Source organism: Ixodes scapularis, unplaced genomic scaffold (assembly GCF_016920785.2).
Source record: "Ixodes scapularis isolate PalLabHiFi unplaced genomic scaffold, ASM1692078v2 ptg000154l_1__unscaffolded, whole genome shotgun sequence".
NCBI classification, from domain to species: domain Eukaryota; kingdom Metazoa; phylum Arthropoda; class Arachnida; order Ixodida; family Ixodidae; genus Ixodes; species Ixodes scapularis.
Window position 1 is genome coordinate 1 of NW_024609924.1, and position 141,522 is coordinate 141,522.

The 141,522-nt window shown below is 46.4% G+C and overlaps 1 protein-coding gene across 1 annotated transcript; it reads left to right on the forward strand.

Annotated features, from left to right (window-relative positions):
* The first annotated feature begins 8,542 nt into the window (after window positions 1-8,542).
* On the forward strand, window positions 8,543-103,180 carry LOC120838497. The gene is made up of 11 exons (XM_040208428.1): window positions 8,543-8,668; window positions 44,601-44,773; window positions 44,845-44,927; window positions 57,336-57,413; window positions 59,925-60,061; window positions 70,515-70,601; window positions 78,544-78,597; window positions 78,764-78,909; window positions 96,600-96,685; window positions 96,760-96,834; window positions 103,032-103,180. Exons 1-11 carry the CDS (start codon window positions 8,543-8,545, stop codon window positions 103,178-103,180), a joined length of 1,194 nt encoding a protein of 397 aa, XP_040064362.1.
* Window positions 103,181-141,522: the final 38,342 nt, after the last annotated feature.

The following is a 141,522-nucleotide window of genomic DNA, read 5'->3' on the forward strand; positions in this document are numbered from 1 at the left end:
AGGGAGAAATAGGTCGTTGTATTTATTTTGCGGAAATACTCGCTCCTGTGACGCTCAAGTGCGCAAGGTCAACGCACCCGAGGCAGTGCGTAATACTTTAAAACTGTCGTTGACGATGAAATATTTGTGGGAAGCGCGTAAAATTGTTTACACCACGAAAACATACCTAAACACACCAAAATGTCGCAATTGCAAAAAAAAAAAAAAAAACGATCAGCCTGCAAAAACCGTTGCTTTCTCCCTCCCCCTCTCTCTCTCTTCTTTTTTCGCGCCACTACAAAAATTGTGGCCGAGCAACGAAATTCTATCAAAACCTCGCTTCTTGGAGAAAGGACACCAGGATATATGGTTGTGAATTTGCCAGGGAGTATTTCCATTTTCCTTCCATGCGATTAGAAGGCATGACGCTGGGGGAATTTATGTGCACTAACATGCTGCCTCTAAAAGAAAGTACCAGATTTCTAGTGCATGTCAATCTAAATGTAAATTGTTTAATCAGTGTGCACAAACATTCGCGGCCTGGAGGATGACATGGAAGCATGGCGGAAAGGGGCTTGTTGGAAATAGAAGTCTCTATTGCACTGCACTGGTGTGAAACATTATTGCGTATTTTTGTTTTACTTCTGTGCGAAAATAAAAACAGCGTTTAGAAACCGAACACTGAGTTTTGAGGAGCGCCGAAAGGATATAAAAAACCGGGACAACCTGAACAATACGAGTTGCCTTGCGTCACTCAGCTTTTCCTGGTTTCTTGTTTTTCCGGAGCCTTTTAAAAGGGGATGAACAATTATAAATAGATTGACCCGACTTGCCACATTATAGCAATTCATTTTCATTATGACAGGCTCTCTTCAAGCATCTTGCATAGTTGAGCTTGTACTGGTCTGTTTTTATTTTCGGTTCCTTTCAAAAAGTGATCTCTAAGTCACTGGACCAACCTACCACGTTCAAAATTTACGGAAGCGGAGAGGTGGTTGGGAGGGCTAAGCGGGCAAGGGTTGCAAGCCTCTCGAACCACCGTCCGTTACATTTGCTTAGTGGCTGGGCTTTGCGAGCAGAATGCGAGCTTGCTCGAGTAACTTGGATCCGTTCAGAAGATAATCCCCTCTAAACGACAACTTCCGCCGCCTGGGAAGAACGTAGGTGGGCGAACGAGACGCCTCTGGGTTTCGCGTCACGCCTACATTTCAAGGGTCAGACTTACTGGTCCCCGACACCAGCACGATTGACGGCCCCGCCTGCGTCTTTGATTGTATATTGACACGGAGAAGGAGAAGAGCGTGACGGCCCGCGGCCGTAGTGCGTTCTGGCTCGCGCTCTGGCGGGCAATCAGATTAAAAAACTACTGCTGAAAACCACCCCGTGTACACAGTTAAGAACATGATAAGCATCGAATGGGAGTGAACGTAGACATCTAATGGAAATACTCCCTGGCAAATTCACAACCATATATCCTGGTGTCCTTTCTCCAAGAAGCGAGGTTTTGATAGAATTTCGTTGCTCGGCCACTATTTTTTGTAGTGGCGCGAAAAAAGAAGAGAGAGAGAGGGGGGAGGGAGAAAGCAACGGTTTTCGCAGGCTGATCGTTTTTTTTTTTTTTTGCAATTGCGACATTTTGGTGTGTTTAGGTATGTTTTCGTGGTGTAAACAATTTTACGCGCTTCCCACAAATATTTCATCGCCAACGACAGTTTTAAAGTGTTACGCACTGCCTCGGGTACGTTGACCTTGCGCACTTGGGAGTCACAGGAGCGAGTATTTCCGCAAAATAAATACAAGGACCTATTTCTCCCTTTGAATCGACCACTTGGTGGCATCACTGCGAACACACATTCACCATGAAGTTATAACAAATAATGATTGATGATGAAATTGATTGGGTCCCAACAGAAGAGCCACATTATTTAGGTTGCAAATAAACAGGGCGCGGTTCATGTGATTGATCTGTTTACTTCCACGTTCGAATGTGTTGAGAATGAGTAGCCGAAAAGCGCAGTCTGCAGGCTGCTTCCTGGAGTGGCCTGATATTTCCCCAATTCGGGAAAGGGGGGGGGGGGGGGGGGGGAGAAAGGGGTGGATGTTGTTTGAAGGTGATAATATTTATTCTCACTCAGGAGAGTCGCCGGTCGTTAAAAAGTCCACTCTCTCATAACGGGAAAGCCTGTGGGGCCACATCTATAGTAACTATGAGTAAAATGTTGTATACACCTATGTCACTGAGAAATTATGATCGTGCAAACGATGGGGCGTTGTGGATACAGGTGAAGCAAAGACCTATCTTGCGATTGTGCCGTCCTCATTAGAAGCAAGAATTTCGGTTTGCTTCTTCAACCCCTCCTGACGCCAATCTTTCCCATTTTGAATAAATCCGGGACAGCGTTGATCGCGCAAGCCCGCGCCAATATTTAAAGGTCTTTATCAAGTTATAGAAGAGACATCAAGCAGACGTAAGGAGGAATAAATACGCAAAAGAGTCCAAAATGGGATGAACAACCTATGAGAGGAGACGTGTTTCAAACAGTAATGAAGAGATTAGTGTAAGCCACTTGATTTATAAGTTTCGGAAATAAATGTATTATCGACGACCTGAACCCTTTATTGCGCAAGCCAATCCTTGCGCAGACACGGGAATGGTTCCAGCAGCCGCGCGATGCCAGAAAGCGGCTGCTGGAACGAACCCAGCATACCACGACCCCTCGATCTCCACCGACCGAGCGGCTTCGGACCTGCAGCTCATGGGAAAAAGAGTTCGGTCGCGCTGGCTTCCTCAATCCTGCGGATTGCGCGTGCCCGCGTCAACGAGGGAAGACACCTGGACGTCTCAAGGTCGTTGTGGCGCTCGCAGTTAGCCGCTCGTTTCGCGCTTTTTGAGGATTATCCCTACAGAAAAAGCCGACACAAAAGAAGCCTCTGCCGTCACGTGATTTTTGGGAGAGGGTGAAAAGAGGAGGGCGCGAGGGGAATTTTCCTACCTTGCGGAAAATGGTTTCGTTGGTCGGTCTTTAACGGAACAGATGTGTAACGTACTCTGGGGGATACGCGGAAGTGGACAAAACCTGCCCCCCTCCGCTGCTACACTCGCCGTCACCCCCGTAGCGAACCGTCCTTTGTGTCGACGGCTTACCGCGAGCTTTGACGATGCTAATCCTTTAAAAGTCGATAATCGCGGAGGAAGCGGCTGGAGTCTCTGGAGAGAGGACACAATGGATAACCACGTGATCCCCCAGAGTACGTCATTTGGAAGATGACGTGGAGAGTGAAAGAGGTACTTTGACCTACTATTTGTTTATTTTTTTACATAAAAACTAGAGCCCTCAAGAAAATGCGGTTTTCCGTTTTTCGTTCCATGGGTGACAGAGTTTAATGTCCGGAGTTAATTGGCCAAAGTCTGAAAATCGTTGCACCGCCCCTTTAAGTTACTGTCGTGGAAAGGTAACCTAAAAATTGCTATTTTTACTTTCGAAATATAGCGAACATCATTTTTGCAATACTTTAAATTTCAATCTTTTTTATTTTTTTATTTGCAGCAATAAGCCGTAGGTACGGACCGCGACATCAGATTAACTTTTACAAAGTGGATTTGTAGTGTTTATTTTAGAGCGCATCTCTTGGGCGGGTTGAGCGGCGTCGCCGTAACCGCGCGCGTTGCATCATGGGTCATTTTTCAGCTAAAGTTAGCGGGGAAATTTTCCCGCTATATCTACCCCAGACATTTTTCCGCTAAGTTTAGCGGAAAAATTTTACCGCTAAATTTAGCGCAGCAATTTTCGCTAAATTTAGCGGAGAATTTGTTTCGCTTAATAAGGCGGAAGGAGGTTTTCGTTAAATTTTGCGGGCAAATTTTCCCACGAAATTCAGGGGGGAAACTGACGTCACGTAACCTCAACGCCAATTCAGTTTTTCCGTTATATTTAGCGAAGAAAATGACGTCACGACTTCGTGTTACGTCACCCATAAACAAATTCAGCGGCAGAAGGAAAGGAGGAGGAATAAGGAGAGGATGAAAAGGAAGGGATGACGAGGAGGAAAGGAGGAAAGGAAGGTACGGAGTAGGAGGAGGGGTATACCCTCCCCTCCGTGCCCTCACTTCCTCCTTCTCAAGAGCTGCGCTCTAGTTTCGTACTACATCTAGAGATTTGTAAACATCTTTCATTTTTTTTAATCAACTTCGTGGAGTATTGTTTTCTCGCGCTTCTGATTGGATCAGCTTTGCTTTTTCCTACGAATGATTCAGTGACCTTTACGTGCGACCATGGGACTAAAAGCTAACTTTATGATTTAATAAAACGCACGAGTCGACTCAGTTCACTATCTAATCAGAAGGGCGTCAGGACAGAAAAGGATAATCAGTAAAAATTGCACTGAGAGACTCGGCTCAAACCGATGGCCGATGTTTTTGCTTCCCAATGGAGCGTTATTGTAAACTTAGCTGAGGCGCTGTTAAAACTATCAAGCGGCGACGAATTGTCGCGTTCTGGAAGGACGTCTCTTACCGTGAAAGGCCAGTGTCTTTATAGCATGACTTTACAAAATGCGAGTAACAGCTTTCCAGCTGTTACAAAAAACAAATGTTAATGAAAATTAACGAGTAACGTAACTTTATAGACAATGATGTGCAATAGTAACGAAATAGTTTACTTGTTAATAAATTAGGCATCAAATGAGTGCTTTAGACTGTAACTAAAAAGTAACAGGTTTCTAGTGACCTTGTAACTTGAGCAGCGCTACTTCCAACACTAAGTTTTAAAGCTTTAGCGATAAAGGTGCGGGACGTTAAAAAAAAAGTCAATTTTTTCACATAAATTTGTTTGGCATACATCAAATACCCCTGGCGGATACAGAAGTACGTAGAGGAAGAAAGGGAATGTAACAAGCCTCCAGCTGCTGAGTAACTCTTAAGTCATTCAAAAGTATGAGGCCAGATTCTCAAAGCGAACTTACGACGAAAAAAATGCGTACGACAAATTTGAGAGAAAATCCGTATTCTCGAAACGAAATTGTCGTAACTTTTGCGCAGGTTACGACAAAATCCCACGACAGCTCTGAAGCTGTCTTACGCACTTTCTACGATCAAATTAACATGGCCGACAACGTCGCTCAGTTGCTCGGTCGCGACGACCCAACGGACATTTATTTTTCTACCTGCTCTTCTTGCGCGTCCCGACTTCAAGCAGCAAGAAAAAAATGAAGAAGTACTTGAAACCGACCACGACGAACATGAACGCTGGATCCAGCCACTCGGAAAAGGCAACAAAGGCGACGATCCCACCGACCAAGCGAGCTCGGCAGAATATATAGGCCTAGCAGGCACTCCGACCCGTTCCGGCGCAGCATTGCTCAGACGGTCCTTGGCCAAGACCGTTTGCCCACGACCGGCTGGCTTGCTGAATGGAATATGCCCGCGCGACCCTTGTGGACCCTCCCCGTATGAATAGTTTGATAGCTGAACTAAATTTCAGAGGTCAACCGATTCCCCTTATCATCTCGATCACCTTGTTTTCCGAGGCAGCGGTGACGAAAGCTGTCGTCGAAAAGGGACTCCTCGATTCCATCTCCTTGTTTTGTGTGATATAGAGCTCAAATAAACGCCGTTTGGATTACCTTCGCAACACGGTATGTACACTTTGTTATTAGTATGCCATTTTTAACTGTCGAGCTGTGTCAGTTTGTGGGAGCTACGCGATGCCGGTCCAACCTTTCTTTGCCGAGTGTCACGTCAGTATCGAGTTGCAATCGTAGAAGGTCGGTCCCGAAGCGCTTACCGAAACGCAGTCTGAATCCAGCACTTCGATCAAACGCACGCGTCCGCTCCGAGTGTGAACAGGTATTTGCGTGACTCTTGCTGACACTCTCGTAGTTCAAACGTATCTTTTTTAACGTCGGCTCACTCCTGCATTTCCGAGCACGCGAGAAACGCCGTGGCGGTTTGTTTCCTTCTACGTCGCTTTGCAAACGACTGGCACGGGGCTTTTACCAATGATGACCGTTGTGTTGACTTCGTAGCGATCGAGTTTGTAGCAGTCAACGAAGCGTTTAAATCCTGTTAGCGTCGATATACCACTGCACGGACACGAACCCCAGACAAGCGGTGGTGGAAAGGTCGCCCGCGTTTATGAGAATCAGCTTGAACACTACACATTTACACACAGACAGGACAGGACATACACGGAGCTGTCTATCAACGAGTGGTTAGCCTGTGTTTGTTATTAAAAATCCACGTGCTCCGAACTATGCCTAGCTCTCTAATTGGTTGTTCGTTTTGCCGAAGACGCCGTTGCCATAGCAACAGCACCGGAAGTCATCGTTTCTCCGTAAGAGGTCGTAACTTTCCTCCTCTCACTTAAGATCGCGTTTGTGAATACCGTTCTCGCCTCATCTTACGATGATCGTAACTTTACGAACTTCGTAGCTAAGTTGTCGTAGGTAAGAGGTTTTTTATGAATCTGGCCTCTGATGCGTATGTTAGAAATGTATGTTTAATTCCAATATTAGTCAATATAGGCAACAAGCAACACAGTACATAATGATTCTCACTTTTTCATATGATAGCAGCATCAACGTGGCAAACGAAACGCAAAGTGAATAAGAAATATTCTGCATCAGGAAACGGCTTTTTGACGCTAGATGAACCTAGGTGTTGCACATTTTGATGCACTTGTGAAAACAAAGTTCGCTCTCGGGTGACGAGAATGCATGATATTCTGGAGAAGCTGGAGTTCCGCTAGTGATTAAATTATTTATGTAGAGTTTGACAGCCACTAAACGTTATGTCCATGAAAAACTTATTGATGAGTCGACGTTTGACCGATTGTTCGGATAAGAAATGAGTAATTGATCAAGTCATTAATGGTAAAAAATATTATGTAGCTTCTGACTAACGTTTTCGTTTTTTTTTTTATTGGTGGGGGAGGAAGGCACTTGCCACATTATGTTTAAAGCAGAACAGCGCCATACGCATGCTTGTTTGAACGACAATATTGAACGGAGCTAAAACAATTCAGGCCGACGTCAACACCCGCACTATGGGTAGCAAGGGAAGATACAAAACAACGCATAATAAAACTTAAAGGGAAAAGAAAAATAAACCGGAAGAGGGCACCAGTAGTGTAAATCATTACATTATAAAATGCAAGAAAACTATATATTTAATTGATAACACACTTTTGAGCAATAGAATAGTCGGGAATGTATTTCAGCGAAATCACGTACAACGCTAGAGTATTAAAACATAAAAACGTCGCGCATGATACCTTCAGGTTTCCTTCGATTGGTATACTTGTTATAGCAGTATTTGTAGATATCACGTTAATGTCTAATTTCTATGTAATATTACTATCTAACAGATTGAATCGTTACAGGAGCTGTAACGTTTAACTACTTCGAAAAACCGTTAAAGGGCCCGTGAAACGAATTTTGGGTTGGGATAAATAATTCTAGATTGGGATTTTATTAGTAGCACATCGTTCAGTGGGCCAAAAGAAAAAAAGGTAGAAAGTCAAAAGCCTGACTTTTAGTGCGACTGTGATGCATCCGCTGTCCCGAAAGCGCGTCATCGGGTCCAAACGCACGTCGCACGAAACCGGACCTCACTTAGTCCCTTCACACCTAAGCTGACATTGTGGTGGAAGCTACGCGCTTGCCGGACCAATCAGCCGCCTCCCTTTCATCACCTGACCGCATTCTCTGCGGGTGGGTATGCGCGAAGGAGCGTGATCACGTGGCAAGTCTGGCTGGCCCAACGAGCACGTAGCTTCCACAGCACTGTGAGCTTCGGGGTGAACGGATTGGGGAAAGCAACTTTTGTCTTAATTCTGAGCGACGGGCTAATTTTCTAGGGGGACAATGTCTCTGTCCGGGTACACAAACCTGATTCCGAGCAAGAGGGGCACCCGTCTTTTCGTTTTCTTGAACTGTTTGGTAAAATGCGTGCTTTATGAGTTGAGGAGGAAAGCTAAACAGGAAAAAGTTGGAAAAGCGTTTCATGACCCCTTTAAGGCTTCTCGAGAAAATTGCGTTTGACCTACTATGGCCTTATTGCCCATGTCACTTAACTTACACTTATCATCATCATCTTCAGGAACACATTTCATTATCGCAACTGATTAAGAGTAATTTATTTAGATAATGAACTGAAGTAAATTACCATTTTTGTTATATGTCACTACTGTATAAGGCCGTGTCAAGACTATCTTTTTAATTTCAATAATAGGGAACTGTACAAAAATTACCAGTGCCCCTCGAGAAAAAAAAAAAAAACTTATTTACACACGACACGTCCGTCGGGACAAATTTACAAGGTTACTATTAGTTTATTAAAATTCATTTAAAAAAATGCGTTTTTTTTTTATAACTGAAATTTTGACTTTTTGTGTTCCCAAAGTGATCGACAGTTTTGCTTTTTTTCAAAATTATTCTCTTCCAATTAAAAGTAGTGACCATATAACAATATTCCGGTCTCCACCTTAAATTATTTCGTTTACGTTGAATTCTGTTCTACAGATTCGAGATCCTCGGACGGACAAGCCTCGCGGTGAAAACAAGAATGATGCCCCTTTGTCTCCAGTGCGGAGCGCGCCCACTTCTGTTGAGTTGCTTTGGTCTCTTTCTGGCCATCACTGCAACTGCAGCAAACACAGCGCTGGAGGGAACTCCTGTAGATATATCAGAGGTAGTTCACCTTTGTATCTATCTGAACCCAAAATACCTTCCTGATATGGACCAGTGGTCTACAAAATGGCTAGATCTATGGCTCTGGTTGTGATTTAATATGAGTGAAAAAATAATAATTAGATACCATAACGTCAATTAAAAGATTCATTTAGGAAAAAATATAATAATAATTTAGATAAGCAAAATTATGCCATATACGCATATACTATATACCGGGTGATTTGGAAACGCGGATCAAATCGCTCCTGGAAAAACGATTCCCTTTCGGCAACAAAGAATGTTGATACCGTAGTGGTCTGCGCCAAAGGGTTCACAATTAAAGTTATCAGCGTTCACTGTAATTAAGCGATTAATTACTCCTCAGAAATTAAGTTAAGTAATTTTCAGAAATTAAACACAAAATACTATCACTCTTTTTATTACAAATAACAACACAGAGGTTAAGAATGCAGGAGCAGTCACCTGTGAAGTTTGTGATCGCAGGCCAATATTGTTTTTTTTTTGTTTAAGTAAAGGTGTTCCGCGCGACATTGTGCAATCCTGGTCGGGGTGTATGTATATATATATATATATATATATATATATATCTAAGCCATGTTTTTGGGAGGAGCATTAAGCTATATCCGGACATCGTATAATTTTCTTACAGGGGAGTAAAGAATGCCCCTCCCTGAGGGTCAGGTTGTTTTGTCCCGGTCCTTCCTAGAAGTTGTAGGTCGGGGCCGGGCGATCGTGGACTGCCGCGCGTGATGGTCGCTTCGGTGCTCGTTGGTGGGGGCGGAGCCTCGAGTAAAAAGCTCAAGGTCGAGAGGAACGATTGATAAAAATAAATGCATTAAGACGATGATAGCAAACTTGCCTACAGGACTCTACTGTCCGCTCACGGCAGTAGAAATACAAAAAAATGCGCCTCGGCGCAAAGCGCCCACCGCGCACGGTTGGGGCTCAAAGAAACTGCTCGTCGCTCGCGACAAAGCTACGCGGACCGGCGGACCGCGGGAGATAACTTGCTCCGCGCACGGGCTTGTTCAAACTCAACGTTTTCTCGCCCAGCGCGGTCGAGAAAACTTCCCGCTGACACAGGGCCTGTCTAATCAGGACAATTATACAATTATATTGGCCCCAGTGCCAGCGGGTCCTCCCCTAATCACAAGGAAGCCACAGAATTCTTTCTTTCCCTTTTCTAAGAAAAAAACAATGCTAAACGCCCTGGGGAACTCTCCAATCGGGGCGATACTTTACTACTTTACGGGGAAAACACCCCCCACTTCGCGGCGTCAAAACAAATTAGCGCCGTGTCCTTCGAAGTTAGCGAGTAAAGCGGAATGAAGACCAAGTTGACCCAGACCGGCGCGCGTATTAGCAAACCATATCCCGTACAGTGCCTGGCCACGCCCCCTTCGGCGCGACGCAAAAGCGGCCATTTCATTGGTTTTCAAAATGTCACGTGACATGACGTCACTTCCGCGCCGTTTGAACGCTTTTGAGCGCGTTTTCGTCTCGTCAAGATGGCGTCCGCCGCTACGCTGGTGGGTGAGACGCGCGTTACGCTGCGCCGCTGTAAACACTTCCCCGTGACACTTCGTTTCACGCGCGTGCCTAGATGACTCGAATGCTTTCAACTTAGCGATGTGAACTCGTTTTTCGGTAAGATGAACGCCCAGGACTGCACGCCGAGATGATGCCACCGCATACGCGCCGCTGCCTACGCCGCCCATACGAGTACGACCACTACGATCGTCGAAGTTCGCCGCTGCACCGTAGCACCAAATGCAAGCAACTAATGCTTTCATTTCGGCGATGTGAACTCGTTTTCCGGTAAGATGAACGCCCAGGACTGCATGCCGACATAATGCTACAGCGTACGCTGTAGCATTATGTCGTGAGATGCGCAACTCCAACCTACCGCGGTACATTTACTGAAGGTGTCAGTCATTCTGAGGGGCCCGAGTACTTTGATGGTGATAGAACGACACCTTCATCGCTTTCCGAATTCGCACTGGAACGCGCATAGACATCAGGAGCACAGCGCGCAGGTGTCACGATTAGGCGCGAATTCGCGTAACGAGAACATATTCACGTATAAAAAGCATTGCGTCCGCGTCGAGCCGTCCTCCTGCTAGCATTTGGTGCTACGGTGCAGCGGCGAACTCCAAGAATCGTTATGGGTCGTACTCGTAGGGGCGACTTCGGCAGCGGCGCGTATGCGGTGGCATCATCTCGGCGTGCAGTCCTGGGCATTCATCTTACCGAAAAACGAGTTCACATCGCTAAGTTGAAAGCATTCGAGTCATCTAGGCACGCGCGTGAAACGAAGTGTTTACAGCGGCGCAGCGTAACTCGCGTCTCACCCACCAGCGTAGCGGCGGACGCCATCTTGACGAGACGAAAACACGCTCAAATACGTTCAAACGGCGCGGAAGTGACGTCATATCATGTGACATTTTGAAAACCAATGAAATGGCCCCTTTTTTTGTCGCGCCGAAGGGGGCGTGGCCAGGCACTGTACGGGATATGGTTTGCTAATACGCGACCGGCGCCCCTCATCACTAGGGAGTTTTAGCGAGTCGTTTTTCAAGCACACGGTTCCGAAATCACGAACGGTACAGCTGGTCCGTTCCGTAAAACCGTACGTCAAATTTCACATACTTTAGCGAATCGTGAAAGTGGCGCGACCGTGTAAACGATGATGATGATCGTACTTAACGGTGGCGCCATCTTCTAGTAAACATGTGAAACATTCTGCAACGTGTAAATCCGTGCCGACGGTGGCGGACACCGTGGTGGCGGCTCGTGTTTCCGGCGTACGACTGATGCAAACAAGACGGCCGACGTAACATTTGCCGGTCGGAATTTCAAGAACTGCGAAGTTAAATAGAGTAAAAAGTGTCTGAACGACCGTAAAGGTATGTGGTGTGTCTCCGTCATCTTGAACTTGAAGGATCGTTCACGTTGTGTGCCGTCGAACCAAATCATTTCGTGTGCTCGCGGTCGCCACGGCAGCTAGTCTGCCGCAGATCGCAAAAATTTACTAGCATGCGCAGTTTACAGTATTCACGATCGCTTACCATTGTGAGTAGTCCTCGAAATGATTTGGTTCAACTCTCAAATGAAGCAGACTCGCCTCCCGCTGTCCTAAGCCTAACGCTCGGCTGGGTCGGCGAAGGCGGTCGCCGAACCGACCGCCATCTTTTTTTTACCCGAGTCGTGAACGGTGCTGGCCGCGTTGCGGTGACGACTCCAGCGGCCGGAATGGGAGAAACGAACGAGAAGAGCCTCCCGACTCCCCGAACGACTCGCGCGCGCATGCGCAGTGGCGTCTCGGATGCGTTCGAGGGCGAACCGTTCGTGTGGAAACGACCTGCTAAAACTCCCTACTAAAACGCCATTGGGCAGTCTCCCGACTGGACAAGCTGTCACTGGGAACGCGCCGTAACGACAAAGCCGGGAAGGGCGCCACCACCTTGCGGCGACAGGCAAGAATGTCTGTGTCCTTCCCGGGCCAAAGATTAAAAAGGGCTCAAGCTGCTCATCCCCCCATCCTCGGGGCGAGCCGTCGGGGTGCTCCCATCCGAACTGTTGAAGGTCAACCCCCTTACTTTCCAGGAAGCGATCAAATACTCAAGCGACCTCTACAAGAGGTATAAAACTTCGAAGCTCTAGCCGTGGAAATCGCCAAGGTTTCGCTATGGTATTTTTCGTAGCCGTCAATTTCACCAATTTTACACCGAAGCATGCACGTAGGAATCTTTTAATTTTATTTTTTGTAAGGTTTAGAAGATGTACAGAGAATATTAAAGTGTACAATAAAAGATATACCATCTAATCAAAAAAGTAAGAAGAAACATGTCAAATTAACACGTTTTAGAGACACAGTCACACATTCTTTACCAATAAACTACTTCATGAAACGACCCATCATATATTTTCTTTCAATGCATTGTCTGAATATATAACAAAAATAAGCAACCATTATTTTAGTTTTGAGAATATTGCAGAAATGCAGCTCATTTCTCGAAATGTGGCCAAACTGCACGTGAGTATTTAAAAAAAAAGAGACTTATTTTCTTTAAAATTTCCTTAACCGTTTATAGTACTTGAGTTTGAGAAGGCAAAGCACTCACTGAAATATGACCTTTAAAAAAAAAACGACAACAAATCTTCACTCAAATTAAGCTAGATTGTCTTCGTTTAGGGGATTTGCCGTACGACGTCGGCTCCAATAGAGATTTTTCTACAACGGACAAAGGCTGTACGGCGGTGCTTCTCTATTAAGGGGTATAGTAAGTCATGCATTCCCCAGATTAGTTTTATGTTTGTGCTTCCTTGCCTTGCCTGTGAGCCTCCCCCCCCCCCCCCCCCCCCTTCCCCGGGCCGTTTGCCCACGAAGGAATGTAGGCGGACGTCACTACTTCCAGCAGTGGAGGACTGACTGTATGCACAGCACATTACCGTGAAGCCCAAAGCCCTCACACGAGGAAGGTCTATCACCACGAGAGCAAGGCTAGGGAAGAAGTATCTGGATAGTCAATCTTGATGCTCAACACTATGTCACGACAAACCAAGGTGTCGAACCTAGATGTTTTTCGGTCCGGTTTTCGTTCGGGTTCAGAAAAAAACGGTTCAGCTCCGGTTCAACTCCGGAGTGAAAAAATAAAGGTCCAAACCGGCTCGAACATGTTCGTACAGATATGCTACAAAAAAATCGACGACAACAAAAGATGAAATATGCATATTTTCTAAAAGTGATACATATAAAAAGCAAAGGCTCACATTACTGTGTGGAACGAACGAGCTAGTGCTATGGTACCTACCCTGAGCAGGGCATTAATATGCATATATTTTTAATAAATACTAAAAATATCACCTTGACCATCATTGCTCGATCTGTCTTGGACACACCCTACAGCCACAAATAAACCTGCTAATAAAAACGTTCACCTTTCAAAATAGTGCAAATTATAACAATAATGCATCACGAAATGCTGTTGAGAAATATTTTTGGGTCGAAATATACTGTCAGTTAAATGGTGATGAGATGCACATAATCAAGTAAAAAAGTATCTAAAACGCGCTAGGACATTCCCGAAACATTAAAGTTGCTGTTTCCAGAGAATTCTATACGTTTGGGCAGTACATAATAAATGATGCAGAAAAGACGCCAAGAGCACCCGTATATAGGAAATTTTGGGCTTCAAGCGATCCAATTAAACTGATTATCTTTAAGGAAATTCAAAATAAACTGCCGGTTTAAAAAAAAAAAAAAAAAGCTATATCTATAAGAAGAATACAGTTATCATGCCGATCAAAAACGCTCCAATTTTAGGTGGAAAATATTAATGAATTTCTTGATTATTTTAAGAGGAAATACATGAGAGGTAAGTATAAACAACAAAGAAAAGTGCATGTAGCCTGTTTATCGAAATACCACAAAAACCGTTTTGTAAAGTGAGTGTCTATCTCAGGCTCATATTTATAGCCTTTACTCTGTTTACCCGAGCAATAGAGTCACTGCTTATGAAGAAAACCTGAGGGTTCGCTTTTCCGCGGAGCACGCGGATAACCAATCACCGCGATCGACAGCATGATTCCAGCGGTTTACAGTACAAAGATAACGTCTTCGCGCGAAGATACAATCTGTGAAGATTGCATTTGTATGGAGAATCGTGCTCTCGATCTAGTTTTCGCTATGGTATTTATGCGGAATGGGATGATTGGCTGTATATGTGTTCTGTGGTAAAGTAGACGAAAGGGCCTTGTTCTTAGATATGGCGGGTATTACTCGAGGAAATACGGTACTCATATGCTCACCTTATCGATGACTGTATTTTTTCTAGCAAACATGCACGGTGTTTTCAATATTTTTATGAGGCTAAAGATAGCAATAGCTGTGATATTAATTACATGCAAATTAAGATCACGAAGTTTCTAAAAGACATTACTGCACCATACTTTGGACATGTATACAGTGCGCTGCAATATGAAAGACCCACTGGGAGCGCGTGGCCGAGGCGGTGGCTGGCGGGGGCGCTGCGAGCGCTCCGGGCAGTTCTGTTCTACTTCGAGGGGAGGACGCTCACTCGGGGCTCAGCTAAAGCGCGCGCTTATCAGTTTGTGCTGAGCCCCAAGTTAGCGTCCTCCCCTCGAAGCAGAATGGAATTAACCGGAGCGCTCGCAGCGCTCCCGCCAGCCACCACTTCGGTCACGCGCTCCCAGTGGGCCTTTCATATTGCGGCGCACTGCACTCAACTTATCGAAAAAGGCCCACCAGGGGACCAGCTTGGCTCGACCACCTTCACGTGAGCTCCCGTCTTTTTACTTTTGACAAAATCTCTGAAGGTTTTATATCAATCAGTCCGCACAAAACAAAGCGCAAACGCGTAGAAAAAAAGAAAAAAACACGAGATAAATTTTAAGACCCGGTCGCGGATTAGGGACCCGGAGATAGTTTAGAAGGGAAACTTAAGACACCGGCCAAATCCAACATGGCTCCATCGACGTGATGCTCCGGGAGCCCAAGACGCCTTCGCCCCCTACCGCTGTGTCTTCGAGGCACCCACGCTCCAGCGACTCCCATGGATACAAAACGGAATGGTTCAAGGGAGGCTACCGAGCTCAAGGCCACCAATCATCGGCATCCCGTCATTGAAAGCACTGACTCGGGAGCGCCGGCGGTCAGGACGGCCCCAACGGTTGACGAGATTCAAACCGGGACCATTGCCGGCTCCCGGGGTGCCTGGAGGGAGGCCACGCCCACGCGCCCCCAACTCGGCCGACGTCACCCATTTCGGAAGACAAAGAGAGAGAACATGCGCCTCCTGCGGTTCCCCCTTCACCCCCCGGCCGTGCCCCGGACTCACCGGGAGCGTCCTCGACTCAGCGAGAGGCTTCCTCCGTCTCGCGCCCCATCCCCATGCCCGTGGAGAGGGTAATGAACGAGACAACCGAGTTAAGCACCAACAACGGCGAAACAACGGGAGTGAACGTGCCGACATCGAACAGCGTCGAGTGCCTTGGGGGGAACAATCCCGACGGGGAGCCTAGCGTCGGAACAGCAGCGCCGACCAGTCATGATCCGCCAGGTGAGCGCCGTCCATGCGGGGTTGCGCCTGCCGAATTCCTCACCAAGGATGGCTACACGCTGGTCACATACCGTTCGGAGAGAAAACTCAAAAAGCCAACAGACCAAATCGATAAACTCTACACCGTGCTTTTTCATCCCTCGCTAGAAAGTCGCCCATTCGAAGCAACACAACGGAGCAAAATTTCTAAAGAAATCAGAAGCGCTTTCAGCAAGACGGCCGTCACAAACATCCGACTAAATCCTTCTAAAAACATCCTAGCGGTTGACACAGCCTACATTGAAACCAGAGACAGGCTTCTGCTCGTCCGCAACCTGGTCCAAATTCCGGTGCGTTCTTTCCCAGCTACGCCGACAAGCGCCTCCGTGGGAACAGTGCATGGCATGGCCGGCGAACACTCTCTGCAGGTGATTCGGACTATGGTGGAGGCAAAAGGGACCATCCTGGATATCGCCCGCAAGGAAAAAGGCACATCAATCTTCGTCTTTTTTGAGGGCCCAAGTATGCCTGACCACGTGACTCTGGCCCCGCGGTGGTACAGGGTTTATCCGGCTAAAGAACAAAAAACGACTCAAAGGGATCGCCATCACCACCGGCAGACCTCCATGGAGATGCCCCCGCTCACATGAACATCAATATCGGAACCGCCACAAGCAGAAAACAACCCATGGAGAGGCAGACCTACCTTTGCGCGTGTACTCCATGCAGGTCGGGAAACACCGAGCCGGAACGCAGAGCTCTCTGTGGGCCACAAACCCACCACCCCCACTCGGTGCCAGGGTGCAGCTGTGTCGCAACGCAGGGGAGAGAGATCCTCCTCGAGACACTGGGGCACCTGGATCCGTGGAGACATGGATACTCGGTCGCCCCCATCATCGTCAAACTGCGGCCGCAATCGTCAACTCATGCGGTGCAGCCGAGGAGATGGCAGGATGCCAAGACGAGAGATGCGCTGCCGATCCGTGCCGTCATCCAGTGAGCGGTCCCAATTGCGGAGAGCGATGACTGGAGGTCGGCATATCGAGCCCTTTGGTTTGCCGGAATCATCCACCCGCGGGGCATTTTGGCCTGCACGGAGCGAGCCTCCTTTTGGTGACATCGATATGCGACAGACGGAGGCAGTAAGTTGGCCACCGCTTGTTTCGCTGCTCCACCAGCGACCCCGGAAGTGTATTTTACGTGGGGGGACTGGCGGTCGAAATAAAAGGTGAAGGGGGGGGGGGGGGGGGGGAGAGTAAAATCTAAAACAAAAGCATCCATTACCAAGATTTCACTGTTAATACAAGGTTAATTATCATTTCCTGTACCGTATGTTCCTACATTAATTCAAAATTCTTGTCACGAAGCAATGAAATATTGACACGATCTGATCCAATAGTAGTAGCTGCACGGTGGCATCGATCTACGGTGTCGATGTAGATTGCACCAAAATCGGGCGCCTGCACGTGGAGAGCTCACATTTTCAACGAATGTGTATTTTAATCCTGAACGGATTCCTCTGAAATTTCTCGGCGTAGCTTTGTTCTTGTGAAAAGTTGTGACATTCTTGAAAATTTCAAAAATGCGTCCGCCATATAGACCGAGTTTACCACCGGTGGACGCGGTCGTCAGCATTAAATTCCAATGAAACCGAGCTATGCCTAACATTCACAGACGCAGAGTTACGCCGAGAAATTTCGCAAGAATGCGTGCACGACTAAAATATACCTTTGATGAAAATATGAGCTCTCTCCGTGCAGACGCCGATCTTCCCGGTGCATTTTACATCGACACCGTAGAACAATACTATATATTGCGTTGAATAGCAGTGAAGCTTGCTAGTATTCGCATAGACGTGTTCCGCCATTAACCATGCCTCGCGTCCGTTCTATAAATTTAACGGCTTTCTGCAGCATCCTATTGAGTCGCAGAAGAGTTTTCGTCATTCTTTTGTCTCGCAGTTTTGATAATTTACTTACCATTAATGGTAAATATATTAATTCCTATATAACGTATATTAGAGTGCAGCAGTAACCTTTTTACAGAAATTGAAGAAATACTACGTTGCCAAAAAAGCGGGGTTTATTTAGTCGCCCATATTTATTTGGAGCAAGAACCAGTGCACACAATCTTTTTGAAAATAGTTCATGTCGCAAGTTGCGCAATCACGCCGAAAGTAGCTGACCGCTCAGCGGTTCTGGAGACGAATTCTCCCATCACAGCGTTCAACTCAAGCTGCCTGGTCTCCTCCTTATGGACATGAAGCAGAAGCAGCTGGCCGAGACGTTTCTGAGTCATCTGATTTCGCAGGCACGTTTGGACTCTCTTCAGGGCACTGAAAGAGCGTTCTCCTGTAGCCGCCGACGCAGGCACGGTCAATAAGAGTTCTACCAGGGCTACTACCTGGTCAAGGAGGTTGCGCACCGTCTGAGAATTTTCATTTAGGGCTTGTACGACATCTTCAACTTTTTTCATTGGTGCAGCTGAGATGGTCGGAAGGAGCATGAGCTGTGCACCAAGCCTTCCTAGCTCAAAGTCAGGGGCGTGAGAGCCGAGTTCGTCTCTCAGACGCTCCGCGCTGAATTGCTGTCCAGCTGCTGCGTGGATCAGAACGTTATCTAGCGTCGCTAGTCTCTCCATGCCGGGCTGGTCAAACCTTCTGCTGATTTCGCTTGTGACGCAGTCGATCGCCGCAAAATACTCCTTTCTCAACCTTGTCTTCGCATCAAGAACTGCAGGTCTTGCTGGGGTGCTGGTTTGTTCGAATCGTGCCGGTGGTTTTGCAGGCCTCGGTGGTTTGGCAGACGGTTGTTTCAAGCCCAACTTCTCCGCCGCGTCCTTCGACTCCTCCCAGATGCTTTCGAAACTGACATCCGATCTTAGTTGTGTAAAGGTCTGTGTAAGGATCTTCGCAGCTTGTCTGGCCCCAGTGGCGCTGTAATGAACGCTTTGCAGTCTCCTTGCGAGTTCTTCAGATGGCCCGAAAACTGCGATCGCCACGTTTAATCCAAAGACTGCTTCTAGCTTACCCAGAATCTTCTCATATCCTCTCATAGCCGCTTTGCGGTCATCTCGAACTGAACCTGGAGTTTGGAGGATTTCCCAAAGTGTTGCTCGAACTCGTTCGTAATTTTCGAGGAATCTTTGCACAGATTTCCCCCGAACCACCCATCGTGTCGGACACAAAGAAAGGAGGGTGGCTGGCGGTGGACCACGATCCGAATTTTCCCCCACGGAAGGAAGAACGATGTTGCTGTAAACACTTTTCCTCTTTGCTGAATCCAGGATGATATTTGAAACGTCTTTCACAGTTGTTAGGGCATCGGCAACCAATTCATTGCCACGGCCGACTTCTTGTAGGGCAAGATCGAGGAAGTGGTTGTTGCAATGAATGTACACTGACTTTGGCTGGACATCAGCAATCCTTTTTTGCACTCCAGAAAATCGACCTGACATGTTTGCAGCTCCATCAAAGCACATTCCTCGCAGTTTGTCAAAGCCCAGACGTACAATCATGTCTTTCACGGCACTGAAAAGTGTTTCCGACTTTGTGTCGGGTGGATTGTATACGCCGATGAAATCTTCGTGCACTTTCATTGACCCTCTTTCCACCCAACGCAAACACAGCGTGAACTGCTCGTCTCCCGTCACGTCGGTCGTTCCATCAGCAATGATTCCGAAAAAGAGACTCGTCTTTATCGCAGTGGTGAGGTCATGCTGGAGCATTTGCGCCATGATTTCAATCATCTCATTTTGGATTCCCCCACTTAGCCATTTGTCTCTTCGAGTCAGCCACTTTTTTAGCGCAGGTATATCGTCTGATCGTTCTTCCAGGAGCTCAATCAAGTTACTGTTAAGAGTCTACTAGCGCCACCAGAAACCATAGTGGCAGAGAACAATGCCAATAAAAAGAAAACGAGGTAGTGTGAGGCAGACCGTCAGCGGGTTCAGACGTGTGTTTTTTTCTTCCCACACTCGTAACAAAATGGCGACGAGGTAAAAAGAGGACTATGCCGACGTTCGGCAGGATCGAACCGTTCGAGGGGGGAGGCGACGAATGGCTTGCATACGTGGAACGAGTTCACGAATTCTTCCTTGCCAACGATGTTCCTGCTGCAAAGACGAGATCCATTTTCCTGAGCTGCTGCGGCCCGAGGACTTACTCTTTGCTTCGGAACCTGGTGAAGCCGCAGGCACCCCAAGACAAGACCCTCAGCGAGATCCTGGCCATTCTCGGCAAGCATTATGCCCCTACGCCGTCCTCCGTTGTTCAGCGCTTCGCTTTAATTCAAGGGTTCGTTCCGAAACGGAATCTGTCAGTGACTTCATTGCAGCGCTGAAGAGCTTATCGGAGCACTGTGACTACGGTGCTGAGCTGGAGAAAATGCTACGAGACAGAATAGTTTGCGGCATAAATGACACCGTGATTCAGACTCGACTTCTTGAAATTCCGGACCTCACCTTCGAAGTTGCTGTTCAAACTGCACGCGCCATGGAATCTGCAAAGAAATGCTGGTGAGCTCTGTCAAGCTCAAGCTAGTACAAGCGTTCTTTCCACACACAAGATAATGCACGCGGCGGAAGACACATCGTGTTATCGCTGCGAAGACAAAAGCCACCTGGCATCTCGGTGCCGACACATTCATTCTACGTGTCACTACTGCCAGAAGCGAGGGCACCTTTCTGTTGTGTGCAACTCGAAGAAGAGTGGGAACCCGCCCAATTCAAAAGTTTCCGGAAGAGCTCATCGGGATCAGTCAAGATCAACTCTATCTGCTCGGGTGAACACACTGCACGGCGACATGTCCCCGCAAGATCTTTGTCAGGTTGTGGAAGCTGACGCCTACGACATGTGGCACCTGGGTACAGCACCGACAGTACCACCTTTTCTGGTCACCGTTGAACTCTTCGGTAAACCAATTTCCATGGAATTAGACACCGGTGCGAGCGTTTCGGTGATGCCTGCAGAAAAGTTTCAAGCAGAATTTCCCAATGTCAAGTTGGATTCTTCGAGCGTCCTTCTGCGAGGATTTTCTGGAGGCCTCGAGCAAGTGAAAGGCAAGGCAAATGTCAACGTCAGTTACCGAGGTCACACTGAGGTTCTTCCGCTGTTTCTCACCTCTGGTACTTCACCTACGTTGCTTGGTCGCAACTGGTTTTAAGCTTTTGGGCCTGAGCCTCAAAGGACTTGAGCCAGTGAACAACCTGTCTAATGTTGCGGACCTCATAGGTCAGTATTCTACAGTTTTCGAAGAAGGTTTGGGCACATTCAAGGGGATTTATGCGAAGATCCTTGTGACTCCAGGGGCTCCGCCAAAATTCTGCAAGCCCGTCCACTGCCATTTACATTACGTGATAGAGTCACCCAAGAGCTCCAGAGACTACAACGTGAGGGTGCCATTGAGCCAGTGAAGACATCTGACTGGGCAGCTCCCATCGTCCCTGTTCAAAAGAAGGATGGTCGAGTGCGGATATGTGGGGACTTCAAAGTAACAGTCAATCCTGTGTCTCTTCTAGAGACCTATCCAGTTCCACGCGTCGAAGAACTGTGGGCTGTTTTGTCAGGGGGAACCAAGTTCACAAAGTTGGATTTGCGAGATGCGTACCAGCAAGTGCCCCTGGTTGAAGAGTGTCGCAAGTTTGTGACCATCAACACCCACATGGGTCTCTTCCAGTATACAAGACTTCCGTTTGGAGTTTCTTCTGCTCCAGCAATATTCCAACGAGATATGGAAAATCTTTTCCGTGGCTTACCAAGCGTTGCGGTCTACTTCGACGACATCATTGTCACGGGAGTTGACGATCAAGACCACGTGAAGAACCTCAAGTCTGTTCTTCAGAGGCTTCAAGATGTTGGCTTTAAGGTGAAGTTGGAGAAATGTCAATTTTTCAAGCCTGAAGTAGAGTACCTTGGCCATATCATTAGCAAGCAGGGACTCACTCCAAGCCCAAACAAAGTGGACGCGATCGTCAACGCTCCTGCTCCTTGCAACGTGAAAGAGCTTCAAAGCTACCTTGGACTGCTCAACTTTTACCGACGTTTCTTGCCAAACATTTCATCTACGTTACGGCCATTGCACCTTCTACTGATGGCAGGCAAGAAATGGTCGTGGGGAAAGGAAGAAAAGCAAGCTTTCGCTGAAAGCAAGAAACTCATGACAACTGCACCCATTCTTGTGCATTACGATTCAAAAAAGGACCTCCTACTCACCTGCGATGCTTCGCCTTATGGCGTTGGTGCTGTGCTGGCACACATCGGGAGTGATGGAGTGGAGCGACCAGTAGCGTTTGCTTCAAGACGGCTACTTCCTGCTGAACAGAACTACAGTCAAGTGGACAGAGAAGCCCTGGCTTTGGTTTTCGGTGTAAGCAAGTTCCACCAATACCTTTGGGGAAGACCGTTCACAGCAGTGACTGACCACAAGCCGTTGCTCGGACTGTTGAACTCCGACAGAGGCGTGCCATGTCAAGCGTCTCCACGAGTTACAAGGTGGGCGCTGACCCTTTCGAGCTACCAGTTCAAGCTAACCTACAAGCCTGGAAGGATGGTAGGCCATGCCGACGGCCTGAGCAGGCTGCCTCTTCCAACGAACGAAAGACCTGATCCGACGCCAGCCGACGTGTTCATGCTTGACAGGGCCTACCCTGATGCTCTATCAGCTTCAGCTATTGCTCGAATGACAACAAGAGACCCCGTGATCTCCCAGGTTGTCCACGCTGTCCTCACCGGAACGCCGCTCCCAGTGGGAGGAGACTACATCCCATTTGCTGCAAGGTACAATGAACTCAGCCTGCACAAGGGCTGTCTCTTGTGGGGATCGCGTGTAGTCGTGCCCAAGCTCATGCAGGCTCAAGTCCTTCAACTACTGCATGCTGGACATCCTGGAATTGAAAAAACTATGATGATTGCCAGATGCCATGTCTGGTGGCCTGGAATTGACAGCGACATCACAGACCAAGTAAAAAACTGTGCTACTTGCCAAACATATCACAAGTCCCCTCGCGGCATCCCAATTACTCCATGCCGTTTCCCGACACGCCCTGGTCTAGGCTTCATGTAGACTTTGGAGGCCCCTTTATGGGCCATTATTTTTCTCGTCATGGTAGATGCTTTCTCCAAGTGGGTGGAAGTTCATCCTGTTCGTTCACCCTCGACAGATGCTACCATTTCTGTATTCAGGACAGTTTTCGCCCAACATGGACTGCCTGACATCATCGTCTCCGACAATGGACCAGTGTTTGTCAGCAGCCAATACGCTGAATTTTTAAGTCGGAACGGAATCCGTCGAATGCTGGTTCCACCGTACCACCCCGCCTCCAATGGAGCAGAAGAGCGAGTGGTGCAAACAATCAAAGACAAGCTAAAGAAAAGCGCACCAGGCGATTTCAAGACCCAGGTGGCCAGAGTACTTTTTCATTACAGAACGACGCCGCACGACTTGACCGGCCGCGCTCCCTGTGAGTTGCTTATGGGCAGGAAGATAAAGACGCCTTTGGACTTAATGCATCCAAGCCTGAAAACTACCGTTTAGTTGAAGCAACTCAAGCAGAAAATACATGCTGACCAAGGTTGCCGTCGGGTATCACTGATGGAGTCCGGGACAAAAGTGTACGCAAGAAATTTTAGACCCGGACCACCTTGGGTGCCCGCTTCCGTTGTTGGACCAGTGAGTGCCTCCTCTGTTCAGCTCAAACTTCCAGACGGAACATCTTGGCATCGGCATGGTGACCATCTTCGACCAAACACCATGCAACAGCCACCGCAGCCAGATACCCATCCTCAGGAACAGTCTTCTGTGCTTCAACCGACGGAGCCGACTTCGCAACCGACGGAGCCGACTTCACAGAACCAGGCTCGACCCGTCGAGCAGTCTACATCGACAGAGGAAACCTACCCTCCAGGGAATCAAACCATGGTCGACACACCCGTCATGGTTGAACCGATTCCCGTTGCTCTAAGACGGAGTGCAGGAGACAGACGGCCCGTTCAGCGTTACTCCCCATGAGCAATGAGCGAACACTTTAAAGGGGGGAGGAATGTTAAGAGTCTACTAGCGCCACCAAAAACCATAGTGGCAGAGAACAATGCCAATAAAAAGAAAAAGAGGTAGTGTGAGGCAGACCGTCAGCGGGTTCAGACGTGTGTTCTTTTCTTCCCACACTCGTAACAGTTACCTTCTTGTTTGGTGCGCCCTTGCAAAGCCTGGCCAGTGGTGCAAAGGTATATCGCACCGAACTGATGATCACGCGCAGCGCAGCTCGTGCTTCCTCTTGCCGCCTGCTTGCGTGCCTGGTGAGGAGTCCAATAACGACCAAGCCTTTCTTTTTCGTCTCGAAATACGCAACGGATTCGAAGTGGTAGCGACTCTTTTCGTGGCCGCGGAATCTTTCGAGCGCCTTCCTCCAGTTTGAAAATCCAGTTTTTATGAAACTGGGTCCAATGACTGCAGAGTCGTCTCCCCTCTCTCTAAATGCCTGGATGCATTTCTGGCAAACAACAACATCGCGGTCTTCGATGTACTGAAGCCAGGAAAACCTTTCGAACCACGAGTATTGGCATGATCTGTCGGTGTTGTTTTTCGGAAATTCGTAGTTCTTCGCTGGGTGGAATCCAGGCAGAGGCTGGTGGCCCGCTTCATCTGTGTTGTGGCAATCTGCTCCGCAATGAGGAGACAATCCGACCGTGCTTCCACCATCATCGAGCGCTGAAGAAGTTAGAAGAAAAACAAAAGAAATGTAAGTTGAATACGTAGACTATTAAAAAAAAATTTGTAAGCAGTGCTAGTGTGCAGGCGAGCTGGTAAGTAATGCACTTCTTTGTAGACGCTGAGATGGGGACCATATTTTGAGACTGTTGTTTTCGTCCGCTTTTTATTGTTTCCCATCTCAGGGTCTACAAGATGTCGAAAACAAATAACCAACATTTTACAGCATCACTGTGTGGGCGATACTGCGCTTTGCACCAGCGCGCCTGGGGAAAGCATCACCGCTTCGCCCAGCATGCTGGTGTTAAGCTGCGCCACTTTAAACCGGGGCATTGCGGCGGAGCAGCTTGGCTTTCTCGGGGCTCAGAAATTCGGCGGATCTAGTTTCAAACTTGGCAATGCTTGCTAGATATATCTATTTTTTCGAATAGTCCTATTCAATTCGAAGTACGAAGCCAATATGGGGCTATTTGCTTCGATATTCGAAGGTTTTAAATATTCGCAGTACCCCCGTATATTAGTATTGTGGTACAAATATGTAAAAAAAGGCAAAACCTACATTTGGGAGCTTGCAGAACCTAGAAGACCAGCCCGCGGAACTCAATTTGAGAACCCCTGGTCTGCACGACTAATTTCGTGCACGTACGCCTGATATCTTTCAAAGAGCAACCCCTGACGTACACTTGGGTGGGTTTAAATGTAAAAACGACACCAAAGAAAAAAAAAGAAAAAAAAAACTCGATAACATGAATTAATATTTTGGATTGGGCTAATAAGTTCATGTTCATTAAAAGATCTGAAAGCGCAAAAAGCACACTGCCAAAGAAATTGAAAATCAGCGGCCGTCTGTGTTTTACGTGTTGTTTCTTAGTCCGTGTGTTCTTTGCGCTTTTAAACCTTTTAACGAACTCGATACCATCTTTGCGCTTTAGATGATTCGCTAGCTTCAAGATGTGTTTTGACAAGACATAAAAATGTGTACCACACCGAGGAGGTTCAACGGAAGAAAAACTTTGCCTGTTATAGTTACTATAAACGACTAAATTTGCGCGAGGACCTAATTTTCTCGAATTTACGGGCAATATGAGAACGCTAGGGAAGCTACTCTCGATTCGCGAAATTTTGAGCCCGCAAAAATTAAGTTGTTTAAAGCATTATTAATTTTACAGGCTGTGCTCAATAAATTGCACAGGATAAACAAGATTGAACCATAAATTTGTTCTCTTAATCGATTTGGGCTATATCGGTAACTAAAAAAAACTTTCGACAAAGGTCGCCATTGGTCTCATTATTGGGCAACAGCGCTTGTGATTATTGTTATCACGTTGAAAAATCGACATTAGAAAAATGCGAATGTGGCGCGCGCTAATACCCGTGCCAAACGGGCAACTCGAATACCATTAACAACGAATGACACTTAAGCGGATGGCCAATCAGCGCGCGACACTCCGGGCGTAGCGCATTCCACGCGCAACAGATTGCGAGCTGATTTGCCGACAACACAAATGTCATTCGTTGTAAATGGCATTCGAGCTGCCCGTTTGGCACGGGTATAAGTCGAGAACATTCTTTTCTCTTAAAGAAGTGATTGAGGTTTATATATTTTTTCACTAAGGCGGGATAGAAATACGACACACCGAGGCAAACGCAAAATTATGTTTCTACGTTAAGAGAAATGCAACTAGAACACGTCACCACAATGCAATGCTTTTGAAAATTAAATGCAAAAGACAGCCGCCTCGGTGGCTGCGAGGCAAAGCGCCGGCCTGCGAGTCCCCGTGTGGCGGGTTCGAATCCCGGTCGCGGTGGCCGCAATCTGACTGAGGGTTTTTGGCGGAGAAGGCGCCCGAGCTTTCGGTTGCACGTCAAAATATCCCCGAGTGGTAAAAATTAATCCTCAGTCCTCCGCTGGGGCGTGCCAGATGCCTGTCGTTGGTTTGACAGGTAAAACCCCCAAATATGGCTTTTAAAACCAAATGCCCACCAGAGGCGGTCAGCGAATCTGACATTCTTTACCGGGAGGAAGTTCACTTACGATGTCTCGTTATACCTTTGAAGTGACTGCGAAAATTTGGTTGTTAACGTAGCGTGCTACGATTTGCTACAGAGGTGTTCGAAGGTAATGGATTCATTATTTGTAAGAATGAAGATAAACATTTTAAGTGAAAAATAAAGAAGCCTTTTTCTATGGGTATATATCCGCGGAATCTCTTTTTTCCGAAACTATGAAATGTTTTTCTGGGCAACTGAGGCGTTTATTAGGACTGAAAAAATGGGTGGAATAAACATAAAATATTACTTAACATGGCCTTCATTTCGACAGAATTAATGCCACAGTGGCCCAAGATATTATTTAATGTTTACACGCAAAATAAAACAAAAAAATTTTTTTTTGCTTACCTTAATTAACTTTAGTAAACGTTTACTCAATTACTTCCACTATCTACGTATCTGTGCTAAATATTTTCGCAATCTATTACAAAACTGTTTTATGCGGTTATTTAATAGGACCCACGAAACATTGTGAACTCCCTGCAATGTCGTTCATGCAATTTAAGATTTGACTTTCACTCTCTTGCTTTGCTACGCATGCACACACACAAAAAGAAAAATTAAAGAGAACCTACCAGATTTTTGTAAATTGTGGGTGTCTCTTGGTACGATACGGTCCGCTGCTGCTGTGTCGACGTTTTTGGATATTTCCGGTGGCTGCTCACCCTTACAAACTGCCAATTTCTTGGATCCTCGCAACCACGCATCGAGGAGCGTCCTTTTGGTCGCCATAATGATTAAAAGTTTAAAACTTTACATACTGTATTTTTTTAGCGTTGTGCTCGTTGAAAAAAAGTGAAAGCCGCTTACAACTCCCTGTAACGCCGAATTAGAGCGCAGCTCTTGAGGAGGAGGGAAGGGTGCTACGGGGGGGGGGGGGGTTAGACTAACCAGGGGGGGGGGGTCACGTGACCTTGGGGGGTCACGTGACCTTGGGGGTCACGTGTCCCCCAATGCCGATGATGTCATCACTGACGTCACTGATGATGTCATCAGTGACGATGACGATGCGGCTACCGATGACGTCATTAGTGACGTCACTGATGACTTCACCAGTGATGATGTCGATGACGATGCGAATGTCGGTGACGTCATTAGTGACGTCGCTGACGACGTCATCAGTGATGATGACGATGACGATGCGGATGCCGGTGACGACATCGTCATCATCACTGATGACATCACCGGCATCCACATCGTCACCGTCATCATCACTGATGACGTCACCGGCATCCACATCGTCATCGTCATCATCACTGATGACGTCACCGGCATCCGCATCGTCATCGTCATCATCACTGATGACGTCATCATGACTGATGACGTCACCGGCATCCACATCGTCATCGTCATCATCACTGATGACGTCATCATCATTGATGACGTCATCATCACTGATGACGTCACCGGCGGGGTCACGTGACCTCGGGGGGTCACGTGACCTCGAGGAGGGGGTCACGTGACTTCAGAGGGTCACGTGACCTCGGGGAGGTCACGTGCCCCCCCACGAAGTCACGTGACCCCGGTGGGGGGCTCGCGAGGTGCATTATGGGACATTTCCCATGATGCACCGCGCGGTTACGCCGACGCCGACGCCGCTCAAGCCGGAAACGGGCCCCTAAGAGCTGCGCTCTAAAAAAACAACCGTACATCCTCTGATGATGAGATGTTCAAAGAAACCGTCCGCGGATTTCACAGTGACAGATCTACGACTGCAGTTTCAGTGGAGTGACGGAGAGGAGAAGGAAGGCTGGGGAAGAGGAAGCAGATGAACTGCTTGAGAAGGGAAAAAACATCCCTCTCGTTCCAGCACCTTCACTGGCGATGCCTTTTTTTACTTCAGCATGTTTCCTGTTTTTATGGTCGTCTTTGAAAAATAGTGTCAAACCGTCTGGGTGTATAATAGTGCGCCCGCCTGAGCATAGCAGGCTGGCTCGCCAAGAACCAAATGGTGTTTCGACAACGAGACACAGGAATACAGGCGAGAATGCCGCGTTCCTTTGATGTCTCCGACGACCACCGTGTCAGCGGCTCTTCAACACAGACTGCAGTGCGATGTCTTCCCTTACAACCTCTGTCGCTTGCTAAGGCCTCCTCCTGCCTTGGGAGTTGGGAAACTTATTCCCCTCAACTTCCTACATCTGTAGGCAGTCCCCCGCTCAAGAAGGGCTTTCTTTTCCCGCAGACCGTCTCCCCGCCTCGCGATCGGCTCCACACGAAAGCAATTACAAGAAGCTCGTGGTTACTAAGATCCCCAAAACAACAACAAAAACGCAATTGAAAACAAAAAAAAATGTCAGAAGAAATTTTTGTATTTTTTGGGAAACGTCATTGCTGCAGATAGAGGCCGAACGAGGAAGCCGGCTGGCTGGCTGGACAAAACCAGTGCGCTATGCGTTACCCGTATGGCCAACCCGCCAGTGGAGTATGGGAGGGCCCCAGTCCCTGACTGGTGCTATGCAGGCCGCAGGCGCCGGCTTTTTTTTTTTTTTTTCTTCCATTTTTTTAAGCTGCCACGTCGTCCGCGGTTTGCTGGCACTTTGCTTTACTTAGTAATTTTTTTTTCTGGAAGTTCGTGTTGGGTGGGAATGAGCCGTAACAGAAACAGAGAGCCACGTGCTTGCCCTTAGCCAATACGTGGCTTGGCGGAGCTGAGCAGCAAGGGGGACACGGAGGGGAGGGGGGGGAGGGGTGCAGCCATTGTTCAGTTCGCCTCAAGCCAAACGCACGGGGGCTCAGCATATTGCCCAGCACCCCCTGGAAAATGTCAGCGGGTGCTCAAGCCCCCGTTGCCGCCCCGGTTCCGGGGTCCCTGTGCTCCACGAAGAACACCAGAGGGAAGACAAACGTCCTTACACAGACGGGTTCACCTCCAACGCGTCTGAGAGAAGCCGGAGCGGGAATGACAACAGCAGTAGGCACCCCACGGAACCAACCAGCCTCCCCTGCAAAACAGCTAGTGGGACTCACCCAACCCTCCCGCATACTTCTCTGGCAGCCGACCCCAACCAGCCTTGGCTCCCGGTCTCCCCAAATGATCGCGGCCGTCCCCCTCCCAGTTCGCCTGAGGCGCACGCTGCTGCTCCTCCTCCTCTCTTCTCTACTCTTCCGAGAGGGCATGCGACACCAGCGCGGTGCATGTACGGTCACTCGGGGAATTCCGCGGAGGTGCTGAATGACTTCCACCAAAAGTGTGTAGCGACGGAAATGATCCTTCATCACCTTCACTCCACTGGTTAAAGGACTGCTCTCAAGTCTGCTCGAGGCTAATCCACAAATGAAGGGAACGTCCGACGAAAACCGAACCCCACAGGAAAATACTAGTACTGCCCGACAACTATCAGACACTCAATCATCACAGCCACATTTCCGAGGGACAGAGGAGTTCCCGCTCCTGCCTTCTCGGCGGGAGACGTCTACAACCGCCGATACCGAAGACTTGGTGTCGTCCGTGCGGAGAAATATCAACCGCGATCAACCTCTGCATACACCACCATCGCCGTCCCCAACTCAACTGGATGAAACGCTTTGTGCAGCTATCCAGGCGGAAATCAGGGCAGCCCTGACGGCCCTCGTCTCAAGAATCGTGGCTGAGCTCAAATCTATGATCATCACCACCATCTCAGAGCTCCACGCCCCCACACTGGATACACAATGATGAACCACACGAACTTCATCGCAATATTTCCGGAGGCCTCGACACAAGGTAGACCCATAGCCATGCTTCTCCCCCAACGCCCGCCACCAGATACCACCAATGCCGAGAGCCCAACCCTGCGCAGCTCCGAGTTCCCCCCCCTTGAGACGCCTCGCGCGAGATCAAGATCGAGGGGCCGATCCAGGTCACGGAGCAGAACTCCCCGTCGACTAGCCAAACCCAGCAGGTTGAGGTCAAGATCAAAGGCCAGACACAGCATCGGGTGGAGCGAGGTGGTAGCCGGTCACCCCAAGACCAAGCCAACCTCACGCACTGCAGACAAGACTTCCACCAAGCTCTCAGAGTTGAAGACTATGGTGGAGAACCATCAAGACACAGTAGCACGACTTCTGCTACAAACTGCAGAGTCCGAAAGACGAATGAAGGAGGCCGAAGTTCGGTATATAGCGCAGTACAGCAGCAACTCGACTTGCCGAGAAATGAAGCAGGACCAACTCCCAAAAGGAGGGCCGTCCGCCGCAACATGACACCACTCACTTTTACCCCCTCGGGCACAACCACCAAGGATGAAGGAGTGGCCATGCAACAGGACACGACCGACCAAGACATAGACACACGCATAGACCAGTTGGAAGGCGAGATGCGCGAAGTAAAGCACTACTTGAAGACCATCCTAGACAGACTCCCACAACCCAACAATGGCCAAGAGAAAGTAAAGGTTGCATTGTGTGGCAGTAGAATTGTCGAAGCTTGGCTCCGAGGAGGGGACACCTTCACCAGTACCTACACTCCCTACCACCAGAACGCAGACCAGACGTTTTGGCCATACAAGAAACGTGGAAGGTCATCACCATTCCGGGATACCAAGCCTTTAACCACACCAACTCACCAGGGGTCGTACGAGTCGCCACGCTAGTGCGACGCGACCTACCAGCACAACTTCATTCAACTGGCATCGAAAACATCGAGCACACCTTCATCGAAATCTTGGCGGGCAAGAAGAAGAGCCATCGCAGCACGTTCGTCCTCAATCTATACAGTCCTCCGAAGGCACGACACTCGTTTCACCAGCTCTTGCGCGCCGCCATAGACATGGCCAAGGGAAAAGCTCTGCTCATCGTTGGTGGCTTTAACGCACCACACATGTCATGGGGCTATCCGCAAGATAGCGCTAAGGGTCGGCAGATTGGGCAGGACATTGCCACCCTGGGACTGGACCTACTCACAGACCCGACACAGCCAACTCGGAAAGCCACGGGTGGATGCAAAGAGACATCACCAAAGCTCACACTCGGTCACTTCTTGGACGCAGAATGGCACAACACCCTGGAAACTCTGGGCAGTGATCACTATATCCTCAACATTCTCCTGAGACGCGGCCCTACGAAGCCCATGGGAAGGCCTCTGCGAGTGGTCGAGTAGGACACTTTCAGGCAGGAGCTTGACGAAGTGGACCGAGACGGAGAGATGAAGGACCTGAATCAGTGGACCGCAGGCATCAGAGAAGTTGAAGCCTCAGCCACAAGAAACATTCCCGAGGAAGCAAATCTGACCGCGGCGGACAGTCGGCTCCTGCACCTATGGGAAATGAAGACAAACCTTGAGGCACGCTTAAGGCGAAAGAAAGGAAATTGTCGGCTACACAAGCGAATCGCAACATTGTACAAGACCATCGAGAGTCACGCCACCTATCTCACAACCAAGCAATGGGAAGACACCTGCAACGAGTTTGAAGGAGCTCCCAACACTCCAAAGACGTGGAACATCCTTCGACATCTCCTCAACCCCGGACAAAGCCGAACCACAGTCCGAAATCAGATAGAGTGTATCCTGAACTCATTCAAGGGAGATGGAAACGAGCTTGTCCAAGCAGTACAAAACAAGTATATCGGACGAGCTCCGCCAACACCTGCGATGGAATACACGGGCCAGCCAAACCCTACGCTAGACGAAGAGTTCCGACCCTTCGAAGTCATGGCTGCGATCCGAGAGCTCAAGACCCGCTCCACTCCAGGACCTTGATGAAGTCTCCAACAAGCTACTGCGGCACTTGGATGACAGAGAGATTGACCGGCTAACATCATACTTCAACGCCTGCTGGCAAAAAGGAGAAATCCCAGAATCCTGGAAGACTGCGAAGATGGTGTTTATACCCAAGCCTGGGAAAAAACTTCATCTAGAAGCCCTGCGCCCCATTTCGCTCACGTCCTGTCTCGGGAAGGTCTTCGAGCATGTCGTACTCAATCGCCTTAACAGGTACGCAGAGGCCAACAGAGTCTTCGCAGACACGATGGTCGGGTTCAGACCCTAGCTCTCGACGCAGGACGTGATGCTCCGACTGTATCATCAGATTGTGACACGGGAATACGCACCCAAAAGGGACACCAGAGTCATACTCGGGCTGGACATCTCGAAAGCATTCGACAATGTCAGCCACGCAGCCATCCTCCGTGGGCTAAACTGCATTGATGTGGGCGAGCGCATCTTCAAATACATACAGAACTTCCTATCAACTAGGCAGGTGCAGGTCTCGATCGGCGGTTTCCAACCTGACCTGCAAACTTTGGGCGGAGTCGGAACACCGCAAGGAGCAGTGCTCTCTCCGTTTCTCTTCAATATCGCCATGAAAGATTTACCGACGAAACTACAAGGTATCCCCAACCTTCACCACATCATATACGCAGACGATGTCACTCTGTGGATGGTAGGAGGAAGCGATGGCGCCATCCAAGACTCGCTGCAAGAAGCTATACGCATCGTGGAGGCCTACGCTAAGGAGCGCGGACTAGCCTGCTCTCAGGAAAAGTCGGAGTTGCTGCTCATGGCCGGCACCACGGTAAAAACTCCCTCAAGCATCATACTGCAGGTCGGAGGCAAAGACGTCCCTCGGGTCCGGCGACTTCGGATCTCGGTCTGTGGTTGCAGGAGGATGGCAAGAACACATACAGCATCGGAGTCCTCCGTAACCACGAACAGCAAGTAGGAAGACTCACAGCAAGAATCGCCGCCGGAAAACGGTACGGGATGAAAGAGCGGAATGTCATTCGCCTTATCAAAGCCTTCGCGATTAGCCGGATGGCCTACATTGCACCCATTCTGTACTTGACACTCACGGAGAAGGATGCCATCGATCGCATCATCCGCTGCGTATACAAGAAAGCGCTTCACCTAACACCTTCAACAGAGACCAAGCGCTCGAGAAGCTTGGGCTTCACAACACCCTCTCGGAAATCATTGAGGCACAGAGGATAGCCCACTACAAAAGGCTATCTCTGACCACAGCGGAAAGAACCATCCTCATATCTTTGGGCATCAACTTACGCGAGGCTGGCTTCCAAACGAGCTACGCGAGCAACTAAAGATTTCGCCTCTACCTCGTCACATGCATCCAGTGCACGACGCAGGCAGACGCATGGCCAGAGTTAAGGCTATGGAGAACACTGTACAGCAAGGCTACGACGACTCCGAGGTGACCTATGTCGACGCAGCCTTAGCTGACAGGAGTCGAAGGATCCTTGCAGTTACGAATCGCTCCGGCCAAATCCTCACGGCAGGCAGCATGTATACCAGCAACAGTGCAGAGGCAGAGGAAGCAGCCATCGCCTTGGCCCTCACCCTCAGCACCACGAAAGTCATCGTGAGTGACTCCCAGATGGCCATCCGCCAGTACATGCGTGGTCACATCTCTGACAAAGCCCTCAAGATCGCCACTGGTCATCGTCCGATCGACCACCCAGTCCGCATACTGTGGTTTCCAGCCCATGCGTCACTCCCAGGACCCGAGAGTGCTCACAGTGCAGCCCGCGCTCTTACCAACCGGGCTAGCACACCAAGTGAGCACTCGACCTTCGCCACGTGGAACCACGACAACCTCTACACCTTTAAGTGGGTGCTGAACCACTACTGAGTTGAACGCCGAGCCTACCCAGAGGCTCACAGCACTCTCAGCAAGGCAGAATCCACCATCCTCCGTCAAGTCCAGACGGAGACCTTCCTCAACCCGGCGCAGTTGCACTCGTGGTACACAGATACCTACGACCCGTCTTGCAGGAACTGTGGCGAGATCGCCACACTCCACCATATACTCTAAGGGTGTTCGGAGCTGCTTCTTCATTCAAAGAATAAGGAGTTCATCAAGCAAGCCAGGCAACCAGGCGCCTGGGAATCCTTCCTGCGGGATCCTGACCCCACGACTCAGAAAATTCTAGTCCAGCTGGCCACGGACGCCGCCGGGAACATCGCGTCTCGTCTGTCGAACGAGGGGATCGCTTCGTCAAGACTCTCTCCCTAAGAGAGACTCGGTTGACGCGGGGATCTAACAGTCTTGGACCCAATAAAGTCTACCTCACCTCACCTCACCTCACCTCACTCAACTTATCCTTAGGTGGTGACCTGTTTTCCTATAATATCAAAATATACTTCGTTTCCACTAAAGTTCAGATGCAGCCGACGCTATGGGCTGATGGGACCAATCAGACATTGTCAGAAGCGCACCGTCATGGTGGTCCTTCTGTTTTTTTACATGTTCTATCATCGCTGAAGTAGAAAAGGACCAGTGACTTCTGCTTTTGACGCTTTTAGACAGTCTTGAGTAGTAACGCGTTACTAGTAACGCATTACTAGTAACCCGTTACTGTAACTTCGTTACTTGTTTGGTAACTTGTAACTGTAACGAGTTACTTTTTAAAGATGTAACTTGTAACTGTAGTTCTATTACCTTTTCTGTGGTAACGATGAAAGTAACGGCGTTACTTTTGTCGTTACTTTCCAGTTGTTTTATGAATAATATATCATTGAACGAGTACAATCTAGATATTCCTTGCACTTTCCAAATTGCCTTTCCGACATTTCGAGTATCAAGTTGGCCTTGCACAAACTTGTAAATACGTTCTTTCTCGCGACTCACGACCCGAATATAGCCACGTGTAGATTTGATGTAAATAATATCTAGTTATCTTTACGCACACGCGTGTACTTTGTGACTGAACACCTACATCTTAGTATGTTGAAGCGCTACCTATGTTGCGGTTTTTCTTTTTCTCTGCGCATACGCTTTTTAACCGGGTGAATCAACCGTGAATCAACAATACACGCGGAGGGCACTGCGCATGTTTCGTATTTTGATTAATGCCACTACTACAGGGTGATTCAAGGAGAGGCCAGACTCTTTATATCGACCGCAAAATTCGGTTTCTTAACCTATCGCGCTACGACTTTGTGCAGCGTTGCCCACAGATGATTAATTTTTTTTTTTTTGTAAAATTTGCGAAGAGCGAACTTACCCGAGGAAAAAGTCAAAGAAAGAAAAAGGCTTAGCGCCTATGGAAACTCAGCGAAGCCACCGGTTTTCAAACACGGCGCCGTTTCGTACGGGAGACAAAGAGATGGCGCAAGCGGTCGCGACGCCAACTGCCGCCAACGAACGAGCATACGACGCCGAGAGCCGGCGTCTTTAGCAGACAAGGAACTGCAGTTCCTTGTTGTTACCGCGCCTGTTTTTTTTTTTTTCTGCGACTGTCGCCGCCTGCGGAACGCGCGCCGCTTTTGAGTCGAAGATACATACATATATATATATATATATATATATATATATATATATATATATATATATATATATATATATATATATATATATATATATATATGCAAACCTTAAAGCACATAGACATAACTACTCTTTCACCCAAAGAATTACTGTCTTATTTTTTGTGTTGTGAGTGATATAGTTACACTTAAGTTGCATTTGCATTGTACTTGCTTTGTTGCTTGGTTTTGGTTTTTAAATCCACTTTCTCTGCATTAGCTAAAATTGTAAAACTTTTTATCTTTTTTTTTTTTTAATATGTATACCCTGTGTGTGAACTCGCATTGCCGCTGCTGCAAAAACTTTTGTGGTGCTGGGAACTCGTCAAGCTGTCTATGCAGCTTTTTTTCCCAGCCCCCGCCATTGTAAAAAAATGGTAAATAAACATTGAATTGAATTGAAAAAGATCGTCTGCTAAAGACGCCGGCTCTCAGCGCCGTATGCTCGTCCGTTGGCGGCGTTCGTTGCGCCATCTCTTGTCTCCCGTGCGAAACGGCGCCGTGTTGTTTTAAGACCGGTGGCGTCGCTGCGTTTCCATAGGAGCTAAGCCTTTTTCTTCCTTTACTTTTTCCTCAGGTAAGTTCGCTCTTTGCAAATTTTACAATAAAAAAAAATAAAGATGCATTATTTTTGGACAACGCTGCACGAAGTCGTAGCGCGATAGGTTAAGAAACCGAATTTTGCGGTCGATTTAAAGAGCCTGGCCTCTCCTTGTATCACCTTGTACTTAATGTGCATGTTTCGTATATTGATGTGTGCTACTACTCCGGCGTGGTGTAAACAGTCGAGGCAAAATTTACTGCTGTTTGCGCGGGGTTTGTTTCTGGCTTGCCGCGTACAAACTGAAATATGTCCAGCGACTCTATGAATCTAGCGCAACCGTCAACGAGCCAGCAATGTGCTAGTGCTACCAAAGATATAGGGCATTATTATTGGGTCCGCGTCTGCCCCCGTACAATTCCTTCCAGCGCGCCAGTTAAGCGCCTGTTCAGCAAGGGCAAGGACGTGTTCGCCATCAAACGATGGAAACTTTCAGACAATACTTTCTAGAAGCAACTGCTGCTAAGTTACAATATAAACTAAAAAGCACACTTTTTTTAATTTTATGCAGTGTTGTGGCCCGGTACCGAAAAAAAAGTAAAAAGTAGCGTTACTCGTTCGTTTGGTAAAAATTAACGCGTTATTGAGCTACGTTACTTTTTTACAAACGTAACGATATACCGTTACCGTTACTTCTCAAAAATAACGAACGTTACTTTTACGTTACTTTACGTTACTTACGGAGACTGCTGGAACACAACTAGCCAATTAACGCCCCTCATTTACCCGGGTTTTAGTAACAGTCTGATTTACTTCACTGTGTGGAACAGGACACCGGTCACCAGCACACTCTTTGCAGGTTCAAGACTTGGTTTTAATATTTTTATTATGACCTTAGGGAAGTAAAGACTAATCAAGCGAAAGATTCGTCCACAAAAAATGTTTTATTTGTTGTCGTTATTCTTTTTTTGTAACTAGAGAAATTAGCAAATCGCTTCGCCACTAGTTGTTCACTGTTTTAAACAGATTACGTTCCCCCCCCCCCGCCCCCCCCCCCCCCCCCCCCCAGCGCAGTTCACCTCTGCAGGGTGCAGAAAGCAGAGGGGGAAGGGGAGGGAGGGGAGGGGAGCGGTCTGTAACGCAGTCGTTTGTTCAAACCTTGTAAATAGTGACGCTATGAAAAAAAAAAAAAGAAGGAGGACGAACGGAATTAGCTGGTAGCCGAAGGTTTGCTTCGCCTTCGAGAAGCGAGATAATGTAGCCTTTTAACGGATGTCTTTTTTGGTCAGAAAGGTTTTTTTTTTTTAGCTTACTGTGACGGATGCTGGTTCCGTTCAGCGATAAGCTTGTGCGGGATTTTGAGATGGATGGGTGAATAGGTGTACTGATAAGTGGAAACCACCGTTTTAGGAAATCGAAGTTTCAGAAGTCTTAGCAGCAAGATACGGCACTGCCTGGGCATTGCGTGCTCGAGCGAGAGTAGTTTCCCCTCGAGCAGAGAAGCTAGATCCTCCATTCAGCTTAGGGACCTAAATTTAGTTCCCCTAACGTCTCCAGTTTTATGCACAAGATTGCTATTCTAAACGTTAGACCAGGCGTCGTGACCTTTTCCCAAATAACTAATGTATTTCACCAGTTTTGGTCAAAAGTAACGAGTAACGTAATTTGGTAGCCGATACCGCAAAAAAGTAACGGAAATACTTTACTCGTTAGTCATTCAGAATACTAACGAGTACGTTACTGCGTTAGCGAGAAATGTAACGCGCTACCAGTAACGTCGTTACTAGTAACGCGTTACCTCCAACACTGATTTTATGCAATAAAACTTGGTGAGGGGCGCTTTTTAGCTTTTCCTAATTTTTCGTGTTATAGAAAACTGAGAAGTAACGTCGTTACTTTTAAAAAGAACTGTAACTCTAACGAGTTACTATTTTATTGCGGTAACTGTAACGGTAACTTCACTACTCTTTTATGAAAGTAACTATAACTGTAACGAATTACTTTTAAAAGTAACTTACCCGAGACTGCCTTTAGATTTGTCCCCTTCCCTCGTAGCCTCGGGTGCGTCTGGATCTAAGCTGAAACGAAGTCGAGAGAAAATATTTGGTTTCTTTTTGTAGGGGACCTTAAAACATGCTGAGTACTTGCCCAGACCTACATCTGTTCTTCAAATTTTTCTTCTAAACCTTGTGAAAATTTATTTTTAAACGCCTTGAAGATATTTTGTTACATATTCTGTACTAATAAAATCCTTTTTAATTTGAAAGAGGTAAATATATGGTGTCGACCTTTATAATCTAAAAGAATATTACTAGAAAATATTAAAAATCGCTTTTAACGCTTGGTGTATTTTTGCAAAACCCTTGGCTACCTTGCATTAGTCACAAAACCTTGCTTCTTGAGCTGAGAAAATATTGTGTTCGCGGCATAAAACTCGTCCTTTTGAACACTTACTTAAATGACTGCCAGTAGTGTGTAAATATTGACGGTCAATATTTCGCGTTTTAATGTTGTATGAGGTGTTCTACAAGACAGCATTCATGTGCCTTTTATTTATTGTTTATATTATGATAATGTAAATATTGATAGTCATGGTAAGTTGATTATTTATGCAGGCGACAAGCCTATGCTTCTCTGGCGGCGATGCTGAGTTACACATTAGAATGGCAAACATGGTCTTAAATATATTTGTGATGGGGGCAGAAGCCAACGGACTAATAGTTACCCCATCAATATAAACAAAGTATAATGAGACAACTAAAAAAAGGGGCGTACTTTTCACGTTCAATAAAAATCGAAACGACGCAAATTTTATGAGTGCATCAAAATAAAACGATATAGATATCATTTTCTTAGCACATGTCATAAAATTTATATATTTAGTATTTTGTTAAAAGTTCTCATGTAGTTGGCGTAGTTTTGAGTTGCCGCAACTCCTTGCAACTAAATAATCAAATGAATATTTTTATCCCCTGTCTAAGTTTCACTTAAACTATTGTCATCTGGACTAGGCAACGACTACAAGAACAAACTAAAAAAAAGTAGTATACTTGAACATATATATTGCGTTATAGTGCATATGGTTTCCGTTCAAAATGTTTATTCTCTAGATGGGAAGAAATTCGGATCTAAAGAATTCAACAATTTTGTCTACTTCATTCCATTCGTTTTTCATATGCAGCTTTTATAGTTTTCTTGTATTCGACTTCCGAGACAATTAAATACGAGAGCATCGTGAATACTCATCGTCCGGGAAAATGTCTGGTTCCTCGACACCGCACGAATTAATGATCAAAACCCTACCACTTCAACCTCCTGTCGTATTTAAATAGCTTGACGTTTTTTTTTTTTTCTTTTTCTTTTTCTTTTTTAGAGACGGATGCATTTATAATGTCGAGCCCAATTCAGGCTTGAACTTCATTTTGGCTGATTAATATTTTGAACTTATATTTCTGTATTAATGTCTTGATATATTGTTTTAATGTTGTTTCGTTTTATTGATGGATAATGTGTACAAACGTTTTTTGCAGCTTTTGTAGAGTGCTTTTGAAGTTGCTGCCCATGTAACGGGGTTCCTGCAGAACCCATCAAGCTGCTTTTTAAGATCGTTTTGTTAGGAAGACCCTTCCAGTGTACGTCTGCAAAAAGTTATTTTGGAACTTTGATCCTGCGGTTCGGGATACACCCTAATCATCTTTTGGACTATCGAACGGTGACCGACAGGTGGCACCACATATCTCGGGACTTAAAATGCATGTCCTTGCGTCCTAAATATTGCGTTATTTTCTTTTTTTATAGATTCGTGTAAGGAGGGAGAAAGGTGGCTACATTTTGTGACGTCCGTGCTTCATCCCGTCGGTATTTTGTTATAAATATTTTTTGTAGTTTAGTTTTTTTTCTTCAAATTACCCATCATAAATTAAACAGTGGTACGTAATGCATTATCGCCAATTGTTCTGGAATAATGGATTGGAGGCTCACTGATCATATTAAGAAGGCTGAAATAAATAAAAAGTGCAGATTTGAATTATATTTTAATTAAAAGGGTCGTGAAACGTTTTTTCGAACATGCTGCGCTGTGTGCTTATTTGGATTACCGATCCTCTATTATGTCATCCACGCGCATTCGTGTTATCGTTCGAATATATCTATCAGCGTAAAACGACAATTTCGGTTTCCCGGAGACCTTCCGTCTCAGTTCTACGACTACGTCACATCAAGAAAGTCATGCAATCGGGAAATTTTGTTTCCTGATGTCACGCGTACAAGTCAAAAGCTACCACTGCAGATACTTTCCTCGGATGCAAGATATCCGATCGGTTGGACTTCCCCGAGCTTCAGCGTCGCTTAATCGGGCGCAGCCGACTTCGGCTTCGTGTCTTATGTGGACACTCCCCTCCGGCGAGTACGAGACCAGTCGCGATCCGACGGCGACACGGACGGCGAAGACGGGGCGAGCTCTCTACCGCGAGGTTCGACAAGAGGTTCACGTTTCGTGTCCAGGCCGATTCTTCGCCGCACTTCGATGATCATGTCGTAGTCTCTTCTTAGAAGGTGATCGGAACAGACGTAACCCTGGCTCCTGCCAATGTCGTCCGGGCCATCGGGGTCAATGACTCGAAGCCAGTCCGCTCTTCGCCGTAGATCGTCCGGCAAATTTTGAAACCGAATGTCGTTAGCTCTATCGTACTTTCTGCTGCGCCGTCTCACAAGGCACGCGGTCCGCATGGCGAGTGCTAGAGCGCGCACATAACACACGCCAACGACGCCGAGCACACACAAACTAAACCTTCCGCACACAGAAAATGCGCAGCGACTAGCAGACGACAGGAGCCAACGTTGCTTTGGTTGCCGGATGACGGAAATCTCAAATGTGTGTAAAAATGACACTTACCAGCAACCACGTGCACTCTAAAAAATGTTTGTGCGTCTACTTTCACGCAGAACACTCGGAGAGCCAACCATCGCAACTTACGGAGGCAGCTCAGCGAATGACGAGGCGGAAACATCTGTTTAGACCAAAAAACGCAGTCTGAGTTGTGACATAAAGCAATGCAAAACGTCACACTTGCATTGCTTAATGTCACAACTCAGACTGCGTTTTTTGGTCTAAACATATGTTTCCGCATCATCATTCGCCGAGCTGCCTTCGTAAATTGCGGTGATTGGCTCTCCGAGTGTTGTGCGGAAAAGCAAACTCACGGGATTTTTTTAGAGTGTGTTATAGCGCCACCGGATTAGTTTTAGAACGCTAGTAAATTCTTCACTATTTTAATAACTTACTTTTTGTTATAGGAACACAACATCAAGTGCCATAACTCCTCAACCTTGTACAGGTGTTTTTGTGACGTTTTGTTGCTCAAGCTGGGTCCCTAATCTTGACACTTTGCGAAAAGGCCGGAGAGGAATCTGGCAGCCGTGATTGGCCAACGCCACGCTTCACGTTGCCGCCGGCCCAATCAGAGCCGTCAGATTTCTCGCCGACTTTTTCCCCAAGTGCCCAGATTAGGGTCTCTGGTCAACAGTGTACCATAGTCGTTTCAGGCACCCCGAGAAACACGGTTTTCAAGCACAGTTTATAAAATGTGGACGCAATATTTCGCCGCGATATTTGTTGCTTAGGATCTTCGAGCTTTCGTCTATTTTCTAAAATTAGGTCTGGGCATATCTAGTTTCTTTGCAAAGACCGCTATAAGCATCACACAAAAGATTTCCGTCCGGGCTCGTAGCTTCATTAAAATTGAAAAAAAGAAAAATTGCAAGCGGCAACACAAATTGGGCTTCAATTGCCAGCGGCAGCTATTGTTCTCTTCAAAGATGTGAATCGGGAACTTTAAAATTTGATTTTAGTAAACGTGCTTGATGATAGTTGCTTTAGCCCATTGGAATTTAGTAGAACATTTGTAGGAGATGTGCTGTCCGACTAGAGAGCTTCTAGCCTTGTTCGATCAGATGGACTCTAGCATAAGTCTAAAACAATTAACAGCTGTATGCTCTTGACAAACTGTAATTCTAAAAATAAAAAAAAAAAAAACATACAAAGTCACTTAAGATTGCTAACGTGTAGGAATGCAAAAGCATTGGAATACTTTGCGCATTCTTTCAAACTGCGCGCCGTGCTGAGCCCGGCCAGGCGACCTCTGCGTAGGCTGCCTGGGCGGGCTCTGCGACCGGCCGCTCTGCAGAGCCTGGTCACCCTCTGCCTCTTACTGGCGGCCGGACTGCTGCGCCTTGGAGAGGGCTTCTCTGTGGAGTGGCGTTCCTTGGAGCTATGCCGCGCGCCAGCCAATGGGAGCTTTCCACCAGTTCGCTGCTACAGACTACGGGCTTCGCTCCATAGGACAGGGGAATTTAGGTGCCGTTTGACACGGCTTCAAAAGCTGATAACGCTGGTTCGCTCCATGCGACCCCCAGTTAATGCTTTCGCATAAAAAAAATCTTTGGAGCGATACGGCCGTTTACCGTCGGGTTATGTCAATGGACACTGCCGTGTTTTAAGAGATAGCATTCCTTTTTCACAAACTAAAAAGGGTTTGTTCACTGTTCACTAATTCTTAAACATCCTTTCACTCCTAGAGGGTCATTTTCCTTTTTCCTTTTCAAGAGAATTGATCGGCCAAGGTTTAAACACCCAAACCTTAGAAAGAAGATTTTAAGAACAGACGGTAGTTTTAAATGAAAATCACGAGTTCAGTTTTACGCAGAAGGTTTGTTATGTATTTTCATTTTGAGAGGTTCCTGAGTACTTTACTCTATTCATATATAATACTCAAAGAATAGATGCAAAACGACTGATAAAATATATGCAAAAAAAAATCACACCTAATAATTTTTAAAACTTATTTAGGGCAAGTAAAACATTTTAAAAAAGTTTTACTTTTTTTATTCTTTGATTTCCAGGCAGTGTTGTGCCCGTTACCGAAAAAAAGTAACGAAATAGCGTTACTCGTTAGTTTGGTAAAAAGTAACGCGTTATCGAGCTACGTTACTCTTTTACAAAAGTAACGATATACCGTTACCGTTACTTTTCAAAACTAACGAACGCTACTTTTACGTTACTTTTACGTTACTTTTCTGTTTGAGTATAAATGTTTGGCAGAGATGTAGTATAAGCCTCCTTAACAGGCTTAGATCAAGATAAAAATTTACAGAGTGGTTTCATAGTGTTTTGATGCGCGAAGCAGCTTAATTTTCGGCATGCAAATTAGGCATTGAAACTGTAAATTACCTGATTCTGTCTCCTTTAGTTGATACATTTCATTCAGACCTGCTGGCCATGGCGATGGACTTTTCTTATTCATGCCCATCTCACGCGCAGAATGAGTCGGAGATGTTAGTATATCGGCTTTTATAAAATACAGTATGCGAACGAGGACTGCTGGAACACACCCAGCCAACCAACACCCCTCATCTGTAAGCCGGTTTTAGTAACAGTCCGGTTCATACTATTACCAGAGACTGATTTACTTCACTATCTGGAACAGGACACCGGTTACCAGAACACTGGCTATAATCACTTGCGGCCTCTTACCAGCAGTAGCTCTTAGTGTTTCTGTGAAAAAGAAAAAAAAAAAAGTTTTGTGTTTAATAAGTTTTCTTTCCAGGTTTGAATTTTTTTTTTTAAATTCTTATCATGACCTTAGGGAATTAAACACTAATCAAGCGAAAGACGCTTCTGTGTACAAAAGTGGGTCAGGAACTTTCAGGCAGCGAGGGGGAGAGCGAGAGTTAAAATATTCCACAAAGGATGTTTCTTTTTTTTTTTTTTAGACTAGACAAATGAGCAAATCGCTTCGCCACTAGTTGTTCACTGTTGTAAACGGATGCCTCTCCACGGCTCCCCCCCCCCCCCCCCCCCCCCCCCCGCCCCCGCTGTCCACTTCTGCTGCACAAAGCAGGGGGGTAGAGGAGGGAGGTGAGGAGGAGGCTGTAACGCAGTCGTTCGTTCAAGCCTTGTGAGTGGTGACACTATAAAAAAAAAAAGGAGGATGAACGAAATTAGCTGGTAGCCAAGGTTTTTTTCGACTTCGAGAAGTGAGTTTTTTGTGTTTTTTTTTTTTAACTTTACTGTGACGGATGCTGGTTCCGTGCAGCGATAAGCTGGTGCAGGATTTTGAGATAAGCTCGTGCAGGATTTCACCAGTTTTGGTCAAAAGTAACGAGTAACGAGTAACGAAATTTGACAGCCGATACCGTAAAAAAGTAACGGAAATACTTTACTCGTTAGTCATTCAGAATAGTAACGAGTACGTTACCGCGTTAGCCAAAAATGTAACGCGTTACCAGTAACGTCGTTACTAGTAACGCGTTACCTCCAACACTGTTTCCAGGTACTCGCTGCAGTTCACGGGAAGATGTTCAACTTCCAGTTTACGAGTGCAGAAGGCGTCATATTTACTGACTCACCCGCAACCTGCTTGACAATTCAGTTCTTATATTCGGAAGAAGAAGCAAACAGTTTTGCTGAAGTCTGGATTTATTATAAAACGAACGACGGAAAAAGGTAAGCTTAATGTTTGTCTTTCTTTGCATCTTACAATACCTGTTTCTAAACGCATAATGTTTAACTTTTAGGCATGTTAACACAATACCGCTCAGGTTTACAGCGGAAACTGGAAAAGAACTAAGTTTTGAGATTCTGGAATCATCCAAAAATGGTATGAATCAAAAGGTTTATTCTTTAAGCATGCGGATGGGTTCGCAGATATATGCATCTTTAGTATCCGGTCAACAGTCGAACCAAAATGTATTTCTGATATTGTTTCACGGAGACTAAATATTAGAATTGCCAAAATATTATACTAGGGAAAAGCCGCGATCCACTTTAAAACTAACATTAATAATTCGATCACCAGCATCTCAGCGGGCATTCAGCGGTTTATCTCTTTGTCAAGCAACCTTGTGTCCGACGCCATGCCTGTACTCGAGGAAGTTACGTTTATAGACTCGTTTTTTAAGAGCGCCGCCATCTTGAGAATTTCAGCGCCGACGACACCGTCTAGCGGCTTAAAGCTTGAAATATCGGATTGTTCCGGCAGCACAGCTATCTGGGGTAGGTAACGGTTTGGGTATGGGGGGAATAACGGTTAAAAGTTGAGCTTGTTGGTACATGGCGAACATAATCCCTGGACAAGGGGAACAAGAAGGACAAAGGACAAACACAAACTTCCAAACCAAACCCAGCTAGGTGACTGGTGCGTGACGGAAAAATTCCGCCTCATCCGGGTATCGAACCCGGGACCTCTCCATTAGAGGTGGAGGGGAGGTCCCGGGTTCGATACCCGGACCAGGCAGATTTGTTCGGTTGCGCACCAGTCACCTAGCAAAGTTTGGAGATTTGTGTTTGTCCTTTGTCCCTCTTGTGGTCCCTCCAGGTATTATTTTCGTCATTCTTGTCCAGCTCGCTTGCACCTTTGCATTTAATTGCAGTATAATTGTTGGTACATACTTGTAAATATATCAGCTTGAACTTTAGAATAATACTTGCACTCGAAGAAAGAAAGGACATGAGAGGACAAACAGCTGACTGGACCCACATATTCTCAGTTTTAATGTGCTCTACTTTGGTCTATGAATGAAGATGCCAACGCGCAGATAAGAAGTTTACACTAAAACATCGTTGGCAGTCAGCTGTTAGTCCTCTCATGTCCTTTCGTTCTTCGTGTTCAGGTATTATTCTAAAGTTCAATCTGGCATATTTACAAGTATGGGGCGAAATTGGCTATACTTGGCTACAATAGCTTGGCCGTAACTTGGCCGTAACTTGGCCGGTTAAATCGATTGAGGCTAATGACGGACCATGATCATGCCGCCTCAAAAGAACGAGGACGACGACGGTGGGGTGCTTTAATTGAGTTTCCATAACAAAGGTATATATTAGCAGTTTAATGTAGTCTATACAGGTATTCTCTCGGCGTTTAATAGCCGCACCTTGAGTAATGGCACGTAAACATTTCATACCCTCCGCATTCCATCAAGCAATATCATATTTTAATGTGACAACTTAATTGTAGCACCTGCGGCGGGATGGAATCAGTTTTCTTGCCGTAGACAAAGTAGTCATCAGCATAGACGTGACAATGAGTCTGATACAAAGCCCTCGCGATTCACGCTCGCGATCGACAGACTTCATAAATAAGGATCCTTGTGGAACGTGTGAAGCTCAATAACATTGCAGGCACACTCGCGCTGCTACTTCTTGTGCTCAGCGCACATTTTCCGCGGTTGCTCTTATTCTTATTAAACAATTTTGTGCACACAATTACGACGCAGTAATAGGCAGGCAACCGTAGATTTCGGGAATTGTAACATAAAAAAAGGTGAGGGAGGGGGGGGGGGGGGGGGCAACACACTGAACTAACTCACACACGACGTCCGTTTCTAAGCCTCTTCTCCTATATCCTTGGCGGTTGCATATTCTGCGTCAGTGGGCTATCCGAAAATTCACCGGGACGGGGGTATGTCGGTTATGCGCTGGTATGAGGTTATGCAAAAAAGGTCTATACGGACACTTCTTTCGCCGTGTTTTTCTGCTTCGTCTTCAGCCGCCTCAAAGGACAATTTCTGCTTGTTATGTTAAGTTTTTGCGTCCGTCGTTTGTAAGTGCTCCCCAGCGATAGCGCAGAAAGATTATTGACTCCCTGCTCGCTCAATCGTGTCGTGTTGCCAAAGTGCAAAGAGCCCAAGGGACTGGAACCGTTGTGCAATGCCGAGCACGTCTTGCTGTGCTGCGGGTTGCGTGCGTTTTTGCATGTTCCCCAAATACTCGAAGTTCAGGGAAGTGTGGGTCGACGCAGTTCGTCGAAGAGATATCGAGAGGCCGTGGACTCTTAAATCTTCACTTGCGGCCATAGTTGAGTTCGTTTCTGCTCTGCGCGAGCTTACGATAAGCTTCCACAACCCTTCTGTAACGTGGATTGCACAACATCACGATTGCAGTTCATCTCTGAAGATAAGTGGCGGCTTGTTCTGAGCCTCCGATCCAAACACTTCGGTTAGTGAATACCACATTTTTATCACGGCGAGCTCGCGGCCGGAAATGTGTATTAATACGTGCTACAGATGTTTAACACCAGGGGAGTCCTAAAAGTCATTGGGCTGACACAAGAGGGCTGCGAGCATAGACACGAAACTTTATTATCGCGATGGCACAAGCGCACAATACGGTTTTCTAGCTGTGGTGACCGCCAACAGGTGGCAATCCTCACATTCGAAATAAAACGAAGAATGTGAAGGCACTTTCGGTCAGTGGATATTTGACTCGTAAAGGCCTAACTCCGGTAGGTATTCATAAAGACAAGCTGGCGGCGTAGTCACAAGATGTCTAATCTTACAGCACGATAAAACAATGGGTCGCGAAATTCAATCGAGAGCCTCAAAGACGGCCCCTGCCTTGGCAGCCCTGCTGAAGTGACCGCGCAAGAAAGCATTTACCGTGTGCGCGATGAGGTAATGGGAGATCGCAGACTTAAAATACACACCATTGCACAGCTCATAGGCACCTCCAAAACTACGCTTCAGTGCATTTTAAACTAGTATCTTAGCATACAGATGGTGCCCGCTCGATAGGTTTCAAGATTTGCGCTCGCTACACCAAATCCAGGGACTATCTCGAGCTGCTCAGGTCAGACCCCGCAGGCTTCCGTGTCTGATTTGTGACTGTGGATGAAACTTAGGTCCATCACTTTCAACCCAACAGCAAAGCCCAGTCTAAACAGTGTAAACACCACTCCTCTCCACCACCGAAGAAGTCTCGGTCTGTTCTATCAGTAGGCAAGATGATGGCCACGGTTATTTGGCGACTCGGAAGGCGGGCTGCTCAGTGATTTTCTTCAAAAGGGGCAGTGCATCACTCACTTCGACTTCTACGAAACCCTTAATCATCGCCTTCGGGCTGACATTAAAGCCAAACGTCGCGGTTTTCTTTGAAAAGAGAAGCTTTCCTGGTAAAACAATGCCCCCCCCCCCCCCCCCCCCCCCCAAGCTGTTGCGATGGTTGCCATTCATTTCTGAGGCTTTTCTGTGGTGAACCATGCATGGCATTCACCAGTTCTCACCTCATCAGACTTTCATCTCTTCCCCCAACTGAAAGAAAAACCTTTTCTGGTATTGATGACGTCATTGATGCTAATCCGCTTTGCGGGAGACCATTTCTTTTCAATGGGATTTAGGCATCGCAGCATTTGTGTGCGAAGTGTGCATACCTCAAAAGAGACTATATCAAAAAGTAACATACGTTAATTCACATCTGCTGCCTTTTTCTCTGTCAAGCCAAGGACATTCGGTACGCACCTCGTATCTAAGAAGCGAATTAGGAAACCAGCCATAGCATCTTGCCTGACTGATCGGAACTGCTCTCGCGACTATGCAAGTTGTATGTTTTGCGGTAGCGAGGCACTAACTTTACGACACATGATGGCCATGGCCATGCAGCTGGTCACGGGGGTTTCCATCTTCCATTCATAGGCACTTTGAATTACATCTCCGGTGCTGTAGATTTTTCAACCGATGACGGCATGATCGTTGGTGACTTTAGCGTGCCTGGCGTTGATTGGAATTCAAACACGATTAGTGCTGCATCAAGTGTGGCACGTGATAGGGCGGATGAAACGCTGGAGTTTGTGAACTTCAATGGGCTTTATCCGCTTAATACTACAACAAACGGGGCTGGAAATACGCTTGACTTTTTCATGTCACCCATGCGATGCCAAATGACGGGAACATACCTGGACTAACTTGATGTGAGCCGAACACCGGAGTGCCTCCAGCCAAATGGCTCACACATTTTTCTCTCTGTAACAATTAACAAGGTTACAATCGTGGCGGTTGCACAATTAATAGAGCAGCGGGGACGCTTTTACTGTAGCCAATATCTTTATTCAGCATCAACACGCGCAAACAAGCATTTCAAGCCAGATCGAGCAACATAGTTGACGTGACACGTTATGCTTCGACGAGACACGCTAAAAAAAGACACGCTAAAGTGTCCCCTTCCCCGCCACAACTTCTAATTAGTACCTGCATTGTCTCTTGACTCTCTGTTACAAGTACAATATCCTCTGCATACATCAGCCCTGGTAAATCTTGATTTTCTTTTTTCCTCCCTCTATGTTACTCATATGGAATCCTAAATTGCATTTCTCTAATATTTTTTTTTCAATTTCACTAAGGTATATCATTATGAGCAGGGGAGACAATGGGCAGCCCTGCCTAAGTCCTCTCTTCTTGCTTCCGGTTTTGTGGTTTCAGCTTCCCAAGTTATAAATACCCTGTTATCTGCGTATATACGTTCTAGAATCTAGAAACTTAATCAAATTTCTATTTAGTTCATGTCTTTTCAGTCAATCCCAGAGTTTTTGCATGATTCAGATTGTCGTGTGCTCCTTTGATGTCCAGAAATGCAAGCCATAACGGTTTTTGCGTTGTCATCGCTATCTATGCACTGCATGATTACGAATAAGTTATCCTCCAGCCTTCTATTCATTCTGAAACCATTTTGGAGCTCTTCCAGTATCTGTTTTCCCTCTGCCTATTCTTCTTTTTACAATCTGCATGGCTATTCGGTAGATTATTGATGTTACTGTGATTGGTCCCCTACCGAAAATCCAGTATAACTTTTCACTATCCAAATTATGGAACCGGAAAATTGTTTCTGGAAATCCGAAATCCAGATTTCAGACAGACGAATATTTTATGAAAACCTAAAATCTAAATAGATTTATACTGTTATAGCGAAAAGTTATACTGGATTTTTCGGTAGGGTCGGCACGATGTGATACAGTCTTTGCCTCCCTTGCCCTTATATAATAGTCTCATCCGGCTTAGTTTCCAATCATTGTGTACATCCCCTCCCATATTATTTGGTCAATCACCTGCCTTAGCTTCAGTTTAATTATTTTGCCTAACATTTTATTCAAGCTCATTGGTATGTCATATGGGCCTGTTGCAGTTCCAGCCGGGTCCTTAACTTCTGCTTTATCCCATTCCCCTGTGGTCATCTCAGCTGTTTCACTATATTCCTCCTCTTGTGGTATGTTGTTACTTTTACCAATAGTCCAATTTGGTTCCAATTTCGAAAAAGCTGCGTCTATTGTAGATCTAATGTACTCTCGTGCCTCTTCCTTCTCTACCATTGTCACATCCTGTGTGGTCAGTATCTGTTGACATTCCTCCGTTATTGTTCTCTGTGCTTTAATATGTTTCCAGAACCTTTTTGCAACATTCCTAGAATTCCGATTTATCTCTATCATCTACTGCAATCCTGCCTTCCCAATTGTGGCCTGGATTAATGCTGATGCGTCCCTCTTTCTTTCCCTAAGGTCCCCCATCTGGATGCTACTTCTGCTGGAGCGGCCCCCCTTCTCTTTGCCCATTTGTGTTCTCTAGATGCCTCCTGGCGTCGCTCTGTAGCTGCCTTAGATAACTTATTTATCCCCCAACCTTTCGGTTTCTCTTTAAGCCTTCTTCCTCCTTGGTTAATTTGGTATTTCTTTGATTCCCTTTTGCAAATGCAAACTATATCCTTTTACGTCCATTTGTTTTCTGGTTGCTTGTGTACTACATTCTCAATTCGCTGAGGTGATTCTTGCCATTGCACGTCGCTTAAATTACTAATACCTTTTGTATTTTGAGCGAATATTTCTTCTTTTAATGTGCCAAATGCGATCTTGATTCTCTTATAGTGACTCCCTAAGCTCTTCGTACCCTCTTTATCTATTTCGATACGTCCTAATTTAGGTGTATTTTTTCCGAGTCATTAAACTGTAGTCAATTGTTTAGTGCGAGTTGTTTCTTCCTCACGTTCGTTTTCCGTCACATTTTACCTCAGTGTTAACCAATAACAGATCAAAAGCTTCACGAGACTCCTCTAACGTCCTTCCTGCTGAATCCGCATGCCCATCAGTCTTTCAAATGCGCACTTATGTTCCCCAAAATATTTAGTTCCCTCTCATTGCCCAATTCTTTAACGTCTCCTGATATACATGTTAAGTGTTCTATGTTTTCCTCCTCTGCATCGCTCCCTGTTTTAGATACACAAAACCCAGAATTGTGTACAAACCCCTAATATTGCATTTGATCCACATGTGTTCCCTGCAGCGCTTTCGTTCCCTTTCTCATTCCTTACCCTTCACTAACAGCCCTAATCACCCTCCTTGGCGTTCCCCTTTGGCCTGGTTGTATCCCATTCAATGCTATACCGGTATGTATGGTAGTTCTTCCATATCCCTCAGATGTGTTTCTGGTAATCCATACACTGCAAAAGTTTTGCTTTCTAATTGCTCCTCGATCTCCTCCCACTGTATAATGTTCCTGCCCCCCCCCCCCCCCCCCCCCCCGGGGCACTTTTATGAACCCTATGTTAAACTGTTTCCTTTTCCTATTCCTGCGAGGCTTCTTCCCACCCATCCATACTCTCTCCCCTGGATTTACATTTCGGCCCTCACATACACCAACGCCCACAGGGCCCCGGGACCCGCAAAAAAATGTATGATGTGACGTCCAAATTTGTTGCCTTCCATGCTACCAGTGGTTCCACTGTAGTGGATGCCCCATGTAAAAGGGTCGGAGCGAGCCTGGTACACCACACTGTTAACTTCCATTACTCCGTACTCGGGTCGTCGGTTCGTCCCCCTTATCACACGGTTAGCTTCCAGCACCCGCTTCTCTATTTGCAAAGACTGTCCCCAGACCTCTGGAATGGTGCATATTTGCACATGCACCATTTCGCAGACCTCCCTCAGCTAACGTAACCCATACGCTATCTGCCTGCCGAGGTTCTGCCTCCGTCCCTTTAACACATCATTTAGTCCTGCATGTACTACCACTAGGTTCTCTCCCTCCCTGCTTTTCCTGACTTCCTCCTTCACTTTGGCTATAGCGCCTACGACGCACTTTCTTGACTGGGCAACTATGTTTACCCTCCCATCCCCTTTCACCCTGTCCAGCAACCCCTCATAAACCCTAGTTATGTTTGAGTCTCCTACCACCAGCACCCTCTTTACCCCCGACTGCCTGTCTTCAACCCCTCCAGCTCTCTGTGCTTTCTCTGCCTCAACATCTGCTGCCCTCCTCGAACGCTGCCGTACTGCAGCGCTATACAGCCTTGCAACCTCCTTTCTTCTATGCCAACCATATGATCACCAGTGAACTGTCCCCCTGGCTCTGCCGCCTCTACCACCGTTTTCTGTGCCACCTCCCTCCCTTTTCTAATCAAATACTCCTGTCAGTTGCTGCACTATATCCTTCGTCTTATGCTCCACCCGCCTTCCACTCTTCCACCTGTCTAAGCCCCTCCACCTGTCGCTCAAGCTCGGCTCGCTGCTTCCGTTCTTGCTTCAGCTCTCCCGTCCTGCTCTATACCTTGATTTCCCAGTTTCTGGTTATCTCCTCCACATCCGCTTTGGCCCTCTTAACCAGATCCCCGAACTGCGCTTCGAGCTGAACGCGCTTCTCCCTTATACCCGTATCTCCCTCTTCAACTCCTCGCCCATAGCCGCCAATTTCCCTTATATTCTCCTGGCACCTTCCTCAGCCTACTCGCAACTCCGGCATGTGAAGCTGCTCCCCTCGGCTTCCGCTACACTTTCGAACTCCGTCTTCATCATGTAGCACCAACAACCACACTCCTCATATTCTACATCGGGTCCTTTTTTACTTTAGGCGTCGCATCCTTCTTCCGTCGCGTACTCACCATCGCCTACCGGTACAGATCGCGACCTCCCGACAAATATCCCGCCAAAACTCAAACCAAGAAAGCCAGGGTACGCCTCGGCCACGGTGTAAGAAATACATTAAGGTGATGGCTCTGGCCTCTCTTCCCGCGGGGAGCGAGCGACAAGATCGTGTTCGGAGCGAGCCTCGAACCAGGAGAAGTTAGTTCCGCGCCGTCGCTGAGGGCGCTGAGGTGTGAGCATCGTGGGTATGAGGCCCCTCCTCGGCGGCGTAGCGTGCTCGCCTTTTTCGTGGTGTGGTGGTGGGTGTGCGGTCAGTGGCTTGCCTCGTGTTTTGCTTTGGTGCTGTGTCGATCACAGCTACCACCATTGTGCACGAAGGTGAGCTTCAACCCGAAGAAGAGGAAGAAGGAAGAGAACACAGATTTACGGACTACGGCGACTTGGTGGCGGCGTGGCGGCGTTGAGGTACAAGGAGAAGCGGTGAGCGAGGGAATGCGGGACCACCGCTAGAAGAAACAACCGGAGCGGTCGGTTTGGGAGGGACCCGATACTTGGGCGCCACCTATCCCCGTGCGTGGACTTGGGAAGTAATCCGTTACACGTAACAAATTACTTGTAATTCATTACTTATTTAGGCAATCTTGTAATTGCCACGTTACTTTTTGTGGCAGTAATTTTTAATCTAAATTTATCACACATATTGGTAACGAATTTCTTTATTACTCGTTACTTTTTTTTTACAAAAATGAACATAATACAGAAACTGAAGCAATATGAGCAGGCAATTAAGTAGCAGAAAGATAGCAAGTTCAACAGAATAGAAAACCTCGTGAAGAGGAGAATAGCGGAAAAGAAAATACGATATTTCGAACGTCCGGTCATTAGAACCACTACAAAAATGTGGAAGGAATATCGAAACACAAAAATTAAGAAGAAAATGCGGAGGAGGCGTTGTCTTCTTAATCTCCCAGCGGAGGCAATCGCTGATACTGAACTTGAGCACCGCTAGCTTTGTCTGCAGAAACCCAGGGATCATTTCCGTTTGCCCTAAGCTAGCGGCATGGCGGGTGAAGTTGCAGCTTTCGCTGCCTTGTCAACTTACAGGTAAACCAAGTACACCTACACTCTTTCTCTTAAATACAATATTTTATTTGTACAAGGACTGCCATAATGCGGGCATATGAGAAATGGAGAGTAGTGTTGCAGAATATTTTTAAAACAACAAAATTGTTTCTATTGTTCTCCTTATAGATGTACGAAAAAAAAAATAACGTGAAAGTAATTTCTAACGTAACGCGTAAAATAATCCGTTGCTTTTCAGCGAAAATAATTTTAACTGTAATCCATTACATTTGAGGCTTATTGATTTTTAATTGTAATCCATTAGATTTTTTAAGTAACAGGCACAACTCTGCCCGTGCGAGTGAAGCGCGCTCGGTGCGCCGAACGTAATGTTGCCGCCGCGTCGGACAGAGAGTCATCACCTAAATGTGTTTCTTCCACCGTGGGTGCAATAAGAAGCGGTGAGCGAGGGAATGCGGGACCACCACTGGGGAAAACAACCGGAGCAGTCGGTTTGGGAGGGACGCCATACTTGGGCGCCATCTATCCCCGTGCGAGTAAAGCGCGCTCGGTGCGCCGAACATGATGTGGCCGCCGCGTCGGACAGAGAGGAATCACCTAAATGTTTCTTCCACCGTGGCCTCTGCCCACACAACCAACTAGCCCGCCAAAAAAAAAAATGCAAACGTGCACGTGGTTCGGTCTCGTGACTCTACCTAAAACGTTTACTTTAAATCCAACTCCCTGATCATAACGCTAGTTTAAAAACTGCGTTCTAGAATCTCATAATCACGCTTGCTACTAAACTAATAATACCAAAAATCACAAGCTTTGTAAGAGCTCCGGAGAACACGTCATCTTCCGTTGACAACAAAGACGTTCCGTTTGAGGTTACGATAACGATGGCGATTGTAACGTAACACAATGTGTTTGTCTTTTAATGTTGCCAATCGTCTCTTGCGAAAGAGAAACATATATTTTAAGGAATACAAAATTAAAAACAAAAACAGATGAACCTTTATTTTCTTTGGAAACGTTTTTAGCACCTGCTACCTGTTTATTTTCGTTCCAGTTAAAACCAGAATGAAAACATAAGCGCTTTCAAAACAATGTAAACAGGAAGCTAAACTCGAAGCCGTATGGCCATTGCATCAGTAATGGCTGCACTAGCGGCAGCGCTGGCTTCCAAGACGTGCTAAAACGGAAATTGCGATCGTTATAAAGTCAGCTCCAATTCTTAAGCATGCCCCCTCCTACAATATGTGATGCTATGATTGTTTGTGGATACCTCCCGAAGTGTTCCGAAGCAGTAACTACGTCGCCAACGCTGGCCATCGGAGATGCAGCAGATGCCGTCATCTTGTCCGCGTGTTTGGGGTTGTATATAGCTAGTAAAAAGTTATTAACGGTCAGGAAAAAGTAGTAACCACTGGATTTACTATCGCTTTGCTAGCTATCGCGCGCTTGAGGTAGTTAATAGCTAGTGTAAGGTAGCAACGGTAAGAAAAAGGTAGTAACTGCTGCTGTTACTACCTTTCTACTAGCTTTTTTCAAGAGTGCAGCTTCGACGAACGCAATATTGTGATATTTTGTTTTTCCGTCGACATTTTTGTGAAAGTTGGGAGAAAACAAATGCTGGTTTGCACACCTTTTCCTAATAATTTTCTTGTTCTCGCATTGCTAACCATTGCACCGAATCGCTGTTTTGAAACTTGACTACACGACACTGATGAACCACATCGACCGATTGCATGATTGGTAGGGTGGGAAGTTGGGCAACTTGGTATGCATTGAACATGTTGACAAACAGCGCACAAAAGATAAAAACACTTTAGAAGAAAACAAATAGGACAAGCGCTCACTGGCAATTCAATATATGAAACTTAGAAGAAAGGAAGAAAAGAAGCCGGTAAAGGAAGAAAGACGATCATATCCTTTCTTCCTTCCGTGTTCTGTATAACGAGTTGCGAGTCAGGGCTCGTTCTGTCTGTTTCCTCACACTTCTTTTTTGTCTTTTGTGCGCTGTTTGTCTCCATATTCATTAATTGATACTGATAAGGAAGCAGAAATACGGTATAGAGAGGACGCGGTTGTCACGGAGACGCGCATGCGCAAAGCGGGACAGTTGGTCGGGCCAGGTCACCCCGGCGCAGAGTGGCGTGGCGTATAGTGACTGACGAACGTCGGTCTGCGCCGGTGCGCGTTGCGTACGTCGGCGTTGGAGTAAAAACAGCATTTATGCGCATGTTCTACCGCCCCATCTAAGTTCATAACAGTGGTAGCCTGTACCAACGCTTTTTGCTTTACTAACACTTTTAGTTTACAATGAACCGCACTTTGTGATACGTATCACGGGAGCCAATTCGTATATCTTGGCGCCTGTCAGGTGACCTTCCGATTGGGTGGGGCGATGCGCTCACCCTAAACTCACATAGCAGACGTAGGGTGCTGGATTGGCTAACATGGCTCGTAGCGTGCTTTGCCCTACTATCGATAACAGTATGAACGGGAACATCGGAGTGCCTGGCCTTTTATACATGCGGCGCAACCTCGAGGCTGATAAAACTTAAAACGGTGGGGTGGAGAGGGGTCTGCGACAGTGTGCGCTTACTCTCATCTGCACACCCTCACAGGCCTCTTTCCATTACGCCGTTTTATCAGCCTCGAGGTAGCGCAACATTCATCGAAGGTCACGCGCTCTGGCGTTCCTGCTCGTACTTTTCCGGACAATATAACGTATGGTGAAGCGGAGTATAGGAGATTGACAACTTTACCTTCTTTTGTGGGAAGGAATTAAAGGCTCCCTTCTGATGAAGACGGGCGATACACTTGAATCGAGGGCTCTGCCCTTATCACTGCCCACAATATAGCTTTTATTGCATGTAAGTGTTTCCACGGACACAGTAGCAAGGTTAGTGAAAAGGTACTCTGCTTATTGCTGAATACAAAAATTCCAATGCGAACATCCCCAGCTGAAAAAAAACCGCGTCTCGAGACATGTAATTAGTTGTACTCTTATTTCTGAGAAACGCATTAGTGTGAAGAAAGGCTGAGCTCTCACAGTGTTTTCTGCTAAAAGACAATTTCAATAAATTCGCGTAGTGCTGTTTCCTACCAAAGGCAATAAGTCTAAAGATGCGAAACAATTTACATGTTTTGCAAGACAAAAGAAAGCTCCCAAAAACTGGAAATTCGAGAAAGAAATTGACTCTTACAGGCACCCAGCGGAATTCATGTTAAGCAAGAGAGCTACATTCTTTCAACTTGGGCTTATATCAGTTTCTTTTTGTAATGTGATCAATGACTGATTGAACGCATGTATCTCCGCAGGTCATATCTTCAAGCAAGCTAAATTCCGAGCTTTTAGATATAATTCTTGTTACATCTTGAAGGCGTCATTGAACGATGGTATGTAAAATCTTCAAAGGTTGTACATTCTGACGCTTTTACTTAACACGCTTTTGTAACAAGAAAAAAAGAGAAGTTTATACCTAGAGAGCGGTGTTCATAATTTTAAAATTAGCCACCTTAGTAACTCCGAGGCAAAGCGCCGGCCTACGGGTTTCCAGGCAGCGATTTCAAATACCGGCCGTGGTGCCAGCAATCTGACGGAGGCTTATTACCGAGAAGGTGCCGTGTAACGGGAATTTTGGTTGTACGTCGAAGAACCCTAAAGGGGTCGTAATTCATCTAGTCCTCCAATGGAGCGTGCCAGATCAATTCAGATATCCTACGTGAGCTCGGCTCGTAAAACCTCTAAAGATAATAACTAATTTTTGACGTGTTTGTAAAATTCATTTAAATACTTTATTTATAAGATTGCAGTATTTATTTTTTATGAATGCACATTTCAGGTAGACACCTGATGACCAATTTGATAAAGCATTTGGTTATGAATCATTAATTTAAACAGCTGCAATGCTGTTTGTGCTCAAAACAACAATAATCGTTCACAATATGCGCTGGGTTCGTTCGTTCTACAAAGCTTCTTGTCCAGTTTTATCACACAGCGAGAGCTATATTTGATTATTAGGCGTCCTATTAATAGACATTACTCGCTTTAACATTTCTTGATCACAGCTCTCGGAAGCGCTGACGTTACCACGTACAATATAAACAGCATCGTAATCAACTTGTCACTCAAAGTAAAATACCTGGGCGTCTACTTCTCTCATAATCTTTCGTGGAATCACCACATAGAATATATGACAGCTAAGGCAAACCGGATGTTAGGTTTCATCAGGCGTAACTTTAAATATTGCCCACGCGAAGTAAAAAATACCCTTTACCTCACGAACATCAGGCCGATTCTTGAATATGCCTCCGAGCTATGGGACCCTTACCAACAGTACCTCATCAACGACAAAGAAAGTATTCAGAATAGGTCTGCCAGGTTCGTTCTTAACTCCTATAATTGGCGTCAAAGCGTGACCGCCTTAAAAGAGGAGCTCAAGTGGGAGCTTCTCCAAACTCGCCGTAAATGCCTTCGATTAAAACTACTACACGCGATCCATTACAAACTCTCTGGAATTGATAAAGGAACATACTTACTTGAACCACATTTCATTTCCCAAAGACGTGATCACTGGAGGAAAATGAGACCTTTCTCATCCAAGACTGACATTTTTAAACATTCTTTCTTCCCGAGCACTATTCAGAGCTGGAATGAATTACCGGAGGAATTAGTGTTAGAGAAAAACAACTCAAACATTTTTCAAGCTCTGCTTGGCCTTTAGCACTCAATATATGCTGTCTTCGTTATGTGTTATTCCTTGTTACGTGTATATTGGTGCAACAATGAGCGCGTTTCTCTGCGTTACATTTTCGCAGGGCTAGTTTCATGTTGTTCTATGCCTTGCTGCAGGCTGCGAGTGCTTTTACTTAATGTTCTGTGACGCCCTTTGTTTTTCTTCTTTTTGCCCCTCCCCCAATATAATGCCTTCACGGGCGCTGTCGGGTACATGTAATAAATAAATAAATAAATAATGTGAATTGCAATGTAAAACTCAGTATTTTCTGCTTGCACCAATACGCATGCCTCAAAGTTGTTGTTGAATTGTTTTGCTACATATCTAAGCCAGTGCAAGAACTCCGGGGAACAATAAACTGAAAGCAACACAGAAGTCGATTGTAAGATCGCCTTTCATGAGGTTAACTCAATCTTCCCGCGCTCCTAAAACACAGTTACAATTACGCGTAAGTTTATTCTGAATAAAAAAAAAAAAAAAACGCCTCCAAACATCGTTACAAGCGCTCGTTACTGAGATGAAAAAAGAAAAGAAATTGAAGTTACGTGTCGCAATTGTTTTTCGGTAATGTTAGGGCATCGAAACGAGAATTAGTTTTTACGCCTGGAAATATTATCAACCGGATTTTCCGAGAGCACTGTTTTGCCTAAAATTTAGAATTGGTTCGCGGACTCTTCAAGTTTGTAATGTGAATTCCTCAGCCTTGAAATCTAAATGAATAATATAAAACAACGTCATTGATTAATGCAATGCTGTTAATTTCGTGAAGGTTACCTGTCTGGATTTTGTGATGTCTCAAAGAAGAAGGCGTGATCTTTGTATGCAGGGTATTGGTAAACTATAACAGAGCGTTAGCCTATTTAGCCCTGATTATGAGCCGTATTTTCTCTTCGCGCTTTGCAAAAGGTAAAAAAATTCGTGATATCTTGCTTGGTGTTAAAAGTGATCAATGTCAAAATTTCTTGAAACTTCGTTCATATTTTATTTATCAACTGCTACATATAGCACAGGAAAGAGTAAAAAAATCGCAATTACATATATAGTATATTGAAACCTGTCCATGTTTAAAACAGATTGCACTAGGAAACTAGTTCTACCGCCCGAAATTGCTATTTTTGAGCAATAAAAGAATGAGTATGGCAAAACAATAAGCACTTGCCTTTATTTTCAGAGTGCTTTATCATAGTTTTACCTACAAGCAGTGACATATCCAGGGCGAACGAATGTGTGCCACAAGAAGAATTGGTCAATTGTAAATTTGAAAACTACCAAGTTTCCAAAGACCTTCAGTGCCTTGAATACGAAGAGGTAATAGGAATATATCAATCTTAAAAAGTTAGTGAAGAAATTCTAGCTTAAAATACCGAACAAATTAAATATCTTAATTACTATTTCCATGTGGAGAAAATCTCTAAGTGCACTTTCCTACAGAAAACAAAGAAAGCTAACCACTGCAAACAATCGCACAATTCCAGCCAATGACGAAGCTGAGAATAGCTCTAGACCAGAGATGGCGAAATTACTTTCAAAACATAATTGAATTACTTTCTTAAAATACTTAAAAATGTAATTAATACGTTCACAATTACCACAGACTAAAAGCAAGGACATAACATTGCAATTACTTTTGCATTAGTTCTCAATTTTTACTGAACAGAAACGCCACCAGGGAAGGAAATGGGTGGCGGGAGCTTTCTAAACTGTGTACTAAGGAAACAAAGCGGCGGCGATATGTTCGCGTTTGCTCATTCCTGACTAAACATCGCAAGAAAAAAAAAAAAAAAGCGCCTTCCTCTGGAATAATAAAAAAAAAAAAAAAACAGGTGCCGCGTTTTTTCTGCTTTTCCTCTTTTCCGACTACAAAAGCGTATTTACTTGCCAAGGCCAAGGTCACGCGCGAAATGTTTTTGATCCTGGCCAAGACATTTGAGATTACCTATTAGCTCCGGTAATTTGTTGTTCACGTAGCAATGATCGAAGATTGACGGCTTGACTTTGCTTGACTAAAGAGCAAAAATGCTGGAGATCTGCGTGTACTGTAGTCTCCAGTTTTGAAATCTGTTGACTTTACTGGTGTTATACCCTCGATATTGGCTGAGCATACATGGCTTGGCTCGATATTGACTGAGCTTACAATCGAGATTTGCCGCCTATGGTTGGGCAGAAGAGGAAGGGTAAAGAGGATCGGGGGCGCGTAACTGGTCACCTCTCGATTCGATGCGCCACGGTCGTATCCATGTAAGCCTAGCCATTCCTTCCTGTTGCCGTTCTGATGACGTGGCCCCATTAATCCGCCATGTCTGGAGTTTTGTCAGCCGTGATCTTCCAGCGATATCTCCACAGGAGAGCTTTTCTACATCCGCTTCGCCTTTGGACTCCACATTTGTGCGTCTTTTGCGCTCGACGTAATGAGGCTTTTAGCTCAGATGGGTCTTCGCTTAATTTTCTTTGATGTTCCTCTCTCTCTCCTTTACTTTTTCACCAACAATGTTTCTTCCAAAACATTTTTTTTTCTTTTTCCCTTAGAGCTTGCAAGCAGGCTATGTCTCATTTTGAACAAGATTAACTTCAAGTGTAATGAGTAAATTGATCAAAATTACTGACTGAAAGTAATTCATTACATGACCAAATTCCCAACATAGAAAAAACGAATTAACTATATTACTCATTACAGCGAAAAGAAATTCAATTACTGTATTTCGTTACAGTAAGGTCATTACTGCCATATCTGCTCTAGACCAAGGAATCCGATGTGAGCAGGGACAATGAACAGGACATGAAACTTTCTCTTGTCTTGTCTGCGATTGTTCTGCAGTTCCCCTTGTTTAGATATATCTTTGTTCTGAAGGAAACTGCACATACAGACTATGTCAATGCGATAGTATTTCTAGGACAACCAAGCCGGGAAATCGTGTGCGTCCGACAGTCGCGGATGATGGCTCAATTTAGGAGAAAAACCCGATTTGGTGTATAATCATTCACCAGTCCAATTTTTTCGCTAAATCTAGCGTGAAGGAACTTTCCCGCTAAACGTGAGATGGAAACCATGACTTTGTGGAGAAGCACCGAGCTCGCCGGACGTCAGCAAAGATGCAAGAATTGTAAACCCCTGCGGGCTACCTATGCTCTGGCAGCAGTAAAAAAAGGAAGTCGTTTTGTACAGTAAATAACCCATTTATTTTTTTAAATTTTTTATAGATATTGGTCAGAAGAATTTACTGTAGAGACTTATAAAACTAATTATCTTACGGCAAAGCATTCAGTGTATTCAAGCGTTCCCAACTGGAAAGGTTTGTACTTAAATATTGAGAGTGAATGATTGTCACTTTTTTCATTTTGTTTAATTTTGGTGCGTCAGCTCGTCCTCTTCCATGATATTTTGGCCGTCTCAGACTTCAAACCTGAGGTAGTTTTACCCAACTTTTCCACGAGCAGCAAATACAATCTCATCATCTGAATTTAATTCTGAAAAGCGTTCGAAGTGTCTGAATTAGAAGCGCCGGCGTTCTGATCGTCTAGAGCTGCGAACACGCGAATCGGCCACCTCGAACGTATCACGTGCACGGTGACTCTAATTTCAAAACTTTGAAAGCTCCAACAGGGATAAACGCTGTACAAATAAAACAACCATAGTTCCTAAAGACATCACAGACGGCAGTACCGGCGGGGGTTCGCGCGGTTTCACATTTAGGCGAGAACTTTCAATTGTGTAATTGCCGACGTACCCGCATACCGGTGCGACCTTATAGGAGGCTTCCACGCGGCCGTACATGTACCATAGTGGCCCTCATAGGCATAATGAAGTAGAGCAGCACTTTTTACAGCGAAAGTTCGTAGGGGCTGTCCCCCCCCCCCCCCCCCTTTTAAAGAGATGTAATTGTTGTACACTCTTAGAAAAAAGGGTGTATACCCTATTGGAAAAACCAGCATGAAAATCAAACTGGCCAAGCTGGTAACTAAGCTGGTCAATCTGGTCAATGTGGTAGTCAAACTGGCTTAACTCGCAATCAAGTTGGTTTAAGCTGGGCAATCTAGAATTTAAGCTGGGCAATCTAGAATTTAAGCTGGTCAGTCGGGTTTAAGTAAGAACCATCATGGTCTCACTAGAATCTGGTTTTAGATTCAATCTGGTGTAGCTGGGAGCCAGTCTGGTCTTAACTGGTCAAACTGGTTTTCCATGCAGCCAATGTGGTCAAGCTGGGAGACAAGCTGGTCATGCTGGGAGACAAGCTGGTGAATCTGGTCGGACTAATGATCGTGGTGGTCAAGCTGGTCATGCTGGGAGCGCGCGCGCCAAGGTCGGCTTAGGCTGGAACGAGGCCACGTCCTGTTCTTTGTCCTCTCGTTTTTGGTAGACGAGCGGGCGCGTCAGGCGCGCTGCAAGCTACCTTTGTGTGCGAAAAGAGAGAGAGAGAAAGAGAGTGGCAGGAACGGAGAATTTGCGACGCGTTTGGCCATCTTGGAAAGATTTTCGAAGGGACGGCTGTGTGCGCGTTGTTTGGAGACTAGTTGAATGACGGTGCAAGCGAAGCGGGTTTTGAGGAGACAGCGAGCGGCAGTCCGTTCAGTGCGGAAAGATGTCGGACGTCCCGACTGAGGCGTCGCTTCATGTCTTCGAACGTGCGTGTGCTCAAGAATGTCAGCGGTGCCGAGGAGTATCGCCAATGCCATCCAAGCCACACGGATTTTCTCGCCTCAGCCGACCACGCAAGTTGCCGCTTCGCTCCCATCACTGGCGGGACCCAGGTTCGCTGCTGTCATCCGTGTAGTATTTTCGTTTGCTATTGCCTGTTTTTGGCGTGCGTCTAGTATTTTTCGTGTTGAAAGATAAGCAATCTGGTTTTATTAACATTGTAGGCTTTGCACCGAGAACCACTGTCTGTGCGTCGGTTAGTACTGTGTCAGCGCCGAGGATGTGTAGCATCTGAGTTCATGTGAGGCGGCCGCAAGTACGAAAATAATAAATTGGATGCCGAGTCGGCTTTTCTGAAGAGCTTGCTTGTTTATCCTGTGTATTAATTGAAACAGGTTAAACTGGTTGGGAAGTTCACCAACATGACCAGCATGCCAAACTGGGCATGCTGGGGCAATAACCCAGCTTGAAGCTGGGACCAGATCAACCAGCATGACCAGCATGCCAAACTGGGCATGCTGGGGCAATAACCCAGCTTGAAGCTGGGACCAGATCAACCAGCATGACCAATATGACCAGATCAACCAGCATGACCAGCCTGCCAAGCTGGGCATCCTGGGGCAATAACCCAGCTTGAAGCTGGGACCAGCTTAAGCTGTTTTTTTCAATAGGGTAGTACTACCTAAAGTAAAAAACGCTCTTGTAACCTGTGTTTCCTTGGAAGAGGAGAAACGTTCGTCCTTGAAAGCCGGGGTGCAAAGTTCCTCTGCCGTCTGCATCTCATTATGACGGCCCCGAACCCACCAAATCGAGTTCAATAAGGTTTAACGAGGAAGCTACGTCTATTGTACAGGGCGAGAGGGGCAGCAAATAAAAGCGTTACACGAGCTTCCCGCGAATTGTATTTATTTCCGAAGCCAGCTTCCCCCACAGCTAAAGAAACTTGCGTTTCAAAAGCAGTCACTCGATCAGTCTTCTCGTCGTCAGCACTGTGATGTTAAACGGAAACAACCGCTGCCCAGTTACTTCACGCACTTTGTGCACTTTATGTCTACCTTTGCTATTCCTCGAGCCATGATTCCTTCGTCAGCACAGCACATGCACATCACGTAGGGGTAGTAAACCAGTCGCAAAACCAAAACCGCTCTCAAAAGAGCAGATTCGAAGCAGCCAACTTGGCTCATTGATTCATGGTAAAAGGAAAGCATCGCGAACCGTGAAAGTTTAAAACACTCGCCACCAGATGGCAGGATCAAGCAGAGTAACTGCAGGTAGCTAGCTAGGCTAGGTGGCGCTAGTTACCGCCCAACTCATGTGCGACAAAAATATTCATATTTGCTCTCGCCTCCAATTTGTTTCGGGCACCTTTATTACGCACGCACGTACATACGCTACGCCCACCACAACTACACTCTAGAAATGAATGTTTCCTCTACTTTCACGCACAACACTCGGAGAGTCAATCACCGCAACTTACGGAGCCAGCTCAGCGAATGACTATGCCGACACATATGTTTAGACCTAAAAATGCAGTCTCAGTTGTGACATTAAGCAATGCAAAACGTCAAGCTTGCATTGATTAATGTCACAACTCAGACTGCGTTTTTTGGACAAAAGATATGTTTCGGCATCGTCACTGGCTGAGCTGCCTCCGTAAGTTGTGGTGATTGGCCTTCCGAGTGTTGTGCGTGAAAGTAGACGCACATACTTTTTTTAGAGTGTAGCTGCTGTATGGGTATACAATGAGGACAAACCGTTGGGCACAAACGCTCAATGCAAATACAAATATCAATACAACAGCCCACTAACACGAATACTAATTCCGAACTCTGCGTGTTCACATTTTATACTCGTCGATTTGAAGGCACGAGTTTTTCGGTGACCACCTAACCAATGAATATTATTACCAGCATATTGATTCTTTTTTTCTCAGTAATGTCATACCTATGATAGAATTTTGGACGGATAAAGGGATGAATCTCTTAGAAGAAAGTAAACGGTCATGCAGTAATTATTTGAAAGCCTGTTAAACAAACCGCTCCACTGCGGTTTCAACTCACGCGTTTCCTTCCCCGCATCGCACCGTAGCCAAGTTTTTTATCGTGGTATTTGGTTTTCTATTTGTGCTTTTCGCGTTCGGCTGTAATTAGCGTCCTGAGTTAATCTCTGTATAGGGGTATTCACTCAGGTGAAAGCAAAGTTTCACAGGCAGAGAAGTCGCTTTTCGATCAACTTGAATGCAGTCCAACCCGCGACTCGTGGCAGGTGTTAAGTGTACGGATCTACGCCGTGGTGAGCTCGAAAACTTTTAACACTCATTCCAGCACGTCACTTGGAAGGCAGTTTCTCCAGGAACCGTAGTATATTTAAACAGAAAACTAAAGGATAGCTTTTCTGTCAATTTTACCTACCATCCCCCCAATGCTAAAATTCCAAACTGTAAATATATACGTACTTTCTGTCATAGTTTAAGACTGTTTAGTCCTTCCCTCAGAGCACAATCGCTCTCGGAGAGGAACAACAGGTCATCGCAGAAGACAGTCGTTTTGGCCAATGTACGATAGGTGCTACAGTTCACACCAGCGTTCAAACATGGCTGTCCACAGATCGATCGATTGCACCGTAATTCCTCAAGCACTCTTAAGCTATTTAATGTAAAGCAGAATGTCAACCTGAGACAGTCCGCCCCCTCCGATCCCAATCCGACCAGTGGTCTCAATGCCCGACTGTTTACGTCATCTCACCTTGCTGCTACACAACTGATAGGTGAACACAACACACGGTCACATCGGTGACAACTCAAGTCTTCTTTCACAACGCACAATGCGCACAACACTGCCATCGCGACGTTGCTGCTACAATGCCAAATCGCAAGATTTAAAAAAAAAACAAAAAAAACATGTAGATTGTCGGTTGGCACTCGTCATCAGAAAAGAGAACCAAATGCAGCACAGAAGACATGCAGACAGGCAGAAAAACCTTCCTGCCTCTGACGTAGTTTACGCGGTTTCCATCACGTCGGCAACGTCGACACGTCGTTCCGCAATCGAGAGGTGGTCATTTTAGCCCAGTGTACGTAGCGTTGCTGGTACTTCTCCGGAACTTCGGTGTTTCTAATGGCTTCGTTTGCTCGTTTGATGAAATTAGTGTAAAAACGACAATGCAACCGTGATGCTCTGCATGTTTGGACTAGGAGACGGAATTACAGGCAGCCTTCGCTGCCGCTCAAGCTGAATCAACTCAAAAACATTTATTAAACAACGTGCGCGACGTGCTCGAAACACGAAACCGAAAGAAGATCAGACGAGAGGGCAGAACTTTTCTCACGTCTGCCTGGAGAAGGAGAAAAACGTCTCTTCCCTCCCTTCTTCTCGTGTCCGCTTGGAGGCGTGTCAGTAAAGGTGAAGAAAACGCGCAGTTGCTATTTTTTCCTCCTTTCTTTCCTTAAGTGTAGTTGTTGGGCGCTCGTCGTCAATATTGCCTAATGCTTGAAAGTAAAAAGTCCCAAAGATCTGCCGCGGTTTTCTAAGGATTCGATCCCGGGCTCGCAGATTATGAAGCGAGCGCGCTACCACACAGCCAGCTACCAGCTGCTTAAACGCGACGTGCAATAAAGCGCATGTATTGAGAACTGCTCCGCATATACGTCTCACGCAGCACACCCTAAATGGCCGCAGTTGCGGTGAGGTCGCATTCCGCTTTCTGAATCTGAAGTCGCGTTTGTTAGATGAAAAAACTACCACGACGCTTGATTTTTAAATTTAATTCAATTACAGCATCTGCAGTAAAAACCAAAATATCAGTAGTTGTTCCGTTGGAGTTGTCCTAACTGTGTTAAGGTATACTTGGTGACAGGTTAAGCCTTCATGGGGAGTTGGCCCCACATCTTTCCACTTTATCAAAGTGAGCACTGAAGAGAAGGTCACCTCATCTTAAGCGTTCGCTGTACTAAAGTGGAAATAAGAGGAAGGAGATTCCCTGGACTCTAACCAGTCACCACCTATAGTTGCCCTCTTTTTTTGTAATAAAACGGCAGACATTAAAGCTATTATAACATAAAAACATGTTTTCGCGCATTAGAAATCACTGCGAGAGGTTCAAATACACCAGATCAACCATTTCTAACACCTTAAAATCCGCCTTTTGTTTGCGAGTTCTTTAAGGGTAAAAGTTATGTGGTATTTTATTTTTTTGAGCTAAGCTCGTTTAGTATAAGATATGCGTTATTCAATGTTTTGTTTTTACTTTGCGGGTTTTCGTTTACTCCGCAGCTTCCTAAACATTTTTATGAAGTGCTTCACGCAATTCTTCAACATTGTGTATTAAAAACGTGTAACAAGACAACGGCACCATGGTGCAGCTCCTACCAGAAGCATTTCGCATAGGAATGCATCGTGTGTAGCAGTCGGCCGTAGCTTAAAGTAAACTTACCTCAGTACCCCGCTATATAAAATGAAGTAAATTCGGAAGACAAAATGAAGGAGTCATGTTCGCCTAGCTGGTTGTCACAAGACTGAGCGTTTATTCGTCGTCGTCGTCGTTTTGCCTTATTTTTCGGCGCGGCCGATCTTGATAGATCGGCGGTTTAGAGTAAAAGAAGAAAACAGAAACAACTTCGGTCAGCCGCGTGAACCGCAGCGCGTGCAGCGTCATTCGCTCCCCAACACTCCTTTCCCCTTGTAGAAGAGACGTGATGGCGAGCGACGACTTCGCGTTGATCGTCGCGGAGTTGGAGGCACGGATGTTGGTACCGCCTCAGGTGGGACGGTCTCGAGAGCGGGGTCTGGCGCGGAAGCCGCCTCAGGTGGGTCTCGGAAGCGGGTGCTGGCGCGGGGGGCTCAGTAGCTGCGTCACCGGGATCACGACGGCGAAGCTGGTCGGCGTGGCGCCGGTGGTCCTTGCCATCGCCAATGAAGTAAATTCGGAAGACAAAATGAAGGAGTCATGTTCGCCTAGCTGGTTGTCACAAGACTGAGCGTTTATTCGTCGTCGTCGTCGTTTTGCCTTATTTTTCGGCGCGGCCGATCTTGATAGATCGGCGGTTTAGAGTAAAAGAAGAAAACAGAAACAACTTCGGTCAGCCGCGTGAACCGCAGCGCGTGCAGCGTCATTCGCTCCCCAACATAAAACATCCCGGGTCACGGTGCGTCCTAACGTCTTTCACATTCTAGATAAAAATTGAAAACATAAATCCTCTCTATACGCTGGCGAAAACGGTCGCGATCATCTGATTCCTAGTAAGCTTACTGAAAGCGACAGAGAACGAAGAGCAATCTGATAAAAAGAGGAAGCCAAAATACTTATTATGAAGTTCTCTCAATCATTGGCACTCGTGAATGTCGTGCCACTGTATTTTCAGGCCCGTCAAAAACTGAAGCGCTATGTTGAAGTGTTTCTCAACATAGATGAACGAAAAACAAGGCGGAGTACGTGTTACCATCATAGGCGGTGTCACGATCGATTCCGAGCTTCTTGCTAGTCCTGAGGATCAAATAGCACTTGAGAACACATACAGGTCAAAAGCGGTGGCCGCGGGCTGGCTTTCGAATGTCAAGGAAGGAACCCTTTACCACGTGCAATAGCGTAGCCAGGGAAGGAAGTAATAAGGCTTCACCCCCCCCCCCCCCCCCCTTCAAATACAGTCGACCTGGCAATATTTACACATATTTACACCCCCCCCCCCCCCTCCTTTCCGCACCCCAACTCGTAGACATTCGAGCCGCCTAAACCCCGCCCTCCCCACCTTCCTTTTGGAAAAATTCCTAGCTTTCACGTGACCCGCGTGAAGTCACGTGACCCCGTGAGTAACGTGACTCCCGTGAAGTCACGTGACCCCCGTGAGGTCACGAGGGTAACGTGACCTCATGGTTACGCCGACGGCGACGGCGACGCCGCTCGGAAGGAGTAGCAGGCAGGATGAGGAGGTGAGGAGGGGGGAGGAAGGATATACTTTCTCCTCAGTACCCTTCCCCTCCTCCTCCTCAAGAGCTGCGCTCTAAATCTGCGTTACAGGGAGTTGTAAGCGGTTTTCATTTTTTTAGAGCTATATTTACGGCGCGAAACAAATTTGTATCTGGCGCCCGCGGGCGCCGCGGAAACGTGGCCGCTATTTATCACGTGACTGGCCGCTATTTGTCAGGTGGTGCTCGCGCTCTTTCGGAAGCTGCCTCTGGTCTCTAAAAGTTAATTATTCATCTTCGTTTGAAGATCAACAAAAATCGAAGATTAATAAGTAAATTTTAGAGTTGAAAGGAAGCTCCTGGAAATGCGCCAACAGACGTGACAGACCTGTGTTCCGGTCAGAAATTGACGGCGGAGGCGCATTAAAGTGCTCGCTTCCGGCGGCAACGGCGGCGGCGTCGTGGAGAAAAGCGTTAAACCGGCGGCGCACCACGCTCAGCGTTGCGCGCCGCGTGACTTTTGCGGCGGCGGCGATGCAACACTGCGGCGCACCGTCTACTGCGTGCCCCAAATACAAATTCGTTTTGCGGCGTAAATATAGCTCTATTTTTTTTTTCGTTGTAAGTTCATTTTATCGCATTCTTTTTCCCTATAGGCTGCTCAAAAAAAAAGAAAGGTTTCTTTTTTTTTTTTGTTCCTTTCCTTGTGTTTTTTAAGGTGAAGCGCGCTCCCCATAGTTTGCAGCATTTCTGACTGCATGCATTCCTTTTTAATGCGGAAGCATTAACTGGTCCCATGGAGCTCCGTCGAGTGTTGTCCGGGACGGCGATAACGAAAAACGAGCCACTGATGCGACGCCCATGGAGCGCAGCCGGCGTTGTTTATGAGCGCGGAAAACGGGAACAATTAAGACAGGTCGGCGCGCGCTCTGCAGCCCCTCTTTTTCCCCTCTTGGAGGCGTGGCCAGAGGCCCGGAGGGTGGAAGGGGGGGGGGGGGGGGAGGTAAGGGAGAGCGGGAAATTCCTGCTCCTCAAGTGTTGAGTAGCGGGGCGCGCTGCACGGTGTCCTTACCATCGGAGGAGCGATCGCGCTGCCCGCTGTCCTCCGCGCCATGGAAAGCGGGGCGCGCTGCGCGCTGCTTGTAGCAATGCGCTGCATGTAGGAATGTTTTGACATTCCTACACATAAGCAGTCTTAAATATACTCCTCTATTTTTTATAATTTTAGGTTTATACGGCTCCTGAGGCTCCTGAGGTTCCCAACCGTGCTCCAAAGGTAGTCGATGAAGCCACCGCACAAAGCTCCTCTGATGACGTAAGTGGCTTTCTCTAACTAATGATATTTTGCTAGACGATCGCTATGAAAATTACATTGGGTGAAAAACCAGCGTCATAGTAACGAACATTCCAGATTTGATTCCAGCTTGTAAGTTGGGTTTTGTATGTTGAAGACACGGTTTAAAGGTACCGGATAAACAAAACCACCGTTATTTTGTCCCGCAATAGGGAGTTGTAAATAGGGAATTTTAGAATTGTTTATACGAGTAAACGCAAGCCATGGGTGTTTGCGTTGGCGTTGCGTGTTCCAGACTGCGCGTGCGCGGGGGCACCAACTGCATCGTAAATTGGCACTTGGCGACGACGCGCATTCGCAGCGTGGCGCACGCAACACAAACCGAAACGCACCGTCCTTGCGATTGGTCCTATACGAAGTACTAAAACTCTAATAACGTGGGTGTTGGCCGCACTTTTAATTTTTCGTTTAAAATATAGAATTTCTAGCCATTTTTTAATTTGCATTGCGTTCACTTTAACTAGTGAGTGGGACTCTAGAAACATATTAAAAGAAAGCAAAGAAGAAATATTACGTATTTTGAACATAATTGGGGGAAACAAGTTCATAATTTTGAGGACATTTTTGTTGTCGATTACGTCCTTGGGCTGAAAAAATAGAGAACGTCAACGACAAAGAGCGTTCAGCAACGGCTGTGCTCCAAAATTTACTCGATCCGACTCTGGAGTAAAAGTTTCGTACCGCGGCGTTCCAAAACTTACTCGAGCTTACTCGATGACGTCAGAACTCGCGTTCCAGAAGCGGGTTGTTTACTCCGGAGTAATTACTCGCGCTACCCTCCTCGATCGGGGGGTAAAGTCGGATCAAATCGAGTAAATACGTCACGTGATCTGTTCGTCGTCTGCTTTCTGCGCCAACAGCCGTCAAAGCTCGCTTGCTCTGTTGGTTTTGGTGGCGGACGTTCGAAATGACAAAGAATTAGGTGCAGCATGTGTGGTTATTGCGATTTGCTGTTGTCAACGCAGGAATTGACTGCATTACATCCAGGGTAGCTAAACTCGTGGAGCAAAACATTCTTCGCTTTTTGACGTAGCGGGGGGAGTGACCAAAAGAACGCCGCAAAGTTTCCTCCTCCCTGCGCGCGCTCAACTTCGCAACTTTTGACGAAAAATCCCCCGCGATCCCTAGGCGATGCACGAGACAGCGCGGGGAGGCGAGCGTTCACGCCGCTCGCTGTACGTCGTCTTTGGGCTCTCTAGCGCCGACAATCCCGTCATGCCTCGCCCAGGCGAGGAGCGAGAGCAGACGACGAGAGTTCGTCTGCTACGATGAGGCATTCGCACAGCGGAACTGAAAGAAAAAGTTGGTTTTCTGCTCGAAATCGCGTCCCGCGGGCCACAAACTCAAACGCGAGCTGGAATTGTAAGCGTCTGATATTTCACGAAGGGAGGAATCGACGGCCCGTCTTTTATTCGCGAAATTTTAGTCGTTTTGTAGCCGTACAGACGCTGAAACCTACCAGTGTGCAATGAAAGCCCCAGAACAACCACAGGGGCCGCGAGATCTAGCATCATTTGTGTATGGGTGAAAAGTGCAACATTTTTCAACAAAGCTCCCACAGCATAAACCTGCGACGCATTTACTCAGCGTCCGGGAAGGCTAAACATGGAGACGTTGCCCGAGACTTAAGCAAAGTCATATATGAATGGCAGCTATCTCGCCCCGTCATATTTTGTTTTGAGAAAGCTCTCGTTCTCAATGCTAGGGAAATAAAAAGTCTTACGAAACATATTGCTAGCTGTTCCAAAGAACTAGATTTAAGCCGTATCCTTTCAGTTATTTACTCATAATATTATGCTTAAAACGAAGCAAGCTCTTGCGCGTACAGTGCCATCAATTTCCTCAAGCGTATGCTGTTTTGTAGTCAACTGGTTTCGGAAACTTACGCCGTCTGTAGATATCTCTGACTGCCGAGTTGCTTAAGTGGAAGTCATCGCAAATACAAATGTAAGTTCCACGTTGCAGCAACCAACGTTTAAACGATGGCAGCGACTTCACTCTCGCATTCCCACCCATCACGTCGAACAAAAAGGCGCTAGTTTCGGTTTGAGGTCGGTACTTTTCTACAACATCTATGGCGACAGCATCAGTCTGCACTGGGTGCATTTGGCAAGTTCATTCGGGGCCTGTTCTCCGTGCAGCACCCGGTGGGTATAATGCATTAGAACTCTCACAGTGCAAGTCTGTATCGCGAATTGGGAGCCCGTCACTGGCCTCACCGGCGGCCATTGCTTGACGACAGGCAATATGCCGCGTCCTGTCTAGTTCTCCCTTCATTTTCGTCCTTGTTGCTTTGGCATTTTACATCATGAGGCAATTCACGCAAGTCTAAGGAAGAAACATGCAAAAATTGGAAGCTTGTACGCGGTGCTCGAGGGCGAGCATTTTATGATGTGCTGCGATGATTATGTCGGGTTCTTGGAGATCAAATAGACATTCGTCAAGCGTTTGAACATCGATTAAAAAAAAATTGGCCGGAGCACGATTGACTTTACCGACGTCGCTTGCTTCGGTTGCTAAATAAATGGCACGTTGAGCGACTGAACGGCACGCTCCGAGTTTCAGTTTGTCACGGAAGCCCTCACAGGAGTTCAAAGAAAAAGCTTTCACCATGAAGCACTATGTACAAGCGGTCAAAACGATGCGAAAATCCTTAGTAAAGGCATTCTAACTTATCGTTTGCTGAGCTTTGATGACTCCGAAATCACGGATGACTCCACAATAACTCTCGGTAGTCCTTGTCTCATTAAACACATAACAGTTAACGCCCAACAAAGTAGCCCTGGACCCTCAACCACACAACATTTAGTTAAACAAGATTGGTATTCTAACGCGTTTAATATTCTTGCCCACAATATTAACTGTTATTTGCGGAAACATGATAGAAGTTTCATGGTAGAGAAAAATTTACTAACGTAATAAAATTGAGTTGTGTCAAGCGGTGACTGCCGGTGGTGCCGCTCGACCCCAGCAATACAGGCCTCTATCCACGATCTAGCGTCCTAAGAAATCAGTGGTGCCAGTGCTATTAGACATAAATCGTTTATTTGCATCGGTACTCCCATACCTGCCGGATGTAGGGACGAGGCGCAAAACCGTACATCCGGCCAATATTGAAGCCGGTTTTCGGGCGATATTAGGGAGTTTTCGTAGATCGTTTTCGCCGTCCCGCAAGGGCCCTCCGCAACCCGCTACGATAGCGGGAACTCCACAGCCAAGGCTATCGGCGCGCAGGCGCGGTAGCAACCTCTTCGTTGCGGAACGCTTAGCGGAGGGGGCAGACCGGTCTACGAAAATTCCCTATTGCCTCGACACTCGCCAAGAAGCAACGTGCTGTTTCGGCGACTCGTTTGTGTAATTTATTTGTTCAGTCATATTTATGGGTCCCGGGCCACTGTGTACACCCCAAAAAAGAAATGTACTGTGGTAATTACACCTTGAGGAGAAGCAGGCACGTAGCCAGACTTTCGTTTAAGGGGGGGGGGGGGGGGGGGGCGGGCCGCCGATGACAAAGTGCTTTATGAGGAGGAGGGAGGAGAGGAGGCCCCAGCAAAATGGAAAATTTGGGGGGGGGGGGGGGCGGGAAGGCCAGGCCTTATGCCCCCCCCCCCCCCCCTCCCCTTGGCTACGTGCCTGACGAGAAGGGCTATTGTAGTTTTACATCTTTATAAAAAGGTGTAGGCATTATCATACGTTTTAAGAAACGTGTTGAAAAAATCACCCATTTTTAAAGGTGTGAAGTTTGCATTTTTTTTTATAAGGTCCATCGCTACACTTATTAGGGTGTTAGTTAGGGGACACCCCACTTACATGTTTAAAGGTGGGAAAATGCTTAATGTGTATATACCTCTAACGGAAGACAATCTCTTTCATGTGATTACATCGCGTGCCGATGAAACGATCTGTCGATGACACGTCGTTCGATGAACTGATTTGACCGCCAATGAGTGACGACTGCCAGTAGAATTTCGGGGAAATAATTCTGCCGGCTGCCGGGAGACTCGACCCTACCCAAGAATAACCCCGGTTCTTGTTTGTTTTCCAACATTCTGAATTGTATGCCAGCTTATTAGTACCTCTTCGGATATTACAGAAAAAATAAAATTAAAAAAAAGCGATGGCAGCCGAAAAAACTCTGACAGCCCGGTTCACAGTCATGTGGGAAACTGACAGGTGCTCGTCAGTCGCCACCATGCCTTGAAAGCTACCGGTTCCGAAGAACCGGAGCGCGCAGAGAACTTGTTGTTCCACGGTCCGAAACGGCGAACGAAGCTCGTCGCAGAGTAAACGCACAACGACTTTCGATAGCCGGTACTGTCGCCGAAAGTCGTCGTCGGGGAGTTGAAAGGCGTCCCCAGTGGTCTCAGTAGCGACGCCGACGATGGCGGAAGATAAGCTCGGCCGCAGCGCACGGCACCGCCATGTTGACAAAGTTTAACTTCGCCTCGATCCGAAGCGAAGATCTCGAGCTCAAACCACGGCTCTCGCAAAGTTCGGAAACGTCACTTTGACGTCAGCGACAACTTCGACAAACGAGGTTTCTTTTTAACACAAACTTCGGAGGGATTTTGAGCGTCAGCAGGTCGCCTAGGGACAATTTGCAAAGCATTAATTTTAGCTTGGCGTAGGGATGTAGGGACAAACGGGCGCTACGTCATCGGCGAAGCCGTTCAATCAGCGGGCTCCTCGCGCCCCTCACGCGCCGCACGCGCGCCTCGATGAACTTTGCTTCGAATGATTGACACCTCGCTCGGCGCGACGTCAGCGTCGCGAGAGTCCAATTAGCGCGTTCCGCAACTTTCGGACACAAAGTTGTGCTTGACGAGTTTAGCGACCCAGGCCGTCCACCTTCCCCGGGAACGTGTACTTGTTATTATCTGAGTGCGAGCGTAAACAGGAGCTTCTCCGCATCCTCGTCCCCGGCGTTAGGGGACTGCCGTATTCTCACGTTCAAGGCCGAAAATGTTTGAACTCGGTATATGATAATGTAGTATTTTTGTTTCCTCCAGAGTGTGTGTAATGAGAGGATAACGTTTGTAAAGCAGTGAAGGCTTCGAAAATTTCACTGTAATCACATTCGCGTCAAAGCGAACGTGAGTTTCATATCATTCTGGAGAAAGCACCCTCGCGCTGTACCGCTACACCGTGTGGAATATATTTCTGCAAAACATAATCGGTGCAAATTACAATACGTGGAATATATGCGTTTAGGGCACCGTGACTAGAATTGCAGCAATCGCGCTGATTAATAAAAACATATTTTTTTATGTCTAGCTGTAAGGATTAAGTATTTTTGATCTCAATATACAGCTCAAAACGAAGGTGAGTAAAAGGAGCTGGTGGATCCACCTCAAAAAACACCGCGTCTTAACATTACCGTTCTTCGGGTGCTTTCTCCATAATCAAAAGGATCGTCTGCTATTTTCTGCCATCGCTGTTGTGTTTTCTTTTTGCCGTCGCCCAAGACAAAGCCAATCCGCGTAGTATCCAGATGATTATCCTGGCCGTTCCAAAATCGAGTCGCGGATCGTTTACTCGCGATGTCACGTGGTATTACCCGCTGACGTAGGAGGCAGATTACTCGGGTAAGATTTGGAACATAGCCAACATGTGCGATATTCCTAATAGGCCAGTTGCAATATTACCCAAGCATCAAGGAGCATGCAGGGATTGGTGTTCCACGCGCCACACGGGCACGCCTTCCCCGTATAAAAGATCCGAAGTAAATAACCAAAGTAAAGCGTTGAACGCGCGTGCAAGATCCCATTTGTTTTCGGTATTTGCTTTCGAAATGTTACTACTGCTGAGGCCAACACGTGCGGCGCGTGGAACACCAATCCCTGCACCCCCCTTAATGCTCGGGTAATATAGCAATAGGCCTCTGTTAGGGGGATCGTTGGCCGACTGGGCTAGCGCACCCCAGCTCAGAGCACGTGGAGCGAAACCTCGCGCTGCAGAGCCCAGGGCCATGGTCTCCTCTATATTGACAAAGCCTGGCAGATCGCCACGAGACGCGGCCGCGGAAAGTAAAAACGTAGAGCGGCAGACAAGAGGCTAGAGTGCCTTCATACACACGCGCACTTTTGCTTGAGTGGTGACATCTCAGCCATTTTTCCGCCCAATCGTTTTTTAATGTATTTTAGAGCGCAGCTCTTAGGGCCCCGTTTCCGGCTGGAGCGGCGTCGCTGTCGCCGTCGGCATAACCGCGCGGTGCATTATGGGTAAATTTCCCCGCTAAATCTAGCGAAAAAATTTCCCCGCTAGATTTAGCGGAAAAATTTCTCCGCTAAATCTAGCGTAAAAATTTTCCCCGCTAGATTTAGCGGAAAAAATTCCCCGCTAAATCTAGCGGAAAAATTTCCCCGCTAAATCTAGCGGAAAATATTCCCCGCTAAATGTAGCGGAAAATTTTCCCCGCTAAATCTAGCGGAAAAATTTCTCCGCTAAATCTAGCGGAAAAATCTAGCAGGAAAAATTCCCCGCTAAATCTAGCGGAAAAATTTCCCCGCTAAATCTAGCGGAAAATATTCCCCGCTAAATCTATCGGAAAAATTTCCCCGCTAAATCTATCGGAAAAATTTCCCCGCTAAATCTAGCGGGGAAATTTTGGTCACGTGACCTAGAGAGTCACGTGACCCCCTCCCGAGGTCACGTGACCTCGGAGGGGGCACGTGACCCCACCAAGGTCACGTGCCCTCAAGGTGGGGTCACGTGACCCCCCCCCCAGAACACGTGGCCCTCAGTACCCTTCCTTCCTCCTCCTCAAGAGCTGCGCTCCAATTCGGCGTTACAGGGAGTTGTAAACGGCTTTCACTTTTTTTTTATTGGGCGCAGTCCGGTGTCACTCAGCTCGAGCGCGTAGCTTTGTCTAATGCATAGACGCCATTTTACCGCCGAAGTCACGCACCGAGTGCGCCAGAGCGTCACGCGCTGGCACATTCAGGGCAACAATAGATCTCTTCACCCTGAGACAGACAGACATGTAGGCACCCTACAAAAGGCATGTAAGGGGCGCCCCGCTGCGGCGAGACGCCGAAACACACTTATCCCAAGCGATGGAATGTCCGCTCCTGCATCTCGCGTTCCTCGGGCTACCGCCTCTTTTCTCGGCGGGATTGAAAATCATGTTTCGGGTCCTCGCTGCTGCAAAAGCTGTGCGCTCAATAACAGAAACTCCAGAAATGCTCTGTGCTACCCGATCCTCACTCTCCAAATCTGCGACAGGGCACTCTATGGCTCCGCCATCGGACTTCCAGGCTTAGTGAGTATAGAGGAGGCTACGCCACTACCCTGGGTTCAATCCCCCCTCAGCCCATTTCGATCTGGATGAGTATCGTACCTGCGTGAGGTCGTGTATCACTACTGCGTGGTACACGTTAAAGACCCTAGGCTAGCGATTGTACTGCACTGGCTAAATTGCTCATCTACAGCTGAGAGACGAGTCGCCCACTAAAGCGAAACGGACTAATTTCCTGTATAAACAGAACGCTGTAGTATAAACATACACACACCAATTTTAAATCCTCCATATTGTTAAAATTCACATCGAGTTATGAAGATGTGACCGCCTCATTGACTTACGGGTGCTTCAAACAAAGAAACACGCGCTAGAAACAATATTAAGGTGTAACGTGCACCTATTCAGCCAATCCTACCTATAGAACTATATATCGTCATCATACGACGCTTAGACCAATGTCGTCACTAAACGCTTGTGCTCGATACTGAGAGGCGAGCCCTTCGAAGCAGCATTTGGTTGTCTTCGTCCATTTGCAATGCTTTTTAAGAGCTGCATAGTGCTGCAGAGGAACAGCAGAGGCCCATACCGGCTTCGTGCAACGTTTTGGCAGTATCTATGAGAATGCTTATTAATTTTAATTTCGCACCTTTTACTATGTTTCAGACGCCACTTGATGAAAGACATCATCTGCTTCAAAGATACCAAGATTTCCCGAGGGTAAATTAGGTTTCTGAATGGGAACCATCTATAATACAAATCGTATATGCGTGTCACATGCTCGAAATATCTTGGCAAATGAGTTCCTAGCATTATTAGAGCTTATCCCGAGTGTTCTCTTATAGATTTTGATTCGTGGAGTAATGAATATGTTTTCTATTTTCAGGGCCTCTCGTACAGTACACTTCAATTGGTGTACTCCTCATTGGAAGAAGACCCGTCCCGAATTTGCATGTTCACGTACCGGCCGAATGAAAACCCACCCGAGCACGGGAAGCTGCATATGCTTACAACGTACAACAATCAGAAAGAGCAAGTTCATTCTATTATTACAATTCTTTTATTATCTCGGCCGTTTAACTGGGGAAACCATATGAGAAGAAGTTAGCAATTAAAAGCCAATTTACGAGCTATGTTGTTCAGAACCGCAGTTTTGCTTTAGTTTGTTATCTTAGCTTAAGGCCGGGGTCACGCTGATCATGCATCATACAAAAGACAGTCTGCAGACATGAGTCACCGCAATATTCGGTGTTCGAATGCCGCGTGCCTTCTTTTTGAACTTGTCATACGATATACGAAGCACAGATCCCGCGGTTACTTGTGTTCGAATTTGTATGCAGACTGTCTTTTGTACGGTGCATAAGCAGTGCAACCCCGGCTTTAAAACGGTGAAGTGGAAACTAAGTGAACATTCAATTTTCAAGATTGAACTGCCGTTTAAGTAGGTCGTGTGTACGACGTAATCATAACGGTCACATCTGTTTTTTTTAAGCGCATTAGCTGAGCTATTAAGCGAAGAAGAGGCAGTATGCAGACTGCGCGTACTATAGTTATTAAAAATAGAATTCGTCTATCGTGAAAGCCTAGCTTTTTGCAGACTTGAGAAACAACCGCCAGGCTTTAAAGAAAACCATTTTCTGTTGCATTCATTTTTTACGAGTTCATTCATGTCAGAACTAAGTCAGGCAAGGCTGGATTTGAGTAAGTGCGAAAACTTCACTGCAGAGCGTGATAAAATTAATTCTGAAACACGCACAATAGACAAATAACTTGCTAACCGACGAGGTTGTTCCTTTATAGCAAAGTGAAAAAAAGTCGTAGACAAATTGTTTTTGTGTCATGGCATTGAGCACAATAAAAATGGCTGTACTCGATTTAGTAGAACTACAGTACATTCACTGATAACTAAAAGTCATAAAGATGTTTAAGTCTGTCCAGATCCTCGTGGCGAAACAAGGCAACTAGTGGGGCAAAATAAGACACCATGTTTTAAAAAATCCTGAAGTGCGCAAAAAAAAAAAAAAGTTTAAACAAAATTTATGCCAAACCTGCTGCAGTTGTCACGCTGATTCTCGAAAATATACACTAGCATGTAGCGCCGGGATTCCCACTCAGAAAAGAATAAAAATTGCAACCTCGCAAGCTTTTTTTTTTTTTAATCTTTTCTTTGACGAGTTGTGTCGCAAACCCTCTTCTCCATTGTGCAAGCACATATCATGTCAGCGAGCCCGTGCATGTCTTCAGATAGCCAATCTGTTCTTCCAGAGTTCGATGGTGTCGTATGCAGCTATCACATCTTCCATCGATTGCTGCCTACGGTCCGCATACTCTTTCCTTCGAAGAGCCAATCTTTCCTCCTTGTTGTTAGCGGTTTCGTGCAGACGGCGTCGTCGGTGTGCTTCGGTTTGCCATTCTCACATCCTTTGTCCGTTTTCGCGTCAACAACGGCGCGTCCTTCGAAGAGCGGGAAAAGACTATTTCCCTCTTACATAAGAGATAATGTGGACGTAACGAGCGAACGAACGTAATGAAAGAGCAAGGTGGGAACCGCGCCACGACCCCACGAATACCAGCACCGTCCAAACCGGAGCCCTCCAAACGAGTGACGACTGCATGCTCCAGTGCAATAAATGCGGCGCGTTCAAAAGAAAGCTTGAAGTTAAAACAATATTTCTTAGGAATAACTTTATCAACTGTGGCCAACTTCATACTACAAACTGTAATATGTGAATAAAAAAAGTAACATTTTAAAATTTAATTATTAACTTTTAAAATATTCGCCTTCCGTTTGGACTCCACTTAGCGAATATGCGACGAACAACCGAGGAACTTCGTCTCCTGTTGCTCGTTGGCTTTACGCATGGCGCAAAAAGTGCTGTTCTGACGCCTTGCTCAGAGCAAATGCAGCTGGGTGAAATTCATCGCATTTTAGAACGGTAGCTGTTGTGGCCTCTTCCAAGCACTGGAAATGACGTCCGCTGTTCATGTTTTGGTAGTAGTTGCAGATGAAATTGGTAGTGAAGGGCGTCCGTCGCAGATGTTGCTAAGTGCTTGAAAAAAATTGCCCGCCGCCCGCTGGAATCGAACCTGCACTCTAAGAAGAGGAGAAGGAAAAGGGTAGCAACGGCGCGTTTACGTTTCTTCTACGGACACGCGCCCCCAGACTGAGAGGACAAGAAGGGAGGAACGAGACGGTTTTCTCCTTCTCAACGCAGACGGGAGAAAGGTGTCGCACTCCCGAACCATCTTCTTTTATTTTCGCTTTTCCAGCACGTAGCGCACGTTGTTTAATGAATTTCGCTTAGTTAATTGAGCTTCATCGGCAGCAAAGCGCGCCGGTCATTCCGTTTCCCAGCTGAAACATGCAGAACATTTTGGTTGCATTGACGTTTTTAACGCTAATCTTGCCTAGCGAGCAAACGAAATCGTTAGAATTAAACTGCGAAATTCCGGAGCAGTGAGCAGCGCTACGTAAACTGGAGCGAGCTGCCCGTTTCCGGATTGCGGAACCATCCGGAACGACGTGGCGACGTTGACGGCGTTATGCGCGTTATGCGTTATGAAAAACGCGGAAACTGCTTTCAAAACAGGAAGGTTTTGCTGCCGGGTGCCTGCGCATCTTCCGTGCTGCATTCGGCTCTGTTTCCTGATGCCGAGTGCCAACCGACCATCAACCAGGCTTTGCATTTCTGCGTGTCAGCAACATAGCAGCAGCATCGTGCTGGCAGTGTCGTGACTTGTGAGCGCAGTCTAATTGTCGCCGATGCGAGCGTGTACCATGCGTTAGCGTATCGTTGATTTAACAGCATGCAAGGTTCGATCACGTAGACTATTGGGCGTTGATGCCGCAGGTTGGGCCGTCGTCGGATGGGGCGGGGTGTCGCAGGTTGACATTATGCTTTACATTAAAAAGTTTTACGATGCAATCGAATGACCTGCGGATAGTCATGCTGCGACGCTGGTCTGAACCGTAGCTTATATCGTACGGCAAATGTGACTGTCGTCTGCGATATCATATTGTCCTCTCCGCGAGAGCGATTGCGGCCCTGGGGGAGGACTGAACAGTCTAGAAATATGACAGAAAGTACGCATATGAAGAAATTGGAATTTACCATTAACGCGGGGGATGGTACGTAAAATCGACAAAAAATTTATTTATTTTGCTTCTAAAATAAACTACCGGTTCGTGGAGAAACTGCACTCTGTAGCGGCGCGCTGGGATGAGTGGCAGTAGTTTTCGAGCCCACCACGGCCTAGCTCCGTGCACATAATTCCTGCAGCAAGCCTAGGCTTTGTCTGCATTCATGTTCGTTGAAAAGCGAAATTTTTCCCATGAAGCATCGCTTCCAGCTGAGGGAACACCCCTCTACAGAGATTAATTCAAAGCGACAATTGCGAACGCACGGGAACAGCACAAATAGAAAAACAAATATTACAATAGAAAAGCTGGCGTCCATTCGAGACATTCTACAATATTTGTGAGGGAAAGCAAACGCATGGGTTGGAACAGAAGCGGAGCAATTGAACCTTCTTTCGCGTCTCGGGATATTTTTTTTGGACCGTGCAATGAGCCAAGTTGGAATTGCAGTACCTACCCACAGCCATTCCATCAGCCTCAAGGTCGGGCACAAAACAATATCAACTGCGTCCGAATCGACAGCCAATCGAGAGGAAATACGATATATCATCTCCCAAGCACCACGACGCTGGACGATATTCAGTGACTCAAGGCCGGCATATAAATATTACAGTCACATATGAAATACAACGCGTATGAACTGATGGTTTACCAGATCTGTTGTTTCTGCCACGAAGCACACCAAAAGGGTCATCAAATATATCTTCAGCGGATACCAGGTCACTGTGCTGCCGCCGGAAAAGAGGCAGGAGATAGTACCGCAAAATCAGCTAACAGAGGCAACAAAAAAAATGTATACCATACTCCAGACGTGACACGAGCGCTCAGGTTTACAGCCTAGCAAAAGCAATATCACTGGAATACTGAACGTATGCGAACTACCACCACCCCAGGCTATAATCTCTGGACCTTCAACTTAAATTCCCCGTTCCATCTGGACTTCCTAGAAAATTGGGGACTGTTCTGCACCGACTGTACCAGAGCGTAACATTCATCCGCAGTTCCTTGGCTGGATTGGAAGGACAGACGCCGCACATTGCACCAAATGTTATGTCTAAAGTTCGATTGAACACATCTTATGTGAAGGCCGTCAGTTCAACGAGGAACGTCAAGTGCTACGACGAAATTTAATGAGGATCGACTCGAGGCTTTTCTGCATGTTCAAAGTTTTCTGAGCCTGGGACACAGTGGACCAGTTCATAAGGACCACGAAGGCTTTAGTAACATTCCTTTCTAGCACGAATTTGTCGTCCACTCGGTAAATACCTGGAGATATGTGTGGACCAGTAAACACTGAACCCCGGTCATGGACAATTTTACCTCATTCTTCCTTTTCATCTCTGTCGCCCTCCCCCCCCCCCTCCCCCTCCCAGTAAAGAGCAGCAAACTAGAACCTACGTTCAGGTTAAGCCCTCTGTATTTCCTCCATAAATCTATGCATCACTCTTCTAATAGTCTAAAGACTAAAGTTATTTTAATACTATAGTATTGTATCGACTATCCAATCACGTTACACGTTACTCGTTACTTGCAATTAATATTTAGTTTTGTTTTAGCTTTAAAACAAATTTCCTGTGGTTGTGGGAACAGCGCCGAAAAGGGGAAATAATATTTTCTTCGCGGCAACATCGTTCGTCCAATCAAAATTAAAACAAAAATATCGATACGACAATCTTGATAAAAATATATTCAATATTATAAGATCACGCTACAAAAGTTTCATATTTCTCGAAGTTGGTATCCACGGCTTATCGTTCCCGAATAATATAGAAATCTAAAATAACGCAATATAGTCGTTCATTAGTATTTGAACGCAACATATAAACGCATTTTGATACATTTATAGGAGGTAACAAAACTCAGCAGAGCGTTACTTTTTGAAGAACAAACGTGTAAATTGTGCTTATTTTCATTAATGGGTACAAGACTGCTTTGCCCCACGACGTCTTCATCCGTCTCTGTGGTAGGTGAGCATATCGCTGCTTATCTGACATGCCAAGCAACAAACAGCGGCAAGAATGGCGACCGCGCCACTTTTTACAGATATATAAATACTGCTTTAAAGACGCCGTTTTAGTCAGCATCTGTCATTGATTAAAGCCAGCAGAGTGTAGTAAGATTTTAGTGAGGCAGCAAGGTGGTAGCGTTACTCAAGCATCTCACGCCGCACAGTGCGTTGATAGCAAGCCAAAGTTTTACGGCACCCTAAAAAAAAAAAAAAAAAAAGCACGAAGAAACGCTTTTACGGCTAAAGTTTCTAAAGTTGTGCGATGTAACTTCAGTCACTGCTCATGGGCGAGCAGAAAATGAACGAAGAAAAGCCATCGGCGCCCAGAGAGCGAGTCGATCGGAGTTACGACGGTCGCTAGGCCTAATCTTTATATCAGGTTGTTTACTGAATATTTAAATGGATACAACACAATTAGATGCCCACGTCGTACAAAAATATTATGCTAAAAACAAACAAAAAAATAGTGGTCTCGGTACAACTTCGTAACGTGAACCCGGGTAAGAAAGAAAAGAAAAATCCCTCTGAGAACACCGGCGTCCCTCAACGACACCGATATCGCCAAGAGGGTGCGCTGCCATATTGAAAACAGCTAATTCCTAACGCCGTTCTGTCAAGGACGTCATGAAAACGAGTGGAAGTGATCGTCTGGCGGAAATTCCATTGAGAGTAAGTATTGTGTTGCTACATTGCGTTCCTGTTCCGGTCCCCAGATATAGACAGGACTAAAACTAATGTATATAAGAACAACGCTCAGCAATTATAGATGACTCAATATTAATCGAAGCTTTAGAGCTTATACATAAATTCTCCGAACCGACATTATACTGCCTGCCAAAATCGGTTTCTAAAGTATTTCGCTGCGAGTTACTACAGATATGGTTGAGTGGTGGAAATTTTGGGTTAAAATATCAAATGATGAACTTCACTAGTATAATGTTCCAAGAGGCAGACAAGAAAGAAGACGACGATAGGCCAGGATATATCAAGAAGAGGTGGATGAAGAGGTGGATAGAATAAAAACACCAGTTTTAATCTTGACGCGTTTACGAATCGTTACACTTGGCGCAGTCGACAGGATTACTTGAAAGATGTGGATTTACTTAATTCTGACGGTTGGCGAAGAATGACAGCTAATACTGGAGGGCTAGCAGCTGGACGGTGAGGAAACAGTTCCAATGGCCTGGGAAGCTAACAACATGGAACTTATCTCCTTCATCGCCGGGAAAGCGAAGTTGTCGCCGAAAGAGCTTCCTCTAAAACGGACGGTGAAACTAAACATCAGAGTGCAGAAATTACAGGAGTGGTTTCAGAAGTCGACCACTACTTCTTGTCAAGTGATTTCGGCTGGGGGAGACATGACATCGGTTTTTTGCTCAGCTGCTACAGATGCAAGTATCTCAAATGGAACAGCAGAGGCAGTTCATGACCACCATGTTAGAAACTATGAGAGTGCAACAACGTAGGCGTGCAGAGACCGTAAAGCCAGATATGTTCGACGGTGAATCTTTAGCTGCTTCTACGTGTCTGGACTTCTACGAATATGCCTGTGAAAAAAAACGCTGGACAGAAAACAGCGAGCGGATCAAGAATTTAAGGCTCTTTCTCGCAGGGAATGCGAAAAAGTGGTACGAACTTCGTGTGGCTGAGCACACCAACGCTTCGTGGGATATGTGCAAGGAGAGCTTCACGAGACCTTTTGACAAAAATGCGGTTGAACGGTGGGATGAGGCAATATTTTACAAACATAAAGGAGGCAGCCTACTAGATTACTTTCATGGGAAGCGGAGACTTTTACAGCTCGCCGATTCTAATTTACCCGAAACATCGATCGTCCCACTCGTCATCCACGGGATGAGCAGAGATGGACAAAGACAAGCGCAAGAACATTCTCCAAAGACCATCGAGGACCTTCTGTATTCACTGAAGGGTGTGTTCCTGGACCAATCTATTCCCTACGGACAACAACGACACTAACGAACCCCAGAAGCGCGATCGTCGACACACACAGCGGCCAAAAGCTTCCTGTAAACCAGGCAAGTAACAAGCCTTGGATGAACGCAAGACCCAATTCAGCCAGCCACGAAACACGTGCGAATGCACGCGTGTGCCACCACATCGTGGAAGGGCCACAATGCGCGTGCTACGATACATGCCACTGCATCGTGAACAGCGGTGCTAACGACCAGCCGAAAAACTAATAAAAGAGGGAGCACAGTCCCTCCCGATGACGAAAAAAGCGACTGTCTACTCTGTTAAATACATCCTTGATGCCCCTGTTATCATCAGTGGGAGACACGTGGATGACTTAGTTGACACTGGAGCATTCATCAGTCTTGTCAACAAGAATATCGTGGACCCAGAAAAGATACGAAGTGGGCAACCCTTCGAAGTTCACAGCTATGATGGCATTGTTAAGCTGATGCAAAACTAGACGATGTTGGAAGTCGAGTTTAAGGAAAAGAAAATCCCGGTCGAGGCACTCTTCGCAGAAGACGCCGAGTTCGTGTTCATATTATCACGACCCGATGTGAAGCGCTTCCAAATGAACATATCCTGGAAGGAAGATGTAACGCTGGACCACGGTGCGAATAGCCCACCTGCTACTCCAGTTCAAATGCTCAGAACTGTGAAGAGGCCTGAGAACGTACCATCATCATTCCCAGAGTCGATTGTGTAGAATCATATCCACCAAAAACCTCGGTTATTGAGGTTCGATTCAAACTACGCAACACTTCTGTAGTGCGAAGAAAACCCTAGAGCATGTCCCACGAAAAAAGATTATGGCTTAAGCGGGAGTTGCAGGGAATGCTAGATGCCGGGATCATCAGACCCTCGACGTCAACGTTCGCATCTGCAATCACCATAGTACCGAAGGCAGATGGCACGTTTCGTCTCTGCACAGATTAACGCCATATTAATTCCCAGACCGATCTTTTCTCTTTCCCTATGCCACGGGTCGATGACATCATCAGCGAGACAGGAGGCTGCTCCTGGTTCTCCAGGATCGATCAATGCAAAGGCTATTGGCAGGTCCCTCTACAAGAAGACACCAAGCGCTTTACTGCCTTTGTAGCACCATTCGACGCGTACGAATATAACCGACTACCATTCGGGTGGAAGGACTGTGGAGCCGGGTTTCAGAAGATGATAAATGAAATACTCAAGAACTTTTTGGGTAATTTCTGCAACGCTTATGTTGACGACATTATCATATATTCTCGAACAAAAGAAAAACAGATGGACCATTTCTTTCAGGTGATCGAAGCACTGAGTATTGCCAGGTTGAGAATCAACACCAAGAAAAGCGAATTTTTCTAAAGAGTACTTTTCCTGGGGCGAGTTTTTGACGGGAAAACGAAAAGCACGAAAGAAGAATCAGTGCAAAGAATATAAAAGCTGACCAAGCCCTATGACCTACACTCATTACGTGTTTTCCTAGGCCTGGTGGGACATTTTCGGGCATTCCTAAGAGATTATGCTACGAAAACAAAGTGCCTGACCGCTTTGACTTAGAAAGACACTCCGTTTGTCTGGACTGAAGAGTGCGAGAGTGTATACGACTACCTTGTCAAGGTCATCTCTTCTTACCCGGTATCGGTACTGCCTGACTTCAAACTACCATTCGAACTCTGCACCGACGCTTCAGGCTACGGCACAGGAGCTTTCCTCTATCAGAGACACGCAACAGAGCTTCCTAACCGGCAGTTGAAATTCGTTGGCTACTACTCGTACACATTCTCGAAAAGCCAAGAAAACTGCGCCACGACAAAAAAAAAGAAAAAAAAGCCCTAGCTGTGGTGATGGCTTTGAGGTATTTTCAAAGTTACCTCGAAGGTCGTTAGTTTAAGCTTTTCACAGACAACTTAGCTCTTACTTACCTCTTTAGCTTAACCCAACTGAAGGGGCGAATGGCCAGATGGGTGACTGAAATACAACAAGTCTCAATTGAAGTTGCTCACCGACCCGGGGAGAAGCTTCCTGGCGCTGATGCACTCTCCAGACTTCTTATTCCAAGGGATACACTCAACGGGAGCATAAACCATGCCCGAATTGGGGAAGGTACCCAGCACTTGGAATTACAAGATGGGAAATTCCATGTGCCAGAGTCCATGATTCCCAGGGTTTTACAACTCTATCACGACAGTCCTGAATCGGGAGGTCATGACGGATTTTGGAGGACTTACTGGAAGCTGACAAGGAGATTCACAAGAAAGAACATGAAACATAGTATCGACAACTATGTGCGTACGTGCCACGTGTGCCAAATTCATAAGGCCAAATGCCGACCTCGGGGAGACGAAATGGTGACCCCTCAATACTCTGATGTTCCCTTCGAGACTATTCATCTCGATTTTGCAGAAATCAAAACGAAGGGAAAAGGAGTGAAGAAAACGCAAGCTTTTCTAATTGCCATCGATGAATGCACGCGCATCGTAGTTGCAAGAGCTGGCAAAGACGACACTAACTCTGCCATTTCACTGATCACTCCAAGAAAAAAAGGGTGTAGTCGGGTGCATCAGGCGCTCATGCACCCTTTTCCTGAAAGACGCACCCTCCGTTGCGCAGCCAGTGTGCTTGTACACCGACAATGAGCATCCCCCTCTTCCTTAAAAACGTCTAGGTGTACCAATGCACCACCACGCAAGCCACGCTCCCCGATCAGCTTGTGCTTGGATTCCCCCATGGGGGTCATTTTTTGGGTTGGGCAGTTTCTTGGGAAGTATGGAGCTATCCTCTTCCCTCGGTATTGACAGTAGAGTGGACACTATGCTTATTTTAGGCCAATCGGGTCTCCGGGTAGGGTCACGTGACTGCAGTCTCCAAGCTAGAGATAAGGCAGAGCACGGCACCTGCCTGAAGGCCAAGGCCACGGATAGCATCCACTGCACTATTAACTTTGGGTCGAACTTTCAAGAGGATATACACGAACTCATCTCTGTTACGTCACGGCGCGGTGGTGGCGCGTCGGACGCACTTCCGGTCTGGGGCTGTGGGCGGAACTGCCCATTTGAGACGTGTATTCCTACGATGTTTTGAAAGGAACCAGACAAAAACCTGCCTTGTCGTCAAAATGCTGCGACTGGGGCTGTACCAAGAGAGTCGAGAAAGGTTTGAAGATCAGTTTTCATGCGCTCGGTTCGTCCGAGAACGCGGATATGTGCCGTGAAAAGGGAAAACCAGACGCCGTCGGACCACGATTGCTTGGGCGGGAAGCACTTTGGGTTAAATTCACGGATACTACTGGCCATCAAATTTATTTGTTGGGTTCCAAAATGAATGCCGGAAAACCGTCAAGTTGTACGGACCACCTTCGGACTACGTTTAGTGCGTCTTTAAGTTTAAACGGTCGCCTGATCGTTCGAACTGTCGTCTGCTCTTTCAAACGTTTCTGCTTGTCGTCTGCTCTTTTAGAGGACACCGGCCCGTAGACCAAACGTAGGCCCGGCACTTGCGATAAGAATTAAGTGCAGGCCTTAAAAGACTTAAGTTTGAAGGTTGGTAAGCAGGCTCGACGTAAACAGTAGATACAAGGAGATGTTGATCATTGTTACCAGTGGTCATCACCGACTTGTTATGCCTGATTCACTTGGTTAGATTCTGCTTGCGATTTTCAGTATCGACGTCGACCATCTCAGCTACGGTTCACGCTTTTGCAGTCCGAGCGACGTCGCTACTGAAAATTGCGAGCGAAATTTCATCACGTGAATCAGGCTTTAGCGTACGTTCTGCGGCGTCCACGCGGAATGAATCGCCGCATGTCAAATTATTCACGCGAAGTTTTGCGGTGTAACGAGCCTCGTTAATTTCGCTGACGCTGCTCAAGTAGTCAGACATCGTTAGGAGGACGTAGAATCAACAGTTCCAACGCGAAAAAGAGCGCGGGGACTCACACCGGCGCCGACAACATCGCGTTTCAATGGTTTGTTTATGGGCGATGGCGGAGCTTTTTACCCACACCCCTATCGCGCATGCGCGGCGCCGGTGGCGTCCGCTAGGGGCGCTCCGGTTTGTTTGTAAACATGAGTTGGTGTATAAGCGACAAATCCCTTCATTGTTGGGTTGCCCCTGAAGATAAGCCTTTGCAAGGGCGCCCCCTTTTGGCCTTGAAGGAGCTGCAATTTTCATACTCATTTCTTTTTCTTTCTCTCCCTACGCTGAAAGCATGGAAGAAGGGGCGCAGTTGCCGGACCAATAAACCGAAGGCTTTTTTTATGCCTCGACTCCTCTGTCTGAGCGCGGATAACGGCAGGAGCGTGATCATGTGCAAAGGTTTCACAGATGATGTAGTAGCTTTTTTCGACCTCCGAATGTCTGCTTCCCGGCCTAGTAGCTTGTGTGCTGTGCTGCGACCAGCGGCGCTGCCGTAGATTTCGCCCGCGACAACGTATTCGAGTGTACCAAGATTCCCAGTGTTTGAAAAGTCCTACGCGTATATCGGCAACAGGGGATTTCTTCAAAAAAGCCCAAGGAATTCATGTGATGTGTTTAGTGTTCGGTTCGGCAAATTACTGATTCTGCCACATCGTGTTGAATCTTCAAGGACCCCTTTCTTTTCGTTTTTGTGTTTGTGTGGTTCTGCGGTGTCCGTGTCGACATATATATCGGATTACATAATTCAAGTCCGGTATTTTCATCGTAAGTGCACTGCAACCTGCTCCTTTGCAACAATTGACCGTTCCGTTCCGGATTACCTCTAGAACTAGGCGGTGTCTATTTTCTAGCAGCCGGGAGAATAATTTCCCCGAAATTCTATCGGCAGTCGCCTGCCATTAGCTGTCTACAACCATGTGACAACTGCAGGTGGAATACTGACTTTCTTATTCTCCTGGCGTTTTGTGAAAACACGTTTTTGTCGATACACGTTTTGTAGACACGTTTAATCCGCACTAACGTTTTATCGTCACTCGTTACGCAAAATGCACGCTGTAGGGACATTTTGTCGCGCGTGTATCTTTGAGGCGCGTGCTCACCGACCCAGCCCACCCGTTCGCGCCACTTCGTGGCGACAGTTTGCGGCGGCTCATTACAAAAATGTTAACCCACCTGTCCCACCCATACACGTCACTTCGCGGATACATTCTGGGGCGGCTCATTACAAGAAAAAAAAGAAGAGAAGCTAAAATAGAAAAGCTAATCTCAGCTGTCGATAAAACATCGTTCGATGAATTAATGGCGACTGCCGGTGGAATTTTGTGGAAATAATTCTACCAGCTGCTGGCAGAATGAACACTACCTAAGACTCACCCCCGGTTCTTGTTTGCTTAGTGATCTTCTCAGTTGTGTAACAGCTTCTTTGTACGTCTTCAGATATCACGAATTGCTTGCAACTTTCAGTGTTGTGCCTGTTAAGGAAACAAAGTAACGAAATAGCGTTACTCGTTAGTTTGGTAAAAAGTAACGCTTTATCGAACTACGTTACTCTTTTACAAACGTAACGATATACCGTTACCGTTACTTTTCAAAAATAACGAACGTTACTTTTACGTTACTTTTGTGTTTGAGTACATATGTCTGGCAGAGGATTTATGATAAGCCTCCTTAACAAGCTTGGATAAAGCTAGAAATTTACAGAGTGGTTTCATAGTGCTTTGACGCGCGAAGCAGCTTAATTTTCGGCATACAAATTAGGCATTGAAACTCTAATTTACCTGATTCTGTCTCCTTTAGTTGATACATTTCATTCAGACCTGCTGGCCATGGCGACGGAGTTTCGTTATTCATGTCCATCTCACGCGCACAATAAGTCGGAGAATGTTGTCCATCGGCTTTTATAAACTACAGCATGCGAACGGGGACTGCTGGAACACAACCAGCCAACCAACACCCCTTATATGTACGCCGGTTTTCGTAACAGTCCGGTTCATACCAGAGACTGATTTACTTCACTATCTGGAACAGGACACCGGTTACCAGCACACAGGCTATAATGACTTGCTGCCTCTGACCAGCAGTAGCTCTTAGTTTTTCTGTAAAAAAAAAAAGGAAAAGGTTTCGTGTTTGTAAGTTTTCTTTCCAGGTTTAAAACTTTTTTTTTATCATAATTTTAGGAAATTAAGGACTAATCAAGCGAAACATTCTGTCTACAAAAGTGGGTCAGGAACTTTCAGGCAGCGAGAAGGAGAGCGAGGGTAAAAAAATTCCACAAAGGGTGTTTCTTTTTTTTTTTTTTTTTTTGAATCTAGAGAAATGAGCAAATCGGCTTCGCCACTCTAGTCCCCCCACAAGCGTGATGCGCCCGCTTCAAATCTCTCCGCAGTCGAAAGAAGAGTTCACTGGAAACGCTCCTTGTTCCGCTTCAATGGATTCCCACTTGTCTCCGATCCTACTTTTTAAGAAAGCGACCTTTGCATTCATTGGAGGGGGAACCGAGCACTGAAAGCAGCCTTTGTATTCATCTGAGGGGGAAGCTAACCCCCGAAAGTCGTATTTCTTTCCATCGGAGGGGGAAAACTCTAACCTCCCTCTCGAGGCATCCACAATGCTAAGTAAAAGTCGAAAGATAAAGCAAACATGTACAGAAAGGCAATACCCTCCTCGCGTGTTGGCCGCGACGTCACGGAAGCGATGGGACGCTATTGGATACGGGGTGGCGGAGGGATATAGGATTCCCTTTGAGGGGCATTTGCCGCTACCTTCTTAACCTGTAACCGACTATAGTTGTCCACGGTTGTAAACGGATGTCTCTCCACACCCCCCCCCCTCCCACCGCTGTCCACCTCTGCTGCACAAAGCAGGGGGGGGGGGGGGGAGAGGAGGGGGCTGTTACGCAGTCGTTCGTTCAAGCCTTGTGGGTGGTGACACCAAATGTGACACTATGGAAAAAAAAGGAGGATGAACGGAATTAGCTGGTAGCCGAAGGTTTTTTTCGCCTTCGAAAAGTGAGTTTTTTTCTTTTTTTTTTAAACTTTACTGTGACGGATGCTGGTTCCGTGCGGCGATAAGCTCGTGCAGGATTTCACCAGTTTTGGTCAAAGTAACGAGTAACGAGTAACGCAATTTGACAGCCGATACCGTAAAAAAGTAACGGAAATACTTTACTCGTTAGTCATTCAAAATACTATCGAGTACGTTACTGCGTTAGCGAAAAATGTAACGCGTTACCAGTAACGTCGCTACTAGTAACGCGTTACCTCCAACACTGCTTGCAAGTTTGTACTTGTATACGGAATAGGCTGGTTTAATAAACTTCTATGAGATTTGAAAACAATACCGTGTGTTCGTTTACTCCCTTTTTGCAATCACCGGGGCGCATACATTTTTTACTGTTTTCCTTGATGTCTCAATTAGGTGTATGAAGTTATGAAACGGGTGCATAAAGTGGTGTGACCATGCACCTTTGAATCGGGTGCATCTGTGTTCTCTCCGAATTCAGTGAGTGTAGAAAGAGGTGTAACAGTACACTATTGAACGGGGCGCTCCTGTGTTCCATTTGAGAGCAGCAGGTGTAGAAAGGGGAGTAATGGTACACTATTCAGCGGGGTGCATCTGTGTTCCCTTTGAGTGAGGCGGGTGTACGAAGCGGCGCAATGGTACACCATCGAATGGGGTGCATGTGTGTTCCCTTTCATTTCATAGGGTGCAGAAAGAGGTGTAGCCGTACACCATTGAATGGGGTGCACCTGTGTTCCCTTTAAGTCAGATTTCTGTAGAAAAAGGTGTACATGCGCACCACACCAACGGGTGTACGCGTACTCCCATATTTGGGGTGCACATGTATTCCCCCAAAGGGTGTAGTATATGTGACAAGCACTTACACCCCCTATGGGTGTACCCCATGACACCCTTTTTTTTAAGAGTGATGGAACGAGAGGTCTTCGAGAACACGAAAGTCATTTTTTCAGACAATGGACCGGCCTTCCGCAGCAAGAAGTTCCAAAGATGGGCACAGAAAAAAGGAATCACACTTCTATTTCCAGCCCCTTATCAGCCGGAAGACAACGCGTTAGCTGAAGGGGCTATACGCGGCATCAAACAATTCATAAAAATGTGCCCCGAGCTCACAGGTGGATGGAAATGAGCACTTGAGGCAGCCATTGCCCACCACAATTGTTCCCACACCGCTGGATTGGGATGTAGTTTACATTTCGCAGCACGCAGAGAGAGCCCATGGCTACCTGCCGATCATCTCCTGGGCCTAACCGACAAAATCACGCTACAAGAACAGAAACGCCCCCCACAGCAGCAAAAAAAATATCAATCGTCAATCAAAAGAAATTACGACACATGGCACCTAAGTCCCAGAGATTCAACCCGGCGGCATGATATGGTACGAAAAGGCCTCCAAGGCTCCAAGGCTGCCTTTTCCGGTCCTTACATGGTTACCAAGACGTGCAGTCAACAAGGCATCCTCAAGACGCTGTACTACATGGGACCCAACAACACCGCCGAAATGGCATCTATTAAGAATATAGTTCCATATCACCCCAGGAAGACAAAAGCCACAGCGTGTGTAGTGTTCCAAGAGGCAGACAAGAAGGAAGACCGACGATAGGCCAAGATATATCAATAAGAGGAGGATGAAGAGGTGGATAGAATAGAAGCACCAGTTTTAATCTTGACGCGTTTACGAATCGTTATATAGTTTAAATGATAGGAAAGAACCTGTTTCGGGAGATCTACGGCGGCGTAGATTGCCTAAATTTGCTACAGTGACGGAAATAAACATAGTTTGCTATAACACCCCATCAGCTGCCATTTTGGTAGACTCGCTGATGAGCGTGCACCTTTTGTGGCATATACATTTCACACCTGAAAGAGGTTTTTTTTTTTCTTGGCACGACCAAGTATGCTGACCACCAACATGGCAATATGACGTCACGCGCAAGCCACGTGTACAACGTTTCAATGTTTACGAAATCACAGCCCAGCGTGGGAACATCAGATTCCAGCACGTGCATGATCGTCGCTTCGGAAAGCGAGCGAAACACGCGTTACACGCTCGAGCTCTGAAAAATGACCCCAACCAGGAGTCCGTTTTTGAGATAATCTATACACTGAAATCTAAGGGTACGTTCACAGTGGAGTCCGAATAGCAAGTGCGAACCGGATCTGCTCATTTTTATCATTAAACGCGGGTGCAATTGCATAGGATCTGTAAGCAACCGCATTCGCAACCGCTTTAGGAATGCGGTTCTACCGCCAGTGCTAATCTGCGCAAGTGCTAATCTGAAGTTCAACACATGCTCTATGCTTTGCTAATCGCAGCGCATGGCTATGGTGAATATTTGCGGCGTATTATTGGCATGTGGCCGTTTGTGTTGGTTGCTCGTTCTCCTTACACCTTTTCGACGAGAGGTTTTGCTTAGAGTAAAAGCTGGCAAGTGTTTGATAGACTACAAACCTCAAAGATCAATGGTAATGTAGTGAGTGCGCAGGCGAGCTGGTGGATGTTAACCATTTTGTTCTTAGTCCGAGACTGAGACAGGAAAACAGGAAAGTTTCAGAGTAGAAGAAAAATGAACAGTCGAGTACACGTCTCTAATACAATAGAGACGTGTCCTCGACTGTTAATTTTTTACTTTGAAACTTTCCTTTTTTCCTGCCTCAGTCTTGGGCTAAGAACAAAATGCTCAAAGATCAGTTCTCAAATGTATTCACTGAATTTATAAAACATGTTGCACCCCTCTTAGTGAGATTTTACGGTAACTCTGCAACATAATAAATATTAAAAGGTTTCGCGGTGTTCTTAAAATAAAAACACATGCTCACTCTCGATTAAGAAATGAAGTTAATCATACTTAGAGAACTACATTTGGTTTAATTTTGGCGATCACCCAAGCACACAAAAGCAGCACTCAAATAGTCTACGCCATATTTACTCCTTTGATGGCAACCACATTAAGACGTCAGTAGCGATTACTTGTCTTTATGTTTAATTGATACCATGAGTCCGGAACTTTGACATTCAGCAATCCGGCGCTTCTTGTTATACATTCTTTTTAGATGATCAATAGTGTATTGGAAGGAATACAATGGAGCCTTTCGTCTTAGTAGTACCACAATTCCGTAAGAATAAAGAGGCTTCGCATGCCGCGTTTTTATACAGTCACAACATTCGAGACTAATTTAGAACCTTGGCCTTACACTTGAGCAGATTGTTTCTGTCCAACAAGTGCTTGCCTGGGATGTTGCAAAGTAATAAACACTTGGCTGTACATTGTGATAGGTGTGAGTGTCAGGCCGAGTTTAATAATACCAAGATTATGGGAAAATTCAAAACGAAATTGGAACGCGCACTACACGAGGCATTCATGATAAGGGCCCATGGCACGAATGTGTTTATTAGTGCTCCTTCTTTTGCCTTATCCGATAAGGAGCAGGCTTTTATCGGTCACTCATCAGTGACGGCAGGCTTTCCAGGGGGTTAATGAAAGTCCGTATTTGCGTATGTGCGGTTTTATTCTTATTTTATGTGTTCTTTTATGTGTTTTCTTCAGTAAAGTTCAGTTGCAAGTTACGCCTCGGGTCCTGTGTGCTTCTTTCTTTGTCCGTGTTTTTAAGGCGCATTTTCCACCATGCATAAGTGCCAACTAGCCCAGCTCGCAGTTTTAATAAACACACTTTTATTTTCAGCTTCATTGTTCAGGCGTTCCATCCTAAAACCGCCGATGGCCACAAAATTGCGTACAAGGCACAAGCCCAGATTTATCGGAATGGGAGTATGTAAAAGTAATTGCAAGATTAATGCGCGTAGCGCACATTTATATGCATTTACAACTTTTTTTTTTTATAGCGTTTCACGACACGTGGGTGATCTACACAGACAGAAAGCGGTGCACTCTACTCAGAACTCCGGGATATCACAACCGTAAGTATTTGTCCTAAACATACTTGCAGGTTCATATATATGATCTCTCGAACGAACACTAAATTTCAAGAAAACGTTACATCGTCTGTGGAGTAAATCGGTACGAACACCAGCAATATAGCACTACAGTTTTTGACAAATAATATTTTTTCGGTGAAGCTATCTATGTTCTTACTGTTTTCATTAATTCCTCATGTACTTATGGCAATCATCATAGTGCATTTAAAATAGACAACGTTTTATGAAAAATAACCTCGACATTGTTTTTACATAGATTTTAATATTTAAATTTTTCTCGCGTCGCGTTCTTTTTTTTTTTTTCACCCTTTTTTTAGCCAGCATACATTCCGTTGGAGGTATATGCACTAGTTTTGAGTTTTAAGCCTCTAAATATGCTAAAAAAGATCAAATGCAGATGCTAGGTTTATGGGTTATAGCCGTATATGTTATTATTTATTATAATATTATAAGGAACGTTTAATCAATAATCATATAAAAGACATTGATGTCTTTAGGCGTATAATAACAATTTCGTAATTCCAAACGTCTAAACACTATAACATCGCAACTGCCGAAAGCGGGTTTTCAGACCATTTTTGTTGGTGCCATGATTAGAGAGGCTTCAAGCCTAAACCCTATGCGCGACATAATCTAGACTACGTTAGAAATATCAAAGTATAATACTGTAAAACATTAGAGTAAAATTCAATTCTCTTTTGAAAACCTAGGTTTTTAAATGCGAAATTGTATATCTTTAATGCGATTTTTGTATTTTTAATGTGAAATTCATGTTGATAACAGAACAGAATAATTTTTTAGCATCTTTAGAGTCTTAAAACTCAAAACCAATGCATATACCTCTAACGAAATGTATTCTGGGTAAAAGAAAAACGTAAAAAAAAACGCGACGCAAAAAAATAATAAAAGATGTTTCTGTTTTTTTATATAGCGCGCTGAACTTGACCGAAAAGTGAAAACTTTCTCTGTTTCATAATTTAGTTCTCAGTACTCGTACGTGATAAAGGCCCACATTTTGCCTAATTTGGAAGGCAATGAAAGGTTCTACACGTTGTATTATTTTAAAATCGGTACTAAACATACTCGTCTAAAAAAAAAAAATATTCGCAGTTTAGGTCACAGTTGTTCGCGAAGGCAAGTGTGGAGATTTTTATAAATGTTGAATTGATTAATAATTAATAGTAGTTGGAATGTCCTTTTATCGACTTGCATATATATAACAATAAAAAATATAAAAGCTCTTTTTTGAATACTTTGAGATTGAGAGTGGTTCAAATACGCCACAAACGACAATCGTTGAAACACACCATCGGCATTTGCTCTTTTTTTATCATATTTAGAGGCTTAAACCTCAAAACCAGTGCAAACACCTCTAACGGAATGTTTTCGGGGTAAAAGAAGAGTGGGAAGAAAATGCGACGCAAAAGTATAAAAATAGAACAAACAAAAAACATTAAAAATGGTTTTTTTTTTAAACAGCGTGCTGAAATTGAACGAAAAGTGGAAACCTTCTCTGTTTCATAATTTATTTTCAGTACTCGTACGTGATGAAGGCACAATCCTTGCTTAATCTGGAAGGCAATGAAAGGTTCTACACGTGGTATTATTTTAAAAGCGACACTAAACATAGTCGACTCAAACAAATCCGCAATTTGGGTCAAAGTTTTTCGTGGAGGCATGTTTGGGGTTTTTACAAAATTGGAGCGTCGAATAATGAATAGTAGTTATAATATCGTTTTATCTACTTGCATAAATATCACACTGAAAAATATAGATGCTCTGTTTCGAATACGTCGATATTGAAAGTGATTGAAAAAACGCCACAGACGACAATCGTCAAAACCGCGTCGTTCTTGCCCGCTTCTTTGAGATTTCTTTTTTCAGAAACTAAACATGTCAGGACAGAGGCGGATGCAGGAATTTCCTGAGGGGGGGGGGGGGGGGGGGGGGGGGTCAGGTGTTGGTCAGCGCACCATTTGTTTAGGAGCCTCCTCCCCCCCTCTCTCGTTTCACGCCCTAAATTTTACACATGCAGAATTCGAGAGGAGGGTCAGGACATCCGGTCCCCTCCTCTAAATTCGCCCCTGTGGCAGGACATTAAAATAAAAAGGATTGTTCTTTTTGGAACATGTGCAACAAGATATAAAAAAAGTTGAAGCAAAATAAAAAACACCACTGCACCTCGTTGCCTGAATCCAAATGAAACCGCCCATATTTCTCTCTCTCTCTCTCTCTCTCTCTCTATATATATATATATATATATATATATATATATATAAGTGAGGCAGAGTGGTTTCAGAACAATGGACCGGGAAAATGTAATAAGTCAGAAATCCGTACTTGCGGAGTTGTTATGCTAGGAGTTTATTGCATGTATTACGACAGTTTCGCCGAGAGGCTCGGCTTCGTAAGGAGATGGCATACATGTATGCCATCTTCTGAAAAAGCCGAGCCCCTCGGCGAAACTAAACTATCGTAATACATACAATAAACTCCTAGCATAGCAACTCCGCAAGTACGGATCTCTGACTATATATATATATATATATATATGAACAAATATGTGCAGATGAATGAACCGTACTTAATCCAATGAATCAAAGAATCAAAGTTTCCAGGAACCCGCGGAAAGCCAAAAATTGGCGGAGCCAGGATTTGAACTCTGGGCCCCCCAATGTCCGGTCGGGTGTGCTAACCACTACACCACTCCACCTTGGCTTTCTGGCGTTTCCTACCTGTCTTATTAATGCACAAGAAACGAAATGTATCCAATCGGAGGTGTTCTGGAAACACACGCCGCCGCGTGGAACGCGGTACGACGCTTAGTGTCACGTGGTACGTGCTCGTTTGTGCTCCAGAAATCCTCCCACTGTTTGTCTCGCCCCGTGTACATGTAGTATTCTTTGTTTATGAGCTTTTAGAGACACGGTATCATCATCATCTGCGAGAATCAAGAGCCACGTTATTGAGTATACAACACGGGCACTTCACGTCATCGTACGTGGTCTCCGAGGAGGATATGAACAAATATGTGCAGATGAATGAACCGTACTTAATCCAATGAATCAAAGAATCAAAGTTTCCAGGAACCCGCGGAAAGCCAAAAATTGGCGGAGCCAGGATTTGAACTCTGGGCCCCCCAATGTCCGGTCGGGTGTGCTAACCACTACACCACTCCACCTTGGCTTTCTGGCGTTTCCTACCTGTCTTATTAATGCACAAGAAACGAAATGTATCCAATCGGAGGTGTTCTGGAAACACACGCCGCCGCGTGGAACGCGGTACGACGCTTAGTGTCACGTGGTACGTGCTCGTTTGTGCTCCAGAAATCCTCCCACTGTTTGTCTCGCCCCGTGTACATGTAGTATTCTTTGTTTATGAGCTTTTAGAGACACGGTATCATCATCATCTGCGAGAATCAAGAGCCACGTTATTGAGTATACAACACGGGCACTTCACGTCATCGTACGTGGTCTCCGAGGAGGATATGAACAAATATGTGCAGATGAATGAACCGTACTTAATCCAATGAATCAAAGAATCAAAGTTTCCAGGAACCCGCGGAAAGCCAAAAATTGGCGGAGCCAGGATTTGAACTCTGGGCCCCCCAATGTCCGGTCGGGTGTGCTAACCACTACACCACTCCACCTTGGCTTTCTGGCGTTTCCTACCTGTCTTATTAATGCACAAGAAACGAAATGTATCCAATCGGAGGTGTTCTGGAAACACACGCCGCCGCGTGGAACGCGGTACGACGCTTAGTGTCACGTGGTACGTGCTCGTTTGTGCTCCAGAAATCCTCCCACTGTTTGTCTCGCCCCGTGTACATGTAGTATTCTTTGTTTATGAGCTTTTAGAGACACGGTATCATCATCATCTGCGAGAATCAAGAGCCACGTTATTGAGTATACAACACGGGCACTTCACGTCATCGTACGTGGTCTCCGAGGAGGATATGAACAAATATGTGCAGATGAATGAACCGTACTTAATCCAATGAATCAAAGAATCAAAGTTTCCAGGAACCCGCGGAAAGCCAAAAATTGGCGGAGCCAGGATTTGAACTCTGGGCCCCCCAATGTCCGGTCGGGTGTGCTAACCACTACACCACTCCACCTTGGCTTTCTGGCGTTTCCTACCTGTCTTATTAATGCACAAGAAACGAAATGTATCCAATCGGAGGTGTTCTGGAAACACACGCCGCCGCGTGGAACGCGGTACGACGCTTAGTGTCACGTGGTACGTGCTCGTTTGTGCTCCAGAAATCCTCCCACTGTTTGTCTCGCCCCGTGTACATGTAGTATTCTTTGTTTATGAGCTTTTAGAGACACGGTATCATCATCATCTGCGAGAATCAAGAGCCACGTTATTGAGTATACAACACGGGCACTTCACGTCATCGTACGTGGTCTCCGAGGAGGATATGAACAAATATGTGCAGATGAATGAACCGTACTTAATCCAATGAATCAAAGAATCAAAGTTTCCAGGAACCCGCGGAAAGCCAAAAATTGGCGGAGCCAGGATTTGAACTCTGGGCCCCCCAATGTCCGGTCGGGTGTGCTAACCACTACACCACTCCACCTTGGCTTTCTGGCGTTTCCTACCTGTCTTATTAATGCACAAGAAACGAAATGTATCCAATCGGAGGTGTTCTGGAAACACACGCCGCCGCGTGGAACGCGGTACGACGCTTAGTGTCACGTGGTACGTGCTCGTTTGTGCTCCAGAAATCCTCCCACTGTTTGTCTCGCCCCGTGTACATGTAGTATTCTTTGTTTATGAGCTTTTAGAGACACGGTATCATCATCATCTGCGAGAATCAAGAGCCACGTTATTGAGTATACAACACGGGCACTTCACGTCATCGTACGTGGTCTCCGAGGAGGATATGAACAAATATGTGCAGATGAATGAACCGTACTTAATCCAATGAATCAAAGAATCAAAGTTTCCAGGAACCCGCGGAAAGCCAAAAATTGGCGGAGCCAGGATTTGAACTCTGGGCCCCCCAATGTCCGGTCGGGTGTGCTAACCACTACACCACTCCACCTTGGCTTTCTGGCGTTTCCTACCTGTCTTATTAATGCACAAGAAACGAAATGTATCCAATCGGAGGTGTTCTGGAAACACACGCCGCCGCGTGGAACGCGGTACGACGCTTAGTGTCACGTGGTACGTGCTCGTTTGTGCTCCAGAAATCCTCCCACTGTTTGTCTCGCCCCGTGTACATGTAGTATTCTTTGTTTATGAGCTTTTAGAGACACGGTATCATCATCATCTGCGAGAATCAAGAGCCACGTTATTGAGTATACAACACGGGCACTTCACGTCATCGTACGTGGTCTCCGAGGAGGATATGAACAAATATGTGCAGATGAATGAACCGTACTTAATCCAATGAATCAAAGAATCAAAGTTTCCAGGAACCCGCGGAAAGCCAAAAATTGGCGGAGCCAGGATTTGAACTCTGGGCCCCCCAATGTCCGGTCGGGTGTGCTAACCACTACACCACTCCACCTTGGCTTTCTGGCGTTTCCTACCTGTCTTATTAATGCACAAGAAACGAAATGTATCCAATCGGAGGTGTTCTGGAAACACACGCCGCCGCGTGGAACGCGGTACGACGCTTAGTGTCACGTGGTACGTGCTCGTTTGTGCTCCAGAAATCCTCCCACTGTTTGTCTCGCCCCGTGTACATGTAGTATATATATATATATATATATATATATATATATATATATATATATATATATATATATATATATATATATATATATATATATATAACCACTTCAATTCACATCAAATACTCGTTCTGCAATTCCCCGAATAGCATTTCGTTATTTCGATGGAGCCCACAAAGAACACGTCTACTCCGAACGACATCTAGGAAGTGGAACATTAGCTTTTTACGAAGCACTACAGCTAGCCCTAGGTGTGCCTAGACACAAGATTGCACGCGAATTGGAAGACGTAATTTTACATTATTCGGCAGTCAGTAAATATACCACTTCTATTATATAAATTCAAAACAATCTTAACGCTAGTTGTAAAATTTACTTTGTTTTTTGTTCTGATTGCGGAAAATATATAAAATTAGTCTGTAATTTTGATTTTGTGCCTTGGAGCTTTGAACTAAAAGGAATCTTGACTCGTATTCTTTTCTTTTTTTCCAGTGTGCGAATTATTTACAGCTGGTCACCGTACTAGTGGAAGCTTGAACAAATACTGCTTTTTTATTTACACTATGTATTGTAAGGAACCAGCGAAGAAATTTGCGAGTTTGGGCGACTGTTGGCCGCCTGCAAGACAACCAAACCCTTAGAAATATTTCACTACAGCTCTAACATGTTTGCTGCTGTAATAATTCAATAAATACAAATTATACCCTTGGAATGCTGTATTCGTATTTTATATATTAGGACAGTATTTGCTGTTTCCTGAGAATCAGATGTGCGTGTAAAAAATAAATAAACGATTACGAACTATTAATTAGTACCGTATATAGTCGATTGTAGTTACAAGTGAGATGCTGCAACAAAGATGGCGAACACCACTTAAAAATAAGCTCGAGGTGACGTATTTTGTGTTGTGTCTTTATTGTTTAGCATGCATTCGTTTCAGGACACCATGTCCATATGGTACTCTATAAAAATCTCATAATGATTTCTAACCTAAAGCTGGTAACTGTGCATATGCTCCTAGATTCTTAGGTCGAGTAGTCAGAAAATGTCCTATTAGTAATGGTTTCAATATCAAGAAGCCACTAAACGGTACTAAACTCACCCGGAAAGCATAGAGTCAAACATTACCTTTATCCAGTAACTGACACAAATCCTGGTATCAACTAGAACCATCCTCCAGAACGACTTCCGGTCGGCCATTAGTGCGTCATCTGCAATTAGTTGCTTTTTGTTTAAACAAAATCACCACGACATTTTTTCTTCTTTTTCGTTAGGATGAAACCATTGATCTCCACTAGAGGGGCCTGGATGGCGCATTGAGCAAACAGATATGAAGCACCCGGAAGAAAGCGGCTTGTCCCAGAAGTAAGCGCTTGACAGACTTTGCCAGTCAAACTGGCGGTGCTCCAAACAGTGTCCAAAGCGCTTGATTTACTTTTGTTATGTCAAGAGAGCCTGCTTGTAGCGCAATAACAGCTCATGCAGGCCCGAGAAGTCTTCTTGGAAGCCATTTGAGGTGTGAAAATATCGAGATTTTAGTTAATTAAGTGTACATGCATCACATTCAAATGCCTCATTCTCAAGATCGAACATTAAACGGGATTATTAAAACCCACGCAAAAGACCAAGAGAGCATGAACCAAAACATTAACTAAACGCACTATAAAACCGAGCAGACACTCGACTTCCGAGACAAGCATCGAACTTCCGGTGGCATCACTCGTGCCCGACTCGGAGCGCGGCTAAGCGCCATCCAGCCCCCAATATTTGAGATGAGTGGATAAAAAACATAATATTGCTGCTCTTTACGGATTCAAAAGTTTACTCTGCTAAGGTGGAGCACATAGTTCTGTTAGCTAACGTTTATCCCTCATACTTTTCTGTCAATGGTCGGCCGGATTTGTTTCTATTTTGAGTGTTGAAAACAGTTGCGCGTCGGCTGCCGCGGCTGCTCGCGGCGCCTGACGCCTGTGCCAGCGGTGCGACGGTGCTTTCGGTTTGCGGCAGGGGGCAGTGGCGTTGACTGTTGGTTATGTTATCTGTCTGCTCCGTCTGACAGTACGCCGAGCACGCGGCAACATGTCCATTGCTCGGCTCGGTGGTGCTCTAACTTCGGTGGCAACAGCTCTGCCAAGCTCTTTGGGTTCCTGAAGGACGAAAAATAAAAACAGTGGCTATTTTCTTTTTGGGTTATACAGTTTCGGACTGCCGAAAACTTACGAAAAGGCAAACAGCGCACAGTAAACGGGGACTAAAGGAAGTGCAAACAGGACAAGCGCTGACTCTCAACTGAAATTTAATCACATGAAAACAAAACAAAAAAAAAAAAACAGCAACTCCGCCCACGTCACATGATACATTAACCACGTGTCCAAAAAAAAACAATCTCTTTACTACTCAAGCCCAGTGACGTTTGGCTTACACAGTTCGCGGCTGCTTTGATAATTGCATGCGCCTCTAAAATTTCTCTATTTACTCTGTCCCTTCCATTGCCAACGATAGAAGTCTTACTGAAGATAGGTTCGCACCCACATCCATGACAATGCAATGGCAGATGCCCCCTACAGCTCTCACCACTGATCGCAACGACAAGTCATGCTCCCGCAGTCTGTGATTAACACATCTGCCCGTCTGACCGATGTAGGCTTTCCCACAAGTTAGTAGAATCGTGTGAACAATTCCCACCTTGCAAACAACATATTGATTGTCATGCTTCACCGAGCAAGCGGTGCCTTTGTCCTTCTTATATGCAACTCTCGCGCATAGTTGCGCCAGCTTACACGAAGCGGAAAACACCAATGGCACATCGTACCTCAAGGCAACTTTTTTCAAGTTGTGTGAAATTTTATGGAGATATGGTATTACGAGCGGTTTCGCTTTTGGCCTTTCCCTCCGGGGACGAGGTTCCCCTTTGAGTTTCTTTAACAAACCCTCCGCAACGCTCAATAAAACCGAAGTTGGGAAACCTGCCACTGTCAGCCTCTCAACCTGCCGGGAAAAACTATCGTTAACCACATGATGACATGACTTCTCGAGTGCAGCTTGTAGGCAAGACGAGGCAATGCTTCTCTTGACCAGCTTAGAGTTTCCTAACTTCGGTTAGGAGCATCCGATATAATGATCGCAGCACGTCATAAAATACTCGCCCTAGAGCACCGCGTACAAGCTTCCGACGTTTGCGCGTTGCTCCCTTAGACTTGCGTGTATATTGACTGTTGTCAAGCAATGGCCGCCGGTGATGCCAGTGACGGGCTCCCGATCCGCGATCCAGACTTGCACAGCGAGAGTTCTAATCTCGCTGTGCAAGTCTGGGTCGGAGGAGCACTACGACCCGTGGAGTGCTGCTCGGAGAACCTGCCCCGAACGAACTTGCCGAATGCACCGAGTGAAGACTGATGCTGTCGCCATAGATGTTGTAGAAATGTACCGACCACAAACCGAAACTAGCGCCTTTTTGTTCGACATTATGGGTGGGAATGCTAGAGTGTAGTCGCTGCCATCGCGTATCTATAAGCGTTAGTTTTTGCAACGTGGAACTTACATTTGCGATGACTTCCATTTAAGCAACTCGGCTGTCAGAGATACCTGCAGACGGCGTAAGTTTACGAAACTAGCTGACTACAAAACAGCATACACTGAGACAATTTACGGCACTGTCGCGCAAGAGCTTGCTTCGTTGTAAGCATGGTATTATGAGTATTATAGTATTATGAGAAAGGATACGGCTTAAATGTAGTTCATTGGAATATCTAGCAATACGTTTCGTAAGACTTTATTTTCCTTGTGAGGGCGTTGACCACGAGAACGTTCTCAAACAAAATACGACGGGGCAAGACAGCTGCCGTTCAAATAGGACTTTGCTCAAGCCCCGGCCAACGTGTCCATGTTTAGCTTTCCCGGACGCTGAGCGAATGCTTCACAGGTTTCTGCTCTGGGAGCTTTGTCGACAAATGTTCCACTTTTCCCCCGCACACCGATGATGTGAGATCTCGCGGCCTCTGTGTTTGTTCTGAGCCTTTCATCACACACTGGTAGGTTTCAGCATCTGCACGGCAACATAGCGACTCAAATTTTGCAAATAAAGCACGGGCCGTCGATTCCACCCTTCGTGAAATATCGGAAGCTTACAATTCAAGCTCGCGTTTGAGTTTGTGGCCCGCAGGACCCGATTTCTAGCATAAAATCTACTTTTTCTTTCGGTTCCGCTGTGCGAATGCTTCATAGTAGCAGACGAACTGCCGTCGTCTGCTCTCGCTCCTCGCCTCGTCTGAGCGAGGCATGACGGGATCGAATTTCGGCCCAACGGTGCTACAGAGCCCAAAGACAACGCACAGCGATCGGCGTGAACGCTCGCCTTCCGCGCTGTCTCGTGTTCTCGTGCACCGCCTAGGGATCGCGGGGAATTTTTCGTCAAAAGTTGCGAAGTTGAGCGCGTGCAGGGAGGAGGAAATTTTGCGGGGTTCTTTTAGTGACTCCCCCCGCTACGTCAGAAAGTAAAGACTATTTTGTTCCACGAGTTTAGCGACCCTGGTATCCTTCTAGTTTTTTTTTTTTGCACGCCCATATGCCCGTAGCTCTCAAGTTTTGAGCAGCGCTTCAGGCGAGCAAGATAAACTATTTGTGGTTCGCCTTTTGAACATGCCCGTCATTATGCTTCCCCACTACAATTCTTATACTCTGTTTTATTATAGACGTTTTTCGTTTCCTTTCGTTCTCAGTCACGTGGGTTCCATATCTGGTATGCTGCATGAAAAAATTATAAAAACTTTTCAACCTGGAGTATGCGAAAAAATAGAGGTGAGGCTGAACAAAAACGTGTGATAATCACGCATTTTGGTGAACATCTTCCAGCGGCGTGGAGAGATCGAAAAGTTGTTTTAACGCATATCAGAGGTGATGACGTTCAAGATGGTTGAGCCCTTATGGAAAAGGTGTATAGACGCTTTAAACACGTGTCAGATTGAGCTTCCATTGCCGACCTTCTTAAGTCCTACCGAGAACCCGGGCCACTGATGTGGGCGTTGACGAGCCTGCACACAGGCCTATGCCGGGGTGAAAGACACAGTAGCACCTAAAGTGCCAATAACCTAGTCCTGCTGTTATAAGGACGAAGAGAAGGGAACGGAATAAGAGGAAACAAAAACTGAAGGTCAGTTATGGCGGCGCCCACGCACAGCTGCCTGAAAGCGTCTATAAGCGCCAGCGTAGCAAAGGCTACAAAAGCGAACTCCGAGCTTTCATTGTCCGTGCCAAGCACGGGCGATCGTATAGTGCGAGCATCATTCAGGGCAATATGCTTTTGCAAGTAGCTTTTCGTTATCATGTAAAGTGAAACATACGTGCTCACAAGGGCTATGAAAAATGCAGTAGAAGTAATACAGCTGAAATAATGGTTTGATGGGGCGCTGAGGCCACAAGCGACATAATTATTTTTAATAATTGTTGCTAATTATTTTTAGACGCTTTGTTCTCGCGCATGGGCAGGTGCTAACAGATGCTTGTATTCGAACGTGGCTCGTGCATAATTGGACGTTACAGCGCCGCTTTCACGGTCGTATCGCGTGGATTATGCAGCCACCATTACATGCATGGTCGCATCTTGCGGACGCGCACTTGCCCTTTGTCCGAGAGCAACTGGCCTATGCGCCGAGAAACTGGGAAAGGGAAGACCAGCGGGCACGGGGACGTCAGAGCGCCCATTCCTGGATTGAATTGCTAGTGGGCGGACCTAAAGCTAGATGCATTTGTCTCCACTCAAACTTTCGCTTGCCAAGCGCCGTAGAGAGGAGGGAAGTAGAGACAAAGGCATCTAGCTTTACGCTTACCCATTAATCATTCCAGTCAGAGCTTGTCTATCTCACAACCTCACGCGCACTCTCGTCTGCTCCTCTCCCTCAGTTTATCTTCGCATTGTTTCGGTCGAGTATACAACGCTGTGGAAAAATCAGAAATAAAGCTAACAAATATTTTTTGTGCTATTTCTTTTGCTTAAAACATACATTTTTATTGATCGGTCTCAGGAGTGCAGAGTTCAGAGCCTGGACACTGCGGTCAATGCACAATTCGTGACTGTTAAAATCAATAAAAATAAAGAATTTACCTCACGTCCAGCGTAAAATGTAGGGTATTTTCCAAACTAAAATCAAAAGACTTTTCAAGAATTTTTTTTCTACATCGCTTCATATGATCAGATAGGATGGAGCTTTGTCAAATACAGAATATGTTGATGGTGATATATATATGCGTCAATCTTCTTTATCGGCTAATAAAGTCGGAATTTGTGAAGGTTTGTTGTGTATAATTTTTTTAATCGATGCGCCAGTTGCGGACTATGCACCGGCTTTGGACTGTGAACCAGGTGCAGGCGATCAAAGGATACTGTAAAATCCTTAATATTAGCGACCCCCTGACTTCTGCGAACTTCGCGAAATAGATAAATCGCGAGATTAAAGTTCACGCTGAAATTAGGGGCAAGAATTAAAAGTTCGAATATTATGCACCAATCACGAACTATCTTTATAGTTTGCTGTTCATTTCATGTCCAAGAAAGTGTGCATCTGAGCTACACTGCAGCACATACCTGTGTAATATCACTTTTCTCAAATGCGCTACGGGGAATATCAGTCTTACCATGAAGCAAACGCCACACTTCAATCAGGTACAAAGCAAGCAGTGGCTTCATCTATGAAGTCGTCAAGCTCATTTAGGTATCTTTCTTGTTGTTCACCTAACTAACAATGGTACTAGAGCGCCAAAACGGAAACCTAATATCTCAGACTTGATTATTCAATTGAAGTGCAGACCGAGGGACTGGAGATGTCTTGTGCATCCGGCAGGTATGAACACGTAAATAATATTATTCTCTCGAAGCTTTTGTAGAACACTCTGTTCGATCAGCCGCGAAGACGTGGAACATAACAGAGCCCTCGCATCAGGGTGCACTTCAAGAGTCTTTTGTTGCTGGTGCACGTAGGGTATCGTGGTGGTTAAGATGTACCGCACCATTGTTTAGGTCAAGCTGTAGTTGCTTGGAGAATGCCACATTTCCCCAGGAGTCTGAACGTCTATCGTTGCATGGCCCCTTGGTGTTTTTCCAATGTAAAATCTGGTGAGACAGCGCGGCTCTTCCTAGAGCAGGTGCTAAGGGGACAGTAATTTACCTCATGTCGTTACGCCCCAATACGATGGTTCGCTGAGATCCTCGTTCTTGAAGAATTTAGTCGGGATCGGCTCTAGCATGGAATCAGTTTTGTCTCAGTTAACGATTATGTCTTCCGGAATTCGAAGCTTTCCTGACTGTCTGCCTTGACTTTCCACAAGCAAGATTCATTCTTCTTATATAAACTCGGCCCACTTCCAGTTAAGCGTCAACGAGACCCCGTTCCCAGCAAGCTTACTTGGTTGCTCGACTTTTACGATTCACCAAGCATCGGCAATGATTATTGTGGGATTAACGATTTTTCCTTTCTCTCCAAACATCCGAATGTGACCTTGTTATTATATAAATTGCGCAACTTCAGTTTTTTTTTCCTCGACATGCGGCTGCCCTTCAAGGAACGACATCCTGACTTTGATTTTTCGTAGGTACGAATCTCTTAAAGAGATAACGGTCTTTTCAATTTCATGGTTCCTAAGAATCCTTGTCATCTTCATCTCAGCTGCTGTGTTGCCTTGCTTTTATGCAAGACAGGTTATCTTGACTCACGTTACCTCATCGTAGGTGCCGTAGTTCTTTTTATTTTTTTTTTGCTTGCCTTGGCGTTTTGTGCAAAGCATTGTGCCACACGGCTGTTGGTGGCTGTGAATTCTTTTTGCTCGTAGGACTTCGCGCAAGACTGAGTTTCTGGAAGACAAATTCCCACATCACAGGCTTTAACCAGTGGTACAAGCTCATTTCCGCCGCACCAATCTGCAGGCAGTAAAGCTCGTTTTCACGATAACTTGGCAAGCTGTGGAGGCTACAGCTCTCACGACCCAAAAAGAGCGTGGGAGCGGGGCACGTGACTCCACGTCAAGGGCGCGTTTGCGTCAATGCGCGAATATAAGGCTTGGGGGAAGCGGCTGTTGCCTGCTGTCCAGAAATGTTTGTTGAAAAAGCAACACAATTTGCATGAACGTTGTAAATGGAGAAATGTGTAGAGACAGAAATCACACCCTTGGCTAGCCGGTGCCCATTGGCGACGGGACGTTTTCGTGGCGCCCTCCTATGGTTACATTTCCTCACGGCATTACCTGGCGAACAACAAGTTCGATGGTGTTTGTAATTAGCAAGGCGGAAGCTTAAAATCATTGCACCCTGAAATCAACGCTGCAAACACCGTTAAGATTGAAGTTCTATATTCACCTTATTCCCGTCATTAAGCAATCCTGTTGACGTCATAGTCAGCATTGCGCCAATCGGGGCAGGTCGACCGCAGCGACGCTATCCATCGCTCACGTCGCCAATAGATGATTGCAAAAAGGGTGACTGGCCGCCGCCATGCTTTTCCTTATGCGGGCACACCCGTGCAATTAGGAAGTTGTCAAAGCTACGTTTACCCGCACGCTGCACGTGCTTGCACGCATGGGGCACCACTCGGGGCATCATGCTCGCAATAGACCCTTTCTGAAAGTCAGTCTATCTATCCTGCGTAGAGCCAAACCCGACGCCTTGATAGCGTCACCAGACAGTTTCTCCACACGAAAAAAAGCGAACGCCTTCAAAAGCATACAGCAGAAAGGGGAAACGAACTTGGTCTTCTTACGTCACTATCGAATCCGTAACCGAGGGTGCTTGATTTAGCCGAGGATAATCTCCTGACACCGCCATTAGAGCGGCAATATTAGATCGCTTTTGGGACTGCCACATTGTGAGTGACTTTTAAAAAGGTTATATTGAAATACTACATGCCCTTCCCCTCACCCCCACCGCGCGCGGTGCGAAATATTCCGCGACCCTTCCTATACACAGCGCCCGACCACACACCTTTTATGCAAACTGGCGCCCCAAAACAGAGATATATCCTGTATAAATGAAGTGAGAAAGCGACTGCTTCATTATTTTGTGGAGCGATTAGTCTTTGATTAGTCAAAAACCTTCACAGGCCTTCGCCAACGTCAGGACGCCAAGCTATGATTGGAATTATTTGTGGCTAGACGCTGAGCTAGCTTCCTTTGTCTCTACTAACACTTTGAAGGCGTTCGATTGCGAAACGTTTCGCGTTCGAACGCATTCCAAGAGGGAATGGATGCAAAGGCATCTAGCTTCACGTCTACCAACTAATAATTCCAACCATAGCTCGGCGTTCTGACGACCCCGCCCACTCTCGTCGACTCTGCTCCCTCAGTTTCTCTGAGCATTGTTCCGCTAGAGTATACAACACCCTGTAACAATACGGAATGCCGCTAACAAATATTTTTTTTTCATTTGCTTTTTTAATAAAAAGTAAATTTTTATTGAACGGTTATTGCAGTGCAGAGTTCAGAGCCCATGTAGAGCGGTCAATGCACTATTGGCGACTTTGAAAAGAAAAAGAGCCTTCGTCACGTTCAGCTCTAAAGTATACCGTATTTTAGAACTGAAGACCGCGAAATTTTCGAGAAGTCGTTTCTGCAGATGGCATATGATTTTCAAATGTGACGGAGCTTTTCACAAAATATTTATGATTATCTGTGTATGATTTAAGCTTGTTTATGAGCTAATAAAGCCGGCATTTGTCAAGGTTCGCTGTGTATACATTTTTTTTAAATCAGGCGAAAGGTACGGGCTTTGCGGGGGTTCGAACTGTAAACTAGGTCCAGGTGCTCTAAGCCTACTGTAAAAACCTTAATATGACCCACCCTCTAACTCCCGCAAAATTTGCGAAATGGAAAAATCGCGAATATAAAGGGCACGCTAAGGTCTTGGGCAAGAATTGACACTGAATATTATGCTTCGATCACGAACATTATTTGCCTAGTGTACTGGCTATTTTATGTTCAAGAGGGTGTGCATTTCAACTACAGTGCAGCACACACCTGTGCAATACCGCCTCCCTCAAATGCGCTATAGGGAATGTCAGACTTAACACGAAGCAATTCCCATACTTCTGTCAGTCACACAGCATGCGGTTACTTCATTGATGAAGTCGTCAAGCTCACTTAGGTATGTCTCTTATTTTTCAGCTGACTAAAAATGGTATTGACATACCAAAACGTAAACTTCCTATTTCAAATTTTCAGGCTGAGGGGCTGGAGGAGCCTTCGGCATCCGGCATGTATGAACACGTAAAGAAAATTGTTCTTTCGAAGCTTTTGTATAACACTCTCCGCTTGATAAGCCGCGGACACGTCGAACATACACAGATCCCGGGCATCAAGGTTTCGTCCAAGAGCCTTCCGTAGCTGGTCCACGTAGGATACGATGATGATGTCGATATACCACAGCATTGTGTCGGCCGTACAGTAGTGGTTTGGGAAAGACTAGATGTCCCAGGAGAGTGACAAATCGATCACTATATAGCATCTCGTTGTTGTTTTTTATACATATTAACTGGGGAGGCAGTAACCTCTATCATCAGCTCACAACACTCCACGGTGATCTGCTGATATCCTTGTTCAAGAGTTCAGTCGCGAACCGGCTCTAGCATTGAGAGTTTGTTCGCGGCTATTAATCATGTCTACCGGAATTTTATTTTTGTGAACCACATTTCGACGCTGCTAAAAACTCTCGCTTGATGCCTTCAAAATCGAATAGAGCTTTCCGGGCTGTCTTAATTGCTTTTCTGCAAACAAGATTTCTTATTTTTATCAAACTCGGCCCAGCTCCGGTTAAGTGTCAGAAAGCCACCGTTCTCGGGAAGCTTGCTTGACTGCCTTTCCTTTACGATTCAACAAGCTACGGCAATGATGATTGCCCAATTAATGAGTTCTTGCTCTCCAAGCTTGCTAATTTAATCTTGCACGTCATCGTTAACATTGCACAACTTCAGTTTTTCCCTTGTTACATATGGCAGAACTGGGGCTACATCTGACTTCGATTTTACGTACGTACGATTCTCTCATATAGCTGACGGTGCGTTTAACTGCAGGGTGCTCTAAGATCCTTTTCATCTTCATTTCGGTTGCTGTGTTGCCTGGCTTTAGTGCAAGACGGGCGATCTTGGCTTGCTTTGTTTTGTCATACGTCCCATGAGTTTTTCTTCGTTTGGCTGCATTTGCATATTGTTGAAAGCATCGCGCAACAAGGGTATTGGCCACCGCGCATGCTTATTGGTCAGAGGGCTTTGCCTAAGGCTGAGGTTCTGGAAGCGAAATTCTCAAATCACAGGGCTGAACCAACGGTACAAGCTCATGTCCGATCCCTGCCGATTTTCAGGCAATTATACTCTGTTTCATAACAACTTCGTAAACTGTGGACGGTTCACGCTGCCCAACAAGAGCACCGTTGCTGAGCGCGGGACACCAAGACAAAACAGCGTTTGTGTCACTGCGAAAATGCGAGGCGAGGAAGACCCGGCTGTAGCCTGCCGGTCAAAGGGTCGCCTGCTGCGAAACCAACCTACATTGGATAGACGTCCACTTTCACAACGTTGCCGTTCGATAGAGGTGCAATCGCTTGAGTTCACTGTCCGTTTAAAAAAAAAAAGCCTATAACTACTTTTTGTCGCGGAGGCGCTTTTGCTGTGACGGTAAGACCTCCGTGGACTCGACAGTAGATTGTCGTTCTGGGCCGCCTTCCGACCCTCTTATTGGGTCGCGGGGCTGCAGCCTCCACAGTTCGCCAAGTTATGGTGAAAATGAGTACAGAAACTGTTTTAGACGAAGTGCCTGACTTTTCACTGAGGAAAATATACTGACGAAATGGACGAAAACCCTCGTTGCCCAAGAAGAACAAAACGAAACAAAAATTTGCCCTTTATAGTAGCCATCTTTCGCAGCTTATTTCTACAGCTTTTTCCAGTGTCACAGGATTTTCCTATTCCTCGGCGCGCCATTTCGCGAAATTAAGTGGCCACGAACTTTGAGCTTCCGCCAAATATCTCGCGAATTTAAGTGGCCGCGATTATGTTACCTTTTGCCGATTCGCAGAAAAATCAGGGCTGTGAAGTTCAAGAGTGTTACAGTATACTCTTTTTAAAATCGAAATTCATCCCCCAGACTTTGTGCAAATTAGAGTCAAGAAAATACAGTATTTCTCTCACTTCAACTCAAAGAGAAGTAAAGTGAAGCCATGCTGATTGCTACATTCCAGTATTTAAAGGCGAAATCATTTTCCAGCGAGCCCTATGCACTTCCGCGTTCGTGATTCAGTTTGTAACCAACAAATTAGGCAGCACGCACCTGTTTTATACCTGCATCAATTACACATACAAGGGGCGTTTATAAAGTTCCTGTCATTTTCACGAAGAAAGAAAGCTGCGATCAAGAGCGGCGTTGCCGAGGTTACTTAATTTCCACATAAATGCATCTCACAAGGCAACAGATTTCTCTCACCGATTGATTAGCTCGTGGATACCCTGGATGTGCAAGTTCCTACTACATCTTCGAACAAATATTCCACCTCAGCGATCACCTTGTCACCGTCTTGGAAATGGCTGCCATAAAGTGAGTTCTTTATGAAAAGAAAAGGAAAGAAGTCACTGAGTGCCAAGGCGGGCAAATGCCATGGAATATTCGTGGGATATGCCAGCTGAACGAAGGAAGAAATATACAAGCCAGAGAGAGAGACACAAGGAACATACACATGCACTCCGCTGTCTCTCTCTCTGTCTTGTATATTTCTTCCTTCGTTCAGCTAGCATATCCCACAAGTATGAATAACCAACCTGCTCAGCTTCAGGCAATCGCAACGATGAAATAGACATGTCATAGTGTAAAGCAGATGCATGCGTGACCAGTGCGTCGCGGTGAAGCAAATGCAATCCCTTAGTCAGTTTCCCGCTGCGCTTGATGCCCGCCCGCAATCAAGGTTGGGAAATATTTCCCTGTGGCTGTTTTACTTGGAGTATCGGGGTGTTTTGCACGTGCGAGCCTTACCTGTCAGGAGAATACCGTTGCACTCCTAAACATGAAAACCTTCACCAATGACAACTTTGCCTTCAGTTTCTGGCGGTACTGAATTCGCTTGATTTCACTGTTTCTTTTGTTTCTTTGAAATGGGGTCGTAATATTACACCTAACACTCATCTGCGGTAATCAGGCGCACAAAGAAGTCGTCAGGGTCGGCTTGGCAGGGCCGCGACATTTCCGTTTGATATAATTTTATGCGCAAGCTCTCTATGGGCGTGAACGATCGCGGAACACGGCGGGCGGTGCGACCTTCATCTTGCGCATATTATTGTTCATATAAAAATAATTACTTATTATCAGAGAAAACATTTGAACGTGCTCAATCTGAAGGAATGTTGGTTGGCTCTTTAATGCTAATGTGAGGACGACCTTTTTTTTTGTCGCTAAAAATAATGGAAGTAGTACCCCTCCTCCCCCCCCCCCCCCCCCCCCCCCCTCGTACAGGGTATACTATGCCATTCGTTTGTTATAGATCCTAAACGCCAGGAAGAATTAAAGAAAGGTGTATTGTGTGTATATAAATATATCATGATGATTTCAAAACGAAACTGGGGCAGAAGAAGGAAATGTTTTTACTGTGAAAGTCAAACTAACAGGGACAGACAGCGTCTCTAACTCAGCTAATAATTTTATTCATTTTAGCTGAGTGAAACGCGGTCTGTCGCTGTTACGTTACCTTCCGCTGTAAACAAAACATATAAAATGTCCCCCTTTTACACCAGTCTCGGCTTAAAATCATCATGGTTAACGTCCACCAGCTCGCCTGCGCACTGACCGTAATTTCGATAAAAATTGCTTTGATATGTGTTTATTTAAAAAAAAAGAGAAGCATTTGAATTCCAGTAATGCTGCATATAACTCGTTGGTTGGTCGTGGGGAGCCCATCCGAGCAATGCACAATTATATCAGACACTTATATGAATTGGTTTTAAAAGTGCTAAAGGACCTTATGGACGTGGGAAAAAATATTCCAAGAATTTCCAGAGCAGCTTCGAAGCTGTTTGCCAAAGAAGATTTTCTGCAGTACCAGACGGTTCAAACTGCTATTGCATTTAAACGATAATACGAGCGTAATGTCGGCAATTGTTTGTTTAACTTGGAACGTTTGAGTTTTGGTCGTCAAAGTAATTTAATTGTCCATGTTCTTTTACATTAAACTGATTTCAGTCTTTCTTTTCTTCAGTACAGCTCTATCTGAATTTCCTGAAAGTTACGCCACATAAATAAATATAAATTAATTGATTTTCTGATTTCTGGCAGTTACCGAATGCATGGGGCCCGAAAGTACTGATGAGTTAAAAAATACGGTTATAAAATGTTTGCATATGTTTCCGATCCTTTAAAAAGTTATATGTCGCTCAGTTTTTTGTTTTTCTTAGAACTATGTTAATTTTTTTGTGCCTTTAAATAAACAGCGAAAAAACTAAAGACGTTTACAAATCTCTGTAACATGAAATAAGAGGACAGCTCTTCAGAAGGAGGATGGGAGTATACGGAGTGGAGGGTATGGCCAACACCTCCTAGAAAAGAAGGCTGTAGCGCTCCGAGTGGGCACGTCACAATGGCGGAGGAAGGAAGGCCATGGCGCAACTACGTGAGAAAATGCCACTGTCGACGCGTATCGGCGCATTAATGTTCGTGCGCGTTTAGTCGACATTAATACACGTTTTAAAAGCACAGTCTTGTACAATTTATTATATATATAATATAAACAGAATATACAACACGTTACCAAGGTTGAAAGTACCAAACTTATATTTTTGATTATCACCGTAACCGCGGGACTAAGCGCAGTTTCGCAGCTCCCCACACTTTTCGAATGAACCGGCTCCGAATTTCCGATGCGACATCTTCCCTCGTACGGGCTCTGATTCTGGTAAACTTACGTTGCGTGTGAGCTGCTGACTGCATGCAAAGGTACGCTGAGACATTTAAGAAAGGAAAGGAACCGAAAAAAAATCCATTCATCGCCGCTGAGAGGGAGCGCACACAAGGAAGAGATGGGTCGACAATGTTAAGCCTCTCGTCCCACACTGCTGGTGCTGCTCTCGCTCGTGTCTGTGTGTGTGTGGTTTTGTCCTACCCATCGTTTTTTTTGTCGTCACCGCAGTCTTGGGTAGATTTTTTTTGTGTGTGTTCGTTTGATACTACGGCATTTACGTAGATTCGCGAAACAAGTCCTGCTACGGTTTGACTGACGTGTGTGGCAACTAGTCTCGACAGAGAGAGACTTCTTCAGGTTCGTGTTAAAATTTTTTCGTGATGGATCGTGTGGAATGTATGGATACGATCGACAGGTGCGGAACAACTTATTTACGGGCTTTCTTGGTCATGTAAGTGCTGCAGTCGATTTTTTTTTAATATCGTGATAGAATGGAGTTTTCTTCTTCGTCATTATCCGTTTGCTCTTGCGTCGACATTTATAATTATGCGTGGTAATATTCTAGTTTTTACTGGACGGTAAATAACAAGTTTGTGCGATTATTGAAAGTGCGTTGTTTGTGCTTATGTGTTTATTTATACTAATGTTATTTTGTTGCCTTTACCGCGTTTATACTAGAATCTTAACTGTATTAAGGTAATAGTATTATTGTATACAGAATAGGTTATATTTTGTTCTTAGGAACCTCGAGCGATAGAGAGAATTAAATTAGTTGACTGTAAATAGTACGTTCAGTACCCCTGCCACACGGAAAAGTTAATATATTTTGATTAAATAATACGGGATTGAATCAGCTCGCTGTTTTGAGTGATTATATGAGCGTCACAAGCTGATTTGTCGGCCCTATATTTTCAATCGATCGAAATTACATTACTTTTGCCATGCGGCCGGGGTATGATGCAAGAATTCAGATACCGCACTCGATAACATCGCTGATCGTAAGTGACATTCCTCTAGCCGTGTCCGCGTTGATTACGTCTACCTGATTTTTGAATGTGACCTGTTTTGCTCTGTCCAATCACTGCGTGTCTTGCCATTTTGTCGAGGTATTTCTGTGTAAAATATGCATTCCTGGAGGAATAATTGCGTGAATCAATGTTTTTCTTTTATACGCCTTCCTCGTACCATTTCACACCGATCACTTCGCGGTGTAATATTTTGCCCTTGTAATGAAATGTTTTCGAGACCCGTTGCTATGTGCAGCTTTCATTTTAGCTAATAAGACACGCTTATGTGACTAAAATCACGTTACGACGATCGATCCACGCGTGTTGCCTTCGCATTGCCGCGCGTCCCCGATGGCCTTCCCTCTCGACGTCACTGCCGCTCGCCCCCGATGGCCTTCCCTCTCGACGTCACGAGTAGAGCGCTACGGCCTTGTCTTCTAGAAAGTGTTGGTATGGCCCGCGTCCCTCTTCCCTCTCTGTCTGCTCCTCGTCCTCCCCTCGTTTCTTCCTCCTCTCCCCTCCCCCTTCTCCTCCCATACCCACCTGCCCTCCCTAGTCCTCCTTCCTTCTTCCTCCTCCTCCCCTCCTCTGCTCTCTTCTGTTCCTCCTCCGTACCTTCCCCTCCTCTTCATCCGCGCGTTACGTCAATTTTCGCGCTAAATCTAGCGGAGAAACTAAATTTGTTCATAGGTGACGTGATTTCAAGCCATGTGATGTAATTTTTCCAGCTAAATTTAGCAGGAAATTGAATTGGTGTTGAGGTCACGTGACGTCAATTTTCCCGTTATATTTAGCGTGGTTACGCCGACGCCGAAGGGGACGCCGACGCCGCGAACCCGTAAACGGGCGCCTAAGAGCTGCGCTCTAGAACTTAATCGACTTTCTATTTGCTCGCTTTCCTACGCGGCACTCTGTGAAGGCGGTGATATTTGGCGGCATTGTCAACATGGAAAGGAAGATGAACAAAAACGTCCCGCTCACGAACCGGTTTGAGCTCCCGTTCAACGACCGGACGCTGACGGAACAGTGTCGGGTGTCGTACCAGTGCAGCAGAAAACAGTACGTCCATTCTCAAAGCGAGCAGATCTCCATTTTGCATATATCATCGCGTACTCATCTATGGTCAGTGACAGGCTAAGAATTGAGAAAAAGCTCCGCTTCCATCTGGGCCGTTCTTCCTTTGGTCACACACCGTCGCACGCGCAGCCGAAGCTTGGCGAAAGGCAACATGCGCATGCTAGAGGCGGATTCTTCACGCAATCCTTAGCCTGTCACGGACATTAGACGCGGCACTCAGGGTCTCCTTGATACATGGGCTTTTCTCTTACTGTGGTGCCACGGATATCTTGAGCCAATAAGCATTCTTATTATATTTATTATGTCCAAAACGTAACTTCCGCATTCTTTTCTGCACCGTAAATTTTGTGTCACCTTTCACAAACAGCAGTGAGGAAACGTGGGCTCTTAAAGGGGTAGTGCAGCCATTTTATTGCTGAAAGAATGGGCAGTTTGTCTTTTTTATTTTGTTGATTCAAGCATAAGAAACCGAAAACGCGTCACCTTGCCCCGGAAAGCAGTCATCAAGTCATCAAAAATCTGTCCCCGTCCGCTGCTACAAGCGCCGTCAGCCCCTTGGCGAAATTGTGTCGATCGATCGCTCCGAGCTTCGACGATGTTAATACTTTAAAAGTCGACAATCGCAAAGGAAGCGGGTGTGGTCTCTGAAGAAGGAACCCAAAGGGAAACCACGTGATCCCCAAAGTACGTCACTCGAAAAACGATGTGGAGAGTTGAAAAGCACTTTGACCTCCGATTTCTTTTTTTTTTTATTCACTAGCGCTCGCAAGAAAATACGGTTTTCTATTCTTCGTTCCATAGGTCACAGAGAATAATTTCCGCAGTTAATTGGCCGAAGTTAGAAAAACGGTGCACCGCCCCTTAACGAAAAAACGGGCTCGGAGATCGCCTTTTGATTATTGGCGGCGTGAGCGAACTGCAGGGGGCGCTTCCCTAGCTATCATCCTCATCGTTTCTGACGTCACGGGTAGGACAGACTGGGACAGACCGCGCAGATTTTTTATCCCTCGGCTCGTCAGCTCGCTTCATGCGCTGTTTGGATAACGCGCGGCAAAGCCTGTTTTACGCGTTGTGTTCATTTGGTGAAGTTGTATTCGTGGGAGGACATTTTACCAAATCTTGAAACCGCACGTGGCACGCGTAGTCGTGCCAAAACAACACTTTTGGCGCTGAGGTGTCGAAGCGTTCGGATGGTGGTGTGCTAATCTCTACCCCAGTACAAAAAGCTGGATAATGAAAATAGAATATCCAGCGCTTTATCCCACCATGTTTTGTCCGTATAATATGTAGAAAATAAGACTAAGAAAGAAATGTCTGGACAAATTAAAAATAGGAAAGCGAAATTTGATAACCTCTCACGTGTGTAGGAAACACTTCAGTGAAAGCGACTTCGTGTATCCTGTTGGTTCTAATGCGTTCTGTGAGTGCTGGTTTCTTATTAGTGCCCAGCTGATTCCTTTTTAAATTTAGTATACCAATGAACGAAAATTTCCTGAGAATAACTTGCACAAAAAACCGGTGGCTGGCTTCCGGAATCGTTTCAATTAAATCCCTGATTATTCACCCGGTCGACGCGAAACCCGCGACACCCCCTGGCGATCGAGAACTTAAATCTAGTAAGTCGGTGGCAATTAAGCGCCCAAGAAAGATAAGAACTAGACCAGCTACGAATTACTACCTTTGTATGTTTAAGTTTTGCGGTCCCAAACGCGCATAAATCGTGATGCGCTTCTCAATGAGCAATTTTCAATTTGTACACATACCTTATCAAAAATAGGATGGGACGAATTAATCACAATAATAACCCCTGGAGAAGGGGAACAAAGGGGACAAAGGACAAACACAAATTTCCAAACGCAGCTAGGTGACTGGTGTGTGACCGAAAAAATCCGTCTGGTCCTGGTATCAAACCAAGAACCTCTTCATTAATTGCATTATAATCATAAAATTAAACAATCGCCTCAATTTTCTGGGCCATAGTCGACAATTTAAAAATTTATGAACATTTCTGATTTTCCTTCGTGCAGAAGTCGCAATGTGAGAAACGTCTTTTCCACGTTATCGATTCGGGAGGAGCTAAGGGTCAGTTGTTGTAGAGTGTTTGTCGACTCACACTTGGATAAAGGCGTCGTTACCGGCAAGCCCAATGTACCTAAAACAGGCTGGGGGCGCTTTGCAACACAACTGTGCGCGTATGCGCAGCTAAAAAGACAGCAGATTATTTACTCTGGTGGATGCATGCCTTTTTCTACAACAGCCTCCACAGATTAAAAAAAAAAAAAAGAACAAGTATCAGAGAGGTTGTGAATAGGCTTGACCCCGGTGTAAAATACACTCTTTAGGTGAAGACACGGCGGGGCTGAACGCGCGGCGCGAGGAATCAAATAGTGTTCGTTCGACGGGCATCCGAAAGGCTGCATCTTCCGCTGCCACCGTGCCCGCGGCTGACAGTGTCGCCGGCGGCCAAACGGCGAAACTGTGTGAGAGCGAAAAAAATTATCTCGTTGCCATGACACCCCAGTACACCGTGGTCTTTCTGAAGGTGCGACAACCTCGCTGGAGCTCTGCGCGTGTGGTACATGAGGCGGCACGAGCCGTCTCGTACGTGCCCACGGGTCGACGAGTCACCTGCCAGCGCCGCTTCAAACCATAGTGAGAGACAGTAAGAGCGAACTTTATTGAGCACGTCGCGAGGAGCGCGCTGTCCTCACCTGAAGAGGTGAGGACTACACCGTGGGCTTGACGAACACCGCGCAAGCTGTAATGTGAAGCTAGAGGCTTGTTTTTAGGGGCGAAGCTCCTTATGCCCGTGTCCCACTAGAGCGACAGACAGAGACAAAAGACAGCGACAAGCCTCAAACCGATGCAGCATGCTCGCGATGGTACCTTTGGCAGGCGTTTAGTCGTTCGGTGTTCGTGAAGTAAGCACGAGCGATTGTAAGCCTGCCAAAGCCACCCTCGCGTGCATGATGCTCGTGTTTGAGCATAGCCTCCTTTAGTCTACAAAGCCTCTCAAATCACGAAAGACTCTGGTTTGAGGCCTGTCGTTGTCTTTTGTTTCTGTATGTCGCTCTAGTGGGACACGGGCCTTAGGGGCTAGCCATGTCCATATGTCCGTCCGATGTCCGGCGTCGGGTGCTTGTGCTCAAGAGCACGTCAGCACGTGCTCCCGTGCTCGTATAGGGCAAAAAAAAAAAAAAAAAAAAAACAACAACCGAATCTCATGGTGGTGAATGATGTTGACTGGGTTAATGGTGAATGATGTTGATTGAAACCATAGCGAGAGAGAGAAAGAGAGAGAGTGAAAAGCGAACTTTATCTGCACTGCGCGAGGAGCGCGCTCTCCTCACCTGGGTAGCTAAACTCGTCGAGCAAAACTTTGTCTCCAAAAGTTGCGGAACGCGCTAATTGGTCTCTCGCGACGCTGACGTCAAGCCGAGCGAGGTGTCAATCATCCAAGCTCTTTCGGTGCTCAAATTCCAGCGAGAATGTAAAACACAAAGTCGTAGCGAGCTCCATCGAAGCGCGTGCGAGCAACGCCGTGGTGCCAGCCGATTGAACGGCTGCACCGATGACGTCTCGCCCGAGTGTCCCTACATCCCTACGCCGCGTTAGAGTCAATGATGCGTAGATTGTACCTAGGCGGCCGGTAAATACTCTGAACTTTCTCGTCGCAAGATCGTCGTTTGTGGAAGTTATTGGTGACGACAAAGTGACGTTTCACAACTTTGGGAAGGAGTTATTTGAGGCCAAAATCTTCGCTTCGGAATCGAGGCGAAGATTGAACTTTGTGATGTTGTGGAGCCGTGCGCGGTGTACGCGGCGCGGCGGCTTTGTAGAGCTCATCTTCCGCCACTGTCAACAACGTCACCGGGGTCACCCACAGGCGGTTTGTGTAGAGACGTCGGTAATGCCTGAGAGATGAGGGAAAACGGGGGATAACAAAAAAAACAAAAAAAAAAAAAGAAAAGATCCGAAGAAAGGGAAATAAAAAAAATTAAAGACGTTTACAAATCTTTCTAATGCGAAATTAGAGCTCAACTCTTGAGGAGGAATAAGGGAGGGTACGGAGAGGAGGGTATGCCCCTCTCCTCCCCTCTTCCTCTCCTCCCCTCCTCCTCCCATTCAGTTTTTCCGCTAAATTTAGCAGGGAAAAAGGACATCACATGACAATCTGGCGGAGAAGTGAACTGGCGTTGAAGTCACGTAGCTGGGAATTGAATTGGTGTTGAGGTCATGTGACGTCAATTTTGCGCTAAATTTAGCGGGCCGGTTACGCCGACGGCGACGCCCACGCCGCAAAACCCGGAAACGGGCGCCGAAGAGCTGCGCTCTAAAGAAAGAATTAGGGTACGACCAACACACACACACACACACACGCACACAAACACAAACACACACACGCACAAACACACACGCACACACACACACACACACACACACACACACACACACACACACACACAGTAGTCTCAAGAAGGCCCGTAGAAATTGTTCGGGAAAGAGAGAGGAGGAGGAGGTGATGGTGGTGAAGAAGGGGGATATTCCTTTCCCCTAATATTTTATTATAACTCTCTGAAATGCTATGGTGGTTTGGAGCTGGGGCGATACCCCCCCCCTTTCCACCCTTACGCCCCTTGCCCCCTCTTTCGACGCAACTGGGGGAGGGGGGGCTAAATCCCCCCCTCCCCATCCTCCTGTTTGGACGACCCTGCTTATAGGTGTTCCAATGAGCAATGACGAGGAACAGCGCAGCCTGCAACTTCGAAATAACGGTTCAAGAGATTTTGGAATTAAAACGGCTCGCGTTCCATGAACTCAAGAGTGGCCATGACAGACTTTCAAGCGAAAGACTCGTGCCAGGGAACGTATATAGTGTGCGGGCGCGTTCAGTGACGTCATTTTATAGTTGATAACTTTGACGATTGAGTCAGGATTATCAGTTGTGAACGACAAATTTGGTGGTGCGTGTTCAAATCGACGATGTCAAGTTTAGTGTTCTTGAAGCATCACCGCCAATCTTGACAACCTGACATTACTTTTATTTCCTTATTTCCGTTGATAAACATACTTAATCCCAAACTGACTGATCTTCAAATATCTACCATAAAATGATTTTATCCCGCCGATGAAGGGACAACTGCCCGGAGGCGAAATTCGCCCGAAAGTGGACAACGCTAATCGGCTGGTTGTGACCTAGCCACGTCGGGCTATACTTTGGCCAGATTCGAAAGGCCGAGATAAATCAAAAGAACGGCAGGGACGCTTTTTAGCAAATTCTGCTTTATCGGCGGAAATAAAAACGATACCAGGATAGCTAGGTTCGACATTGTACATGTACCTTTTTTTTGTACACGGAAGTGACGTCATCACGTCTGATTGGTTGGAAACAAAATTGACGTAATTTCCCTAGAAAAATGTGGGCGGAGTCGGCAAAACTGGGCGGAGTCGGCTACCGGTCGTGACAACAAAATGACGTTTCGTTTTGTACCGAGTACGTTTCAAAAGGTACTTGCTCGGAACTAGGTGTCATTGGCAGCATGTTTTCGGCGGCGAGGCGTCGCCGTCTCGTCAATTCGACTTTTTCTTTAATAGAGCTTTTTTTTTCGCCCGAAAGGCTGTATCGGGAACACCGCGATGCATTCGAGCTCCCGGAGGAGATCTTTCGGAAGCAATACCGCCTGCCCAAGATCGTGGTGCGGTGGTTGTGCGACGAACTTCGCGAGGAACCGGAGGTGAGGAGAGTGCGTACCTCGTGGACGGTCATGACTGTGGAGCTTCAAGTGTTGTGTGCACTGCGCTTCTACGGCACGGGGAGCTTCCAAGGCATGGTGGCGAGCGACGAACACGTAGCGCGGGACCAAAAGACAGTCAGCGTTGCGGTCCGCGCCGTGTCCGTCGCTATCGTGCGTCGTCTCGGGGTCCAGCGTGGCTGGATCCACTTCCCCGAGACGCCGAGCGAGAGGTTCGACGCGGAGAAGGGCTTCAGGCTGCTCGGCAGGATACCCGGCGTCATCGGTGGCCTGGACGGGACCATGGTCTCCATCGTTGGCCCGTCCAAGAACGACCCCACCGTCACGAAGGCGGCGTACTGGTGCCGCAAGTACTTCTACGCCCTCAACGTGATGGTGGTAAGTACACTCATGTTACGTTGTCAAAACGCGCCCCAAATCTGTAGAAAAAAAAAAAAAAACGTATTGCCGATACGGTTTAAGTATGCCGTTTTATGACTGCGGGCTGTGGGCTCTCACGACTGCGCGAGCGTGTGCTCTACGTAGCATGTGAGCCGTGAGACGCTTCTCCCAAAAATAATACTTGTCTGTTAAAGCTTCAGTAAAAAACAAAAACAAAAAAAAACATTGTTTTTGTTTCAACGTAGTTAGTTGTACCTTGCATCCAGGAAGGTGTGTTGACATGCATGTGTCAGACAAAATAACTTAAAAAGGTTCTGAAATTGCGACTGCTTTGTGAACCACAAGTACAATCTACTACTTGTGGATTCAGGTAATTACATGTCAATATCTCTCTCACTTTCAGGTGTGTGACGCCGACTGCCGGATAATGTGCATCGACCCACGGTATCCCGGGTCGGTGCACGACTCCTTCGTGTGGCAATTTTCCTGGCTCCGAAACCAACTCGAGCAAGGGCAGCTGCCACGCGACGGCCGGTTCCTGCTTGGTGAGCATACTAAATTCATACCTTACGCACACGGTGGCTCCCACTGCTTGAAAGCCACAGTACCACACGTACTGTGCTTGTTGTGAGGCACACAGACACAGTTGCTGGAACTCCTTGAAGTGAGACAACACCCAAGTTTGGCCATTAATCTCTGTTTATGTCCACATAACTCTCACACTCTGCCGGCTACGAAAGCCACACTACACCAATCTCACGACAGTGATAGACTGCGCAAGACATGCAACCGCAGTGCGAGTCGCTGTCCGGTTCGGCCCACTCACTGTTACTGTCTGCCTGTACCCGCTTGCTGGTTGGTTTTTGCATGAAGTTGGAGCTCTTTCGCTGAGCGACCAGGCTTTCGCCTGGTCGCTTTGACGGTCGTCAGTTTGTACGGAATGGGATCAATTCCTCCTTGGCCACTTGGGGCTCGCCAAATCTGTCCGCGGGTCGTCTCTGTCCCACACACTGGATTCATTTCCCTGACCCTTCTTCTTCGGTCTGCCTATATAGCTCCTCCTATTAGACCCTCCGTGTCCCAACAGGACCTGACTCCTTTCGAATCTAACCACCCCCTCTCCTTTCCCCATCTCCAACTCCACCGAGGATTTGGAAAGAGGTTCGTCGAACTGGCGCCTTATCCCCTTGCTTGCCAAAGACAAGGCCAGCGTGTTCTGCTCTGCCCGTGCCTAAGGTCACGGCCACACTCCCAAAAGCAACAGAGCTTTTATCTGTCGGATGCAAGGGCCTAATAATGCACTTGCATACAACACAGCACCCCTAAATTATCGTGCACACATCCCATACAACCCACCAGGAAAACACATAGTTACATGAAATAACAGGGAGTTTGCAGGCAAGCTGGTGCTAATTAATCATAATGTAAACTGATACTGTAGTGCGGAAATATTAACACACTTTTAAGTCACACTTAAGTTACATTATAATTGACATAGTTGCACACAGCTGTTTTCTTTCCTTTTAATTTAAAAAGTAAAGAATGTAATATGTGCCATTCTCTACATGTGCAGGTGACAGCGGCTATCACTCTAAAAAAAAAGGGTATCACCTTACACCCTTTTGTCCCATATAATACACCCCAAAACTTCATTTCGACCTACAGCGCAGTATAGTCGAACGAACGGCCCCAAATATTACCAGGGGCTTGATAACGGTGTTATATAACTTATTAAATTGCTAAAGTACGTATCAAAGACCAAAGAAAGAAAACACGGAGCTTTTGCAGTACGGCCAAGAAAACTATGATAATCTTTTTTGTAGTCAATAATGCGTACATCAGCTATCTTAATAAGTTGTACCACACCGCTATCAAGCCCCTCGTAAACTTTGGGGCCGCCTATTCGATTATGGGGCGCTGTACGTCGAATTGAAGTTTTGGGGTGTATTATATGGGACAAGGGGTGTAATAGTACACCTTTTTTTCTGAGAGCCTTGGAGTCTTGGCTCATCACCCCTGTCCCCGGGAACCACGCGACCTCCACCGCTTGAGGCCGGTTTAATAAGGCGCATTCCTCGACCAGGTCTATTGTGGAGCGCTGCATCGGGCTGTTGAAAAAACAGATTCCGGTGTCTGCAAAGGCACCGGGCTCTGTATTACCACCCTTCAACAGCCACCGTCATTATTTCGGCATGTGCAGTGCTCCACAACATCTGCCTTGCATCGAGCGAGCCAAAAGCGGAGTCAGACTCCGACCCTGAAGAGTCAGAGTTGGAGTCTGAGCCGAGCTCGGACGGTTCTGAGCCGAGCTCGGAGAGGTCAGCGTCGGCTCCCGAGAGGCTTGCTCCTGCCGGCCCTCCGGTCGGCCTTCCGGGTGGCCTCTCGGACAAGGAGAAGGCTCTGAGGCAGCGCCTTGTCGCCCGGTTCGGAACCCGCCGCAGACGTGCCCGTGCGGAGCGCCACACGCAAGGAGTCCGCCGCCACGACGGTAGTCCCGACCACCAGGGACACCGTCGGGAAGCCCCTCAGCGCCCTCGCCGCGGTGGTGCCCAGCATGGACGCCGCCAGAGACAGGGAACCTCTCGCCACCACGACTGAGGTCCTGACCACCAAGGACCCCGTCACATCCTTGCCCTCAGTGAAGCCCTCCCCGTGGAAGCCGTAAAGTGCACACTTCGCTTCCTGCTCCACAGTCATGGCCGTCCACAAGCTACATACTCTCTTCAGCTCCTACACCTTGTGAAGTTCGTCGCACAGCCAGCGTGCTGCCTCCGGATGCGTGTCGAGTGCATCGCGGTGATATCGATACAGCCTTTTTTTATTTTTATGAGCAGAAGGCACGAGACGCAGTCGACAGTGACAGAAAAGGTTCGCAGGTTTAGTTGCCAGACCAACAGGTCATCTGGATTGCCCCTGCAAAGAACTGAGAATTAATTTAGATTACCTCTAGAAAGAAATGCTTGCTTTAGCAGAGGTTGCTTTCTTAGTTGCTGATTGAACCAGGGATATTGTTGTCGTGGACATTGTTTCATATTACAAATGCTTCAAAGCGTCCTGCCTTCTGCTTCATTTCATTATCTCTTTTATGGCACTTCACCAACGTTAGGTGATTGTGTTATCTTAAGACAGTGCACAGGTAGTTTGTTTTGAAAATTGCTTTATTTCTTAAAGAAAAACGAACGGAGCCCTGGACTAAGGGCACCGACCGGGACTCGTCAGTCTCCTAACCTTTTGAAAAATAAAGTTATACCACCACCACCACCACCTGTGACTTCATGAATAAAAGTGTGACAACATGAAATGTAATATTTCATTCATGGAAGTAAAACTGAGCATTGACTGGAACTTTGTAAACAATTGGGCAATCTGAAGTATATATCACAGATATCTTGTTGAACACTCTGGTCTTATTTGAGCACAATAGTTAAATCTCGAAAGGAAAAACAATATATATATTCTCTGACTAGCATACCACTACATAAACACTGGACCACTCTGAAAGAATTATCACAGATGTTGCTCCAAACATTCTTATTTGAGGTTTGCAATAGCAAGTTCTCGAAAAATACAAAACTTATTTCTGACTAGAGATGCACCATATAAACACTGGGTCATTCTGAAGAAATATATCACATGTTTTAAGGACACTATGAACCACATAGTCTCTAGATTGCATATTGTCAGACATATGACAATGCTACACATAAAAAGCATAAAGACCAAGTTCAATGCTTAGGTAAGACAAAATGAGTGTAGCTGCTATTGCAACCCATGACTAGACTGCAGGATCGCTAGGTTGGACATTGGAGAAAAGGTACATGGAAGTGACGTAATGCAAAGGAGGAGCGTATCCTAGCAACACTCACGTGGCGGCTCTACCCACTTTGACGCCGCTACGTCATCGCAAACTTGACACCCGTCACCCGTTTCAGCGACGTCCGGAGCCAACCACCGACGAGCGGAAGTAGCTACGCATTCCCTGAGGCGTCCCTACGCGCGGGATACGGGGTAGGATTTACTGCGACGCGGGGAACAGTTCCTGCGTTTAGCGAAGGAACGGCAACCAATCCTGTGCGTCGCTGGCCGTCGCATCTGTTCTAGTACAGGTAAAAGTATTGAAAAACAACCAAAACCTTTTGGGCGTTGTTAAAACAAACCACTTTTTTGTGTCCTTTTGCAATACATTTAAGAATTAATTGGAGAGAAAGTTGTTCCAATATTATGCGGGATGTGCGCTACGCGCCTTCTTCAAACCAAAATGTCGAACCACGAGGAGCCGGGTGTGCCGGGGGCAGCGGAGGGGTCGGCGGAACCAACGGGGAGCGCGCGAGTGACGGCTGCTTTAGTCAGAAACAATTTTTTTATCTTTCGAGAACTTGCTATTGCTGTGCTCAAATAAGAATGTTTCGCCCAACATCTGTGATAATTCTTTCAAAGTGGTCGAGTGTTTATATGGTAGTATGCTAGTCAGAGAATATATATATATTTTTTTCCTTTCGAAATTTAATTATTGTGCTCAAATAAGACCAGAGTGTTCAACAAGATATCTGTGATATATACTTAAGATTGCCCAATTGCATACATGGTTCCAGTCGATGCTCAGTTTTACTTCCAAGAATGAAATATTACATTCCATGTTATCACACTTTTATTCATGAAGTCACAGGTTTTTCTTTAAGAAATAAAGCAATTTTCAAAACAAACTACATGTGCACTGTCTTGAGATAACACAATCACCTAACTTTGATGAAGTACCATAAAAGAGATAATAAAATGGAGCAGAAGGCAAGACGCTTTAAAGCATTTGTAAAATGAAACAATCTCCATGACAACAATATCCCTGGTTCAATCAGCAACTAAGAAAGCAATCTCGGCAAAAGCAAGCATTCCTTTCTAGAGGCAGTCTAAATTAATTCTGAGTTCTTTGCAGGGGCAATCCAGATGACCTGTTGGTCTGGCAACTAAACCTCCGAACCTTTTCTGTCACTGTCGACTGCGTCTCGTGCCTTCTGCTCATAAAAATAAAAAAAAGGCTGTATCAATTTCACCGCGATGCACTCGACACGTATCCGGAGGCAGCACGCTGGCTGTGCGACGAACTTCACAAGGTGTAGGAGCTGAAGAGAGTATGTAGCTTGTGAACGGCCATGACTGTGGAGCAGGAAGCGAAGTGTGCACTTTACGGCTTCCACGGGGAGGGCTTCACTGAGGGCAAGGATATGACGGGGTCCTTGGTGGTCAGGACCTCAGTCGTGGTGGCGAGATGTTCCCTGTCGCTGGCGGCGTCCGTGCTGGGCACCACCGCAGCGAGGGTGCTGAGGGGCTTCCCGACGGTGTCCCTGGTGGTCGGGACTACCCTCGTGGCGGCGGACCCCTTGCGTGTGGCGCTCCGCACGGGCACGTCTGCGGCGGGTTCCGAACCGGGCGACAAGGCGCTGCCTCAGAGCCTTGCCCCTGTCCGAGAGGCCGACCGGAAGGCCGACCGGAGGGCCGGCAGGAGCCAGCCTCTCGGGAGCCGACGCTGACCTCTCCGAGCACGGCTCAGAATCGTCCGAGCTCGGCTCAGACTCCAACTCTGACTCTTCAGGGTCGGAGTCTGACTCCGGTTCTGGCTCGCTCGATGCAAGGCAGATATTGTGGAGCACTGCACATGCCGAAATAATGGCGGTGGCTGTTGAAGGGTGGTAATACAGAGCCCGGTGCCTTTGCAGACACCGGAATCTGTTTTTCAACAGCCCGATGCAGCGCTCCACAATAGACCTGATCGAGGAATGCGCCTTATTAAACCGGCCGCAAGCGGTGGAGGTCGCGTGGTTCCCGGCGACAGGGGTGATGAGCCAAGGCTCCAAGGGGTAGCCGCTGTCACCTGCACATGTAGAGGATGGAACATATTACATTCTTTACTTTTTAAAATAAAAGGCAAGAAAACAGCTGTGTGCAACTATGTCAATTATAATGTAACTTAAAGGGACCATGAAATGATTTTAAAATCTAATTTCATCCACCGCACGTCGTAAAAGGTGTGAAAAGAAACACAAAAACACAAAACTAGGGAGCCAAACAAATTTATTTGCTATAGAACTTTTAAAAGAAAGCTGGACTCCTTTGCGACTTCTTTCCTTCGAAAGCTCTGCCTTTTCACTACGATGCATCCGCAGAAATGGAGCACGTCAGCCGAATCCACGTCGCCTGTTGGGAAAGAGCCTACCTCACCAGCACCGCGATCGTAAACAATAAATAGCCGGCGAATGTTTCCTAAAAGTTTTGTTAAATAATATTCAGACCCACATTTTGTAGCATAATTAGAGATGTGTGGCGAAAATTGCCAAATTTGATATGGATGGATGGATGGATCTGGCTAAACCCTGTGAATCGGGCGGTGGCTTGCGCCACCTAGCCAACATTATAAATGTAATTATATGTTTTGAATTCCAAGATTAAATCTCACCCCTGCCTTGATTTTAGCCACCAGTCTGATAACCTCCGCTTGGTTATTTCTACACGTGTAAAGTCTATTTTTCCTTCACTGTCTTTAAAACCCAATGCTTTGATTAAATCCGCCCGGTCACTGTTAACTGTTGGGTGAAGCCCTTTACAGAAAAGTATTAAGTGTTCAGCCGTTTCCTCCTGCTCCCCGCACACACTACATAAAGTGTCCATCTCCTGGTACTTAACCCGGTACGTCTTAGTCCGCAATACTCCTGTCCTGGCCTCAAACAACAAAGAGCTTCCCCTAGAATTATCGTAGATATTTTCTTTGCAAATTTCCTGTTTGAACATTTTGTACGTCTCCAGTGCTGGTTTTGTCTGCATACCCGTTTCCCACAGACCCTTCTCTGTTTTTTTTATCCTTTTCTGAACCCGTAATTCCTGGTTGGCGCCCCCACTGCCGCCCAAATATTTGCTTGATAATTTTCTAGTTCGCTTTCTCCATTTGGTATCTACATTCCTCATGTACAAATGACTGAAAACTTTTCTAGCCCACTGCTCTTCCTCCATTTCCCTCAAACGCTCCTCAAATTCTATCTTGCTGCTAGCTTCCCTGCCCTCGAATGACGTCCATCCCATGTCGCCTTGTACGCCCTGATTCGGCGTATTTCCATGAGCTCCCAAAGCAAGCCTACCTACGCCCCGCTGTTTAATTTCTAACTTTGCTTGAATATCTGGTCTCATGCACAGGACCGCATTGCCGAAGGTCAGGCCGGGAACCATGACCCCTTTCCAAATCCCCCTCACCACTTCATACCTACTGTAATTCCACAGAGCCCTATGTTTCATGACGGCTGCATTCCTGCTACCTTTCATCGCTACATGTTTTTCATGCTCCGTTAGATACTCAACACCATTATTTATCCATACCCCAAGATACCTGTACTTATCCACTACCTCCAACATGACCTCTTGTATCCTATGCTCGCCACCATCTTTATCATTAAAAATCATCACTGCCGATTTTTCTTGACTAAATTTAAGACCGAGTTTATCTCCCTCTGTACCACAGATATCCATTAATTTCTGCAAATCTTCTTTGTTGTCGGCCATTAGCACTATATCATCTGCATACGTCAGCCCCGGTAGTGATTGTTTAATCCATTCACCTTGCTTGATGAAAGAAAGGTTGAAGCCAAACCCGCTCCGCTCTAGTTTGTTCTCCAATCCCTGTAAGTATAAAATGAACAACAAAGGCGACAAAGGGCAGCCTTGCCTAAGCCCCCGCTCTATCTCTATAGGCTCCGATACATTTGTTTCCCATTTTATAAGCACCTTGTTGCTATTATATATATCTTTTAAAAGATTAGTTACTCCAGCTTCTACCCCTAATGTACCCAGTGTGCCCCACAAATTCTCTTGAATTACGCTGTCGTAGGCTCCTTTGATATCCAGAAACGCTAGCCATAGGGGCCTTTGTTCCTTTTCTGCTATTTCGATACACTGCGTTAAAGAGAACAGATTGTCCTCTAACCTCCTTTGCTTCCGGAACCCATTCTGCAGCTCCCCCAGCACCCCCTCGCTCTCCACCCATGCCTGCAGTCTATCCTTTATAATCTGCATCACCACCCTGTAAATCACTGACGTCACCGTTATAGGACGATAGTTGTTTATGTCCGCTTTGTCCCCCTTTCGTTTATATATCATGCTCATCCTGCTTAGTCTCCATTCATCGGGGGCTTTCCCATCCGTTACCATTTTATTCACTGCCTCTCTTAATGCTTGCTTAGATTTTGGGCCCAAGTTCTTTATTAACATAATGGGAATACCGTCAGGGCCTGTCGAGGTGCTACAAGGAACTCTTTTCTCTGCCCTTTCCCATTCTCTTTGTCCGAACGAATCCATAGCACTTACCGGTCTGTTCTCCTGCGATAAAGCATGTGCCTCATTTCTTCGGTCTTTAAATTTTTCCGCCATCATTGTCCCTATATGCTGCATTGCCTTATCCCCTTCCAGTCGAGTACCTTGAGCTGTAACTATAAACCTCAGTTCTAAACTTGTCTTATTACTCATGGAGTTCAGATGTTTCCAAAATTTCTTGGCTGCCTTTTTATCCTTTTTGTGCACTTTTGACAACCATTGGGACCCCCTTGTTCTCATTTTCTCACTGATTAAACAGGATGCTTCCCTTCTATAAATTATGAAATTATCCCATTTTCTGTCTACTTCGGCTTTTGGTTCCCCCCTTTGCTTGGAATGTCTGTGTTCCCTGGATGCTTCCTGGCGTCTCTCTATGGCGTTCTTAACCTCCCCATCCCACCAGCTCTTGGGTTTATGCCTTCCTTTTCCTTTTTCTCTAGGTCGGACCTTGGATAGCTCTAGCTCAAATAATCTCATTAAATTTGTGTAAGTCCATTCTGCTGTGGTATCGCCAGAAATTAATTCCTCAATTTGTTTGGTTGCTATCTCCAGTTGCTTCTCCGAGTAAAAGATCCTATCTGGTTGTTCATCTTGCATCTTTCCTTTCCCGGCTTCTCTCGTGAAGCTCAGCTTGATCCGTTTGTGATCACTACCCAGGCTTCTGACCCCAAGTTCATCTATGTTCATTACCTTTAGCCTATCATACATCCTATGCGACATTAGTGAATAATCTATCGTCGAATGCAAACTCCCTACCTCCCAAGTTATGAGCCCTTCACACTTCTCGGTACTGTTGCATAAAACCAAGTCATGTCTTTCACACATATCTAGCAGCATGTTACCTGTCGAATCCGTGTACCCGTCCATATCTTCAATGTGTGCATTCATGTCTCCTAGTATAATAATCTCACACCCCCTCCCTAGTTCATTAATGTCACTTGCTATACATTCTATAATTCTTTTGTTTTCCTCTTTGGCATCTGCTCCTGTCCAGAAATACACAAAGCCAAGTAGTGTTTGCTCCCCCGCCACTTTTCCTTTTAACCATAAATGTTCCACACAATCCTGTTTGACCCTTTGCCAATCCGTACTTTTATGAATGAATGCCCCAATTCCACCTCCCTTTCTGTAGCCTGCTGTTCTATTGCAATATTCCCACGCATAGTCTGGGTTACAGGGTGGTTGCTCTGTGTCCCTAAGATGCGTCTCCACAAACCCATATACCATTAAATTCTCCTGTCTCAGCTGCTCTTCTATTTCCTCCCATTTCAGCCTATTCCTGCCACCTTGCATGTTAATATACCCTATGTCTGAAAAAACTTTCCGCTGGCATTTATGTCTATTACTTCTACGGCCTCTACGCTTCTTTGCCATTGGTTCCTCCCCCGGTTCACCTTCGCCTACTCCGGAGCCCTCAGGGCCCTGGGTCCCCCTAAAAAAGCTGTTGCCTGGCAACCTATCCTACTGCCTACCCTCCTGCCCGTGGCACCACTGTAGTGGATGCCATCCTGTGCAAAAGGGTGGGAGCCAGCCTCATACACGTCCCTGCTCACCTCCATTACGCCGTACCCAAGTCGTCGGCTCATAACCCTAATGACCCGGTTAGCTTCAACTACTCTCCTTTCCATCCCGCTAGACTGTCCCTGGACCTCTGGGATTGTGCATATGGTCACATGCACTTTCTCAGAGGCCTCCCTAAGCTTACGCAACCCCACCTCCAGCTGTCTCTCAAGGTTCTGGCTTCTTCCCTTCAGCACATCGTTGAGACCAGCATGGATAACGACTAGGTTCTCGTTTTCCATGTTGTCCCATACTACCTCCCGGGCTTTGGCCATTGCATCTACTATGCACTTACCTGACTGGGCCTCCACCTTCACCCGCCTGTCTGCCCTCACCTTTGCCAACACGCCCTCCTCGACCCTCGCTATGTTGGAATCTCCCACCACCAGCACCCTCCTGCGCTCGAACCGTTCGTCCCCAGCCCGCGACTGCTGCCCTCCGGATTGCGGCACCTGGCCCGCCTGCCGCTGCGGTGCTCCTGCCCGCCGTACGGGACTGCCGCTTGTCACCCGGTCCGTCGCCGCCTCTGCCTCATCCGGAACCTGCTGTGCTACAGCGCTGTAGGTTCATGGTGCCTCCGTGCTATCGCTAGCTCCCGCCGCCTCTTCCCGAGCACCCACGCCAGCCTCGCCCTCCACATGACGCTGGCCCGACACGGGTTCACTCTCCGCCCGCGCCAAGAGCTCCACCCGCTCTTCCAGCCTGGCCCGCTTTTCCCGCTCCTCCTGAAGCTCGCCGGCCAACCGCTCCACCAGGCCTGCGCTGCCCGCCTCCCTCCTCAGCAGCTCGCCGACCTGGGTCTCCAGCTCCGCACGCTTCTGACGCTCCAACTGCAGCTTCCGCCTGAGCTCCTCAACGCCAGCTGCCCGTTCCCCCTCCATCCTCCGAACGGCCTCCTCCAGAATTGCGCACATCCGGCACGTGAAGCTCCGGGCCTCCTCGGCGTTTGCCAGGCTCTCGAAGTCCGTTTCATCTAAAAAACACCAGCGAAAGCACCTTTCGCATTGTACATGTTCGGCGTCGCCCTTCGGTTTCCTTGCCTGTCGACCCATCTAGCTCCTAGCTAAAAAGCCCGCCAAAACCACCGCCAAAAATCCGGAAACAATGACCACTCTAGCCTAACTTACTGGTGGCTGCCTGCGGCACAAGCCGCTTAAACTAGCCTAACTACTTACCCTAGCGTTAACTAACTTTACGGTAACTATCCCATACAGACACTACTCCATGCACTTTAGATCCAACTCACAAAAAACCCGTATCAACCGAAAAGAAAAAGCCCGCCAAAAATCCGGAAACAATGACCACTCTAGCCTAACTTACTGGTGGCTGCCTGCGGCACAAGCCGCTTAAACTAGCCTAACTACTTACCCTAGCGTTAAGTATACTTTACCGTAACTATCCCATACAGACACTACTCCATGCACTTTAGGACCAACTCACAAAAAACCCGTATCAACCGAAAAGAAAAAGCCCGCCAAAAATCCGGAAAAAATGACCACTCTAGCCTAACTTACTGGTGGCTGCCCGCGGCACAAGCCGCTTAAACTAGCCTAACTGCTGCTCAGAGCTCAGAGTCAAGCGCCATCTATCGTGTGGTAAACGAAGCAACTACTGCGCGTGCGCAGTAGGGCAGGGCTGGCAGGGCCGACTTCAGAACGGTTATTTCCTTTGGTTTCCTTCCTCTCAAAACTCTGACTGACTGAACGTTTATTTTTCTACGTGTTCATCTCGCACGTGCCGACTTCAAGCAGCAAGAAAAAAATGTACTTAAAACAGACCACGACGAACAAGAACGCTGGATCCACAAACACCCGAGAAGAGCGACAACAGCCGCGAATCGCGCTCCGACGAAGCTCTCAGAATATAGGCCTAGCAGGCACTCCTACTCTGCGCAGCGTTGCTTCGTCGCAAGACCGTCTGTCTGCCTGCGACCGGCTGGCGTGCTGAATGGAATATGCCCGCGCTACCCTTGTGGACCCTTCCCGTATAATAGTTTGATCGCTGACCTCAATTTTACGTTAAGAGGTAAGGTCAATCTCTTCCCCTTGTTTTCCGAGGCAGTGTTGACGAACACTCGTCGAAAAGGGACCCTCGTCAATTCTCTCTTCTTGTTTTGTGTGATATAGAGATGAAATAAACGCTGTATGGATTACCTTTGTAACACGGTATGTACACTTTGTTATTGGTATGCCATTTTTATCCTGACAGACTGCACGTCACTGTCGAGCTGTAACAGTTCGTGAGAGGTATACGTGCAATGCCGGTCCAACCTTTTTTTGCCGAGTGTCGCGTCAGTATCGAGTTGCAATCGTAAAAGATCGGTCCCGAAGCGCTTACCAACAGCGCGAATACAGCACTTCCATCAAACGCGCGCGTCCGCTCCGAGTGTTAACAGGTATTTACGTGGCTCTTGCTGACACTCGTAGTTCAAACGTATCTTTTTTAACGTCGGCTCGCTCCTGCATCTCCGAGACCGCGAAAAACGCCGCGGCAATTTGTTTGCATCTACGTCGCTTTGCAAACGACTGACACTGGCCGCCTTTTGCCAACAATGACAGTTGGGTTGACTTCTGGAGTCTTCACCGGAAGACTCGCTGCACTTCCCAACAGGCATACCGGTGTATGGGACTAGTCCCATGCTGTCGCTGTAGCGCAACATATCTCGTTGAATTTCGCTCAGCTGCGATGCGGCGATGAGAGGCGCCGATTCAGAAAATACATCGGTAACATCGGCGCAGTAAAACCTACCGGCGCACCCCAACTCGTCGCCGCTAATGCTCCCATCTAATACTGCCGAGAGAAGTTCCGGTTCCGGAAATAGCGTACGTCACGGCTTGTTTTGCGGTCAAGAAAAAGTCGATATTTCATTAATTTTTTGTGTAGAAGTTAATAAACCGAGACGAAAACGGATGCCTGTTCGGCATTCAGTGAACATTGACGGTTTAATGTAAAAGTTATCTGGAAAAAGTAAAAAAGTCATTTAATGGTCCCTTTAAGTGTGCTTAAAAGTGTGTTAATATTTCTGCACTACAGTATCAGTTTACATTATGATTAATTAGCACCGGCTTGCCTGCAAACTCCCTGTTATTTCATGTAACTATGTGTTTTCCTGGTGGGTTGTACGGATGTGTGCACAATTCCTTAGGGGTGCTGTGTTGTATGCAAGTGCATTATTAGGCCCTTGCATCCGAAAGATAAAAGCTCTGTTGCTTTTGGGAGCGTGGCCGTGACCTTAGGCACGGGCAGAGCAGAACACGCTGGCCTTGTCTTTGGCAAGCAAGGGGATAAGGCGCCAGTTCGACGAACCTCTTTCCTAATCCTCGGTGGAGTTGGAGATGGGGAAAAGAGAGGGGGTGGTTAGATTGGAAAGGAGTCAGGTCCTGTTGGGACACGGAGGGTCTAATAGGAGGAGCTATATAGGCAGACCGAAGAAGAAGGGTCAGGGAAAAGAATCCAGTGTGTGGGACAGAGACGACCCGAGGACAGATTTGGCGAGCCCCAAGTGGCCAAGGAGGAATTGATCCCATTCCGTACAAACTGACGACCGTCAAAGCGACCAGGCGAGCCCCCAGGTATCAGCGAAAGAGCTCCAACTTCATGCAAAAACCAACCAGCAAGAGGGTACAGGCAGACAGTAACAGTGAGTGGGCCGAACCGGACAGCGACTCGAACTACGGTCGCATGCCTTGCATAGTCTATCACTGTCGTGAGATTGGTGTAGTGTGGCTTTCGTAGCCTGCAGAGTGTGAGAGTTATGGGGACATAAACAGAGATTAATGGCCAAACTTTGGGTGTTGTCTCACTTCAAGGAGTTTCAGCAACTGTGTCTGTGTGCCTCACAACAAGCACAGTACGCGTGGTACTGTGGCTTTCAAACAGTGGGAGCCACCGTGTGCGTAAGGAATGAATTTAGTATGCTCACCAAGCAGGAACCGGCCGTCGCGTGGCACCTGCCCTTGCTCGAGTTGGTTTCGGAGCCAGGAAAATTGCCAAACGAAGGAGTCGTGCACCGACCCGGGATACCGTGGGTCGATGCACATTATCCGGCAGTCGGCGTCACACACCTGAAAATGAGAGAGATATTGACATGTAATTACCTGAATCCACAAGTAGTAGATTGTACTTGTGGTTCACAAAGCAGTCGCAATTTCAGAACCTTTTAAGTTATTTTGTCTGACACATGCATGTCAACACACCTTCCTGGATGCAAGGTACAACTAACTACCTTGAAACAAAAATAATGTTTTTTTTTTTACGGAAGCTTGCACGTTTTAACAGACAAGTATTATTTTTGGGAGAAGAGTCTCACAGCTCACATGCTACGTAGAGCACACGCTCGAGCAGTCGTGAGACCCCACAGCCCGCAGTCATAAAACGGTATACTTAAACCGTATCGGCAATACGTTTTTTCTTTTTTTCTACAGATTTGGGGCGCGTTTTGACAACGTAACGTGACTGTACTTACCACCATCACGTTGAGGGCAGAGAAGTACTTGCGGCACCAGTACGCCGCCTTCGTGACGGTGCGGTCGTTCTTGGACGGCGTCAGGACGAGACCATGGTCCCGTCCTGACGCCGGGTATCCTGCCGAGCAGCCTGAAGCCCTTCTCCGCGTCGAACCTCTCGCTCGGCGTCTCGGGGAAGTGGATCCAGCCACGCTGGACCCCGAGACGACGCACGATAGCGACGGACACGGCGCGGACCGCAACGCTGACTGTCTTTTGGTCCCGCGCTACGTGTTCGTCGCTCGCCACCATTCCTTGGAAGCTCCCCGTGCCGTAGAAGCGCAGTGCACACAACACTTGAAGCTCCACAGTCATGACCGTACACGAGGTACGCACTCTCCTCACCTCCGGTTCCTCGCGAAGTTCGTCGCACAACCTCCGCACCACGATCTTGGGCAGGCGGTATTGCTTCCGAAAGATCTCCTCCGGGAGCTCGAATGCATCGCGGTGTTCCCGATACAGCCTTGCGGGCGAAAAAAAAAGCTCTATTAAAGAAAAAGTCGAATTGACGAGACGACGACGCCTCGCCGCCGAAAACATGCCGCCAATGACACCTAGTTCCGAGCAAGTACCTTCTGAAACGTACTCGGTACAAAACGAAACGTCATTTTGTTGTCACGTCCGGTAGCCGACTCCGCCCAGTTTTGCCGACTCCGCCCACATTTTTCTAGGGAAATTACGTCACTTCTGTTTCCAACCAATCAGACGTGATGACGTCACTTCCGTGTACTAAAAAAAGGTACATGTACAATGTCGAACCTAGCTATCCAGGCCTCTTAAGTTCTCAATGAAAAATTTCTCGACAATGGAAGAACACTTCCTATAGTTAGCGACGGGTTAAGAATTAAACGGAGGCTTTTCCCACCTCTTCCTACTTCAGCAGAGCAAAGGCTGGAGACGAGCTTGCTTCCTCTCTACTGTTCGCTCTGCTAAAGTGCAAAGAGGTGGGAGGAGCTTCCACTTCACTGTTAACCTGTTGCCGAGTATAGCTGCCGCTGTTCGTCAAACACGAGACATGGCTTGCTTGGGCATCAATCCGTTGTTGCCCAGCCAATATTTTCTACTTCCTTCACGGGTCATAGCCAAGGAAAAAGGACTAACCGAGCTCTTGGCAATTGCTGTAATCTGACTATTGCGCCAATCTCGGGCTGCAAAATTAAATGGCCGGCCTGGCCATGTGGATTAAATAAAATAAATAAAGAAATAAAGAAATAAATCTAATGTTCGCTTTCAGGGGGGGCGGGGGTTGTGATTGTGGCCAGGGCTGCGGCCAGGGCTGCGGCCAGGGCTTCGGCCAGGGCTGCGGCCGGAGCAGCGGCCGGAGCAGCGGGGTGAGCCGGGGCTGAGGGGGGGGGGGGGGGGGCCGGGGCTGCGGGAGGGGCCGGGGCTGCGGGAGGGGCCGGGGCTGCGGGGGGGGGGGGGCTGCGGGGAGGGGCCGGG

Bases quoted from the DNA above. Each gene is read 5' to 3' on its own strand.
- LOC120838497 (XM_040208428.1), top strand. From the start codon at position 8,543: ATGATGCCCCTTTGTCTCCAGTGCGGAGCGCGCCCACTTCTGTTGAGT. The intron at 8,669-44,600 runs GTAGTTCACCTT...CACTGTTTCCAG, and splicing joins CTCCTGTAGATATATCAGAG to GTACTCGCTGCAGTTCACGG. The intron at 44,928-57,335 runs GTATGAATCAAA...GTATCTCCGCAG, and splicing joins TCTGGAATCATCCAAAAATG to GTCATATCTTCAAGCAAGCT.